The sequence below is a fragment of the Camelina sativa genome, chromosome 1 (genome assembly GCF_030686135.1).
Source record: "Camelina sativa cultivar CO46 ecotype springtype chromosome 1, ASM3068613v1".
Classification (NCBI taxonomy): Eukaryota; Viridiplantae; Streptophyta; class Magnoliopsida; order Brassicales; family Brassicaceae; genus Camelina; species Camelina sativa.
Window position 1 is genome coordinate 13,077,181 of NC_141880.1, and position 140,443 is coordinate 13,217,623.

The window sequence follows — 140,443 nt, forward strand, 5'->3', positions numbered from 1 at the left end:
TGTAATTGATAGTGTATTTAATTGAAAATGAATGGAGAAAAACAATAGTCAATTCTCAATTTATGTTACTTCAGTTACAATTTATTAGTAAATAGTGAATTTATATACATGATTAAATGTATTGAATTTTAAGTTTAATTAAAAATAAATAATATATTTTAAAACATTAAAGATCAAATTGACCAATAAAGAGAGATCAGAACTCTACTTTTATATATATGATAATAAAAAATTAAAAGAGATACAAAATATATATTTTTAATTTCACTTGATGATTTGTACCAAATCTTAAGCACATATATATGAATACAAGAGCACATCATTTGCAGTAGTATAGATGAGATCTAAACAACTGAGAGTATGCGGTTATATATATATATGTGACAAATGTATCAGGATAAAAATCAAATCGATATGAATATGTTTTCGAATTTTTCAGAATGTACTAAATATACTATATGTCATTTTACGTCAAGATGACATTGAAATAAAGAACCCTTTGTCCTAATTATTATTTTTCCCGTAAATGCTTTGTACTGTATATTTAATAAAATTCTTGAGAACATGAACCAACTAACTAACAGAACATCACCCAAAAAAAAAAAAAAGGAAAAAACAGAGAGTCACATATTGTGTTGGTATTTTAAGAAAATTAAAAAACATCTGTCATTTAAGAAAACCAATTGGATTTTGTTATAATAGGTTATTACCGAAACGAAAAATAGAAAGAAGAAACGGATATTGCAAACAATTTCTGTTTGTTAAGATGAAACATCCTTCAATGTCCTTACGCGTCATCCTCATTCTTACATGGATGTTTCTCTTCTTCTCCCAATCTTTCTTCCTTAATCTATTTTTTTCCCCCTCTAGATCTATCTCTATCCAAAATCTCCCGAAAATTCTCCCAAAACCTATCTAACTCTCAATCTGATCTCTATTGTTCGTTTGTTTCCTTACTCACATTCTTGGATCTGCTGAAGAAGCCACAAGGAGCTTCGTTCACAAGCCTTTGAGAGAAGTCCGGTACTTGGTTGATATGTAAAACCGAATTACGCGAGAAATTTGTTATCTTTTGTGTGTAAAATTTGAGAAACGATCATGTCGTTTAGATCACATTCGACGGGGAGTAGTCAATTCGCAGAGAAGATAACAGAGGATCCTGTAACGTATAAGACAGCACAAAGCACCGTGACGTGCATCTACCAAGCACATATATCTGGATTTTGGAGGAATGTGACGGTATTGTGGTCCAAGAATCTCATGAACCATTCGCTTATGGTCATGGTGACTAGCGTGGAAGGTGATATGAATTACTGTTGCAAGGTTGATCTCAAGCCTTGGCATTTTTGGAACAAGAAAGGCTATAAGTCGTTCGAGGTGGAAGGGAACCCGGTAGAGGTGTATTGGGATTTTAGATCTGCGAAATTCGTGAGTAGCCCCGAGCCGAGTTCGGATTTCTACGTGGCTTTAGTCTCGGAGGAAGAGGTGGTTTTGTTGGTGGGTGATTACAAGAAGAAGGCTTTCAAGAGAACAAATTCGAGGCCCGCTTTGGTAGAGGCTGCTTTGTTCTACAAGAAAGAAAACGTGTTTAGCAAGAAGTGTTTTACGACCAGGGCTAAGTTTTACGACAAGAAAAAAGAGCACGAGATCATTGTGGAAAGCTTGACCTCGGGTCCTAAAGAGCCAGAGATGTGGATAAGCATAGACGGGATTGTGTTGGTACAAGTAAAAAATCTGCAATGGAAATTTAGAGGGAATCAGACCGTGCTGGTCGATAAACAACCGGTTCAAGTGTTTTGGGATGTGTCTGATTGGTTATTCAGCACGCCAGGGACAGGCCACGGTATGTTTATATTTAAACCAGGGAACGGTGAAGATAGCGACATGGAAGGGAGTGTTCACGGTGGTGGTGAGAGCGATACAAGTACAGCTGGGAGCAGGTATTATTCGACCAAAAGTAGTAACCCTTGGCCGCCCGAGTTTTGCCTTTTTCTTCATGCTTGGAAACTGGAGTAGTATTATTGGAAACTGGAGTAGTATTATATTGGAAACAAGAAGCTTTTGCCTGTTCACTTATTGTTGTTTCATGTGGTTGTAAATTATATCTTTCCTCATATGTTTTTAATATACGATGACAAACAACAGTCATGAAAAATGTTATGCCGTACGTAGAAGAGATATTTGTAATGCTATAATTGCACCCTCACGATACACTTTTTCTAACACAAGGTTTTTCTTATATATGTCTTGTTTTAAAAGAGTTTCGAACTTTTTATTCATCTTGTCGAACCAAATATTATTTCTAGAATTTTTATAGCAAGATTAAGATATAAAAGCACTTCTTTTATTAGCTTTGAAAATCTCTCAAAACAAAGCCTCTCAGTCTTTCTCTCGCAAATTCATAGGTTTACCACACCTTGGCAACTCTCTATATATAAAACCTCGAAGACACTTTTCCAAAAAACAATTAGGAAACATAACTTATTTAGATATCTCCTATAACTCCAATATGTATATTTGAATATCTCTCATATATACTTTCCTTATCACCCTTAACCATTGCTCGCTTAACTTATTCCTCAAGCTTATCCAACATTCTCCCCCATAAGCTTGAAACTCTTCTTCATGACTTCTTGCACACCAACGTGAGCTCTCATTTCCTTGAACCGGTTATTCTCAAGTGCTTTTGTGAGAATATCGGCTTTCTGCACAACTCCATGAACATGTTCAACTGCAACCAAACCGTTCTCGATACATTCTCTTAGGAAATGATAACGCCAATGAATGTGCTTGCTTCGTCCGTGGAAAACAAGGTTCTTGGTAAGTGCGATAGCGGACTTGTTATCGACTCGAATTGTCACTGTTTCATTCTCGGTTCCACTGATCTCTGCAAACAAGTCTTGTAGCCAGATTGCCTGCTTAGCTGCTTCAGTAGCAACCATATATTCTGCTTTTCACAAGAAGAAAGAGCCACTACTTGTTGTTTCTGGGAGCACCATGTGATTGGACACTCATTGAAATAGAAGATATGACCTGCAGTACTCTTTCCATCATCTAAATCCACACTGAGGCTGCTATCACTAAAACCTATCAAACCGGTTTTGTTTCCTCGCTTGAAGTGGAGACCGTGAGAAGATGTTCCTCGAAGATACCTTAATACTTGTTTTAACACAGCTCCATGTGATTCTCTAGGTTCCTGTAGATACCTACTCAAGACACCAACATGATATGAAAAATCAGGCCGTGTATGGAGCAAGTATCTAAGACACATTCTTCGATAGTGTTTTTCATCAATGGGTTTTTCATGTCTTTCTTTTGAAAGTTCCAAACCAAACTCCATCGGAATAAGAACAGAATTGCAATCACTCATCCCTGTCTCAGCCAAAATCTTTTTAACATAGCTTTCTTGTTTTAGCATGATTCCATAATTATTCTGCAAAATTTCGATGCCAAGATCGTATGTAAGTTTTCCCAGATCACTCATTTCAAATTTTCTTGCCATTCTTTCCTTGAAGTCAAATATCAGCTCAAAGCTAGAACTCGTTACTAGCAAATCGTCCACGTAGACAGCTACGATGAGAAGATGGCCCTGTTCTTTCTTCCTCTAAACAGAAGGTTCCTTGGAACACTTTTCAAATTTCAATTCTAGGAGAATTTTATTCAGTTTAGTGTTCCATGCCCTAGGTGCCTGCTTTAATCCATAAAGAGCTTTATGTAGTTTGTAGACTTTCTCCTCCTTTCCTTGAGCAACAAAACCTTCAGGTTGAGTAACATATACATCCTCTCTCAATTCACCATGGAGAAATACGGTCTTAACATCCAGATGATGTATCTCCCAGCCACTTGAAGCTGCAAGAGCAATAATAAAGCGTATTGTCTCGATCCTAGCCACAGGTGCAAATACTTCATCAAAATCAATCCCATGTCTCTGTACATAGCCTTTTGCCACCAGCCTTGCTTTGTACTTATTTATGCTGTTATCGGAATTACGTTTCACCTTAAATATCCACTTTAAACCAATTGGTTTACATCCTAACGGAAGATCAACCAGACTCCATGTTTCGTTCTTGGTGATCGACACAATCTCCTTGTGACATGCATCTCAACAAACCTTCTGCTCTATCGCTTCTTCAAAACACGCAGGTTCTCCATCAATGATAAGTAATAACTGTTCTCCCTCAAGTTCTGCTAGCAACACATAATCATTCAAGTAACTCGACTTGTTAGTTTGTCTTCCTGATTTCCTCAAAACTGGTGCTGCTTGTATCGATTGATCTAGTCTTTCAACCAATACTGGTTCTAGTTCTTCATCAGAAGAATCTTCTTCTTCTAAAACATCCTCATTGTTCTCATTCTCTCCATTTTCCCCTGTTTCTGCAATCACTTCTTCTTCTCTGATTCCATTGTTCCCAAAAGCTCCAAAACTGAGCGTGAACATCCCTGAATTCGTAGAAGATTCTTCTGAATTTCTCCACATCCAGCTTTTATTTTCATCGAACACAACATCCCTGCTAACAATGATCCTTCGACTGACAGGATCGAGAAGCCTATAAGCTTTAGAACCAGGTTCTGTACCTAGATTAACAAGCATTCTCGATCTGTCGTCTAACTTCTTCAGATGTGGAGTCTCGGTTTTTGCAAAACAAATGCAACCAAACACACGAAGGTGTTCTACATTTGGTTTTTTTCTTTTTAAAAAACTTCATATGGTGTAAGATCTTCTAACACTCGTGTCCCCACTCTGTTGATAAGATAGGTTGAATGTCTCACCGCCTCTCCCCATAAGTAATTCGGCATGTTCATGTGTTTTAGGATACTCCGAGTCATTCGTAATAATGTTCTGTTCCGTCTTTCTACTACACCATTTTGTTGAGGTGTGTAGGGTGCAGTAAGATGTCTAGTGATTCCTTCCTTTTCACAAAACAGTTGGAATTCTTGAGATGTGAATTCAACTGTTCTACATTTGGTTTTTTCTTTTTAAAAAACTTCATATGGCGTAAGATCTTCAAACACTCGTGTCCCCACTCTGTTGATAAGATAGGTTGAATGTCTCACCGCCTCTCCCCATAAGTAATTCGGCATGTTCATGTGTTTTAGGATACTCTGAGTCATTCCTAATAATGTTCTGTTCCGTCTTTCTACTACACCATTTTGTTGAGGTGTGTAGGGTGCGGTAAGATGTCTAGTGATTCCTTCCTTTTCACAAAACAGTTGGAATTCTTGAGATGTGAATTCTCTTCCTCTATCAGTTCTAAGTGTCTTGATAGTGCTTCCAGTTTCATGTTTGACCGAAGCTTTAAAGCTTCTGAACTTTTCAAACGCCTCACTCTTTTCTTTGAGAAGAATAATCCACATATAACGGGAACAATCATCAATTAATACAAAAATGTACCTCCTTTGTGCAGCTATAGTCGGTGAAATCGGTCCGCAGAGATCTCCGTGAATGAGTTCTAATACTTGCTTTGCTCGATAAGAGGTCCTTACTGGAAATGTTTGTCGATTTTGTTTAACAAGCAGACAAGATGCACATGGTTCTCCACATTTAGAAACATTAGATATTCCAGTAACCATGTTCTTTATCACCATCTTCTTAATAGTTTCAAAGTTGACATGTCCTAATCGAGCATGCCACTTACTTGTTTCGTTTGACCCTGCAATCTGCAGACACTTTGTGTTTTCGACCTCCAAATCTACCTTGTACAGTCTATTTCTCGATCTTATAGCTCTCACTAGCAAGTTTCCTTCTCTATCATGCAGTGTTAAAAAATCTTCCCTCATTCGTACATCACAACCAGATTCAGTTGCTTGACCAAGACTGATGATATTGCTCCTAAGGTCTGGAATGTAGTAAACCTCTGCTAATATATTTTGATCTCCGTTCTTGGTTATAAAGTAAATAGAACATTTTCCCTTTATATCAACAAGCGAATCATCACCAAAGCGCACCTTTCATGTGACCCTTGTGTCGATTGTACGGAACCATGCTCTGTTTCCCGTCATGTGGTTACTAGCGCCATTATCAAGATACCACACTTTGTCTGAACTCGCATCAAGCTCTTTTGGCTTGACATTCTTTTCATTAAGATACACTACTTCATGCATCAAAAGAGATTCTACCTCGTGAGTGTCCTCCTCTTCCTTCTCTTGTACTTCTTGAAGTTTGATTAGCTTAAGTAATCTGTCTGGGCACTCAGAGGCATAATGTCCTAACTTATCACACCGAAAACATGTTATCTTGGACTTATCCCTTGTTTGATAACCATATTTTCTTGGTTGATAACCAGAGCGTCCACCATTAAACTTTCCTCCGCGACTCCTTCCGCGGCCACGACCAAAACCTCTTCCTCTGCCTCCGTCATTGGTTTCTTGTAGTTGTGGAGCAGGTGCGTTTGTATACATAAGCCTCCCTTGTCCTTCTTGTGAAACAGTGTTTGCAAACATGAGTTTACCCTGGCCTTCTTGTGAATCTTCTTCTTCTTGAATTCTTTCTTCATATGTTTTTAATCTCCCAACTATGTCCTTGAACGTTGTTGTGTTGAGATCAAGAAATTGTTCAAGAGCAGCAATTATGTGTATGTATTTTGCCCTAGGTAAACTCTTGAGGAACTTCTTAACAATTTTTGTTTCTTCAATCGTTTATCCCAAAGATGCCGATTTACTAGATATTTCAGAGAGTTTACCTACAAAATCATCAATTGTGTTGGTATCTTTCATCTTCAATCTATCAAATTCAGCCATCAAGGTCTGTAGTCGAGCTTCTTTCACTTTGTCAGCACCAACGTTTCAGGATTTAATGGCATCCCAGACGGCTTTGGACTTCTAATGATTACCAACTTGCAAAAGTAGTGCCTCTGGTATGGATTGAAACAGCAAAGCCTTGGCAAGATCATTCCTCTCGATATCTTCTAAACCCGGATCAATAGTCTCCCAGACTTTGTTAACTTGCAGTACCACCGTCATCTTCATAGCCCAAACAGTATAGTTTGAGCTGCCAAGCATCGGACATTGCAGAGACGAAGAACCTCCTTCCTTGGTCTTGTTAGTAGTTGTTGCAGTTGCCAATTCACTCATCTCTCTTTTACGATCAATATATTTTTAGCAAGGTGTTTGAATATCAAAACGAACCTGGGTTGCTCTGATACCAAATCTAGAATTTGTATAGCAAGATTAAGATATAAAAGCACTTCTTTTATTAGCTTTCAAAATCTCTCAAAACAAAGCTTCTCAATCTCTCTCTCACAAACTCATAGGTTTACCACACCTTGGCAACTCTATATATATAAACTTTTCCAAAAAACAATTAGGAAACATAACTTATTTAGATATCTCCTATAACTCCAATATGTATATTATTTGAATATCTCTCAAATATACCTTCCTTATCATCCTTAATCATTGCTCAATTAACTTATTCCTCAAGCTTATCCAACATTATTGTATTGTGGATTTTAATCCATGAACCGATGCTTAAAAATTGAAAAATATATAAACAAGTCACGCAGAATCTAACGAAACATTAATCCACAAGAATCTGAATCAGAGCTCTGATCATGTAATAAATTTGTGAGGGTGCGTATAAAATCCACAAGAAGCTAAATTGTAGTTTTTTTTTTTTTTTTTTTTTTTTTTTTTTTTTTTTTTTTTTTTTTTTTATAAACAGCTAAATTGTAGTTTTAATCTTGTAATTGATTAGATTAGGTGAATACCCGCGTTACGCCGCGGGAAAGATTTTTAACCTTATTTTGTTTGACGTAAGTATGATTAGTTAAAATTTTAACTGATTTTAAAATTTAGTATTTTGCATTTGCTCTTTTTAGTAATTTTACTTATACTCATATTTTTAGATTGAAAAATTCATTCATATATTTCTAATTCCAAGATCCACTTTTAGAGATTTCAACATCTAGATGACAAAAATCCAACCAGGTTCATTACTTATAAGAAATATAAGTCTCTGATATAATAACGATAAGTTGTCTAAATAATTTATCCATAAGTTAGTTTCTAACAAAAATTTATATATATAGCTATACCAGAAAATAACCATTAAAGCTGTAAAATAGCACTATATATATATATATATATCAAGTTAAATGGACTTAAAAAAAATGTCGACAAACTTATGTACAAAATTTTCAAATATAAACCTTGGCTAGGATGCAGAGAAGTTATAAATTTTATTTTTATTTTTTATGCTTTGTTAATCCAAACAAAACTTTTTAAGTACCACAATCAAACACAAATAAATCATAAACAGACTTTTTCACCTTCATATACAAATTTAAAATTACGAAATTGTATATACATGAATCATTTTGACTCAACGCTATTTTATAAATGACAAAAGAGAACAAAAATTTACATTCTTAATGAAGTACTCAACGTTAGAGGGAATAAGGTTTATGCTCTTCCGTTCTCCACCGCATCAGTACTAATATTCACACTTTCATCTTCCTTCTCTTATGCATCTAAAGACTTTGACTTAACACAAATCCCATTATTTTATTCCAAAACTATTCCTCTCAACTCCTAAAAGAATAAGTACTGTGTAAAACCAAGAAGGCATCAATTGTGAGTTGTCTTTAGAAACCAGAAATCCATCTAAATTACGGTGAGTTGTTTATTATGATTTCAATTTATAATATAGTGCAATTTACTTTGCTTTTTTTCTTGGAATGAATGTAAAATATATTAGGGGGAAAACTTTGTTTACATCTACCACATCCTTGTTTTTTACTCCAGTTTGACAAACTAATGAAAAAAAAAATAAGTACATAAGACCTAAGCAAGAAGAAAACAGAGTATAACTTCCTAAGAACTCACGTTACAAACCTTAAATACACAAAATAAATTCATATTTTATTATATAGAAAACAACCATCAAATACTAACATAGCGATTAAAACAGCATGGATTGAAACCATCAGATACAAATTATTAAGCAAAGAGAACCCATCCACACTTATTTTCTCTTAAAAAACCAGGATACACCCTCAATTAAAGCAATACGCTAGGAACTATTCCGTCGAAATCAACGTTCCACATAATATATTATCCCAAATTTCAAAGCCACAAACAATACAAAACAGAGGATCAATTATTCGTCGCCTTCTTTGTCTATATGGTTTTACTTTTTTTGGAGTTGTGAATATTGACATGTTGGCAAAATTAGAGATGAGCACATTTTAACTGATGTGTCAACTCCTCCTTCAACTAAAAAGCTGATGTGTCAACACATGAGATAAACTTCTTATTTTTTTATTTTATTGATTGTCAGAGTAGAACAAACTAGTGTTTTAGAAAGATAATCAAATTCGGTAGAATTGAAACATTAGAAATACTTTATTTAATAACTAAACAACTTAAAAAAAATTAGTTATGACAGATACAAATGCAAATATTATATATACTATTATGACTAATACTGTATTTATGTTATATTATATATATATATATATATATGTCTATTATAACCCTTTCGAATGTTAGAAGTTTCTATTTACTTGATTCCTAGGCAGAACCCCAATTGTGGGCATGACTGGTTCAAACGCAACATTTGCGGTTACGGTTGCGAGAGATTGCGGAAGCGGATGGTTGCGGTTTCTAGCGTTATTAAGCGTTTTGAATGACTGGTTTAGCGTTTTAAAATGGGTGCGTTTGTGAGAGTTTTACGACTGGTTGGCCAGCAGATGCATAGCGGTTATGAAACGACCCGATCTATTTTTTTGTTTTTAATTAAATATTCAACTAGTGATCCCATACTCACTAACAACCTAACCCCAATCAATTAAACAGCGGAAATAACCAACAACATCAACCACTACTAATCCAATAGATTAAATAACCAACAACAATAATCCAAGACTAATCCATCAATTCCAGAAGAATAACATAAACCAAGAACCATCAATTCTAGGCAACATTCTAAAGAATCAACTCTAGTAACCTAACATAAGCCAGACATCAACCAATCGAGACAATAGAACATCCTCCTCTTCATTGCCTTGATTCCATGATCACACTTTGCCTTTACCTGCACCCCATGTTTTAAAAAGCGCTAGGCGCTAGTCGGGCGGTGGAAGAGGGCCTAGCGATTAATTGATTAATCGAGGATTATACGGAGATTAATCGGGGACTAGTTTTAAGGTATTTTAAATATTTTATAATTAATATTAGATATTAAAACGTTTTGTGGTTATATACCTCTCTTGCGTGTAAATTAATATATTTTGGTGTAGCACAGTTGGTTAGTAACCTGTCTCTCACAGTGCATATCACGGGTTCGACCCCTGAAATTCCATCTTATGTATTTTTCGTCATTTTATTAATGAAGGGCAAAATACTCTTTTTCCATGTCATTTTCTCCAACCCGATTTTTTGTCCTGCAACCCTAGTTTATGGCCGACAAGTCTTTTAAGACATGTTTTTCATCGATTTCTTGTTCAATTCAACTGTTTTTAATAACCCAAATGTTAGATCCAACATATAATGTCATATTTTTAGCAAAAAAGTTGATTTTTTCTGTTTTTCCGATTTTAAAACCGATTTGGATAAAATCCCGGCAGAGCACCGCCGCCGAGCGATTAACCGGCGCCTTGGCGGCCTCGACGGCCGCGTTTTAAAACAGGGCCTGCACCACAAACAACAATTGAGATCCATGTGTATTGTCATAAACACTCAGTAAAACAATCCTCCCATCTCTTGGGCTATACACAAAAGAAACTGAGAATTCAGTGATTAACAATCAACAGACAAACAAACTAAGAGAAACAAGTATCAGACGCCTACTGAAAGGGTTGGTCTCGACCGACACCCCTCTTCGACCCAAAAACCCTAGCAATGTTGACCAACATCTCCACCTGGTGTCGTTCGACACTTGCCCAAGTCTTTGAACCATCAACTCTTTGGTGTCGACCGACACCGACACCGCAGACGCGTTCTGCTCGAATCCGAGAGTTTGTTCTCCTCCTTCCAATGCCTCCAATTCATCCAAGGCTCACCCAAAAGCCACATAAGGCCGTAGTAATCATGAAACAACCACGACAAGCAAGAAACAACCAAAAACAGACATAAACAAGCAATACAAAGGAATCTCAGCCTTAGATCAGCTATGGTCATGCACTCATCTCTTTAGCAGGAAGTTTCTGACCAAAAACTAACGAATCCAACACCCAAACAACCTTCTACCAAGCCTCTAGCCCTAGATCTTCACTCCCACATAAGGATCTCTCAAGGTAAAGGCACCAAATCTCCAAATTGATACTACGATTTTTGTGTCTCCTAGTAGGTTCAATTAACCTTATGCAGTTGTAATACTTAAGGTGTCAATCCATTTGGAAAACTTTACTAACAATTAAGATGCAATAAAGAAATCACAAGTCAAGCCAATTCAAATAGAGTGTTTGTCTAACAGTCCTAGAATGATGACAATACAAAAACGGAAATGAGTCACAGAACTAGAAACGAGAATGCATGACGAGAAACTAAAATGAATGAAAACGGAGACGAGTCTAAGCATGAACTAAAAATCAAGAAACGAAACAGTCTCAGGAATGTAATAAAAATCAGAAAGAAAGAAGTCCTAAGGATGGGAGTAATTGATGTCGGTGGAGTATCCTAGTCTATAGAGTGTTTAACATACCACAAGCAAACTATCCCTAAACAATGAACATCACAACTAAGCTAATCCAATCTCTTGACAGAAGCTACTCAAACTCAACTACTTCCAAACCTAGCTCTCGCTAGAGAAACACGATCAAGCATGGCATGAAAAACAAGTTCATTCACGTCAACAAACATCCTAGACAACTAATCTCTTAGGCTAGGAACGTAAGTCTCTGGCACTAGTTGGTCAGACATTTCATCGAACACCTTTTGGGTGCGGAAATGTCTAAAACCTAGTTCCAATTGATCAGAGAGAAACAAGTATTTCTAACTCTAGTCCAGAAGGGAATCATACAAATCAAAGCTTAAACACTCTACATCCTAAGATCCTCCACCTAATCTATCCCATCCTCAAGAACTACTACACTACTCAGATCCGAAATTCATCATCAAGGATGCAAACATAGAAAACATTGAAACAAGCATAGTAAGATAGAGAAATATAAGATGAACAACTTTGTAGAAGGAATCAAATGCAAAATCTGAATAAATCTCCACGATATCGGAATACAAGTCTCAGAACGTATTTTTGTGGCTAGGTTAAAAACCTTCTGGGAAGAAAAACAATACGAGATAAAAGATTCTCCTCAGCAAAGACTTAACAAAATGTATATATAGTAGTCCAACATGGAAAGCCCTAAAACTTAAAAAGACAAGGTAAAGCGTCGGTTTGGTAATCTCCTGAAGCGTGTGAAACCAAACGTCTTTCTTCCTGTCATGTGCGATCGAGTCCGTGCGCGTCGAATGGAATGCATGGCGGGGGAGCATGGCTCGATCAGACAAGCTGGAACGCGTGGCGGGGTAGCATGGCTTGATCAGACAAGCTGGAATGCGTGGCGGGGGAGCATGGCTCGATCAAACAAGCTGGAGTGCGTGGCGGGGGAGCATGGCTCGAGTGTGGTGTATACGCATTCACTAAAACGATGATAACTCTTGAACCACACCTCCGATTGGCTTGAAATAAACGGCGTTGGAAATATAATTCAATTCCCTACAACTTTGATGAAGACGTCGAAAGCTAAATCCCAATCGAGTGGAACGGCTCGAACGGATGGCTCGGTTGACGCTTCCCGGAGATGGCTCGGACGACAATGGCTTGGACGACAATGGCTCGGACGAGAATGGCTTCCAACGTCTCCTAAATACCTGAAACACTCCAAAATGCACAATGTATGCAAGGATGATGCAAGAACTACCTAAACATGCAAAGTGTATAGAAAGGACTAGAAAATGAAGCAAAACAATGTGTTATCCTAGCTAAATGCATGATAAATATATGCTAAGGAGAGACAAAATATAGACATATCACAAATCTCACAAGAACTCTCTGGAAACTACTTTTTCTCTTCTCAACTCTCTGGAACGACAAATGAGCGGCTCTCTAAACCCTCAACTCAACTTCTAGCTTAAATACCCCGGTTTTAGGGTTTCCCAAACCCAAACCATTCCAATTCGACGATTTAAAACAAACGGTCGAACCAAAAAATGGTGGTATCGACCGACACTCTCCTTGGTGTTGATCGACACCCACCCCAAAACCATCAAATTGATTCGCAGATGTTACAAGTTAAAACATAACTAGGTAACAACCTGTACTATGTGCGGTATAAATTTATGCTGTAAGATTATGTTTAGATCAAACTACTATGTATCAACTAAATATATAATCCACTCTTTCTTCAATCTATACAAAATTTTTATTTTGTTTAATTTTTTTTTGTGTAAGAATATGTTTCACCCGTGAAATATTATATCAATGGTATTAAATAAGTCAATTGCCTATTATAATGATTATTGTGATAATTTTATTTTGCAAATTTTAAATATGTGAATAATAATCATTTTTTTAATAGGTGAATAAATTTGGGTTTTGAAAATGTTTTAGATCTAATAATGTTATAATAATTAAATTTGTTATCAAAATAATTAAAATATTTTTTAAATTAAAATGTTTGATTTTTTAATTAATTGAAAAGGAATATTATTTCATCATTCAATAGCAATTATTTGTAAATATCCATAAAAATGAAAACAATAAATTCGAGCTCTCTAGCGATGAAACATCAGCATTTTCTTGAGAATGCTTATCTTTTAATATATAGGGGATAAATGTATAATATAATTATCTAAATGTTTAAAAACACTAAAAACTTTATTAAACTTGATTTATAATTAAAAATCATTAAAAAATACTAAAATAATTATTCAAAAAACAAGTAAATTTCATATTGAAATACTTATTACTTTATGCATTTAGCTTTTCACCAAAAAATTAATCAAGTAATGTGATAAATGACAAAACATATGCTTTAGATCGTAATCTTCTCTGTTAAATTTCACACACTCAATAGGTTCCTCAAATTAAATCATAAGGCCAAGGTAAATTAATTATGGAAGACCAATGTACTTGATGTTTGGAAGAAACATAATTTTAGTTTTCTTGACTCTCACATAACAATTTTTGTAATGCATTTATGTAAGGCTGCAATTGCATCAGTAGGAATGACTAAGCGAGAGTTGAGAAGAGCCACTAGTGATCTGTTTTAATACAGAAATAATCTTATTTGCTTAAACTTTTGATGAAATTTTATATTTATTTAGATTTTTTTTGAACTTATGTGCGATGTGCCATTAACTTTACATCAAGTTTTTCTGGTTTTTATTAATTAGAACCTTATTTTCTTGTAATTGTTTATTTTCTAATCTCTTCAATCGTATATGTACTTCATTTTCTCTCATACTTAATGGATACAATGTTTAGATAGAAGATATAAGAAAAAAATTTCAACCGTAATCGTCCGCAATCGCAAACGATTGCAGGAAACAGCTTTTGGAATTCAGTATTTTTGAGCGGTTAGAAGCGATTGGAAGCGTTTTCGGGTGGTAGCCAGAGAACCAATCTAACACATGTATCTCTTGTACAATTTTTATTACTCATACATAATACACAAAAACAGTATTATTCATAATAGTAAATAGTTTTTTTATTACTTAGTTACCAACGTAGTCATAGACTTGGACGTGGAAGAGGATGTAATTATGGTTTCGGTCGAGGCTGAGATCGATGTCGACATGTTTCTTTTAAGAACTCAAAATCTCACCAGAAGTGGGAAATAAAAGATGATAACAAACATGAAAAAACAAATAGAAATGTGACCATTTGTCTGTCACCGTTGTGGAGGAAAAGGTTAGTATTGTATGTGTCTTACAACAAGACACATCTTGTTGATGCCCACGTTGGTAACAATGTTCTTTGTCACGGAAGGATGTCATATTCGCTTCAAAGAATGGAGTAGAACCACGTAGTTGGGTGTGACTCCTTGTTTTGCATTAGAAACTTATTGTTCTGCTCTACTATAAGAAGAGATGATATAAGCCTTGAATACTTTTTGGATTCTTTTTTAACGGTATTGTGTCCATAGGAGATAATTATTCGTATAAAAATGTTCTCTAGCATTTTTGCATCACTAACATTTTCTTTATTCAACTTCAACTTGGAAGTGATTTTGAACATCGTTGAGTTATATTCAGCTACAGACTTAAAAAATCTTGTAGTCGCAAATGCAGCCAGTCATAACGAGTTTTGAATTTCTAAGTGTACTATGTTTAAGTTTGATATTAAATTTTTGAATTTATGTTGGTCTGACTGTATACGAAATTATGGATCTTTGTATCTTCTCATTTTTACATGTTTCTTTGTTTTTGGATCTGTGTTAAACAATTTTATCTAGTTATTTTGGTTTACAATGATGTTCAATCGGGTGAGGTGTCGTTGCGCTCAATTTATCATATCGATAGATTATTCCTTTTAATTTAAGTGAATAGTAAAAAATTTGTAGTTAAAAATAAATACTAGTTGCTCGGATCTACTAGCAATAGCATAAGTGGCATGACCACACCTCTACAAATTCTTTAAACATAAGATTTCAACTCATCTTTCTGAATATGGTAAAAAAAATTGCCACTTATTATGGTAGTGTTAAGAGTGTGAACTTATTATATTAATAAAATGATAGTTATAATAAAGATACACAAACAATAAAATCTAATAATTTACTACAATATACAAAAAAAAACTTTCATAATTAGATAAAAATGTGTCATCTTTTATGTGTATAAAAAATTATTAAAGAAATATTTGTTTTCCAAAATTTGGGCAAGTGAGCTGACCTCCCATCATTACATATGGGTCCGGTTCTGCTGTTGGGTTTCATCCACCTATTGCAATCGCTCATGCAAAGTCTGACTAACCACGTTTATATGAGACGATTAGAAAATTACAAGCAGTTGTAGAGAAGATGATTAAAAAAGCGGTTAAAGATAAGAGAGAGAAAAGACAGTACAGTTAAAAAAAGTGGTTGAGTATTTATTGGTTGAGCGATTGAGCATTGTATTGGTTGAATAATATAAATTATAATAATTAGTAAAAAAATAGTTTTGTCATAACAATAATAGATTATGATAGTAAATTATCATAAATTATAAGAAATTGAATTAAATAAATTCAATATCATACAACTTTATTTATAAAAATTAATGAATGTATTATATGAATTTTTTTTTGCTAGATAAAAAAGAACCAAATGCCAAAAACAAAAAAAAAACAAAATGCTAAAACAAAATTGCAACGTATATACATTAGTACATCGCCAAACCTTGGTTTCTCCAACTGATTGAACTTGAAGTTTGCAACCACTAAAACTAAGGTTTAACCACTTTATCCAGCCAATATTTCCAACCGTTTTGTTGATTGGTGACTATTAGAACGGTTCATTTGCAAACGATGTTAATAGGTGACACCAAGCAGAGCCTAATTAATAACTAAACTAGCGCTTGAATATTTAATTTCCTATTAGCCCTGGGCATATTAACCAGATCCGAAAAACTAAACCCAAAATAAACAGTTCGGTTTGGATTCGGATGATAAGTTATACCGATCAGGTTGAGTATTATCTGATACTCAAAGAAAACCCAAACTAACCCGAAAAATGTATGTAAGTGGATTCAAACCCAGTACCTTAGGCATTTGTTGGTACATCGTAAACTATTTTGTTATTTTAGTTATTCTGTCTTATGAAAATGTTAAATATTTATATATACACATTTGTTTAAAAATTTTTAGAAAGATAAAATATGTTTTTTCTTTTGTCTATTATGGTTTGTTTGAATACGGATGATATACCCGAACTTACCTAAACCCAAAAGAATCCGACCCGAATCAGACCAGATAGTATAAAAACTCGAATGCATTCTATAAGTGTAATCCTGAAAACCCGAATACCGAAAGTTATTGCCCTTAGAGCATGTGCATCGGCATTATTTTCAACCGTCCCCCGTTTTTTGTTTCTAAAAAAAAAAAAAAAAAAGCCAAAAACCCAAAAAACGACTCTTAAACGCGACGTTTTTCTACCGTGTACTTGGAGACGTGTAAGTTTGTGATTGGCGTTGGTGTTTGGGTAGGGTTAACAATCGACGAAATCCGGAGAGATTAATTTTTGAGTTCTCCCTTCTATCTCGACGGCGACAAAATTCCCTCGTGGATGTCTTCCTCTGTTCCACCGATTTCACCGATTTCACCGATTTCAAGCCTATCTCCAACTTATGTGTCTCTCGTAGCTTGTCCGGCGTCTTTGGGTAGGGTTAACACGAGACGAAATCTCGAGAGGGCTTTTCGAATTCTCCATTCCATCTCGACGGCGACGGCGACGAAATTCTCTCGTGGATTTCTTCCTCTTTTCCACCGATTTCACGCCTATCTCCAAATTCTGTGTCCTCCGTAGCTTGTCCGGCATCTTTGGGTAGGGTTAAGACCGGACGAAATCTCGAGAGGAAGTTTTCGAATCCTCCCTTCCATCTCGACGGCGACGAAGGACCACCAGTTGCAAGACGATCTCCAACTTAGAGAATGAGTATATAATAGAAGGGATTATAATATGGATTCGTAATTCGTCAATTGGCATATGGTAGTTCGTCTGACAGTGTTGACGAGTATGTACGAATTGGTGCTTCGACAGCTCGGAAATGTTTGCACGGATTTACCGCCGGCATCATCCAAGTGTTTGGAGATGAATATCTAAGACGTCCTACACCGGAGGATCTTGAAAGACTACTATATTAGAATGAACAGCGTGGATTTCCAGGGATGATTGGGAGCATTGACTGTATGCATTGGGGGTGGAAGAATTGTCCCACTGCTTGGAAAGGCATGTATTCACGGTCAACCAGAAAACCTACAATCGTGTTGGAAGCGGTAGCTTCGTATGACCTCTGGATATGGCATGCCTTTTTTGGAGCTCCAGGTACTATGAACGATCTTAATATTCTTGATCGATCTAATGTTTTTGATGACATAATAACCTGTCAAGCTCCGGAAGTCAACTACGTTGTCAACGGAAGGGAGTACAATTTGGCGTACTATCTCACTGATGGGATTTATCCAAATTGGGCCACTTTTATTCAATCTATCCGACTTCCACAAGGTATGAAAAAATCTCTCTTTTCTAAAAAACAAGAAGCTGTGCGGAAAGATGTTGAGCGTGCATTTGGAGTCTTGCAAGCTAGATTCGCCGTTATTAAAAATCTATCTCGTTTATGGGATAAATACAAAATGGCAAATGTTATAAGATCATGCATAATACTCCATAATATGATTGTCGAAGATGAACGCCATGCATACAGTTACCGAAACATTGTTTCTGAATTTCAACAAGGAGAACATGTGGATCAAACATATACCATTGGTGCCGCTGGTGTGGGTTCAAATATCAGCACTACGATTACTCGCCAAACAAGACTTCGGGATAAACAAGCCCATGACCAACTAAAACATGATTTGATTGAGCATATTTGGACTAAATTTGGACATCTTCAAGATAATGAAGATTAATTTTAAAATTTCTATGAGTTGAAGAAAATGTTTGTTTTTCTTTTTATGTTTTTTTGTTTTTAAGTTGAATAAAATTTCTAAATTTTGAAAATATTATTAATTTATTCGGAGGACCAAATACAAATAGACACCAATACTCATATTAAAAATAAGAAACTCTCATAATAATATTATTAAATTTGATGGACCAAAACCAAGTATACACCAATGCCCATGCTCTTAAATGTGTTACTAATCAAAGCCAGTATAAGAGAAGATCTAGTCTATTGACCGTTTTATTAAACGTAAGTTTTTTCATATTTTTTACCACAATTATTTAAATAAACTAAAATGATTTTCCCTTTCCCGCACAATATTATTTTCAGATAATAATTCAATTTTCAAAAACCCTAAAATTCGAAACGTTTCCCCCAAATCGTCTCTACCCAATGGCGTCGGAAAAGCCTGAAGACCCGATGAACAATACGGCCGGCGGAATCGGAACAGACGAGGAATCTATAGCACAGCGCCGGAAACGACTAAGGCGAGTGAGCTTCGCCGACCGTGAAATCACTTCCGTCCACATTTTCAAACGTGACGAAGATTACGAGACGCCGCCGAACACCTCCGCCGCGAAGGGTGAACAAGCTGAAACGTCAGAGTCTGAGGATAAAGTAATTAAGTTTTTCGGCGATTTATCTGACCGCGAAGACACTGAAGGAGATGGTGAAGATGAGCCAATCTTGAATGAATCCTTCTTGAGGCCAAAATATTCGCCATCTTCAGGAGGTAGCACTGTTGGCTCTGCTACTAGTGATGACGGTACGCCTTCAATTTCATTCTCCATTTACCTTTGATTGATAAAGTTCTGTGCTTTACACATTTCTGAATCGATTTGCTTTTTTTTTCTTAATCAGAGGATAGTTTCTTCGGCCCTGTGTCATCCCATTTTATCAATCCTGGAAGATTGTCTGACGCTACTATCTCTGAAGACCACCATGAAATGACAATGGACTCTACAGCATTTTCTATGCATTTCCGGAGTCTTGCGAGGTCAGAGTCTGGAGATGTGAGGACTCCTATGAGTAATCTTCCAGTAGAAGAAACTGATACAGGAAGTGCAATGGTGTTGTTGACAAAGCCTAAGAAGCTATTCCCAAAGTCCCCTCTACCTGTTGAGAAGGGGAGTGGTGGTAGAGACTCGAATGATATGAGTATCGTTGGTGAGAATTCTCGCAAATATGACTATGGGTATATAACTCCTACATTAGCAGCTCTATTGGCTGATGAAAGCATGGAATTGCTTCCTGAAGACAATACTGTGGAATCAAGATCCCCCATCCATGGTTTTTCCTTGTCCCCTCAGAATGGATGCATTCCCGTAGTTCAAGCTAATAAAGACTCACATGGTATAAATAGTGGTGATGCTTGTCAAATCCTGTCACCTTCTGGTTCTGGCTCTCGCCCTCAGGTAGTGCTGCAGGAATCAGGAAGCCAACATTACTCAAAGGATGTTTCCCTTTCCTCGTCAACTATTAGAAGGCAAAGTGCGTTTTCAGTTGGTTTATTACCCCAGTCCGTATCTTGTGTTACTCCTTCCCCTAAACGTGGTGGAAGCTTTATGAGCAGGGAAACTCGGGCACTAGTTGAGAGCTTGTCAACCATCCAGAAAAGCAAATCCAGACTTGGATTGATTCCACCTGGTTCTGCTCTTATTCAGAGAATTGAGAAATCAAAGCTTCAATTATCTGGAAACCGCATTGGCAGGGAAGTAGGTGTCCACATGGAAATTCATGCAGGTATACCCATTACCAATTTGGAGGATTTGTTATCCGAACATGATAATAGAACACCAGTTTCTGAGAAGAAAGGCATGCCAGATATATGCAGTAGTGGTGCATTGAGCCCTGTTGTCGACACTGGCGATGATAGTACAACACCAGTTTCAGGAAAGAAGGGCATGCCAGATCAATGCGGTAGTGGTGCATTGAGACCTGCTGTTGACACTAGGGGTGATAATAGAACACCCGTTTCAGACAAAATAGACATGCCAGATCAATGCAGTAGTGGTGCTTTTAGTCCTGATGTTGACACTAGCGATGATAGAACTCAAGTTTCTGAAAAGAAAGGTGTACCAGATCAAAACAGTTGTGGTGCATTGAGCCCTGCTGCTGACATTAGTAATGTGTTTGCACGAAGAAGTCCAGAAGGAAATACTAATTCTGAGACAGAAGGTTCACTCTTCAAACAACAGCAAAGAAATCAGACAGCCAGCACCCCTGAGAAGTTTGTGTCATCAAATGCAACGACGTCAGCATCAAAGAATTTTGTTATTCTTCAAGATCAAGAGCAGCACAGTAAAGCCACCGAAAAATCTGAGATTGGGGATGGAAATGTGACCAAGGAATGTGCTAGTACTAATTCTTTGAATACCTTATCCGACAAAGTTGAATCATTGCTTGCAGAATCTGGCGTATTACTTAGTGACACAGGCTTCTTGAATGGCTCTGCTAAACGAAAAGAGAGGGACAGTATGCTGCATAAAAATCAAAACAGAACCAACATCAGTGCTGCCGAGTTCCTTCTGAAGGATAATAATCATTTGAAAGTACATTGTGAAACAGAAGTTATCTCAGTTGAAGATGTTCCTTCTGTAGTTACAGAAACCCTTCCTAGTACCTCTGGCTCGTCATCTATGGACAGAAGCAAGAATGAGGCTTTACATGCTAAGGTATAATTCTAGACCCGTGTACATGTTTTGAAGAACTATCTCTCCACGGGGAAAATGGATTACACAATCCATTTCTGAACGTTAGTAGATCCTCTTGATCTCTGAAATGATTATAAATTTCCAAATTGGTTCTTTTACACCAACACCTGAACCAGATCATTCCTTTATAAGAAGTTAAATAAGTACCCACTAAGAGGTCATTCAGATTGAACATTTTGACTCAGATTCCATCAAATATCTTGAGAAATTATATCCTGGAGACTATCAAATTTCGAAGCTATCCCAAAGGATGAAAGGATATGATGATAAACTTTGATGTTTAGCCAGATTTCTGAACATAAGTAATTTGCAGGGATCATCCAGATTGAAAAGGAAAGCAGAAGATGTTGATTGTGCAGTTAGAAATTATAGCCCCAAAGTCGGGAGAAGTACACAGTATATTTCAAATTCAGTGATGAACCACCGTGATGGAAAGTTCAATGCTCATGATTGCCGCAGAGTTCGTAGACAAGTAGTGAACTGGGTAGAAGTAAGTACTGGTGATAACTTATTATGTTATTCGAAGTTAGTCCCACTTTGCTTCATACAAACATGTTACTATTTCACTACCTTGCAGATTCCAGGAAAAGTATCAGAAGAAATCAAACAAATGGTTGATCCATTGGCTAATAAGCTGAACCCAAGACTGGTATATTATTTCTCTCTATGGGAACCCAGGCTGGTTACTGAGACTGTTTCCTATTAGCTTTTATAGTTGCAGTACTAATGTTGCAAAAGTGCAGATATGTAAGGTGGAAGATATATTAACACACATGAAGAAGGTTCATTTGTGTGAGATGCTTTGTCTTCAAATTCAGTCTCAGGTTAGCCTATTAGAAAACTTTTGCGATCATTATTTCTATATAAATGTACACTGATGATCTTGTTCTAATTGTAGAAAGTATGTGACGACTTGAGTGGTGCTAAGACAAAGAGGTGCTCCCTGTACTGCCTTTATATATTTTTCGAATAAATTAGTGCCCAGTGTATAACATTCATTGTTAGTATTATTGCAGACATGCTGAGAGTAGATCATTACTCTGCAAGTTAGCGTACGAAAAAGCCAAACTTGAGTTGCTGCACCTCAAGAAAGAAATAATGACGGTAGTTACTTTACTTAATTTGTTCCTCCTTTTCAATTTTTCTTTGATTCTGCATGCTTGATCAAATTCTCTTATATGATATGCAGAAAAAGTTTCAAGCAGTGAGCGCCGGTGTACAAACATCCGAAACATTGAGGTTGAATTGTGCCAACTTTCTACGTCAACATGATTTCCGTTCTACTGGCTTGTTAGATCCTAACCAAGCTGAAGAGGTAACTAGACCAGTTTGAAAAACCCATTCCAGGAATATCTTGGTGTGTCTAGTCTTCCAAATTATTAGGTCGTGTTAACTCTATCAGAGGCTCAAATTGTTTTTTTTGGTAGGCATGGAACAATTTTCAGGGTGATGAATTTTTCACTCTAATTGTAGAAAAATTAATTTGTTTTCATCTCAGATATAATGTTCTGTCCACAGTGTCTCATGATATTATGTAGATAAGAGATGGATGCTATGTTTTATCTTATTAGTATTTACACTTATGCTGTTTTGTGTGTATTTTGACACTTGTTTTAATCTAAGTAATTAATAGACTCGTTATCTATCAACATTTTTCTAGGTTATGATTACTAGTAAACGGGCGGAGATAACACAGGAGATCAAAGAATTGGACTCAAAAATCAAGAAGTTGATTCAATGTTTTACGACGTTCGACACAATGACAGAAGAACCGGCATATGCAGACACTATTAAAATTGCTGAAGATACTTTAAAAAAGAGAATGAGTTGCAGATCCATACGTCAGGATATTCTGGTATATACCGTCTTATATCTATAGACATGGGGATCTAAAACGAAGTGTTTTCCTTAACTTAAATGACCCTTCTGCTGTCGGCAGGTCTGGAAAGTTGACAGTTTGGGTGAATGGAATGATTGTCAAAGCATTGTTCTAAACTATAGTGGCCTTTTCAACCAAAGGTTAGTCCTATTGGTTTTATCTTTCCTTAAAATTTTTGATTAATCTGTTTCCACACTTTGCTACATATACCTGAGTGCTATTGGATTTTATTGAACAACTTCTTGGATATGCAGGCTCACATTAAAGCCTGGTCATCCTTCATGTGTACTAGTTTCAAGCAGTTTGAGTGATACATTTGTTAAGGTAAGGGCATCCAAGCTGTTTTCCTTCCATTAATACATCATCTTCCTTTTGTTTCTAATCAAGACATTGTTCTTCAGCATTTCCCAGAGCTGAATGTTTCAGTTGCATTTAACTCGTTGTTTAACGCTGAAGACTCCCAAAAGTATATCGGTTGTTCCAATATATTGTTGGAGACTACACAGGTGTGTTTCTCTCTCAATTATCTCTTTTTGTTGCTATGGTTCTCTTAATACTATCATAGCATCTTAGGTATTTTTCTTTCTTATTGAGAATGTTGTTGCAAGTCACGCTCGCTTTCTCCTTAGTGTTATAAGTTCCTTTAGAAGAATCACTTCCTCTGGATTTATTTTGTGCAAGAGTAGACCTCTGAAATATGTCTCATTTTGCTCTGAGAATGCAGAAAACCAGTTTGGTCCTACACAATCTGCTAAATGTGGCTGAGGAATTTCATTTAGCTCAAATGAATATACCAAATTTGATCCAAGGAAACTTTGATTCTCCATCAGGTATTCTATTTCCGCCTCTCACTTCCATTTCGGTCATACTAGTTTAACAGTAGTGGCCAACAAATGCGCAATTTAGCAATCATTTAATGACTAGTTCTGTCTGAGATAGGAACTCTTGTATCTTGTTGATTGCAGCGGAGCAGCTTCATTTGCAAATTAGCTTTCTTGATTGCACAAACTTGAGAAAACTAATTGTGATTCTCGATGTGGCATGTTTGATCCAGTAAGTATATAAGCAGCTCACTAACCATCAAGTTTTTAAAGACTCTCCGATAATGAAAATTGTGTGTGGTCTCTTTGTTACAGTGGGAAGTATCCTGGTGATGTAGTTCCCTGTGAACTACTAGAAGTTACAAGCGCAAATAGAGACGGTGTTGCATGGAAACAACTGAAGAACGAAATAGAATCTGCAATGAGTGTTGTTGGATTGGGATATCCTCGGATATTGAGACTCTGTCGTTGCATTTCGAAAGTGTTGCAATCACAAAAGAGATGATGTCTCCTTTCATAACACTTCACATTTTGCTGGTTTTGTTTTTGTAAATATGGCACTAGAGGTATTACTTCTTGTACTACTAGTAGTCTAGTGCCTTTTGCTCTTTTTAATCTTTTAACCAAAAGATTAACTTTGTCACAGTCCCCAGTTTAGTTTTGGGTTTTGTATATGTAACGTCAAGTAGTCTTCCTCGTCTTGGGTCTCTTAGTGTAGAGATTACCTTTTATTAATATTTTGGTGTCGTACAAACTAAACTATGATTGTTTGTTTGCGTTACTTTATCAAAAGTATTGGCTATATATCGATCGACAAAACATTTGCTAAACTATACCATTCATCCCCAAAATCAAATTGGTAAATTGGGCGACACCTGTAACACAATGTAAACAGGTGAAAGTGGTGTAGGCCACTCTTATCTCATCTTTTTAAAATAACCTTACACTGAACCTACCTATTCTGGATTTTGGTTATGGGTTTACTTACTTTATTTGCTACCTTATTGTTATTGATAGTATGCAGACTAATGTAGTAATGTTCTTATCTTATCTTTCCCAATTTGCAAGACATGTCATCAAAAAGTTACTTTCTTTTGTCAAATATCATATCAATTACACAACACTTTCACATCTCACGAGTATACACAGAGCAAACTTCTCTGAATTTACGCTCTCGAACCGGAAAAAAATTTACGAATTTACGCAATAACCTTTACAAATTTAGAACGTAAACCGAGAAACCTCTAGAAATTTACGCTTTGAAATCTAGAAACATTTACAAATTTTCACCCTGAAACCGGAAAATTTCTAAAAATTTACGCTCTAAACTTGGAAATCTTTACAAATTTACGCAATGAAATCAGAAAACCTCTACTAATAGGTTACGCCCTGAAACCGAAAAATCTCTACAAATTTACGCCATAAAACCTGGGAAATCTAGATAAATTTACGCCATGAGACCAGGATCATCCTCCACCCCACAACTACATGCAGGTTCAGAATAACTCTCTTTCTTGCGCTTTTGTATCTTTTTTGGTTAGAGAAATGTAACTTGAAAAGAGTATATGACCCAATCTTACTTTTTGAATAGCTTAATTGCTCATACGACTTTGTAAACCTGAGGTCTTAATCCACACACACACTCACATAGATTCATGAAAACTATGTTCACACAAGAGCTCCATTACACATGGGTGTATATATATAACTCACAAGATATGTACATCAGATTACCCATCCCCGGTCTAAATCTGTTCGAGAATCAACCGCGACGCAGCCTAATTCATAGTAAAAAGTAGCTGTACACAAAACAAACACGCCCAAACAAAAAACACTATACAGTGCAAAGCAGTCACCAAACAGTAGAAGAAAGCTGGTGGTCTTCTGCCACAACAACAAGAGGAGTCCTACACAGTGGGCAAGTGATGTTCCAATAGTCTATCCATTTCTCCAAGCAAGTTTTGTGAAACAAGTGGCCACACTTTAGCTTGTTGATCTCTGAATCCCCTTCGAATTTCGTCAGGCAAACCGAACACTCGTTGTCCGCCTGTTTCTTGCACTTGCACAAGCTCTCAAACCTAAGCGTCGGAGTCCGGTTCCTGAACTCCTCAAGGAAACTCTCTGGCTGGCAGACCCGGAAATCGAAAGGCTCTGAAGTTGGATTCTCTGAAGACGTCGTCACTGAGGAAGGTGAGGATGAAGGTGGCGAGAGACGGATTCCTACTATGCCAAGGACTGATCGAACAATGCCTTTGACGATGGAGATAGATAATGCTGTGTTAACTAATATCACACATAGCATTCCTTCTGATGGACCAGGAAGACTTGATAGACCCATTCTTTCGATTCTTGGAACTGCTACAACGGGTTTGCTCTGGATTCTTGAAACAAGATGTAAATCTTGATCAAATCTTTGTCGGTACAAGGTATGTGATCTGTAAAAACACCATTATGGACACAGTCAGCACATCATAGAAGAAGGACTCAACCAAATAAACCGAAAATTTAAGACATTCCAAACAAAGCAAATAGATATTAATGTCAATCAGTGTCTAGTATAAGCAAGCAATACAGTTGGAGGTCTCATATAATGATCTTGATCCAGAAAGAGAAGTAACTCTAAAATCTTAAAAACAATTTAAAACAAAAGCACAAAGCTTTATCAAACTGATTTGACTCCAATCAATCGAGGTGCCTCAAAACCCAGAAAACACTAATCAGTCTCAAAAGGGTTCAAGAATCTTTATTCATTTAGTTCCACAAACGAGTCTAATCCGTACAACACACAATATTCTGACCCTAAATCAAGAAACATGGATCAAAACCTCTGAAAGATGCAAACTTTATGAAAGAAACAAGAACAATTTGAAATCTTTAACACTAAAACTTCAATCAAAAGTGTTTCTGGGCCAATCAAAGGTTAATCTTTTTTGGGAAAAATCGAAAATTTAGGGGAAAGAGATAAAACAACGAACCTCTAGAGTCAAGTAAGAGAAGCGATGATCACCAATTCAAGAGTAAAAGATGAAGTTTTTATTGTGAGGTTTCCTGGTGTGAAAGTAGTGATGGAATCTGAGAAAGTGTTGTGTGTGTTTTTGATAAAAGAGGAGGTTCCAATTGTTGTTTAATATATAGCAAAGCAAATATCAAAAGCTTCCAATATCTTTAACCAGAGAAGCTTTAACTATGGTTAGTCAATCTAGTTTAGGTCTATCTCAGCCATTTCAGTTTTCAGGTATTTGAGTTTAACCATGGTTACTTTATATCAACAATTGTACTTGCTTCCAAAATTTTTTATTCCATTTTGTTTAATCATACACTGCCAAAAACAATAAAATAATAATCCATGTTTTAATGGAAAAGATATTAGTAAGTAGTGTGTTTTCATTTGTTAAATGTAATGCTTGGCACTAACTTTTTTTCTTCTTTTTTGTCCACACTTGAATACTTTATTTAGACTGAATATATAATATGATTTAACATTTTTCAAAAATTAATACCATGCTTTTGTACCAACAAACAAAATTTAACATTGTATTTAGCATACTTTTATATCACAATCACTATTGTAAACAATATGATAAACAATATGGAATTTATCTATGTTTTCACGTTTTGGAATAGTGATTATGCTATATATTACTAGCATGTTAAAGATTTAATTTAAAAAAACGTATTTAATCTTCTAAATCTAGAGTGTCAACAGTTTATAGTTATTTTTTTGAAAATTCAGTTTAATAAAAATTTTCTCCAAATTATTTATTCAGTTATTCCATTATCTATATATTAAATATATTGTCAAGCCTGACAGAAAAAAAAACTAAAAAACAAAATATTGTCAAACCAATAATATTTATTCTTTAAAATTTAACCGTTATAAAAAACAAGAAGCCTTCAAATGTTTTTCTCTGGTAACATGAATATATAACATATTAATTAAAGTAGTTTTTGTATGCCATATGTATATTTTAATTTCAATTCTTATGTTATTTTCGAGAATATACAAAAAAAAAAAAAAAAAAAAAAATTGAAAGATTTTCTTGAGTAAATATTATTACAAAGGAGCCTAGATAAACCACTCGTCTATTACAATAACCGACATATAAAGAAGAGAAAAATCTAACCAAAATGGTAGAAGGAGAAAGAGAAGAGAGCACATTCCTTAGAGAGGACAAGTATATAAGAAGATGGAATCCAAGGAGGGAATTCGTACTTAGCCGTTACCCAACATTGAAGAAAAATAGAAAATATTTTCGGTTTGGTATACGAAAAAAAATCAGAATTTGGGCACGCTTTTGATGACATTGAAGATTGTGAGGAAAACATAATTTGAGGAGAGCGTTATACTATTATGAAACCGTCGATTTTGCTCCGTCCAAATTTAATAAACGCATGCATGCCATGTTTGAAGCGATGCAAGAAAGGTGTTTTTGCTGCTAGAAGCTAAAGGTAGTCATTGGTTAACAGAATTTCATGCTATAAATGGGATTATGGACAACAGTTTCAACATTGTTTCAAATTAAATTTCAGTTGATAAAGAACATTAGAAAAATAAATGTTTTGATTTGCAAAGAAGACATGTATATTACACTGCAAAGAAGACATCAAAACCTCCAAAAGTTCTCTATAAGAAAGTCGTGAGGCCTCAGCCGCCTAACTCATTTATGAGATCTTGATGTCGTGAGGTTCTTTGACGTCCAGTTTTGACTCGAGTCTCTTGTGTAATTTAGTAATGAGTTATGCATTCGAAACGTTTAGAATTCCATTTTAAAAATTTCATGAGTTAGGTGGTCACTGCTTTTTGCTAGTAGGTATCGTGGAGAGCTATTGATAGCTTCTTCTATAAATACGATGAGACAAATCACACAAGATACGAACCATAATTTAATATTATACACCCTTGATTTACAAAAAATGTCGTACAAAACCCCGACATAAGGGTTATGGAATTGATTCGAGGAAAAATAATGTTGTGAAATTAATTTTGTCGTTATCCCAAATATGAATAAAACATGTCACGACACATTCATTACATTGTATTGAGTAAAAAACCTCACGTTGGCCATGTGTCCTCTCTTGGGCCCTCACAGGACCTGCGGCCTTCATGTTCTACACTTTGTCTTCTTCGTCTTCTTTTGAATTATTTTGATGTGTACATATCAAATTGTAATATGGCATTTTATCCATATATAATGTATCGTAAGTATACTCCAACGCTCCACATGGTCCGACCTTATCGAAAGGACAAACTTTTAAAAAAAACCATTAAAGCTAACCGCTCCAAAAAAAACTTTTGAAGGAGAGCTAAATGAAAGTACGAAATTATGAAAGTGTTTGAAACTATAATGTAACTAGGTATAGGTAGGTGGCACTGAAATGTAGAGGTGAACAACCAATATATATTCAACACTAAGTTAAGTTGTAAATTAAATTTACTAAAGTGTGATGATAATACTAAAGATGATATTTTAAATAGTAGAATAGGTAAGCTCTTGATTCAAACTGCAATATTCAGGTCCGAAAAGTTGTAGTGGATTATTGGATATAAGTATATATATATATATATATATATATACATATAAAAACTGAAACACCAAAAGATAATTAATGTTTAGTAATGTTTTCATTCCATAGAAAACAATACGTTTTCCTACCAGCAAAAACGTAGGAATTTAGTAGGAAAAAGTTTTTTTTGACCATTTTCCTACGGAATAAATAAGAGGAAAGAGCCCGAAGGAAATGAATTTTAGTGAGAATTTGGAAAAAAATATCTTTCTAGTTTCCTACGAAAATATTTTAAAAGGAAACTTCGTAGGAAAAAAGAAAAAAAGGAGAAGGACAGTTTTGTCTAATTTCCTTCGTTATATGCGTAGGAAAACGTTTCCTTCGGCTTCCCTTCCACTGTTGTCCTATAATTTTTCTACGCATCTGTTTTTCCCTTCTACACATTTCATTCTATTTTCCTTCACATTTTCACTCCAATTTCCTTCTAAGATATCCTCCAAGATTCCTTCGAGAATTGCATTCCAGGTTCCTTCAAAAACTTCATTCTATTTAACTACGAAAAAATTCAGATCAAGTTCGTCAAACATTTCATTCTATTTTCCTCGTTTCCAATTAGTTTGCATTTTTATAAATTTAAACTAGACAAATGCAATGCCCAAAACATACTTCATTACTCAGAAAAACAATCCATATACAATAAACGTACTTTTACAAGATTATGAAGATCAAGGTTGTGTCTCGTCTTTGTCTTCCATGGTTGCTGGTGTCTCCGGGTACTCAGGTGGACGTAGATCAGGAAACCGGCCTAGGAGGAGCTTGTTGCATTCCATAAGAAACTTGATCTGAGCGTCCTTCTCTTGTTCACGAGCCTTCAATGTTTGAATCTCTTCTTGTAGTTTAGGAATCTGTCGTGGAGCTGAAGAAGAAGATGGGCATCCATCATCGAAAAGGTTACCAAAGCCATAACGTTTACCTCTAACTTTTGGAACAACTTGTCAATTAAAACCAATAATTGTAAAAAGCTCACTTGAATAAATTTTGTAAGACATCCACAACTTGTAAATCACTTGATAGATAATGAAACAGTTAATAATATAAGGAGAAAGAGTAACTTACTTTAGGCATAATAGAGTTAATCTCTTCTGTTGTAAGAGGGTCTGGCTGAGCCGAAGGATCACCATCAGGTTGGCGTTGGGATTGGATGAGCTCCACTTGACTAGAAGCCTTATCCAGAAACTGTTTGGTCTTCATATCACTAATGGTTCGGGTCTTCTTGTCTAAGTGTGTTTGTTCCATGAAATAAATCATATTAGGCTCCGTTCCTAATTCAATTTTCTTAGCAAAAAACAGAAACCATAGTTAGATTAGGAAACAAATAAAGGCATTAATCAGATTCTAAGTGTGAACTAAATTGAATCAGAAAAACCTGAACTGATGATTGAATGAAACTTGCAAAACGGTAACAGAAGTACTTGCGATCTCATCCCAACGGCGTTCATACGTTTTTGCACCGTTGTTGTGTTTAGCCACCCCTAATCCACCTCGTTTACTTCCCCGATTGATAGAGTTTTGGGCTGCCATCTCTTTTGTTTTTTCATCTGTCCACATCTTGATGTAACCATCAAATAGATTCTTCTTCGCCTTCATCCAATCAGGTAAGTCGTCAGCTCCTTTTTCTTGTAGTATACTCAATTCTTTTATATTAAGGATCTGACTAGTATAATTAAGATATGTAAGATTCTATTTTAAAACAATTAATTTTACCCTTTATAGTATTTGAAAAGAGCAATTAATTAGAAAAAAATTTATCACCCTTACGATTTAGAAACCCTTATGATTTTTTGAGAAATTTCGATTATATACTAAAAACGAGAAAACTCCTCTCAAAAAAGTCATATGTGCAAGGTTCTTTTTTGAAACAAATAAAGGGTTCCTTCATAATCTTTCATAGTCTATTTGAAAATATTATCAAAAATTTACAAAGATACAACAATTCTTTTTTTTGAAAAGTATGAACATTTGAATTCATACATATATTTTGTTGAAACATAATTATATAAAATAAAATAATTTTTTGGGATATTTTAACTTGGAAATTTTCAGAATAGTTTAACTTGATATTTTTAAAACATTATGATAATTTTTAAAGGAATCAAAATATTTAAATTTTAGGATATTTTAACTTGGAATATTTATGGAGCTCGAGTACTGAAAGTCCTTATGATGTTATTGTGGTAATAGTATACTTAGCAAATCACATGCCGTATAGGCTAAACCACTAAGTCGATGTTGGTTATATTGAGAAAGATGTGAATGAATGTTTGTAAGAAAGGGTTGTTTAGTATGTTACATTGCACCCATACTTAGAGTTTGTAGTCTTTGTATAAATATGCAGCCTGAAGGCATCCATTGTGTGTTAAGAGAAATATAAAAAATATCTTCTAAATCTTTTATGGTATCAGAGTCATGGTTGTGATTTCTCAAGTAATGTAAATTGGTGATGAAAGAGTGAACGGCAATAATAAAGGTGTTGAGTATCCGTGCTTTCTCCCTGGGGCCGCCAGAGATCAGATCAGAATCTTGAAAGTATATTTTCTGAGATCGAAGGAGAGGTTATCAAGAGGATTCTGATCCGTATCGTATCCTTCAAAGACGAGAAATCCATGAAGCAAACTATTGGAGTGATGAACGGGTAAGAGGTTGATAGGCCTTAACATAAGACTTAGTCATAAAGTGACACTAACGTGCCAATGTTATATAGGCCTCTCCACGACTTAGTCATACGATACGACGTAGGAACTGTCGTAACTAATTGATGTTTGTATACCTCTATATATTCTTTGTAAATCTCTTTGATTAAGTAATGAGAAACACTCTTCATAGGCGTTGTATCATTGTGAATAAAGCACATCGTAGAGGAAGCAATATATCTCCAATAATTCAGAGTTGCGAAAGTTGCTTTTAAGTTACAATGGTTCTCATCGGTACAAAGGAAAGAAAAGAATCAAATTATACAACAGAAAACAAACTTTGGAAATAAGAAACAGGAGCTCTAGGTTTGATTGGTTCGTAGAGTAATTTATAACACTTGCTATGGAGATTATATGTTACCAGTGAGTCCACCCAATCGGCACCTTGAAGAAGTAACCTTTTCTTCTCAAGAATAGCTATCGGTGACAGAGCCAAGGCGGGTTCCTTAAACCATTTAAAAGTTATGGTGAGATCTATCGAACACAGTTTCTTCCACATCTTGCTGCCTAAAGAATCAAACGACCATATAACTTGTGTGGGCCATTTTTTCTCAGATACGCACAAGCGGTTGTTGAGTACGCACATGGTGAGCTGAAGAGGGTCGCAACGATATGCAAAGGGAGCTTTACAAACGACGTGAAACGTTTCGGTGTGAAGATTAAAAGATAACACCTTAGGTTCTTCACATTCGGTGAACCAATAAAGCGATCCATCTAAATACACAGGTTTGTGATGAGCGTTTATCCGATAAGGAGAAGCATGGACAACGAACCTCCAAGCATTGGTGCTAAAATCGAAAACTTCACAAGTAGTGACATTGTCGAGACCAAATTCGGATGAATTATATAAACCAAACCGGCTTGAACGTGCCTTTAACCGTGTCTTTACCGAATCCAAGCTTAAGACTCGGCAACTCAAACTCTTTTCTTTTATACTTTTGGATGAGAAGCTGTTGGCAGTAGGAAAGATGAAAAGTCCGATGCCATCTAGTTAACGGATTCACCACGACACTCGGTTTGTAGATACAGTAGACGCATACTAGACCGTCACAACTACCGTAACAGAACTAGCTGCCCGAAACAGGGAACGTGGCTGTACAAATTTGAGTTGATGATCCCAACACAATTTTGCGAGAGTCTGGATTCCGACCATCATCACGGTAATAATTGAAACGAACCGTAAGGACATCGGGACCCTGTGATTGCTTACGGTTGATCTGTTGTCTTTCCATGAAAGGTCGGGACTCGATAGTTGATTTCCATAACTTTGATACAGATTTGAGTCTTAGGAGAGGTTTCACCGGAAGCTTCTCGAGGATGAGCGCTACAACGTCGTGTGGTAGAGAATCCAAAACAGAGCGATGCCTTTTCGATACCAATCTCGACCCAATTCTTTTCTTCGACATTGTCTTGCTTCTAATCAATACACTACCGAAAAATAGTAGATATAGAGAGAACTCGGAAAAAAAAAAGGAAAACTCGGCAAAAAGGAAAAAATTGGTAAACGAGAGATTAGCTCAATATCAATCATTCCTGAAGACTTTGGGAATGAGAATTGACAATTTGACATCAACAATTTTTATTAAACATTCAAATTATTTTCAAAAATATATATATAAGAAGTTCGATAAATAAATAAATAATAATAATATTTAATATTTTGTTTTAAATCGTAAATTTTTTTTTAATTATTAATCATGAAAACATCTATAATAAACATAATAACATAATTTATAAACCAAAGTACCAAACATATATATACTTCACTATTTGGAAACGAGCATATTCTTCATCAAGTTTTGAATAGAAAATTATAAATCCTAAACTATTGCATTTATTAGCTTAAACATGAATTAACGTGTTGACAAAAAAAAAATGAATAAACCAAACTCAGAAACAAAGAAAAGAACTAAAAATTACAAGAAATTTTCATAAGTTAACCAATTTGTTTATCAAATAAATTTCTCAAACCTATGAGTTTACGTAGGAATTCAATGTAGTTTACGTAGTTTAGAAAATTATGGAGAAAAAATATTTTGTGTGAGGGATTTAGAGGGGGTATTAAACTCATATTTTAGAAGATTTTAAAGTATTTTTAAAATTACTTGTTACTCAATTGATGATTTTTAAAACTCTTTTAAAATCCTATGTTATTCAACTTGAAATTTATATAAAATCAATTAGAATGATTCACAATCTCTTGTTATTCAATTCAAATTTGTAAAACTCACTTAAAATCTACTGTTATTCAAAATATTACAACTTTTAAAAAAATAGCTACTTTGAATGATTTTAAAAGATTTTGTTAGCTTTTTTAGTTGAAAAATATGACTCATACAATCACACCCTTGGAGATGGGATTTTGAAGGATTTCCAGAAAAAAGGTCAAACCGTGTAAAACTCACACCCTACGTACATGACACCACTGCCGGAAAAGAGCCTTGTCCTCAAGGTTCTCATGAAGTAAACAGGTTCATATCTTTCATTGCCTTCATACGTTGCATCAGTCACAAACTTGTTTCCTTGTCGTTTCAGCCATCGTAAAGAAGATAGAAGTAGCTTACCAAGGTTTCTCACGTTGACGTGATTAAATTTTTTAGTTACTGCAGTGACGGCCTCTTCTTTTGGCGGGTTGATGTCGAGAGTTTTTGTTGAACTGAAACCACCTTGCCCACTAACCTCCACACGTCGACCATCATTCACTCCCTCAATGAAGCCGTCTTCATCGTAAACGTCATAGATCAATCGGATCATCACTGTTGTAATATCGAAATCTGAAAGAAACTGACTTTGATCCAAATAAAGCATCCACTTAACATGACACTGAAGATCCAAATTTGATTAAGAAATCAAATTGGGGCTCTGATACCAAATGTTAGCTATAAAAGCTAATTTCAGTCACTCTTCAAAGCCAAAGAGAATTGCTCATAAGAACAACACAAGAACAAAAGTTTCTTAACAATATTTTCTTCATGTTCGATTCTACAATAGCCAAGATGCTTAAATACACATAGGAAATTTGGCCCTTGAATAGCCAATATTTTCTTCATGTTCGACACCATCTCCATAACTCTCTGTGTGTTTATTGAACTCTTAACTTAGAAAAATTTGGCTCTTGAATCAGTAGGGCTCTGATACCATGTTAGAAGCAAAAGCTTCTCTCTCACAAATAAACAAAACAAACGTACTTGTTGATGTGTTTTATAGAAGATAGAACAGAGTATTAGAGAAACTTGTGATTTTATTAATAAACTGGAAAAACTTGAGTTTTACAATGATGAGACTATGTTTTTAAATCAAACGTTGTAACTGCTACAAACGTTACAATGCTTATAAGCATAGTTTAATACAAATACAACCTCTAGCTTAATAATTAGGATAATTAAACTCAATTAAATCCAACACACTCTTGGGGTATCACCACCAATGCGCTCTCCTGCACCTGCAATCTTCACAGAGAAACTCAGAATAAATCTACTCTATTGTATCTCGGCATCTTGGCATCTTTGTACTTCCCTTTTTTCATTACCACTCCTACGCCAAGCTCTTGTAAAAAAAAAAACTGTTCCTTTTGGTAAATAATATTCATATATCATAAAAAAAAAAAAAGTAGACAAATGGTGTGTTTTGAAATATCCTAAAATCACTTACAAAATCTCACAGATTCTCATTTCATTTTCATTTTCTTTAAATTAAAATTTCTAACAAATCATCAAATCTCCTAAAATCTTACTCAAATCTCTCAAAATCCTAAAATATTAAAATCTAACCAAATCCTAGAAAAAACAAGTTGAATACCCCCCTCTTAATTAGATTTATAAGAAAATTGCCTATTTTTAATCTTCGACCAAAAGAAAATGAAAAAAATGAGTTTAAAATTTGTTATGTCTATTGGACTTTGAAACTTATAAAATTATTTTTTTTATTGGGATGCAAGTATGTCTGGTGCAACTTTACATTTGAATATGATGCATACTACAAAAATCATATGATATACATATATTTTTCAAAATCTATGTGATACAACTGTACCACCCTTGTATATGGTGGATCTGCCCCTGCTGCTGAATGTCTTGCACAATCGGAGCAACAAATGGCCTGACTTCTTCACCATTCAACTGAAATACAACTTCTTGGGAATCCGACTCAAAAATGACATAGGGATATTGAAGACATACCATATTTGCTACCGCCCCTCTTATAGCTTCAACTTCTATCTCTAACACAATTCTTGTCTTAGGTGATGTTCTAGCTCCCAGCCATAATGTCATCCCCCGATAATCTCTAAGAACCCATCCTACACCACCATTGTTCCCAACTCTTGGCCACGCTCCATCAGAGTTGCATTTGACCCATCCATGTGGTGGTTTGGTCCATCTTAGCCTTTGAAGTTTGAACCTATGGGATTAGAGATTATTGGACCTCTTTCTTTAACCATTTGAGGAGACAGGTAAGAGGAGTCTTCTTCACGCTGAGGGTGTTCTTTCTGAAAGTTAAAAAACCAAAATAAATTGGCACACACTTCAGTCTGACCATCCACCTTCATGGAGTACATTAAGATATAGAAATATAAGAATCAAAAATTAGGTAAACGTACTAGGACTCAGTCCCCCCGCGATGTCGCGGGGGAAGTATTTTATAAAAAGTAAATAAATTTAAAATTTAAAAATATACATTGTGAATGTAATAGAATAGCTTGAATACATAAATATTAAACATAAACTATTACTAAAAACACAACCATCAATATAAAAATTTATAAACAAAAAAATATTATGTAGAATAGGCATAACTTTTCAAAAAACATTGTTTAAAGTATTCTAAATATATAAGATATTTTATGAAGAATTATGATAAAGAGCTACAATTAAAAAAAATCATAATAACAAAGTGATCTTAACTAAGAATATTGAACTAATGGTCTTAATGAGTAAATGTAATATTTATTAAATAATTATAATTAAAAATGTATTTAATAATGAGTGAAACTATATCAAAGAAAATTTGAAATTAAAATACACAACTTTTAACATAATAAAATACAAACATGATAAAATAAAATTTAAATATTAAAATAGTTTTAAACGAAAAGTTATGATAAATAGACGCAATTGTAAATTTTATAGTAAGGTTTATTATATTTCTATATTGCTATCATCATGTTAGATTATATAATAACATTGAATATTAGATATTAGATATTAATATTCAAATTATTTAAACTGAACATAAAAGGAATTTTTGTTTCAACGAACTATGATTTGTTAGTTATTGATGACGAGACAATTATATAGAAAGTTTAAAAGACATGACTATTTAAATAGGAACATCTAGTAGAACAAAAAAATGTGATGAAAAATATGAACAGATACAACTGTTTAAGTTAAAAAAAACAAAAAAAACAGTTTTTCACAAAAAATACTAAAAAAAGTCGCAATTGTTGTTCGCATTTATTCAGATTATTATTTTTACTTTTTAATATTAAATATTAAAATATTGTTTTATTGAAAAGTTACGATAAATATACACAACTGTAAATTTTATATTATGTTGTATTAAATTTCTCTATTGCTATAATAATTTCGAAAATTTTAGTTAGATTATAGAATAACGTTGAATATTAGATATTAATATTCAACATAAAATGAAAATTTTATTTCAATGAACTTGTTGGTTACTGAAGAAGAGACAAATATAACTGTTTTAATAAACAAACACGACTTTTCGGAAAATATCCAAAATGTACTATATATTGAAAAAACACAACTATTAGTCGCATTTATTCAGATCGTTATTATATATAGATTATTCTTTAGACTGGGATAAGCTTAATCTAAAAAATTAGTTCTTTCTTTAAACACTTTCTTTAGTATTTTAGAGAAACAGTTTTTTTTTAATAATCATTTTGAATGCAAATATATATGAGAATTGTTAGATATATAGACGATCATACTGCACAAACACTTCGCTCCGACAATTACACTTTTTTCCTATGTTCAGCTCACATAGGAAAATTAGTTAATTTCATCTGCTAAGATTCACATCTGTATCCAAGTTGTGGAGATCAACTATTTTGTCTACAATTTCATTAATCTCCAGTTGTCGGTTTCTAACTAAAATTAATAGACACAATTAAAATTGGATTATATAACATATAATAAATGTGTGTTTTTTTAATATTTTTTAACACTGTTGTGTTTGGAAATATTTCCTTATGTTTTATTTTTTATTATTTTATTTTAGATTTTTTGTGCATTATATTTTTTTGTAGAAGACAATAAATATCATTAAATGTTACTTTATTATGGTTAGATAATTTTTTTTCATTTTAATAGTATGTGACACTTTTCCAATGAATGAAAACTCTCAAATTATTATTTTTTTTTTCTTTTCTTTATGACTTGCATGTATTATGAATATCTTAATAGTTAATAAAACAATCTTTTTCTGAGGAAAAAAAAAATATAAAACAATCATTCTTTCTTTTTTTGATTAATCAATTAAATATCAAAGATTTGCAAGGTTTCACATTATGTACACCCCACCCCCCAAACTCTTTATAAACCCCAAATAAGCACATACTCTTCTCAACCAAAGCTCTTCATCATCTTCCTTGTTGCTTAAGCTATGGCTTCTCTTATTAACCAAGTCCCTTCTGTATCGACAGTCTTCGCCCTCTACACATCTTTATCTGCAATCACTATGATTCTCCGTAACATCCTCAACGATCTTGTGCCAAAGAAACTCCGTGAATACATCACTGTGAAATTTATAGACTTGTTCTCCTCTTATTATCAGTCGAGTTTTACGTTTCTGATCGAGCAAAAATGGGAGTTTTGTGATAATCAGACTTTTCGTGCCGCCCAAGTTTACTTACAATCGCGCCTCGCCGGACTCTCCACGGGAGAATTCCTAGTGGGTTCGAGTGATCTCAAGAATCCGGCGGCTGAGCTAAGTCTCGGAGTCCCTGTCAACGTAAAGATGGCTGATGAGTTTGAAGGGATTCATCTTGAGTGGTCTCTACGCTGTCTTGAGACTAAGAGTTTTCCCTACGAGAAACAGTACTTTTAATCTCAATCTTTCTCTTCTCCTTGATCTTAATCTTAATATCATTTTTGTTCTTACAGTACTGGTTTCATGTTTCAGGTATTTTCATCTGACTTGTAAGAAGCAATATCGTGAGAAGATAATGAAGGATTACTTCCCATACTTTGCAAAATCAGCAGAAAAGATTATAAGACATCGCGAAGATCTTTACATCTACACTTACAACCGGCAACAGTCAACATGGCAAGCAGCCATTTTCGAGCACCACACGACCTTCGAGACCTTAGCTATTGAGCCGCAACTCAAGACCACCATGATCGACGATCTTGATGCTTTCGCTAAAGGAAAAGACTTCTTCAAGACCGTGGGACGCGCCTGGAAACGTGGATATCTTCTTTACGGTCCACCAGGTACAGGAAAATCCTCTATGGTGGCTGCAATAGCTAATCACATGAACTACAATATCTATGATCTCCAAATTCAAAGCATTAGTGACGATGCTGAGTTGCGGAAGGTTCTTACCGCCACCAAGAACAGGTCAATTCTTCTCATTGAAGACATTGATTGTGGTGCTGATTCTTCTTGTAAACGCCAGACCAAAAAGGAAGAAGATGTTGAGCTTGGAAAGAAAAAAAAGAAGCATGACCTTGGGGTAAGTTAGAAATATTCCTCTGTTTTATTTTATTTTATTACCTCTCTGTTTTTTGAACCCATGAATCTTCTTCCTTGTGGATAGATATCTTTGTCTGGCCTATTGAACTTTGTAGATGGGCTTTGGTCCAGCTGCGGCGAAGAAAGAATCATAATTTTTACAACCAACCACAAGGAGAAGCTCGACCCGGCATTGCTGAGGCCAGGAAGAATGGATCTTCACATTCTCATGGATTATTGCACCCCTTTTGTGTTGAAGAAGCTTGTGGCTATGTACCTCAAAATTAATGACCATTTCCTGTTTGATCCTATTGAGAAGGTTGTCCGTGAGGTGAGTGCAACTCCGGCTGAAGTCGCGCAGCAGCTCATGGCGAGTAAGAACGTAGATATTGCGCTCAAAGGTCTTCTCGAATTCCTCGAATACAAGATGTTGAAGAAAGAAGATACCAAAGTAGAGGAAGAGGGGGATATTGAAGATGTTGACACTACATAAGCTTAACATAGAAAGTATGTAATTTGTATGTCAATTCCTTTTGGCAATAATAACCATTTCTTCATACCAGAGGAGTATTAAGGAAAAGAGTATCATCATATCACCTATGATTACTCAAATCCCATATATTACTTTAATATACATTAATTATATTATTCTATGTAATCCCTTTAATTATATTATTTGATTATGGTTTGTGCTTATATATAAGTTGTATCATTCTATTTGATAATAGTACACAACAATATAATACAATTATATTCTCTCTATTCACATGGTATCAGAGCCACAATGATCTAACGATCGACTTTGTTCCTGTTTCTAAGCTATGTGTTTCTATTGTTTATTTTTGTTTTAAGCCAAGTGCTTCCACATTCAAGTTCATTATGAACCACTGAATCTAAGTCATCGAGTTTCTTTTTATTCAAGTCTACTATCTTAGACCTCTGAATCTAAGTCAAATATTTTTTTCTTTTATTTTAAGCCAAAAGTGCTTCTATCATCCAAGCTTATATATTATAAGTCTTTGAATCTATGTCGAATTTCTTTTTTTTTTAAAAGAAAAAAATTGGATCTCCTTCTCTAACCATCGTTGATTTCGGCCACCTCAACATCACACAACTCGTCATCGTGTCGAGTCGTTAGCAAATCTTGCTCAACAACAGCTCATATTCTCAATTCATAAACGGATCTCCAACACTTGGACTTGTCAATCTCAAGCCGTTATTTTCGCTTCGCTTCATCACCCCTTGAGATTGAGGGGGCGTATTAAGAAAAGAGTATCATCATATCACCTATGATTACTCAAATCCCATATATTATTTTAATATACATTAATTATATTATTCTATGTAATCCCTTTAATTATATCATTTGATTATGGTTTGTGCTTATATATAAGTTGCATCATTCTATTTGATAATAGTACACAACAATATAATACAATTATATTCTCTCTATTCACAAGGAGAACCCATCAATACCTAAGAGACTCATAATAATTAAAGATATATTTTTGTTTATATAACCCAATAGTTTGGCTGAAAACAGGAAACCCTGTCACTTTATTTCTTTCTCAAGAAACCTCGAATCCAACACCAATGCAAGTAATGTTTATTTTAAACCTATCATTTTGTAAACTTATTTGTTTGTCATTACAATATTTAAGACATGTATATAGGTTACTGTCATCATCAGTAACATCTTCAACGAGATTGTGCCTAGGAAAATCCGTGATTACATCACTGTAAAAGTGGTAGACTTGTTCTCTTCTTGCTTTCAGTCGAATTTCACGTTTGTGATCGATCATAAATGGGATTTTTGCCAAAATAATACTTTCCTCGCGGCCAAAGTTTATTTAACCACGCGTCTGGCGGGACTCTCCACCGGAGAAATCCTCGTGGGTTCGAGTGATCTCAAGAATCCAGACGCTGAGCCTAATCTCGGAGTCCCTCTCAACACAAAGATATTTGATGAGTTTGAAGGGATTCCATCTTGAGTGGATTCTACGCGTCATTGAGACTAAAAATTATCCCTACGAGAAAAAGTATATATACATTGCTTCTTCTCTCTTCTCCCTTGACTGAAGTCTTTAAATCTTTTTGTTGTTCTTACAGTATTGGTTTCATGTTTCAGGTACTTTCATCTGACTTGTAAGAAGGAGTTTCGTGAGAAGATAATGAAATATTACTTCCCACACTTTGCGAAAACAGCTGCGGAGATCATGAGACATCGCAAAAATCTCTACATCTACACTTACGATAAAAGAGATTCATCATGGGAATCAGCTATTTTCGAGCACCACACGACCTTCGAGACCTTAGCTATGGAGCCGCAACTCAAGACCACCATAATCGACGATCTTGATGCTTTCGCTAAAGGAAAAGACTTCTTCAAAAGTGTGGGACGCGCCTGGAAACGTGGATATCTTCTTTACGGTCCACCGGGTACAGGAAAATCCTCTATGGTGGCTGCAATAGCTAATCACATGAACTACAATATCTATGATCTCCAAATTCAAAGCGTTAGAAACGATGGTGAGTTGCGGAGGGTTCTTACCTCTACCAAGAATAGGTCAATTCTTCTCATTCAAGACATTGACTGTGGAGCTGATTCGTCTTGAGCTCGAAAAGAAAACAAAGAAGCGTGACCCTGGGGTAAGTTAAAAAAAAAAAGATTCCTCTGTTTTTAGTAACCTCTCTGTTTTTGAACCTTATTATGAATCTTCTTCCTTGTGGACAGATATCTTTGTCTGGTCTACTGAAATTTGTAGATGGACTTTGGTCGAGCTGTGGAGAAGAAAGAATCATAATTTTTACAACCAATCACAAGGAGAAGCTCGACCCGGCATTGCTGAGGCCAGGAAGAATGGATCTTCACATTCTCATGGATTACTGCACCCCTTTTGTGTTGAAGAAACTTGTGGCTATATACCATAAAATTGATGACCATGTCCTGTTTGATCCTCTTGAGAAGGTTGTCCTTGAGGTGAGTGCAACTCCGGCTGGAGTCGTGCAGCAGCTCATGGCGAGTAAGAACGCTGATATTGCGCTCAAAGGTCTCCTAAAATTCCTGGAAAACAAGAAAAATGAAGAAGGAAGAAATTACCAAAGTTGAGGAAGAGGGTGAGATTGAAGATGCTAAGACTAAAGAATATAAAAAATGCTCAGACATAACTAATGCTATTAATTATCTTATGACTTATAAGAAGTTACTTTAATTATATTTCAGTTCTACTTCATACCAGATGTGAAAAATTGTATCTGAAACTACATGTTGGTTGTGTATGAAGTATTAGGGGGAGACTCAGTCTTATAATATTAACTACTGTAGTTTATATGACCCAATAGTCTGGCTAAAAACCGGAACATGGAAAGAAAAGGCAACAACTGAAGATGATATATTCACAGCATAACCCTATGACCTAGCAAGTGATATTGTCGCAGTAACGTACCCATGACATGCGTATGCTTCTTGAACCAGCTAGCTTTCTTGATGTTGTTTCCGCATCTGAGATGTCACGTGTGCTATGGTTATGGCATCTAGGAAAATTGATAGTTACGTAAGTTATTCAATTACTGTTTTTATTGGAATCAAGATAACGTTCTCAATAAGTCCCACTAGTCCCAATAAGAAAATTGTGTATTTTCAAAACTAACCAGAAGTGCGAAGCAAAAGTGGGATGAGCTTTATCTGAAACTTATAATTCATTAGTCCATCACTAGCAATCAGGACTGCTAGCAATAATATAATAGACTTCAACGTACGTGCTTTATATCATCCTCTTTAAGAGATATCAAGCAGGAGTACGTCGACTAGGAAGAAAAAGTATAGGTTGCGTAAATTTCATTTGTGTCAAGAAAGTCATATATATATATATATATATATAAGGGCAAAAAGAGGAATTGCACTCAATAACCAAAAGAAGCTTTGTAATTGCCTGAACCACTCTTAACCATTAAAATTTAAAAGTTTATATTCTCTATAATTTATACAATAATTACATAATTAACCCTTACCACCACCACCACCACAACCACCATCACCCTACCACCACAATCACCACTCCTACAACCATCACACAACCATCTCCAGCAGCCATCATGTCAAACACAGCCGGCCACCGCCGACCACCTTCGACCACCGCCAGCCACCTCCGTCTTTCACCTCCGCCGGCCGACCACCTCCGGCCACCGCTGACCGACCACCACCGGCCGATCACCTCCCGCCACCACCACCGCCTGCCACCACCTCCGCCTGCCACCACCTCCGGCGGCCACTATCACCCAAACACTTAACACCAAAAAAGTAATTTTATCTACCCTTATCTTAATCTCCTAATTTTTTTTTCAAATTATATGCGATATTCTTAATTTGTTTTATGGTTTTGGTTAGTAGGCAAATTGGCATGGCAAAAACCCTCCATTTTTTTTTGCAACTCAACCCTACAACTAGAACAAGAAATACTTGGATTGGGGTGAACTCTTTTATTACCTTCCTCCTTTTTCAATCAATCAAAATCTTGTATATAAAATTATTTAAAGAATAAATCAAAATTAAATATAAAAGCAAAACAAATTAATGAAACAAATTCTGTATATTTTCAATTAAAGAAAGTTAAATCTTGGCTTGATTTAGATTATACAATTAAACAAGGTTATATATCGCTTTGAGTTTATAAATAAGAATTAGAGTTTAGATTTTACAATTAGAACAAAATTATATGTTGGTTTGGATTTACTATGAAGGTGATTAGGATTTAGATTTTACAATTAAAACAAAATTATATACCGGTTTGGATTTACAAATGAAATGGTTAGAGTTTAGATTTTACGATTAGAACGAAATTATATGTCGGTTTGGGTTTATAAATGAGGTGATTAGAGTTTAGATTAATGGATAGGTCCTGTATGGATTAATTGGGCCTCTCACTGCATTAATTGGGCCTCTCACTGCAGAAGAGAGTTAACCATATATATACATTCAATTTGCATGCATACAAAGTGGAATTAAATTTGTTGGTAAGAGCACGGTGAATAAATGTCAAGCATGAATTACAATTCTAGAGTACCCTGATTTTGAAGATCAAATCCTGTTTTTCACAACGGAACCCTATGGCTTTTATTCTTTCTCAAGAAACTTTTAGTGAACAACAATGCAAGCAATATAGAACCCTGAACATATGCTTCTTAAACCAGCTTTCTCGATGTTGTTTTCGAATCTAATATGTCCCATGCTATTGTCACAACATCATGCAAAAGTAGGTTTGAGTGTGGTTACTAAAGTTATTAAAAACCTTTTTTTTGTGATGGATATAGCGAACATTCTCATTATGTCCCATCAAGGGAAATGTGCATTTTAAAAACTAACTACAAGGGTAAAGTAAATGGATTGAGGTCAACTTTATATACAAGCTAACCATAGTTAATTGCAATTATTAACTTAGTACATTTTTGCGTTTATCAGCTTCTATAAAAGGTTGTAACCAAAGGAAAGTGCCATATTTTAGCGATTCTAGGGTTTGCAGAGTATCTTTCAAGTTAGGGTTTGTGTGACGGCTACCGCCGGTGTGCCCTTATGTCGGAGCCGGATTCAACGGGTCCTTCTCAAGGGGATGCCTTTTCTACACAAAACAAGCAGCAGTCTTATGCAGCAGTGGTGAATAAGCGTCCATCGCTTAAGAAACACGATTATGAAGTTAGTATGATTGATGGTGTTCCAACGATTGCAGTTCCTGACGTGGTGCTTCAAGATTCGGTTCCCCTCTGGGATGATTTCTTAGTGGGTAGGTTCCCTTCTGCGGCTCCACACGTCGCCAAGATTCATGTGATTGTCAATAAGATTTGGCCATTAGGAGATAAGTCTGTTCGAATTGATGTTTATGAAAACTCTACAACCTCGGTCCGGTTCCGTATTCATGATGAAACTACGAGACAACGAGTTCTACGTAGGGGAATGTGGAATATAGCGGGTGTGCCTATGATGCTGGCTAAATGGTCACCCCTTCCAGAAGATGCACAGCCAGTGATTTCCTCTATGCCCTTGTGGGTAACTTTGAAGAATGTTCCTCATTCTTTTTTTTCATGGGAAGGTCTTGGATTTTTAACTAGTCCAATAGGTAATCCTATTTGGTTGCATCCGGATACAGAGCTCTGTAGTAAATTCGATGAGGCCAAGGTTTTTGTGGAAGTCAATCTAACAAAAGCCTTGCCTACCACGTTTCGGTTTCAGCTGACAAAGGAGGAGGTTGTAACCGTGGAGTTCTTATATCCATGGCTCCCACCGAAGTGTTCTCGATGTCAGATGTGGGGGCATGGTGGCGATGGGTGTCTAACCACTGCTCCAATGTCTCCGAAGAAGGTTTCAGAAGCTGTTGTCGAAGAGGGTGAAATAGTCTCTCCTAAGAAAACACAAGCTGTAGAGATCCCCCCTCCCATGCTTCCAGCTCAACTGGCTGCAAAAGAGGGTGTGACACAATAAATCCCACCTCCGGATGATACTACTGCCGGTTGGTCAGTTGTTTCTTTTGGGAAGGGTTGTAAAAGTCCTGAAAAAGGCAGCAGTCCTTCTGCTGGTGGTCAAGATACTCTGTTCTTCTCGGTTCTCTGTTCTGGATAATTCTGAGGATGTGGGTGACTCTGAGACGGATATGGCTGTTCATAAGAAACCAGATACTGTCTCGGAAGTTGTAGTGGATGCAACAGTTCTGGGTAAGCCAGTCCCTGCAATGGACGCTCCCATTAGAGCTTCATTGCCTCGACAATCGAAACAAACGCACAAGACTACTTCGGAGTCTTCTTCTCAGCAAGCTAAGGGGTTCCCTCCTGGCGTATCGAGCAAGAAGAACTCCCAAAAATGTCATTAATGTCTGGTTTTTCCTGGAACATGCGTGGCTTCAATAAATCTAAGAAACATTCTATTGTTTGTGATTGGGTACACACTGAATCTTTGCAGTTTGGATGTTTGATTGAAACGCGTGTTCAGGAAAGTAAGGCTCCTCGGATCATCTCTTCTGTGTTCCATGGTTGGTCCTCGATTACAAATTATGAATTTAATCCTCTTGGGAGAATCTGGGTGGTGTGGAAGGAAGATGTGAGAGTCACACCAGTCTTTAAGAGTGGTCAGGTTATCACCTGCTCCGTCTTACTGCCTGGCCATACTATGGAGTTTTTTTGTCTCTTTTGTTTATGCGTATAATCTGGCTGATGCAAGGAAAGAGCTATGGGAGGATCTCAGGCATCACTCTGATTCTCCTCTCTTTGCTAATAAGGCTTGGTTGATTGTCGGTGATTTTAATGAAATCCTTGATGGCGAAGAGCACTCTAATTATGAATATTGCCCCACTGTAACTTGTGGTATGAGAGATTTTTAGAATGTTGTGCGTCATTGTGCTTTAACAGATATGCATACTCACGGTCCTCTGTTTACCTGGGGAAATAAGCGAGATGATGGTCAAGTTTGTAAGAAATTAGATCGTGTATTGGTTAGTGAGGCTTGAGATCACCACTTTGTCGATGCTTATGGTGTGTTCAAATCTGGAGGTTGTTCTGACCATCTTCGTTGTCGGTTTTCTGTGGGAACTCAGAATGGTAGACCAAGAGGACCTTTTAAGTTTTCAAATGCCATCATGTCCTGTCCAGAGTTTATGTCAGCAGTCCAAACGTTTTGGGACGGCTCGGAGAGTGTTTTCCACTCCACCTCTGCTATGTACCGTTTTGCCAAAAAACTTAAGGAGCTAAAACCAGTTTTGCGGTCATTAGGACGCCGAAAGATTAGTAAGCTATCCGAGCAGGTGGAGGAAGCTCACAAGACCCTCTGTGAGTGTCAGCTCTCCACGCTTTCAAATCCAACCGCTGAAACAGCGGAGGCTGAGGACCAGGCTTTCCAGCGTTGGGATCATGTCTCTGACTTGGAGGAGAGTTTTTTGAAGCAGCGATCTAAGTTACACTGGCTACTGGTGGGTGACAAAAACAATAAATTTTTCTACAATGCAGTTAAGTCTCGCCAAGCCCTCAATGCGATTCGTGAGATACTCTGTCCTGATGGTTCAGTGGCTAAAACTCAGTCAGAGATTAAAACAGAGGCCGTGCGTTTCTTTAAGGAGTTCCTCACATACTCGCCAACAGATTTTGTGGGTATGAGTGTTGCTCAGTTGGAGGAATTGATACCATTTCGTTGCTCCACTGCAGACAGTGAGGGTTTATTAAAGGTGGTTTCTGAGGAGGAGATTCGTCAAACTCTGTTTAAGATGCCAGGAGGTAAAGCACCTGGTCCGGATGGCTACACAACTGAATTCTTTAAGCAAGCCTGGTCAATATTGGGTAAGGATTTTGTCACTGCAGTTCAATCTTTTTTCCTTAAAGGCTTCCTTTCTAAAGGTGTAAATTCGACTATCCTGGCTCTGATTCAACGGAGATGAAGGACTACCGTCCCATTTCATGCTGTAATGTGCTTTACAAGGTGGTTTTGAAGATCGTTGCTAACCGTCTGAAGGCTCTTTTGCCCTCATTCATCGCTCCAAACCAGTCCGCTTTTATCAAAGATAGGCTTATGATGGAAAATCTGTTACTTGCTTCGGAATTGGTTAAAGACTACCATAAAGAATCCATTTCTCCTCGTTGTATGATGAAGATTGATATCTCCAAGGCATTTGACTCAGTGCAATAGTCGTTCTTAATCAATATTCTCAAGGCCATTAATGTTCCTGCTGATTTTATCCATTGGATTGCGCTCTGTACTAGCTCGGCATCTTTCTCTGTGCAAGTTAACGAGGAACTAGCTGGCTATTTTCAAAGCACAAGAGGTTTGCGGCAGGGTTGTTCTCTATCTCCGTATCTCTTTGTCATTTGAATGAATGTGCTATCTCTTATGCTTTACAAGGCTGCAACTGCTCGTCAAATTGGGTATCACCCTCGCTGCAAAACTATGGGTCTCACCCACCTCTGTTTTGCAGACGATATCCTGATTTTTTCAGATGGGAGCTCGCGTTCTGTTGAAGAAACTCTTGATGTTTTGACAACTTTGTCGTTGCTTCTGGTCTCCATATTAGCCATGAGAAATCAACCCTCTTCATGGCCGGGTCTTCTCAGCAACATCAGCACGATATTCTTCAGCATTTTCCGTTTACGGTAGGCTCTCTCCCTGTCCGGTACTTGGGACTCCCACTGCTCACTCGTTCTATGATGCATGCTGACTATTTGCCTCTCATTGAGCGCATTCGCCAACGTATCACCTCTTGGACGGATCGCTTCTTGTCCTTTGCGGGCAGGCTTCAGCTGCTCAAGTCAGTGCTTTCCAGTCTAACAAACTTTTGGCTCTCTGCATTTTGCTTGCCAAAGAAGTGTCTTCAGGAGATAGACAACCTTTTCTCGGCTTTCTTGTGGTCAGGTCCGGACCTCAATTCAAAAAAGGCAAAGATCTCTTGGCTTGATGTGTGTAAACCGAAGCATGAGGGTGGTCTGGGGCTTCGTCGGTTGCGAGACACCAACGTAGTATGCATTTTGAAAATAATTTGGCGCCTTCTATCTTCTGGAAACTCCCTTTGGGTCAGCTGGGTCAAGTGTAACTTGAAACGAACTGGTTCCCTCTGGTCAGTTAATGAGAAGAGTGCTGGAGGTTCTTGGATGTGGCGTAAGATTTTAAAATATCGTGATCTTGCTGCCAGCTTACATCAAAAAGAGGTGAACATAGGGCATGACACATCGTTTTGATTCGATGTTTGGACCCCTCTTGGCCAGCTATTTGCACATCTCGGGTTCCGGAGTAGCATTGGGGATCCTGCAGCGGAGTACTGTGGCAGAGGCTCTTACACACCGGAGACGTCGACACCGTGTTGACATACTAAACCAAATCGAAGATGCCCTTGACTCTATTCGTACTTCAGTGCAGTACCAAGGTTCTGATCGCTCCCTCTGGAAGCAGAAAAATGGCTCTTTTAAGAGTAAATTTATGTTGCATGATACTTGGTGTTTGACACGACAACCAAACCCTGCCTGTGACTGGTCTGCAGGAATTTGGTTTCATCACTCAACGCCTAAGTACTCCTTCATTGCTTGGCTTGCTTTCCACAATAGACTCTCTACTGGCGACAAACTAGTTAAATGGAATGCTTCCGCAAATGGAGCTTGTGTCCTCTGTCAGGGACATGGGGAAACAAGGGACCACCTCTTCTTCTCCTGCGCTTATTCCTCGACTGTGTGGTCTGCTCTGGCTCAAAGGCAATTAGGTGTCAGGTTCACACAGAATTAGGCAACTTTGGCCCCTCTGCTTCAGGACTCTTCAATACCTCGGCTTCACCTATTTGTTCTTCGATATGCTTTTCAGTCTGCTATTCATAGCTTCTGACGGGAACGTAACGCTCGACGGCATGGAGAATCTCCAACTACAGTTTCCAATCTTCTAAGCTTCATCTCCAAGAATGTCCGTAATCGACTACTTACACTGACAACCACTTCCGAATATGAGAATAGTCTTCAATATTGGTTTCACACATCCAAATTAATATTTTTAGTCTCAGTTCTATATTCAAAGAATTCTTCTAAGTTGTAAACTTTTTTGTACCAAAGTATTTTTTTGGTGAATATAATTTAACATTCAAAAAAAAAAATTATTAACTCAGTGCATTTCAATCATCATAAACGGAATTCCAAAATGGTTGACGTTTTGGTACCTTAACCACAAAACATATACAGTAAAAGATCCTTAAACTATTTAGTATTTTACTTAGAATATCCAAAGCAGTATAGTATCATAGTACAATATAGCTTCATTTATTAGTAGTCGGCTTTAATCATAGCGTAATACATATACGTGTACAAAGTTTAATTAGGTTTTTGCTTTTATAAGACCGTTTCAATTCTACTCGGCATTGTTTTTTTTTCTTTAATTCAATGATATTTAAACACACATAAAAACGAACGAGATATAGTCGTGGATGAAACATTTATCGGTTCTATGATTTTAATGGATTTGGAAAACCAAACAAAAATTATGTGTTATTCAATCATTGATTTTAAAATACTTATCAAAATTAGGTGTTATTGGTTATATGATTTACAAATATTTGTTAAAATCACATGTGATTCATTTAATGATTTGTTTTTGGATTTCAAAATCCACAATATATTTTAAATGGAGTTGAATGAATTTGAAAGTGTAAAATAGAAAGGTTCAAATCCAAGGATAAACCGTGTTATTTCAAAATCCATGTGTTTTGATTTCTAGAATTTACAATTCCATATAGATTTAGAAATCAGCTCTCCAATAACAGCCCCTTAGTATATTTTTTTTTCTTTTGAACAAAGCAACAGCCCCTTAGTATTGTTGGGTTATATATGAAAAAAAGTTAGTGAGTGAAATGACATTGTAGAACCTCTATAAATTAATGCTTCTTAAATTAATAATCTCTATAAATTAATAAATTTATTCGGTCCCAAGTTGGGACTAGTGTAATTTTGGATATAATTCGATAATATATAAGATAATAATTTTTTTGAAAATCTTTTGCAAATATATGGTCCCATCAATAATATAAATTAATAATTATATAAATTATATGTATATATATACATATTAATTTTAATTAGAGTTCATTTTAAATATTTTTACTGTATAAAAATCTTTGAGTACTATCTTCAAAACATAATAATTGTTATTTTCATTTCAATTGGTTTTATAAAAATATTAATTATAACGATTAAATTTTATTCTTAAACTTTTTTTACCAAATTAGGAAAGTGTCTTTATAAATTAATAATTATTAATTTATCGAGAAATTATAAGCTCTATAAATTAATAGAATTTTATGGTCCCAACATTATTAATTTATTGAGGTTTTACTGTACATATTTACTCAAGTTAAAGTCTCAGTCTCTATCTCTGTATGTATTACCAAATTTGACCCAATAGAAAGCGCCTTAAATGTGTAAGTTTTACCCAATCTAAGGTAACCCAACACCTTAAAACTTAAAAAGTATAATCATCATATCTCGTCCGGTTAAGGCGTTGAACTAGATTGGGTTAAACTTAAACATGTAGCAGGTGAGTCCAATCTAGGCCTGAATTAATGGGCCAAAGGTAGATCACAAATCAAACTATTTAACTGTTATTGGGCTTTAGAGAGTTTCACACGTATGATACAATATCTCTCGCACGTGCCACAGCAAGGCGCCAAAGCCAAAGAAAGGAAGACACACCACCATATCCTTCCGTTATCGTCATCTTCTCGAGCACCTCCCCGGCGGAATCTCAATTTCTAAGCCTTTGCTCAATAAAAAAGCCGAGCTCTTTCCACTTCTTTCGGCTTCGCCTCTCTCTTCTTCACCGTCGTAGAAACTGGCGCTTCTAACTCCGCTCGTTTCGTCCACCACCGGGTCCGTGTGTTGGTGAAACTCAATAGCAACTCAGTAGTACCATGGATGTTGCTGAACTCCCGTGGCGTCGTCTTCCTCAATTTTCAGTTTCTTCTCGCTCCTCGTGGCTTTTTACTTCTGGGTTTCCCGTTTCTTCGTAAGTTGTTTCGTTGGGGCATTTTATCATACACTTTGTCTGTGGTCTGTTCTAATTGAAATTGAAGCTTTGGGAATTTAATGAATAAATTGTGGAGTTGGGTTTCTTAGATATTGTTGTTAGAGCTTTAAGTGGGAGTTTACTTTTGGGAAAGATGTTGAATTGTACCTTTCTCTTCCTATTTCTACTCAGTCTCTTGAGTTCATATCTCACAGGGCTCCTCCCTGAACTCAGTTTTTGATGGATATATTGACACAACATGATTAGGGCGGAAGAATTTGTACATGAATGAACCTAAAAGAGAATCTTCATAAAAAATCTGTGAATAGGATATGCCATTTTGTACTGACTTGGATTCTCTGTCGTTGAACAGATATATGTTCTCTAATGTTGAGCCTGGGAAGACCTTTAGGCTCACCTTGTGCTTTGGGGTCTCTCGTTTACGTGCAAGGTCTGCTATTATAAGCGCACAACAAGGTAACTGGGAGAAGAAAAACATTTCTCATTGTTTAACTTTTTTCCTGTAGTGTTTTCAGTTGTGTTGTGCCTCAGATTTTGATGTTTGTATTTTCAACTACTAATATTTCGGGTTTTCTGTATTCTCAGAACAGCCAGCTAGTCTGGGCAAAGGATTATGCGAGGTTGTTTGGATTGTGGAAGCTGATCTGGCACCCAATGAACATCTCTACGTTACTGGAGATCCTTCCGCTTTAGGTAGCTGGGAGCCAGACTGTGCAATCTCAATGTTGCCTACTGAAAATGAAAATGAATGGGAAGCTAAAGTCAAGGTAATCCATTCACTTGTTTCACTTAAGCCTTAGCAAACATAAATATCAGTTTGCATAAATATTTGAATCAATCGTAGCATCAAAGGGAACCAAACTCTTTTCTTTGAAGCGAGTTCATATGTCTTGTTTGCTTATAACTTAATATGCTTGGCAGATTGCTTCTGGTGTAAATTTCAGGTATAATTATTTGTTAAAAGCTGGATACGGGTCTTCATCTGATGTCATCTGGAGACCAGGGCCACAATTTTCGTTATCTGTTCCTTCTTCTATCAGTCGAGAGAGAAAAATAATTATAAGGGATTCATGGATGAGTGCTTCCTCAAAAACACAACAATCATACGTATGGGGGTCTTGGATTGATGATGCTTACCTTTTTCCAAATTCTGTTACTTTAGCTCAAAGCGAAGGTAACATTTCCGTGGTTCCTCCTCTTTGTGTCTCTTTTCATCCTTTGCAAAAAATGTTTTAAAACTCAAATGCTTCCAGTGGTTTGGCAGATGAATGCAATTCCGCCGATAGTGCTATAGAAGTCCCGAGACCACTTCTGAATGAGAAGCAAGTAGGAGATGAATCTTTATTCTGTGATGAGCTTGCAGCGTTTTCGTCAGAGAACTTGAACTTTAGTGCGTTATTTTCTGACAGTTATCAGCCTATTGAGGAACCGTGGTTCCTTCAAGAATCTGTTACCTTGCCACATGCAAGGAGCATGCAGACTGATAGCCAACAAGATGTTGAAAGCTGTGATGAAATTGAAAACGACTTAGATACTGATGAACAACATCACCAGCTGACTGAGACTCTCTTACCTGATGATGGATTGTTTCAACAAGAATCCATTTCCACTACAATACTGATCAATTCTTCTATATGTACTGTGCAAAGGATTGCTGTCTTGGAAGGTGAAAAGCTGGTTGAGTTATTGTTGGAACCAGTTAAGACCAATGTGCAGTGTGATAGTGTTTACCTGGGCGTAATCACTAAGTTTGTGCCCCATATGGGTGGTGCATTTGTGAATATCGGAAGTGCTAGACATTCTTTCATGGACATTAAGTCAAACAGGGAACCATTCATATTCCCTCCATTCTGTGATGGATCAAAGAGGCAAGCAGCTGATAGTTCTCCCATCCTCTCTATCAATGACATTCCAGCTCCCCATGAAATCAAACATACTTCTTATGACTTTGAAGCCAGTAGTTTATTAGACATTGATTCAAATGACCCTGGGGAATCTTTTCATGATGACGATGAGCATGAAAATGATGAAGATCATGTCTCAGATGCTCTAGCTGGACTAGTTAATGGAACTGTAGGGAACCATGGTGCTGTGGAAGTTGGATCTGAGAATGGCTTTATTCCTCTGGAAAGAGAACACCCTGCAGATTCTCTCGTTCCTAATGGATCAGTTGCAAAAGCTTCTAAGGGGATGTCATCTAAGGATGATAAGTGGATTCAAGTTCGGAAAGGCACCAAGATAATTGTGCAAGTTGTTAAAGAGGGCCTCGGTACGAAAGGTCCAACTCTTACTGCTTACCCGAAATTGAGAAGTAGATTCTGGGTATGACATGTGTTTTTTCCTGTGACACTTTTTACTTTCGTTTCTTATGATTCTATTGTCTGAGATAAAGTTTTTCCGTATAGGTATTACTGACTCGCTGCAAACGAATTGGAGTCTCGAAAAAAATTTCGGGAGTTGAGAGAACCCGGTTAAAAGTTATAGCAAAAACTTTGCAGCCTCAGGGTTTTGGCCTGACTGTAAGAACTGTAGCTGCTGGCCATTCTTTAGAAGAACTGCAGAAAGACTTAGAAGGTCTGCTTTTAACCTGGAAGAACATAACAGATGAAGCAAAATCTGCAGCTCTTGCTGCAGATGAAGGTGTGGAAGGAGCCATTCCAGCGCTGCTACATAGAGCAATGGGTCAAACACTCTCAGTTGTGCAGGACTATTTCAATGACAAGGTAGTTAGGCCATTTTTCATATTTTTCTCCTCGATTTGCCCTTTAAGGTTCTATGGGTGGACATTCAAGTGACAGTAACTTCTTGTGTTTTCCAGGTTGAGAAGATGGTGGTTGACTCTCCCAGGACATACCATGAGGTACATTGCCCTCATTTTGTTCAATTTCATTTTCCACAATAAGAAATGGATAGTGTGTCGAAGGAGACTTTCCTTGTCTAAACAATGATCTTAGTACCTTCATACATTTATTGATTTACATCATATGTTATTTTCAAATGCTTAATTTAAAGCTCCAGTTAGATGTGTTACGTCTTCTCTATTTGTACCAATTCTTGCACTTGCAGATAATTAAACTGTACCATAGTCTAGAACGGATCCCCAATAGAGTAATACTGTATCCAAATTATTTCAATAACTGGTATTAGTTTACAGGTGACACACTACCTGCAGGATATGGCACCTGATCTTTGTAATCGAGTGGAACTGCATGATAAGGGTATCCCTCTTTTTGATTTATATGACATTGAGGAGGAAATCGAAGGTATTCTCAGTAAAAGGTAAGAAGTGGCTAACACCGCACTTCGGGAGTTATGACCCTCCTTCCCAGATATCTTCATGTAAATGTATATTTTGCCTCCTGCAGAGTTCCACTTTCCAATGGAGGTTCTTTAGTGATTGAACAAACTGAGGCGTTGGTCTCTATTGATGTGAACGGAGGACATGGAATGTTTGGTCAGGGTAATTCACAGGAGAAAGCTATTTTAGAAGTTAATCTTACTGCTGCCAGACAAGTATGTGATACATTTTGGCTGCTAGATTACATATTCATTCGCCAACCTTTTGCGGCACAAATTCTTCCTCTGAATATTGCCTTAGTAATTATTCTGCAGAGTGTGTCATGAGGTCAGATACGAGCATATATATGGGTGTATGAATTATCCAATGATTAGTAAATTGCCTTAGGAAAATTTTAACAGGGAGAAAGAGTAACTGTGTGAGGCCTGCTTGACTTGTGTAGTTCTCCTTGAAGTCTATTTAAGTTTTGCAATATGCTGATCTTGAAAATTATTTATTAATACTCCATGTGATCATGATTCAGATTGCAAGGGAGATTCGGCTGAGAGATATTGGCGGTATCATTGTGGTAGATTTCATTGACATGGCAGATGAATGTGAGTTAGAATGTCATTGTTTTTCATGCAGTCACATAAAATTTTAGATGTGCAAATCCCTTTCTTGAACGATGGATATCTTGAATATTCTTGTTTAATTTTTTGGGTTTCAGCAAATAAGAGACTCGTTTATGAAGAGGTTAAGAAAGCAGTGGAGAGAGATAGGTCACTGGTAAAAGTATCAGAGCTGTCTAGGCACGGACTTATGGAAATAACAAGAAAAAGGGTATTGTCCCAACTTGTGGATGTTTTACTCTTTCTGTAGAACTTCTAATCAAATAATTTGGCATAGCGCGTCCACTATATACTGTTACAGGTGGGTCGTTCCCCAGAAAGAACTGAGCCCTTGATTTATACTTATTGCAGTGAATCTACTTTTTTTCACAGGTTCGACCAAGTGTATCATTCATGATCAGTGAGCCGTGTTCTTGCTGTCACGCAACTGGTAGAGTGGAGGCACTGGAGACTTCCTATTCAAAGATTGAGCAAGAGATTTGTCGGCAGCTCGTGAGTGTTACAATATAGACTCTTTTCTGTTAATTCTCTTTCCAACCAAATGAAGAGCATCTAGAATAAGTGATTGTTGTTGTTGTTCTCCATTTTGAAAACGTGCATCCTTCAATGATGTTTTGGTTCATGTCATGACGATCTAAAATTTCAGGCAAAGATGGAGAAAAGAGGAGACCTAGAGAACCCCAAGTCATGGCCAAGGTTCATATTGCGGGTTGACAGTCATATGTCAAGCTTCTTGACTACGGGGAAGAGGACGCGGCTTGCCATCCTCAGTAGTTCCCTGAAAGTATGGATTCTCTTAAAGGTACCTTCAGCACTCTTCCTCCTTTGATGTGATTCGCGTTAGCCAGAAGTATGCATTGATGAGGCTGTCTGAATATTAGATTTTCTGACAAAACTGAGGAATAAATGTCTTTTGTAGGTTGCCAGACATTTCACAAGAGGAACCTTTGAGGTTAAACCGTTCATGGATGAGAAGACGGTGAATGAAAGACAGCATCAAGTTGCCATTTCACTGCTCAAGAAAGCTGACGCCATAGCAGACTCTGGCAAGAAGAAGCTCACCCTTTTTCCAATTAAGAAGGAGAAGACCAGTGGTAAACAAAGACGATGAAACATTTTTTCTTAATTTCGCATAACTTTTGTTAGTTGTCTCAAGTAATACCGTTCTTCACTGTACCAAAACAATTTTTTGTGTATCAATAATATCATCTCCTTTCAGTTTTTGCATTTCAAAGAAATAGAACCAGACTAGAAATGCCAAAAGGGCAAATATTAGTTAAAAGTCACGAGAGACGAAACAACAGTAATAGAAAATACAAAGCTATTCTACAAGACAAAACTGGAAACAAGTGGTACAAGATGATTCAAACAACAAACAAATGAAGAATCTGATAGAGATCAGGAAGTAGCAGCATTGCAAGTCCCAACTCCATCTTTGCAGTCGTTTGTAAGATCATTGAATGTTTCAATCTGCTTCTTGCCTCTCAAGAATACTTCTGTGTCAACAGATGCTCTCATGTAACCGTCAAATTCTACCGGGTTGCCTCCATTAAGCTTCGTAGTCTCTGAATACCACTCGCTGCTCTCGTCCCACAGATCTTTGTAGTCATAAAGAAAATGAGTGGCATACCTGTCTTTCAAAGGGTTGAAGGAGGATAACTCTTCTTCATTTGTTGCTATATAGAGATTCCTTCCTTCTTCTACTTTGTCCTGTAAGGTCGACAAGAGAGTGCTCGGGGAAGTATCTGCTTCAAGATTAGGCCAAAGCTCCTTGTTTCTTGCTTTCTCTCCTCTCTCAATGTGTACTGCATCGTAGTCCCAGTTTAACCTCGATGCAATCGCAGAGACAATTTCCATCAACCTTCTTGATTTCCATAACAGATGCCACGGTCTTTTAACAACAGACTCTGCATCTCCTTCACAAACTCTGTACCAGTAATAGTCAGGTTCTACTGACCCAAACTTCCTCATTATCAACGTATCTTTTACACCAGCAAGCTTCATCGGAGTGACCTTAAAATCCTCCACGAGATGAAGGTTCAAACTATTCTTCTTCTTATGCAATTTCCCCCACTCTGCCCAAAACTGAACTTCATCCAACACAGAAGCCGCTTCTTTCAAATGCTCGAAATCAAAGTAAAACCGGAAGTCCTTCCCTTCCTCGTTCTGGCCAGACGATGTGTAGATAGAAGACAGACACAACGTCAAATCCATCACCAAAGTCCGGTTCAAATACTGAGCTTCCCCAAGTGCACACAAGAAACTCCACAGGAAATGGTTCATACTCTTACACCTATCTCCTCCACCAACATAAACCAAGTATTTCCCACTTCTAAACGCGTTATCAGACTCAACCATAGGAAGTGAATCATTCACTACTTCACCAACAACAGGCAATGAGAAATCATCTTTCTTCCCACCCGTTTTCTCAAACCCAGCTTTCTGATTCTTCTTCCTCTTCCTCGCGTTCAAACCCGAATGATACTCCCCAATCCCAACCACACTCAAACTACAATTCTCAGATTTCCCAATCACAAACCTCCTATAATCCTTATAAAAAGCAGCACTCTTCCCATCTCTAGGCCTATACCTCCACGCCATATCACAAGAATTCACACCTTCCCCAACCGCAGGCTTACCAAACTTATAAAAGTGAATGTCTTTAAACTGCTCAATCGTAGCTTTCATCATAAGATGAAACACTTCTTGATCTTTACAATCAATAGGAGCATTCACATCACATTCCAACTGATTACCCTCTTCCTCATTCGTCTCATTGGTATTGGCAGTGGTGGCTTCAACATCAGTTATGTTGATAAAACCTGCAAACTCGGTTTGATTCGCCACCATGAAATCTTCACCGGTTCTAACAACAGAGTCATCGGATCTCAACGTAGCGTTTGACGTGGAAGTGAGAAAAGTTGTGATTTTGTCAGATGGGTGGAAGAGAGGATCCTCTGGTTCGTAAGTAGCGGCGATGATGGTGAAGATTAGTACTCCGAGGACGAAGAGTGAGAAGCCTATGTTCCCGATTAAGTTGAGCGCGTTTTGCCCTAAGTTCTCAGGACGGAACCCTCCGGTTCTTGAAATCGCAGGTCGGCCAAACATTTCTTCTTCTTCTTCCGATCCAGACCCAGAAGAGAGATTTAGAAGAGCTACAGATCCGAGAACGAAGAAAGAGAAGAAGACCAGTGAAGTCCAGTGAAGTGAAGATCACCGACAATGGCAGAATCGTAATTTTGATGTGGTTTTTAGTGTATTTATTTCCCAATGGAACCAATCAATGTTTTATTCTTGTTTTTTTAATGCTAACCAAAAGATCAAGACTTTGGCTGACACCATTTTCACAGTGCTTTGGATAAATCTAAATTCTAAAGTATGGAATCAATGAAGAATTGAAAGAATAACACAGCTGTACATTTGTAGTCTTTACTCAAAGATCTAACTAAACAGGAGAACAAGAGTTTATGAGAGAACAGAAACGTGAAAAAAAAAGTACTCAAGAGGGGAAGTTGTTTCATGTTTGGTTTTAGAGCCTAAGGTAGCCTCTTCTTTCTTGGACTATGGTTGGTCTCTTTTGGAACGATCTTCTGTTAAGAGACCAGCTTCTTTTCATATCTCTAACACTCCACCAAGAAGCTATCCGACTATATAACGCTGGGAAACCGAAGCAGGACAACACTAGAGCCAGCATTATAAGACAGATGTACATCACGTTTCTAAATCCGTCTCCTAGCTCTGGTTTGTCTTGTCCTGTCCAAGGAACTCCTCCAACGTTCATCCCAAAAACTGGTTACAACAACAGGTTAGATAGTGTGATATGAATGGAAAAGAGAGTGTTGGCTTTTTTTGGTGTTTTTTTTTTACCTCCGGTTATAATCGATAGAGGAAGGAATATGATGGAAAGGAAGGAGAGGTAATAGAGCTTTCGGTTGATTTGCTCGGCTTGCCAGCTATCCAAACCAGCTTGGATTGCAGTCACACGGTTCGCAATGAAGCCTACATTCTCTTTTAAACGTCTTAACCGCCCAATCAACTCTTCTAAAGAGTTGATGTCTTCTGCCAGAAACCAAGGCTTCGTGGAACATTTTTCCTTCACTCTTGGAAATACTTGTTCTCCATGTGCAATCACCTGAGATGCAGAGAAATGTTTAACTCAGGGTAGAAACACTAAATGAAGCCACAAAAAAATTCCTGCAACTACATGAAGTCACACAAAACAGTGCTCTGAAGAAAAGAAAGCTTAAGGCTTGGTGATATATAGTTAGTATAGCTCTACCTGCAAAAGACGCTGCAAGTTGAGATGCAATTTTGGGAACCTTCTATCATCCAACATCTGTTTCTTCATAGCGAATCCACCTATTGTCAAAAAAACGATTATTCATATGAAACCAACGAACAACTATACAAAAAAAAACCCTGAAATGTTTTTGCTATTGTGCATAGAGTTGAAAAGTAATAATCATGGTGCACAAAAAAATGGCAAATGCATGTTTTTCATTTGAGTCATATAAACTTTTGGTAACAGAAAAAGCTGTTGAAGAAGAGAGTGCTAGCTAACCTCTATCCATTTCGAGTTCCACCGCATCCAATTCAATCTCAAGTTTAGTAACAACATCTTGCAGCTGATCAACATGTGTGTCAATGATATGCACAACAAGATTCGAAACAGAAGTTGGAACAGGGTTATCAGCTTCCTCAGAATGGTTCATAGTCAGCAAGAATTCAAGAACATGCTCCTCAATCACAATCCCACTTCTTTCCTTCCTCTCACCACGGTAATACGAAGGAGAATCCACACTAGGAACTTCCGAGAGAAGCGACTGACCCATAGGCGAGAAACCTAACCTAGGAACTCGTCCTAAAGACACAGTAATCACAGAATTCTCAGTAATCCTAGCAGCAATCTTGAAGGTAAAGCTACTAGAAGCAGGACCAGGAGAGTTAACTCTAAAAACAAGTGCTCCATCAACATGCCCACAAAAGGGTCCATTACTAACAAGAGAAAGAATGTCTTGAAGCTTCAATGGTGGACACAAAGCATCAATAAGATGCTGAGCTGATTGAGAAAGTTTCTGATTCCCTTTAGGTAACTCAACATGGTACCAACAAAACTCTTTCCCTGTTCCTTCAGCAAGATCCCATTCTTTGTTATAGTATTTACCATCACCATCAAAAATGTAAGCTCTTTGTCTCACCATTCCTGAGAATTGATGATGAGACCTAAACCTATTATGAGCGTCTCTACGAGGAACGCCACTTGTTAAAGACTCAAGATCTGTCTCATCTACTTCATCACCAATTCGATCTTGCTGCTGCTGCTGCTGCATCATTGACAAATCTTGAATTTTGAAATCAACCCACAAAGAAAAATAGAAACTTTGATCATCAAACTCGTGAATTCACTTCCTGAAACGAATTGGGTAGATGCAAAATCCCATGATCAGCAAATTAAAACAACATTGTAAAATCCGGTGGAGACACTAATTGAGATCAAAAGGGATAAACTTACATGCAGGTTTGGGTGAGGTGAGATCTAATTGAAGCTAGATCACCGGAGCTAAATTAGACGAAGCTGTTGTGGAGGAGACTCAGACGCGTGAGAAGGATGAAACAGTTGAATCTGGGCGTTGACAAGAGAAACAAGTAGGAATCTGTCAGAGCCAATTTAATGGCACAGATTGGATCATACAATCTTTATGGCTTTTACTATTTTCTAATTCAATCACTGTATATAAGATTATACAAAACTCATGTTAAGAAATTTTATTTAAATGTTTAAAAGTTTTTGTGAATTGTGAAATAAATTAATGAAAATACTAGACTATTTTTTGTTTTAATAACTAATAATTAAATATTTAATTTTCTAAAATTTAGTGTGAAATTAGATAAAGTAATTATGCTGGTAAAATTAATTTTCTGAAAATGCTTTTGTTAAAAAACTAACTCAACAAACTTTAAATAATAATTAATCTTAACTAATTGATAATTGCGTCATAAACAACAAAAAAAAAGTAGATACTTATCTAGAAATGATTTTTTTTGACCGCAAGTATATATCATCTTTGTCCAACTACTTTCATTGTCATATTTTGAAGCCTAAAATGAGCCACAAGACTTTGATTAGGTGGGAGTGTGCAACCACTTCGGTTTCTAGACTAGACCGGGTAAGAGACTGAGAGAGGATGTGTTGGTTCAATACCATTTCACAATATCTAACTACATCTCTCATTTTCATTCTCCCAAAAGACATCTTGAGTTGTCTTCTTTAGAGAAATAAAAGACATTTTTTAACATATTGAATGTCTTCTTAAAAAAAAACTCAAGGAAAAAGTTGTGGTCTTTCTTTTATCACTCACCACTTCCACGAACAAGCATTTGGCAATATTGGTGATAATAAACTCAGTGAGAACACCTGTTTTTATTGGAAGTCCATGAATAACCATATGACTATTTAAGTTTAAAATAAACAATAAAAATATAATTTTCCAACTACTATATATTTTGAATTTTGAAATATCACAAAGAACTGATTTTACATATTGATGATAATTATTATACAACAATTGATGTCGCAAAATAGATTGTTATAATACCATTACTGCAAACAAACAATAAAAAACCACAATTTCGTTATAATATCTATATATAATAACAAACCTATTTTTAGAGATCGATTTTAATATAATCTAATAGATTTATTATCTCATTTAATTGTTTAAATTTGTTAATGATCCCAAAAGTTGTAAAAAAAATTTCTTCTAACAATTGAGTTTATTTGTTGTACCCCATCTTTCAATGTTTGCACTATTATTTTTTCATATATTTTTGTTTCACACCTTTTTATTTTTATATATAAATTTTTATGGACCTTGAAAACAAGTTTCAAGTTTTTGTTTTTAGAGTATTATTTCAAACTTTTAAGGTAAAAAAAAATTCAATTTTTTTTTCTTGACGTTGATTCATTTATCTTCATTAAAGTTGTAGTGTTTTATTTACCCTTTGTTTGGTATCGTTTTCCAACCGTATTAATCATTTTTTCAAGGTATTTTTGAGTTTATTTAAATGAGTTGTTTGAAGAAAAATGTGAGACCAAAATGCCTATGAATGTCAAAGCATTTTTTAAATATATATCTCCAAAATTTGGAGCTGAAAATTTAAGTTACTTTATACTAGCTAATTATGTTTGGTTGATCTAAAAGTCGGTTGGGTCAGGGCATCTTTATAGGGAGAACAGTTTAGGATGTTTTTAGAGTATAAATATTGTGAAAATAATGTAAGATCAGTAGTTAAGAACTTTTGTTAAGAAGTTAGTTATTGGGAGAACATCTTTAAGATCATAAGATTTAATAATATAATATTCTTACATATTATAATTATAAAACTTATAAAATAACATTTAAATTGCAAACTTATAAAACTTTTACTAAAATTCAAAATACAATACCAAATTTTTATGAAACAACAAAAACATTAAAGATAAAAAAAAAACATATTACTTAATTAAAGCACACAAACATTTTATTTAATTAATATATAGTTTAATGTCCAAATTTATTCCATATATTCTCAATCAGATCCTCTTCTAATTTGTGAAAAATTGTTTGCAAAAAATGGTATCCATTCACAGCTTGCCACGTCACCTTAGAACTGAGCCAAAATCAGTTATACATCAAGAACTAAAAAAAGTGTTCTAAGCCACTATTCATTATTTTTCTATTTTTTTTGGGCTAAGAACACCCCTCATGTTCTCCCTATAAAGATGGTCTCAGTGAAAATGATCAAAGTAGTAGAGAAAAAAAAAAAAAATTTATAATGAATTATAAATGTTGACTTTTATTTTAGAATTTCACATTTTCCGCACGGGTCACTTTTCCTAGTAAATAATAATAAAAATATTTAAACTATAGATTCGTAGTGATGTAAAAAAAAAATCTATAGATTGAGTAGTAGCAATAAGATCAGAAGAAATTTATTGTTCTTATTTATGAACATCCGAGATTGATTAATGATATCTCCAACAAGCTCATAAATCTTCAAATTTTGGGGTTTTTTGCATTCCAACAAATAATTAAAACCTCATCAAATTAAAGGTTTTTGAATAGTGAAACTTGAGATTTTGAAGCTACTTTTATTTTCATTTCGGCTCTTATATTTATGTCTTTCACAAATAATAATATAAAATTCAATTAAGAGAACTTAAGCACACTAAAATAAATTAAATAAAAAAACATATTTTGTAATGTGAAAAATAAAGGTCACAAAATAAAATATAATATTAAAAATAAAGTTTACAAAAAGTAAAAAAATACACTAAATAAAGATCACACAAAATAAAAAATACATTAAACAAACTTAACACAAATTAAAGCAAATTATACACAAATTACTTAAACACAAATATTACATATATTACAAATTGTACGAAAATACTAGTATTCCAGCAAATCAGATCATGAACCTCCAAAATCACGAAAATATTGTCTATAAATATTACAGAAATAATGTTTGATTAATTTATTGTTTCATATGTAACTTTGTAAAACTTATGTTTATGTGTTTTATTATTATATATGTAATTTATATTACCATGTAGCCTATATTATGTATAGATTATGTGTTGTATGATAAAATAAATTATATTAGGGCATATACTTAGTACTGTTGGCTCTAGAGAAGAATCTGCCATAATTTCCCCATTTCTTTCTATGTCTCAGTGGGAAGAGAATATTGCAAAGCTTACTAGCAGCGTTAGAGTATTGGTGGTTGATGATGGATGTGATGTCGAAGACCTCACATGTTTTGATTTTGTCATCACTAGTTATGAAACAATTAGGAGGAGCGTTGACCAAACCTTGTGTTGCCCACACTGCCACAAGCTGCTTCCGTCTGTCAAGCCACAACATTTTTGCAATACCCATAAAGAGATACAAGGAGAAAAACCAAAAACTATCGGGCCACTCCACTCAACTTTGTGGGAATGGATTTTTTTGGACGAGGGCCACCTCTTGGAAGGAGGAGACCAAGCCATTTTCACCTTGAAAGCAAAGTATCGATGGGTTTTTATTAGTAGACTCGACTTTGACCAGCTTTATCCTGTGCTAAGTTATCCTTTGATGTTTGTCGCTCTTACAACGTAATTATATTCACTTTTTGTGTTTGATTAACCTATTTTGTCCAACCATTAGATTGACGAGCTTCTACTCGCTATCTCCCTTTGGGATTGAATGAATGGTAACAATTATGTTTGCACTAAAAAAAGGGTGATCAACCAATCAAATTTGAGAAATTAGAAAAATATTAATTTGACATAATTACAGAAATAATAAAAACTTATAACCACGATAATATATGAATCCCAAATAATTCTTTTTTTTTTCCACATGAATCCCAAATAATTCAAAGATGAAAATATAAATTAAATAAAACAATCTAGAAATACTACAATAAATACTACAATACAGTATTAGACAAAGAAGACGCATACATTATTTTTTTTTATGGGTCAACATATTAATCTTGCCTATTCAAAACTAAAAAAGGAGAAATTAGGAGAAATTTTTTGTTTAAAAAAATAAGAAAAGTTGATCTTCCCATAAATTTATTTTTACCAATAGAACAAGTTGAAAGAATTGTTTTTGAATAATTATTTTTGTTAGATGAAAAATATAAGACTATCTATGTTTATATAAAAGTGACTATTTACAAAATTTATAATTAAATAGTTAAGTGTATATATTCTTTAATACCATTTCTATTGTTTTGTAGTATTAATAACTTAAAATTAAAAATAAGTAATTACTGTAATAATTTCGAATTTTATGAAATATATATATATATAGATATCCTTATAATTATTTATTTTTTTTTTAATTTTTGTATTTTTTGATAATTATTTTTTACATTATTAATATTTTTTTGATAATTATTATTAATATATATATATATATATATAACTTAAATTGAGAACTTGACATGTGTCTTGCTAACTTTCAAAATACAACTTTACTAGGTAACAACCCGCACATAGTGCAGTATAAAATAATTATTAAATGTTTTTACATAATTTTTATGCACAAAATCTATTATATTTATCGGTACTTGAAATCTAAAACTCAATTGTGTAGTATATATTAATATATATATATATATAATTTTTGTATAATAATTAAAATTTAACATGTGAGAATTATTGTAATATCAGTCTTGTATTATCATATCATATGAACAAAGAGTTTTTAAAATTTATCTTAAAGATTTTATGAAAATATAATTAAAGGATATAATTAAGTTAGAAAGAGAATATAAAATTTTAATTTTAGGTGTTAATTCAACCAAAATGATGAAACTGATGAAAAATAAAAGAAATAGTGTGCAGAGCCCTTTAAATGCGACACAACAGCATTTTGTGCGAGAATGTTTCTCTTTTAATATACAGTAAAACCTCTATAAATTAATAATGTTGGGACTAAGACATTTTATTAATTTATAGTGATATTAATTTATCTATAAATTAATAATTATTATTTTATAGTGTAAATTAATAATTATTATTTTATAGTGTAAATTAATAATTATTAATTTACAGATATATTTTTAATTGTTTATTTTTTTTAAAATTATGAATTGGAACAACTATAGTAAAATAAGATTAAACTTTCGGATGTTATAAATTTTATGGTTTAGGAATTGAACTTGTAATATTTAGAAAGCACTATTTACAATAAAATTACAAATATTATAGACAAATTGACTTATACACATGAGACACATAAATTCAAATCTATGAATAATAATATCAATTCTCCTATTTTAATAATCTGTCAAATTATCAAATTGTAAATGATGCATATCTAAAAATTAAAACTTTAAATTTAATTATTTGTATGACATGTTATAAAATATTTTAGAGATATCATTATAGGTTGAAAATACAACATTACAATTGTTCTATAGAATTGAGCTTTAGGAGAAACATACACTATTATATCAGTATATATATATATATATATATATATATAAATTTACATAATTATTAATTTATGATATTATTGGGACCATATTTTATAAGGAGATTTCGAAAAAATTATTATCTTATCGAATATTGTTAATTTTTACACTGGCCCGACTTGAGACCAATAAAATTTATTAATTTATAGTGTTTATTATTTTGTTGAGGTTTTACTGTATAAGATGTAACATTTACCATCATTATGTGTTGTAAGATAAAATAAATTATATTGTGTATTTTATAATTGGAAAAATGTCATAAAAGCTCCAACTTATCATTTTGGTTGAATTAAAGCTCTTACTCTCCATTGACTTAACAATTAAACCTCCAACTTGTGTTGACTCGGTCAGTTTGAGCATTATGTTAACTCACTAAACAGAGGAAATAAACGCGGTTAGTATCACTGTTAGCAATTAAACGACAGTCATTTAAAACAAAACGAAAACCCCCAAATCGTAAATCAATTCTCTCTTTCTCCGAACTCCAAAAATTGAAAACCCCAAATTCGATTCCTCTCTTCTTCTTCTTCGTCTGGCTACCCAATCACTCTATCACTCTTGATCTGGTACGTTTACATCTGCAAACTCCTCATTTTATAACCTCTCTTCACTTAAGAGATTTAATCATGGAACTAATTCATTCTGAATTAAGTTTGGTTGATCTGTTTGGAGAATGATCTTTCTGGGTTTTTATCGCCAAATTTTTCCCTACGCACCTATTTTCATTTCCCATTAGTCCTTGTTGCAAAAATGTCAAATCTTTCGTATCTCTCATGTTGAGGAAAAGCTGCACACAAAGTGTTCGTTACAATGCCGCAGCGAAAATTTATTTAACATTCGAGATTGGATTTATTATATTTTACAGTGTTATCTTGCTACCTAAGTTGGATTAGTTCTTGAAATTTTGTGGTTCTTTGTTTTGAACATGTCACTCAATTCATGTAGCATAGTTCATTAGCATCTCGTCTATACAATACAGCTGTCTGATATTCTTAAGTATAGCATAGTGGTCGCAATTAAGTTTGCACATGGAGATTAGTTTTAGTATTGTTAGCTTCCGTGAAGATATCTCAAGTGTTTTTTTGTTGAGGTCATTGTGAGAGAGAATTTGTGTTGTCCACTATGTATAGGATGGGTGTGTTCTTGTAAGAGGGCTTCTGGTTAAATAAAAAAGAGAGATTTATAGTTTCATCTTACTTTCTCTGATTAAACAAAAGATGCAAAAAAATGCCTATTGAACGTTTATTTCTGCTTGATGTTTTGTGTTGGAGTTTGGCTAATGGTTCCATTGTTTCATTTATTCCAATTTGGGTAAACTTGTGTTTTTTTTCTTTCTATTTTTTGACATAGAAAGAAGATTCCCTGCGCCTGTTTATTATGATGTCTCGGCAAAGTCAGTTATTTACATTGCTTAAGAGAAGGTTTCATTCACCGTCTAATGATGCCCCAACAGAAACCTTAAGAAAGAAGTTAGCCGATTTACAAAAAAGTAAGAAGCGAAGGAACCCAACAAAGAACCAGTTTCTAGTTGAAGTTCCAGAATCAAGATCTTATTTGGACACAGCAACGATGCCTATGTTCCTCGCCGTTGTCGGTATTGCATTGTTTGCAAAGGTGTTAATGATGGTAAGCTTTCCTATATCATCTCTTTATGAGTGTGTCTTCCTTTTTAATGACTTAGCATCTGTTAAGTAGATGTGGCTTTGTAATTGAGCCGTTACTCTGCTTTATAATTTCTTTGTGGAATTGAGCGATTAGATAAGGATATATCCTGAGGAAATTGCTGTTTCTTATTATTGGTTTGTTGTTAGATTGATGATTCAAAATCGCAAGAAATGATTGAACGCAAGATAAAGAATGCACCACCGGGGCAAGGCACAGTGCGGATGATTGAACGTGAGGAGTGGGATGACTTTAGAGAAGTAAGGCCAAGAACACCTTTTGAGTCCAAGCTTGCTCGCCCAAATGCACAAATAAGAACTGGAGAACCTGTGCGCAAGGTAAAAAAACCTCTATTCAATCATCGAACCTTACTGTATTTTGCTAGTTCATATCGTCGTTTGATGATCAGACTTCTTACTTGTTTCCTTTTTCATCAGGATGACTTGAAAAACTGGACAATAGACGTGCTAACAGATGGGCTTGCACGAACCCAAGAAAGTGTTCGTCGCGGTTCCAGTTAGGTTTTCATGAATTCTCCTCGATTCAATTGGGAGTTTCCTGGTTAATATATATATATTGAGAATCTGGTAGTCGAGAACATTATCGGCCGTTCTCCTAAGCGAACATAGGCATTAAGGACAGTAGAGAGAAGAACATACATAAGCAGTCTTGTAATAAAGAAATCTTGGAAATGGAGATATGAATGTATTCCCCTTTGTTTCGGAACTGCATCGTGTATTCACACAAATTTTCATCAAAATCATTAAACATCTTTACAGTGTCAAGATATTTCACACTCTAAATTGGGTTTGATTGGTAACTAAAATATATTGTAGGTAAATTTAGTGGTTTTAAAAGACTAAACGCAGAACAGAGTTTAAAACAGAGGAAACCAAATCAAAAGGGGAAGGAAATAAAAGACTAAACGCTTCATTCTTCTTTCAATGCAAGAGTGGAGCCAAACTGATCACACTTTTGGCAATGTCTTGTTGCTAAGAAAAAACTACTGTTAAAACAATCAAGGCATTTTTGTTAAGAGTCAGTTGTCCTTCAAATGGCTGCCCGGCTTCTCCAAGAACTTGGAGATTACCATACCGATAGCAAAGAAGAGTGCCGTCACTGATACGTTGATAGGACCCTCACGGCGTTTTTTCTCGACAAAACCCCAATTGATCGACGAGACTAGTAGCTGGCCAAAACCACAGAACATTAAGACCGTATCCGAGAAACTTGCGAAGATTCTGTTGTAGCCACGTGATGGATAGTAGAACCAAGGTATAGGCCACTTGCAACGGAAACAAAGTTTATGGACTCGGATTTTGTAAGTGAGGTCAATGATGGAGAGGACAACAGAAACAATTGCCATTGCTAAAGAGAGTCTTGCGAAGTAAGGCTTGCCAACAGAAGAACACTGGTCCGCAACCACTGAAGCAATCTCTACGAGCAAATTGATGATGACGAGGAAGGTCATTGCAATGGAACACCGGCTTCTATTTTTCACTATCGGCTTGTTAGGCTTCACAATCTTCATGACTTTGAGAAAGATCTTCCCCACAAACACACTCTCATCCCTGAACATATTACATCAATATTACATGGATGTGGTTTTTAAACAATTTGAATGAATGATAAAGAAGAAGAAGAAGAAGAAGTAGTGGAACCTTGCATACATCCGGCCAGGTAGCGCAGCAATTTTGGTTACAGCATCGACCCATCTAACCGCCTCTTCCTTGCCAATTTTAAATCTAGCGAAGACTTCATCGGCTACTACATGGCAAGGCTCTGTGTCAAGGAACACCGGTATGATAACTTGTCCGGCGGTTCTTTCCCCCTTTATGATCGTCTCAAGCTTTTTCAAATTCCAATACCGTCGACGTTTTATTAAAGTAGCACTGAAGACAATCACTAAAACCTTGGATTCTTCTATTGCTTGAACGTCAACATGCTCACTTTGTCTGGGACTGTTGGAGATATCTTCAAAGACTTTTATCTGCCGACTGAGTAGAGCCGCTAATAATAATGAAGAAAAGCGAGTTCCACTAGAATCTCGGCAAAAGATGTAAACGTCATCCCGGAAAACCATGACGACTTCTGTTCTGGATATGTTTCAATCATCCATCCATATATATATAACCCCACTAACAACAACCGCGTTGGACTATTAATTTATTTGTGCATCTCTTTTCTTGGGAGGTTCTGAATGAAAAATACCGTATAAACTTCCCGTTAGTCAACTAAACTATTATTAAAACTAGCTAGGACTCACACCCCCCCTCTCCCGATGTCGCGCGGAAGTATTTTAGAAAAAAGTAAATAAATTTAAAACTTAAAACTATACATTATGAAATCATTCAAATGTAATAGAATAGTTTGAACACATAAACATTAAACATAAACTATTACTAAAAACACAACCATCTAAATGAAAACTTATAAACAAAAAATATTATATAGAATAGACGTAATTTTGCAAAAAAAACATTGTTTAAAGTATTATAAATATATAATATATTTTTATGAAGAATTGTGGTAAAGAGCTATAATTAAAAAAATCATAATGACAAAGTGATCTTAACTGAGAATATTGAATTAATGGTTGTAATGAGTAAATGTAATTTTTATTAAATAATTATAATTAAAATGTATTTAATAATGAGTGAAACTATATAAAAAAAATTGAAATTAAAATACACAACTTTCAAAAACATGATGAAATAAATTTTAAATATAAAAATAGTTTTTAAACGAAAAGTTACGATAAATAGACGCAAATGTAAATTATATAGTAAGTTTTATTAAATTTCTATATTGCTATAATCATTTCTAAAATTTTAGTTAGATTATAGAATAACATTGAATATTAAATATTATTATTCAAATGATTAAAATTAAACATAAAACGGAAAATTTGTTTCAACAAACTATGATTTGTTAGTTATTGATGAAGAGACAATTATATAGAAAGTTCAAAATACATGACTATTTAAATAGACATACCTATTATAACGAAAAGTTATGATGAAAAAATATGAATAAAATCTAGTGAAAAGACACAACTCTACAATGAACAGATACAACTATTTGAGTGAAAAAAAACAAAAAAAAACAATTTTTCACAAAAAATACTACAAAAAATCGCAATTGTTGTTTGTATTTATTCAGATTGTTATTATTACTTTTAAATATTAAATATTAAAATATTGTTTTAACGAAAGTTATGATAAATAGACGCAATTTTAAATTCTATATTAAGTTGTATTAAATTTCTCTATTGCTATAATCATTTCTAAAATTTTAGTTATATTATGGAATAACGTTAAATATTAGATATTAATATTCAATTGTTTAGATTCAACATAAAATGAAAAATTTGTTTCAACGAACTTATTGGTTACTAATGAAGAGACAAATATAAAAAGAGTTCAGAAGACATGACTATTTAAATAGACACACATCAATGACGTCATACACCTATTAGAACGAAAGTTGTGATGAAAAAATATAAATAAAATATAGTGAAAACTGCTTTTAAATAGAAGACATCTTTATTACCATATTGAAAATGTCAAATTCAAAAACTCACTATATATCTAACCGTTGAAAAAAACTCTAGGTATTTTTATTAAATTTTTATATTTAAAATTAACTACAAATTGTAAATTAGATTCATCATTCCAAAAATCTTTTGTTAAATCAAGAATTGGAGAAATTTCTTTACTTTTAAAAGAATGAATGTTAAAGAATAATTTAGAAAGCTGTAAAAACTGTTGAGATTGAAAATTTATATTATTTTGTGTCATAGCAAAAAAATGAAAACAGTTCAAACAGACAAATATAGATATAGATTTCAAAAGATACGAATGTTCCAATAAACACAACCCTACAGTGAACTGTTGTAACATTTCATAAATAACCGTTTTAATGAACCATCACGACTTTTCGGAAAATATCCAAAAAGTACGATTGAAAAAACACAACTGTTGATTGCATTTATTCGGATTGTTATTATATATAAATTACTATGATTTTTTTTTAACTAAAATGTTGCTTCTTTAATTTTTTAGCAAAATTAAGATTGTTTAGCAACAGTTTAGCAACATTACTAAGATTGTTTTCCAATTAATTATAAGGAAGCATAGTAATTTTAATATGTTGCTTCTTTAATAGATGAAAAATTATCAATATAACATAATTTCACTTTTTGAAAAATTATCAATATAACATAATTTTAAAGTAATTAACCAAATTTTTAAAATTTAGCTCCTAGAGTTGACCGGAGAAGTAACCAGAAATTTATATATATATTACAAAAAAAAAGCATAAACAGTTTTCAAGTATGAGATACAAAAAGATTTGACTTGCAATGTTCTGAATCGTTTTCAAGTACGAGCGTGTAAAGACCAAAAGTCTTCGAGCTTGTTTTCCATTGTAATTAGTGCACATATTCTACTCAGTTTGAGTCTTCATATATAATGTAATATTGATATATTCTACTAGACTGTAAAATATGGTTAGCTCGATCGGTCTTGTTAACATAAATTTGTTTTGAACCTAACATAAAGTATTCAACCTCCATCAGGATAGAAATAGTTATATCTGCATCAGAGAGAGAAATGATGATTACAAAAAGAAGAGATGTTAATCTTCTCTCTATGCCATTGCCATATTAAAATTTCAAAAACTGATGAGAGATATTGTTGTGTGTTTACCTAGAAATAAGCAAAGGGGGCAAGTTAAATTCACTCTGCCGTTTTGTAATGATGAGGAGCCAACTCAGCCAACCATAAGGGATCAATTCTTGTGAGGTTCTTGATGTACTTCTTCATGGTTTGCATGAGCTCGTCGAATATAACATATTCAGGTTTCGCACGGAATAGAACAGAAGTTGGGTGGATGTGGACAATCTCACCACTTTCCAAAGCCCTGTCAAGTCATTAAATGACGATGGAAGTTAATTTTTTTTTTAATATTAATATAACCTGAATATTACAAAAACTATGACAAAAAGTCATGCAGTATTTTGTGAAACAAGTCACAAAGTTTTAAAAGCTACAAAAGCAGTATAGAAATAGGCCAATAATACAAGCAGACCCATAGATAGTAACCGAATCTTCCGCTCCGGTTGGCTTTGTTAAACATCGAAGAGACATCTAGCCACGTCCCCGGTGCCCGCGTCCACGGCACCCACGACCACGTGATCTACGTCCCCGTTGTCCTCTCCCTCGAGCAATAAAAGACTCTTGTGTCTCTTTAGCTTTAATGGAAGGTTGAACCGGTCTCTCTCGCAGTAATCTTTGTCCGGAAGGAGTCATATGGTCCATCATTTCAGATTTACTATCAGAATCCTCTGCATCAACTAAATCTCCATCTGAGGGAAGTGAATCCCCATCTTAGATAAAACTTGAACTTCCATATTTGTATGGCAATCTGCCACTTTGGTGCATAGATCTGAGACTTGTATTGGGACAGCCTCAATAGGTAGGTCTGAATCGTCTTGGACTTTGGAGCCTTCTTGAATGACAACATTCGTGGATTCATGTTGAAGATTGATTGGAGAGACTAGAGCTGGGGCGGTAGATAAACTAACATTGGCAGGAGCATTGACCTCATTAGAGACAACTTTGGTGGCTTTTTGATGTGGCAAATTTTGGTTCATGCAACGGGAAGCTTTATGTCCTAACTGTCCACAATCTCCACACTGAACAGGAACCCAAGCGTATTCAACATCAACCATAGATATGTTTCCCTTTTTATCCACAGCTGCAATCCTAGGAGGAAATGCTTTACTCAACTCCACTTCCACCAAGATCTTAGCCTCACCCATTAGAGAAGGGTCAAGTCTTGGTTTGTAAGTAGCCATAGGAGCACCTAAACCTGAAGCAATATGGCTAATTCCTGGAATTGAGTAGAGACTGTTCGGAATCTTTTTAAGGGTTACCCAAACCGGAATAGTCGAGATATCTTTGGGATATCAAAAGTATCTTTGAAAGTTAATTTTGCTAAAAGAGCAGAGCATAATAGGCGTATTTACATGTTAAAATATTAAATGAACCACTATATCCATAGGTAAACCTACCTGCATGTACCGTCCAATTGTCTCTGTGCTGCTTTAAGGAAAAATGATACAGCAAGACATCTACGAAACTCAAGCATGCATTTCCGCATGAAGACACATTAAAACCCGTCTACAAAGAAGGCATAACCAACCTATATATATATATGCTTGCTTCAAGGAACGGCTATTCACAAAGTTCTCCTTACACCATTTTTTCATAATTTTATCAATATTGTTTCCACTGCCGGCTACTTTTTTCTTTTCCAAGAACTCATCTGACTCCCGATAAACACTAAGATAAGTTAGGTGATCCCCTTCAACGCTAACGAAGTGGTTTCTTTCGGTTCTTGCCCACGAAACAAAGAATAAAAATGACTGCTTTAGTCAACTGTTAATATAAAGGAAAAAAATTATATATATATATATATATATATAGGGATCTTTACTCATGTTATACATTTTAGTTAATATTACCATAATCTACAAAAAAAAATTTTATTACTAGAATAGTTCGGGTATTTATAAAATACCCAGCGTGACCTTGTTTTATGTTACCGGAAAATACGTTATTACAAAAATGCCATTGCCACTTCAAACGCCATGCAGAAATCGCTGACGTGTATTAAATAACTCAGCCGTAACGCGTTATAGAGGTAATGACGGCTGAGTTATAGGTATGTTGCGGCTGATTTATGGAAAAAACATTTGAGTAAGATTGGACGGCTGACTTAGAGCATAACTCAGCCAAACGTTACAGCTGAGTTTTCACCGGATGGTTGAGTTGTCAAATTTTCGGCTGAGTTATCAATACGACAAGGCTGAGTTATTGTATTTCCGGCTGGCTGAGTTATGAAAAATGGCTGACTTATGAGATGTAGTTTCGGCTGAGTTATGGTTAAATTCTATAACTCAGCCGTGAAAGGCTGACTTATCGTACAACTCGGACATTTGACGGCTGACTTAGAAGCAAAAGATTAATTACTATAATGTTATTCAGTTACGGCTGACCTATGAAACGATACAACTGAGTTACAAATTTTCAGTTGACGCAGCGACTAAGTTTGGCAGCCATTTTTCTATTTTTTAATTACTGTAATGTTATTCATGTTTTGACTGAGTTATATTTTATTTCATGGCTGAGTTATATTAAGGCTGAGTTATTATTTCTTTAATGGCTGACTTACCACGTCGGACGCATCATCCATGTCATCATCTTTCTTCTCTGAAAATACAAAACGTCGTTCCTTCGATTCTTCAACTGGTTATTAAGTGAACTATTTACATTATATATCCTTGTTCTTCTACTTCTTCTTCACTTTCTACTTCATCTTGTTCTTATACTTCTTTTTCACTTTCATCTTCACCTAGTTCTTTCTACTTCTTCTTCACATTGTTCTTCATTTTCTTTCATGGATCCAGTTCCGATACTAGTTGTTTCCGGTAATTGGGTAAAGAAACAAAGATATGTATTTAACACCGACGACAGAGAGTGTATAGTTATGCAGATCGAAGGTGGCACAACACACGACAAGCTTGTGGAGCTTGTTCTTGAAGACTACAGATTGGACGCGTTTAGCTATGAGCTAAAGCTGAGCTACATGTTCTCGAACAAGGCACTGAAACTAATGGCGTATAATACTCCACCAGTTTATGTCTCCAATGATCGACAGTTGCAATGTTTTTTGGGGCTATGGAAAACCGATCAGCTACGTCTCTGTGTGGATTTTTCGGCTAAAAAGTCTACAGAATCTAGTGGAGCTAGAGGAAGTATGATACAACAAAGCATTTCTGACTGAAAAGTAAAATGTACATACGAAGTGGACGGTGGGGGATTTGAAGGCACTTGTTATGATTATAGTGATGACAAAGAAAATGAAGAAGAAGAAGAAGCTGTCGAAGAAGCAGCTGATGAAGAAGAAGACGATGAGTTTTCAACCCGATTTGATGTTTTCGACGACTCCGATGGTGCGTCATCTGATGATGATAACTTTAGTGTCTTGGGCGAGCATCCGAATAAAGACGAACCGGATTCACCAACTCTGCCTCCGAATAAAGACAAAGATTCACCAACTCTGCCTCCTAAGAAGAGTGCTCATAACAACGGTAATGTCAGATCGACTATAAACCTAGAGGCTTTTAGGTTGGAGTTGTCAACGCTAAAAATTGCTGTAGGACAACGATACAAGAGCAAAGCCGAGTTCAATAATCGCGTGAAACTTATTTCGGTTAGGGATGGATTTGATTTTAATTTACCAGTATCAAATCCAAGAATGGTGGTTGCGCGGTGTTGGGTTGAAGGATGCCTTTGGAGAGTTCGTGCATCTAGACAAGGGGATGAGCCGGATTGGCATGTTCGTTTATACGATTCGGAACATTCATGTTCAGTGACAGAACGTTCTAATCGATCCCGTCAAGCAACAACTGGTGTATTGGCAGGTCTTTACAGGGACTATCTTGGTGATCTTGGTCCGGAAGTTAAACCTAAAAGTGTCGACGTCATTTTCAACAAGCAATTTAGTATGAAGGTAATTAATCTGTCTCGGCTGACTTATTGACATAATGGCTGACATATCATTACCTTATGGCTGGATTATCAATGAATACCGGCTGACTTAATGATTTTATAAGGCTGATTGATATGAATGTCTTTACTGAGTTATTTACGTATTATGATTGGTTTTTTGATTCTCTACGGCTGAATTTTATGAATGTATTGATTGAGTTATTTATATGATATGGTTGATTTATTAATTTGTTGGTGTCAACAGATGGGTTATTGGAAGGCATATCAGTTGTTGCGGTTTGCAAGGGAGATCGATTAGGGAACTCCTGAGGATAGTTTTAGCGAATTGCCTTCTTACCTATACATGGTAAGAAGGGAAAATCCAGGTACAATCACGCGTCTCCAAATAGATGATGAAAACTTATTCAAATATGTTTTTATTTCTTTTGGTGCGAGTGTTGCTGGGTTTGCTTTCATGCGCAAAGTTATTGTTGTCGACGGTACGTTTCTCCATGGTAGTTACAAAGGGACGCTTCTAACAGCCCTAGCTCAGGATGGTAACTTTCAAATTTTCCCAATAGCTTTCGCTATTGTTGACACTGAAAATGATGAGTCTTGGCGTTGGTTTTTTACACAACTCAAAAATGTCATTCCTGACGAAAAGGATCTTGCGATAATCTCCGACAGACATAAGTCAATTGGGAAAGCGATTGGCGAAGTGTATCCGTTGGCTTCCCGTGGAATTTGCACTTACCATTTGTATAAGAACATTTTGGTGAAGTTCAAAGGAAAACATTTGTTCCCTCTGGTTAAAAAAGCGGCAAGGTGTTTTAGGCTGTCTGATTTTAATGAGGCTTTCAATAAGATTGAAGCACTTCATCCCGAACTACATGCATACCTCCAAATAGCTGGTGTCTGAATGTGGGCGCGAGTTCATTTCCTGGGGGAAAGGTACAATTTAATGACAACGAATATTGCCGAATCAATGAACAAAGCATTGTCAAATGCTAGAAGTCTTCCCATAGCTCGACTGCTAGAATCGATACGGAATATGATGACCAGATGGTTTTCTGAACGGAGAGAGGATGCGCAATCGCAGCTAACAATGCTCACTCGAGGTGTTGAGAAACTGTTACAGGTAAGTTTACATAAGTCAGTCGTCAATGTTGATAACTCAGCCATAATAGTTTCTGTATCTCAGCCGTAACTGTTTCATATATCAGCCATAACAATTTCCATATCTCAGCTGTAACTTTTGCATATTTTTTTTTTGTTCTACTCCCTACTAGGACCGTGTCACCGCAACAAGACTTATGCAGGTACAAACGATTGATTCTGTACGTGTGCAAGTGACATATGAAACATCTTTGCATGTTGTAAATTTGGAACTAAAAAAATGCACATGCCGTCGTTTCGACCATGAGAAAATACGATGCATCCATGCAACCGTAGCTGCAGAGCATAAGCATGTGTCTCATATATCCCTGTGCGATCCGAAATTTATGAGTGTCGATTTGGTTAACGGATGGGGTGGTTCAATCATGCCTCCAGATGAATCAGTCCCGGTTCCTGTTGATGTGGGTAATCTACCGTGATTGCCTCCGATTGTTGTGAACCCGCCAGGAAGGCCCAAGAAGCGTAGGATTAAATCATCTTTGGAAGTGGCCATTGGAAATAAACGCCCTAGGAAGCAACACACATGTTCGCGATGTAAGCAAGTTGGGCACAATGTGAAAACTTGTCGGATGTAGTTAGGGAGATTTGTTTTGTTTTGTGTAATAACTCAGCCGTCAAGCCGTATAAACCACTCGTTTGATTTCAGATTGTTCCTTTTGATAACTGAGTCGTCAAGTTATATATATTAGCTATCTACTTTCAGATTGTTTCGTGTGATAACTCATCCATTACTTACTATAACTCAGCCATCAACGAGACCTTTCGTTTTCTCGTAAAACTATAACTCAACCGTTAAGCAATATTTTGGCGGGAAACCATAAGTTAACCTAATAATAGACGCGACCTTTCTTTTGATAACTCAGCCATTATAGATTGTTCATTTTGATAACTCAGCCATTATTCACTATACTCAGTCGTCACATGAATTGACGTGACCTTTCGTTTTCCCGTAAAATTATAACTCAGCCGTTACTTTATTATAACTCAGCCTCAAAGTGAGAGTAGATACTAAAATGTGGAAGCATAAAAGGTGGATACATAGAACATATGACAAAAAAGGGACCTTTAATACGTGACAAAAGATACTAGCCGAAGAAAAAAAGGACCTTTAATACATGAAAAAGATACTCGCCTAAGAAATGGAAAATAATTATTTTAAAATAAACAGACTTTAGAGTCACGAGTTGAAGGTAAAACTGGAAATCACTGCTGGAAACCCTAAAGGATCTCAGAGACTTTGAGGGACAACCACAAAAGGTAACAGTTTTTGCACATGATTTCATAGTCTCCATAGCGGAGAGAATGGAAACCATAATCCAAACAACACATCACAGAACAAGCGGGTGAAAGGAGTAACGGGCTGTCAGGATAGCGATGGGAGGCTGCGTATGAGTTTTTCCGGGCCGTCTTATAACGAGATAGCTCAAACAGAAAATCATCACCGGTTGCCATGACACCCGAAGACAGCAGAGGATAATGGACGGCCATAACCTCCTTCCCTTGACAAATACTTAGTATCCCACATGCTAAGGTGGCATCAGCATCGGCCGGTACAATACGACTGAGAATATCAATCCCACGCTGGATATCTTTATCCTCAGCCACAACCCTTAGCCCTTCGTAGTAAATGGCAATGAGGTTGCCGGCGTCAAAGCATTTGACGAAGAAAGGCTTGTACCGCCCTTCAATTTGGAGGCCACCATCAGGGGCATTGGATGTGTTGATTTGTGATGGATCAGTACAAAGGCAATAGATAACAGCTGTCTTCAGAACTTCTTTACTGTATACTGCATTTTTTCCCCTACGACCAGCCCTTAAAATAGAACCAAGTGACCACCATCGATCTTCTGCAGCAAGGGAAACGATTTTTTTTATGAAAACATTGTTGGGGAGATCCGACATCTTGGGTGCTCGAGCGGACATAGTGTTGTAAACAGTAATTTTACTCTAGTTTGAAGTTGATAGGTAATAGACTAAAGAAACGGGAATATTATAACTCAGTCACTTGGTTCTATTTGTAGTTGAGAAGTAATAGACTAATAATTTTATTGTTAAGCAATATTTTGGCGGGAAACCATAAGTTAATTTGTAATAGACGCATCGACGAGACCTTGGCTGAGTTTATAACTCAGCCGTCACATGAATAAACGAGACCTTTCGTTTTCCTATAAATATTATAACTCAGCCTTCAAGTCATATAAATCAGTCATCTATTTCCATATTGTTTATTGTGATAACTCAGCCATCACTTACTATAACTCAGCCATCACATGAATCGACGAGACCTTTCGTTTTCCCGTAAAACTATAACTCAGCCGTTAAGCAATATTTTGGCGGGAAACCATAAGTTAACCTAATAATAGACGCGACCTTTCTTTTGATAACTATAACTCAGTCGTCACATAAATCGACGCGACCTTTCGTTTTCCCGTAAAACTATAACTCAACCTTCAAGCAATATTTTAGCGGGAAACCATAAGTTAACCTAATAATAGACGCGACGTTTCTCTTTATATTAATATAATTCATTGTATTAATTCGGTTTCTTCTTCTCCGCTCATTGCACCTATAAATATTGCATCTTCGTCTAACATCTCACCTTCAAATCTCATCTATCATTATATTGCATTTCCTTCGATCGTTACACATGTAAGTCTCCTCTCCAGGCCCTCTCAATCTATTGCTTATTTTCCGATCATTGCACATATCAGTTGGTGACATTTGTTTTTATTTTGATAGTCGAGCTATGGACGGAGAGGGTTCCAGCAGACGTGAAAAACGCAAGGCAGAGTGGGGAGACGAAGACAATCAGCCGTCCATCCGAATGGCTGGCTCAAGTTCTAATAAACGTCAAATAAATGCAGATTTTGAGTGGGAAGAGGAAGCACTATTGGCCGTGTCCAAAGCTTTTACTCAAACGAGAGTCACGGCCAGGGCGGAGACAAAAGATCTCTATGCAGCAATTCTGCATATGATGGATAATCATATGTAGAAGAAGGAAGAGAAGACCGCCCTCGAGTATCAAGTGGAACTAATCGACGCTCAAATATCCCAACTGAATCAAATATTGGGTGGAGAACTTGTCGATTTAGAGACAGAGCACAAGAGGTTAGAGGTTATGAGAGAGATTGCCAAGGCCGATGTTGAACAGTGCGTTGTTCCTCCTCCTCTTGATTGGGGTAAACTAAAAGTTCGTGGTTCCTCCTATTCTTAATTGGTTTTAAAAAGTGAATTCCATTGTACTGTCGTCTCGTCTTTTATGAACTCTGAACTTTTTTCTTTTAATTTCTTTTTGTAATGTTTAATATTAATATAATTTAACCAGTATTACGATATCTCAGCCATTACGGATTTATAAATCACTATAACTCAGCCATCACATGAATCGACGAGACCTTTCGTTTTCCCGTAAATTTTATAACTCAGCCGTCAAGTCATATATATCAGCCATTTACTTTCAGTTTGTTTCTTGTGATAACTCAGCCATAACTCACTATAACTCATCCGTCACATGACCTTTCGTTTTCACGTAAATATTATAACTCAGCCGTAAATTAATATATATCATCCAGTTACTTGCTGATTGTTTCTTGTGATAACTCAGCCATAATGCACTATAACTTAGCCGTCACATAACCTTTCTGTTTCCCGTAAATATGTCTGACTCTCTTTCATCTCACATCGACTTTGGTGAATAATTGCCATTAAATTCGAATTGATTACATCCAGTTCGATAATTCGCCAAAAAAAAATAATAATAATAATAAGTGAACTAGTTCCCATGGGAAAGCTAATCACGAGTCTTCTTATCTCGGCACAAACTGATTCCCATCACTAGCATTTTGGACGATCCTGTAGTCTCAGAATGGGAGCCGGACCTAATAGATCGGACTCCAACGGTTCTTCCACCACCAGCTTGCTCAGTTCAGATCGCAAGATCTGACAATCCTGCGTTAAGGCTTCAAGCCTTTCCATCGGCACTTCGAAGCCCTTGGACACTGATAACTCTCTAATTTACATGTTTTTAGCATCCTTTTTTGTCCATATTTTGCATTGTTCATGCCCTTAACTTAGTATTTTTAGGTCATTAACTGTAGGAAGTCACTTTTAGGCCATTTAGGGTGTTGCATTTTTGCATTTGCATATTTTGGATGAAAACAAGTGCTTAAGAGCCTCAAATGGGAAAAAACAAGGACAAACCCGAGCATGTACCCGAAGGAGCCATCGAGCTGGAAGAAAAAGTCTGAACCCCAACACGATCGAGGAGGATCCAAGAGCATGAAGAACAACCCGAGGATCTACCCGAGGACGAACTCGACCACATCCTCGTGTACCACATCGTGTAGACCCTCGGGCAGGACTGGGAAGCTAGGTGAAAGGGGTTTCCATATATAAACCCCTCCTCCTCTTCCTCGCAAAGGAGCACGCCGCAGACCCTCAAACCAGAGAGCGAGAGCTTTTGTGAGAGAACTGAGCGACTCAAACACCTTTCCCTTTTGTTTTGGATTTTATTTCATAACTTTTAATCATTTTCTTTAGATTTCTTTCTTGTAGGGCGCAACACTTGGCGAAGGAGTCCAACACATGGCGAAGGAATCTTTCTTGTCCCCCACTTCGCCCATGCATGCGACATTGCAGGTTCCGCATCCAATCCAACGACTTAATAAGTTGCGTAAAGGTATCTTTGTTTCTCACCTTTATTCTTGCATGAAATTCTATTGGGAAATCAAGAAAGAGAATGTTCGTGTGCCTTCGACAAACGCCCAGAATTTCTGGATCGCTGTATGGTCGGGTCAATGGTACTGTGGTATGGTCAACGATACCTGGTACGCTTTCCGGTACGTGGTACGGTCCATGGTACATGGTACGGTACACGGTCTTCCTTCTTCTAACTCGACCATTCTTTTTCCTTGGAATTTTTAAGACTGTCCATCGAAAGTAAACTCGTTTTCGTCGATCATTCGTCCTTTGGCTCGATGGTAGGCGCATCCGGTAATGGCCATTGGCCATTTACCGAACCATCAACATTTCCTCATACACTTCTTCAGTAATTCTTCTATCTTTCTCCCTTGCCTTCTTTCTAAGTTCTTTTCAGGCTCTTTGGTCATGGTTCTTATCAAAATTTTATCCTGTAGTGAGGGTCACTACAGTGACCTTCCGACAAGTGATTGTCAGAATTGTGCGAGTGAGGACAAAACACATGAAAAAATCATGTAGTTATTTGTAGGGACGGTAACAAGTCTTTAAAGCCTCCTGCACGTAGCAAACCGACCGTCAGATATGGATGGGCTCACGGACCTATTGAGAGAACGTAAGGACCATTAAAAAAAGTTGGCTAATGGATGAGAGTGGACATAGGGTCCAGGTGGCGGTCGGAGCGTTACAACGATCACACTAATCTCGTTAGAAGTGTCTAAGCCCCTACACCACTCGTCGACTATGACTCTGCTCCACTATTTGTTTCAGATCCTACTTTGCATACACTTGCAATTTATGATACATTATCTGATACAGAGTCTGATGCATTGATGCATACAACTCAGCCATCCTCTGTTTTGCATGCGACGTCTGTGGCTTTACTAGTGTCTGTTTCAGAGCCTCTTCAAACGCCTGCAGTTTTGTCTGACGAGGCTGATGACTCTGCCATGGAACATGAACAGCTTGGTTTTGGCTTTAGGCAATGTCGTCATGAACAGCTTGGTTTTGGCTTTAGGCAATGTCGTCCTCCCGCAAAACGAGCGTTTAGATCATTACTAACGGGGGCATTCCTCAACATCCCATAAGACATTTATATCCGCCACTGTACAAAACGGAAACACGACAATTATGAAATATGCAAAAACAACAAACATATCTAACGCTTCATGGAAGGAAATTGCGGTTAACAATTTCGAGGAAGAGCTAGATAGAGATAGAGAGATATCGTACTGGCGAAGAGAGAGGTGTGGTCGATGGAGAAGTCAGTCATATGATTCTCTAGTTTTCTAAAAAGATGAAAATTGGTCCTACCAAAAAAAAAAGTTTAAAATTGGCGTGCCAACCAGGCGCTCGTGAGGACTCGGAATTGTACAAACCAAATCGTCGTTATGGACAATTCAATTATATATTACATAATATGGAAGATCTGTTAATATGTACATATGTGTGTGTGTTTAATATACACACACAACTCACAAGACCAGTATTAATCGTTCTATATAAACACCCACACACACAAGACCAACATTAATCCTTCTCAATAAAATATTAGAATATCATTAAACCAAAAGGTAAATCAGAAAGATATTAAATTTAACAAGAAATGTTGAATTTTTTTATTAAAGAAGACAAGATATATTCCTCTGATATTCGATTTTATTAATTTTGAATTTTCTTTTTTCTAAATTTTGCTCTCTAGACACATCTCTTCTATTACTTTCGTTGATGATAATGTTCTTCCTCCTCTTTATTCCTCGTAAATGTAGGAAACTCAGTGTGATTGGTTTGGTACTACAATGTCTCAAATTATATCTAAAATTAGTTTAAGAAAATGAGATTATATATGTGTGTATGGAGGAAAGATATATCTTAAAATGGCGATTGACCATTTTCATATTTTAAAATCTTATTAACATGTTTGTTTATGAATCATATAGGAGAAATCAACAAGATAAGAAAACTCAAGCAATGTATGATGAAATGTTATAGCACAAAAGAGTGCAATGAAACATGCAACCATGAAGGATTCGAAGAGAGATTTGAAGAAGGATTCAAAGAAGGAAAATGTTTACAAAATTGGTTACGTAGCGTTGAATGTTGTTGTCTAGCAAGTTCTAAATTTCAAGATGGCTCTCGCCCCTGGCTGCCATGAGGAGCTTCAGGGATTGTTTTTCGGATGTTGGGTTGTTTGACCTCTCCTTACAAAGATTGATCAGGCCTTGGTTAATGGTTAATGGATTCATTCCTTCCTTGGTTAGTTACAGACTCATGTAGTTTTTCTGGTCCATCAGCCTCAACTCTTTCTGATTTGTGTCACAAATTAACAATTGAAAAAATCCTTAAAATCCTTGATCAAGGAGCGTTTCATTGACATTGAAAAGAGGGTGACAGAAGCGGATCAAGCTCTCACTCATCTCCAACGTTTGGCTCTCAATGACCCTTCTCCACTTAACTTGCCCCAGGAATCGATTGCGAGGCAGAATTGGCTATCTTTGAGACTTGCTGAAAATTGTTTTTTCAGACAACGGTGTGATACCTCGGTTTCAGAGACTTGCGGAGAGGTTTAAAAAAAAATTGATTTGGCCACCTATGTCACTAAAGTGCACTTATCTTTTCGGTCAAGAGTCCTGAGAGAACTCCAGAGTTAAGCGTGCTTGAGCTGGAGTAGTCTCAGGATGGCTGACCTTCTGGGAAGTGACTTTCGTAATTGTGGGAGTGAGGACAAAACACAGGAAAAAAATCATGTGGTGATTTGTAGGGACGGTAAAAAGTCTTTAAATCCTCCCGGACGTAGCAAACCGGTAGTCCGATATTGATGGGCTCACGGGCCTAATGGGAGGACGTGAGGCCCATTAAATAAGGTGGGCCCATGGACTGGGAGTGGACATGGAGCCCACTGAGAGGTGGCGGTCGGGGCGTTACAAGTGGTATCAGGGCTGAACCCAGACGAGTGTGGAGTCGAGTTGACTCAACACCGTTGGGGTGACGGTCTTGGTGCGCAACGAGGACATTGCGATTTGTTAGTGGGGGTGAATTGAGACACCCCGGTTTCAGAGACTTGTGGAGAGGTTTAAAAGAATTGATTTGCCACCTATGTCACCAAAGTGCACTTATCTTTTCGGTCAAGAGTTCAGGGAGAACTCAAGAGTTAAGCGTGCTTGAGCTGGAGTAATCTCATGATAGATGACCTTCCAGGAAGTGACTGTCAGAATTGTGCGAGTGAGGACAAAACACAGGAAAAGATCATGTGGTGATTTGTAGGGACAATAATAAGTCTTCAAAGCCTCCGCAACGTAGCAAACCGGCCAGCGGATATTGATGCACTCACAGGCCTAGTGGGAGGAGGTGAGGCCCATTAAGGAAGGTGGGACCATAGAGTAGGAGTGGACATGGGGCCCATTGAGAGGTGGCGGTCGGGGCGTTACAAACGGTCTTGGATAAAATGGATGGGGGTGGGGGATTCAAATACAAGGTATTTCCACACTATGATGAAGGTCATAAATATCTCAAATGCAATTAAATATGTTCTTAGGCTTGATGGTTCAAGGTCAGAATCTTTTGAGGATGTGCACATTCTAGCTGAGAGGTATTTCTCTTCCATTTTGTGTTCCCCTAGAGGATATTATTGTCCTTTCTTAAATATTTTCTTAGGAAGAATCATTCCCTCATCTATCTCCCATTCAAAAATCTTTGCTTTCCGCTGACGTTACCACTATTGAGATATGAGAAACTTTACTGCAATTTCAATGGTTCTCATCTCCAAGAGAAGAAGAGCAGAGGATTTGAAAGATTTCATGCCAATCTTTTGCATGAACACTATATATAAAGTCATTATTTGGATCATGTCTGACAGGCTAAAGCGGATTCTTCCATGCATAATTCTTCCCAATCATACAACTTTTTTCAAGGATAGGCTTTTGATAGAGAATGTCTTGCTGGCCTCAGAGGTTCTTCATGGCTATCATTTTAGCACTCTCTCAGAGGTTCTTCATGTCTATCATTCTACCGTGAAAAAACCCTAATCCTAGACAAAACCCTATAAATACTCTTCAAGACATAGGGTTTCAGGGTGTGCTCTTCATCAACAGCTTTTGGAGCCGCCCTATCCACGACCAGAGAAGCAGCCGCAACCTCTTGTCCCTCTCGAAGCCTTTGAAGATCCGCCATCTCTCTTCCGACTCTTTCTAGTTCTTTCATACTTTCATTTCTTTTGGGAGACAAGATAACTTTTGTGACAAATAGAGAAGTTTCCTTTAAACCCCTTTTGCTAATTGAATTGTTTTTGATGTTATTCTTATAATATCAGTGTCATTAATTTGTTCTATTTTATGGGGTTATTCAAGGGGAATTCATGATTCGCTTCATTTAGGTTGTTAGATCTTACTTTTGGTTTTATATTAGAGTTCTTTTGGGACATCTTTATCTTAATGCATGTGTTTGGATTGATCACCATAGAACCGGAGCGTTAAACGCGTTATCCTACTTGTCTGAACTAGTGTTATACCGAAACCTTGCGTTGTAACCTGCGTAATTTGAGTTTCGGAGTTTGGTGAATGTATTGAACTTGTTATACTAGCAGGTTGACATGCATCATTGCCTACGTGAGTTGAGTAACAGAGTATAAAGACTTTAGACTTTCATTCTATGAAAATAGCTTGCTAGTTCATTACTGTTTTGTAGTTGAGAACCTAGACCAAAATTAGTATTTACTTGTTAGAGCTTGACACCTAATATTGCTTAGAACGATGAAAACCCTGAGATGACTCCCAAACGCCCAACGCCTTAGTCTTATAGTTTTAAACTGCTTTTACTTACGCTTTCTTTATTTGCAATAGATAATAGGAAAACCATACCCCCAATCTCTTATTTAGTCTTAGTCATAGTTCTTTCTCTTTTAATTCAATTTTTGTTAGTTATTACTCTATGTGGGATCGATCCGAAAATACTACACTGATTTACTGTGCACTATCAGTCGTCGTGTGGTCTTTTCAGGTAAAAGATTTGGAGTGAAAATCATACACATCAGCTTACGCTCATGGTCTTCTTGGAATGAAACATGCACTTTGAAGCTTATGTGGATGCTCTACTTTATGACAGGATCTATTTGGGTGGCTTGGGTCCGGACCAAATACCTATCTTCTGCTTCTTTCTGGGCTTTAAATGAGAATTGCTCTTCAGTCACTTGGTTGTTCAGGAAACTGCTCAAGTTGAAACCCAAAGCTATTAACTACCACAAATTAAAGTTGGGTACAGGGGAGGTCAATTTTTCTGGTGGGATCCATGGACTCCCTATGTATCTCTTCTTCACTTTCTCGGGGCAGATGCTCCAAGACGTCTTGGGATCTCCTTTCTTCAAGTTCTAAGTTTTATCACCACCCTTCCCCACTCTACAGTTAGTGACTATCCACAATGTATCATTAACATCAAGGTATATAACTTATATCACTCTAAGGAAATGTGTAATTCTCTGCATTTGTCAAGACCACATGTTCCTTGGTTCTCTCTTGTTTGGCATAATTAATGCAGTTGTCCCTTTGGGGGAGTTTATAACTCTATATTTTACCATCTTTTAGCATGTATTTATCTCCTTTTTGCATTGTTTAGAGTAATTTTTAGCACATTTATGTCTTTTATTCTCAGTTTATGCATTAGGATAGAATTTGCATTGCATTTGCATATTTATGGGCATAAACAGGTGAATTAGGTACTTTGAAAGCACCAAGGAGAAGTTATGATCAAAAGGAGACATCTAGCAAGGGAATAAGGTGAAAAATAGGAGGAAAGAAATCACTCGACCATGTAGTCGAGCATACACTCGACCGTTTGCAAAAGAACACTCGGTCGGATTCAAGACAAGTCCCTAAAAGATCGACTAGACTAAAGATCTTCCGTTGGCATTCAGCTTCAGCGTTCTTCATAAAATTTGTACAAAGTCGAGTTATCTATCCAATTCCGGTGGTCGTAGGCCGATCGGAGTTGTGGTGCAAGAGTTATCACAATTTTACTGAACGGATATCATACCAGATCTACGACTGGAGATACTTGACAAACCACTTGAACATTCACTCGACCGAGCACATGGTCGAGCACTTACCACCGGCTCTCTATTTTGTCTCCTAGCTAACTAGGGCTTCCCTTCTTTCCTATTAATAGGCCTCTTACCCCTGGCCACAGAACAAGCTCGTTTTTTTAGTTCTGGCCACCAAAACTTGTAATCTTTATAACTTTTGATCATTTACGTATTTTTATTTGATTTCTTCTACAAATATGCTTATTTCATCATTATATTTTTGATTATGTCTGTTTCATCATTTTCTGGGTTTGTGTTCTTAAATCTCATTGATTAGATTCTGAGTAGAGGTAGATTCTTAAGGATGGGTTATGTTGGTAGAGAACTTAGTTTGTTTAGGATGTTTAACCTTGTTTGATTATATATCTCTTCTGGGTTAGATGTGCTCTAAGCTGTTCTTATATGAGAGGGTAAGAATAGATCTTAAGCTTCCTTGCATCACACCAATGTTTAGGTAGTTAGATAAAACTAATACTGGAGATTATCATGCTTATCCCAAGAGATTGGTTGTATAAGGTGGTTTTTGACAAATAATGGTCTGGTTCGTAATGCATGTTCAGTATGGTTTCACCAATGAGAGTTGGGTTAGGATGTTACTGTAACTTGATCACTTTGTCATGAGAGTGGATTAGTGAGTTATTAAGATCATTGTCTAGAGATAGCTCATGTTGATTGAGGTTTGTTAAGCAACCTAGATAGATCAAGTTTAATATCAACCAATAATTCTCATCATTATGATCTATTTGCTACTTCTTTGCTTATGTTTCTTGCATTTAATAACTTGTCTTTTTCTGCTTAATTGTTTCAGCTTTTAGTTTTAAATTTAATCTTCTGTTCTGCGTCACTCGACCATGCACTCGACCTTGGTTCATACCATGCTCCATCGAGTGCTAGGTCGAGCACCAGTTTACTTTCTTGTTTATGCATTGTTCTGTTATAGTTTGCTCTTGTTTACTTCTGCTTATTAGTTATTTACTTTATTGCATTTCATTTCTGCTTCATTAGGTTGATAGATACCACCCCCATATCTGAATTGGCTTAACTTGTTCTATCTTGATTGCATCTTTTGTGACTAGTATAATCCCATTTGGATTGACACCTTAAGTACTACAATACATAAGGTTAATTGAACCTGCTAGGATAGACAAAAAAATCCTAGTATCAATTTGGCATCGTTGCCAATTGGGATATATTTTGCTACATTTGAGATTTCAAGATGTGCTAGATTAAGTTATGTTACTCTCTACTTTGTTCTATGGGAAGAGAGGGGACCTCATCACCTCTTTATGACCTCTCATAGCATTAAAGTATGTCAAGTAAAGCTTAGAGACTTTAAACAAGCTCACTAGGGAAGAAGTCCCGAAGGTATCCTTGTATATATTGGTTTAAGTTTTTGTTATTTTGATTTTGTTTTAGTGTTTTGGTGGTCAGGGAAGCAAGAGAGTTTAATCAGAGGAAGAAAGGAAGGATTGGGACCTCACTCGACCAGGCATTCGACCGAGCGCCTGTCCGGGTAAGAGATCGATTCCCCACCTTCTCCAGCAGCCTTGAGGTACCACTTTCACCTAACCATTGTCTATACCATTGCATTTAATGTTTTATTTTGTTTTGACTCTTAAATCCTCTTCCAAATTTCTCTTACACAAGGGACTGTGTAAATTAAGTTTGGGGGAGGGTTTGAGATGACATTTGATGTTGTTTTCTGTTTCTTATTTCAAATTTTTAGCATAATCATATTAGTACTTACATTTCATCTATGGCATAGAAAAACCATAAAAATTTTCAAAAAAATCTTTACAAAAATGTATTCTAAGATTGTGTTTAGCATATTGCATATAGGACTATACATATGCATTGGGGAACAATGATTAAATCTACCATGTTAGAAGTTGATTCTTAGGATTGAACCTACATCCCTCATTTATAGTTCATCGTTGCTAGTTCAGTCTTTGGAAAAAATGAAGAATCTATGTTTAAAGCATATTGTGTCATTTGAAAGCATCTCCTTCTTGTGTGAAACTTGTTTGATCATTTTTTGCATCTCTATAATATTGGACTTTAATCTTATCATTAAATATCTTGCTTATGGATTATGAATGCTAGCTCATGGAACATTGAATTGGGTTAACACTCTCTTTTTACCACTCTATTCATTTAACCCAATCTCTTGCCATACCTTGAAACCCAGCCTTTTCTTTCAAGCCTTGTATTGATTTTTTTTAGTGAGGCCTATTTGTTGATAATGCTATAGGTTGTGGAATCTTGAGAGTATTGAGAACGACAAAGAACTGGCTCTTGCTTTAGATAGGTTTGGAATCATTAGAACTAGCTAATAGGACTGGTTTGAAAATAAATAGGTGGTTAGAATGTTTATTGGGGTTCAGGTTTGGTAGCAAGAGATAATAAAAAGGGAAATAAAGGTTTACTTAGTCAAAAGAAAATAAAAGAAAGGTCTGTAAGGTTAAGTTTGGTTATAAGCTCTAAGTCTCAAAGAAAAGGGATAGAAAATCTTGTTATAGTCTCCTAGAATCAAAAAGAAAAGAGTAAAGAAAAGTCAAATAAGATTGGAAGTATAGCAAAGAAAGAATAAGAAAGAAAATGAGCTAGTGTTTAATATAAAGAATAGCCTTAGAGATATACAAAAAGATCAAAGTTTGAGTTTTTGGGTTGAAAAGAAAGAAAAGAAGGATGAGAAAAGGGTGTAAAAGCTTTTAGGTGGGTAGAACATTAAGAGCTAAGCTTTGTATGCCTAAATTGTTCTCAGTCTTAGATTGGTTTCACAACTGTATATTACTCCTTCTTGTTTGAGAGTTAACCACCTCAAAAACACCATTATCAGCCTACCTTCAAAAGCCTTAACCTTAAACCAACTGAGCTTGATTCATGTTCCATTTGCGAGGTTATACCAAATACTTTAATGAATGTGAAAGAGATGTTCAATGGGATTGCAAGTCTATACTAATAGATAGGAGCTGAACTAGAATGGTGCATTGTGATAAGCTTAGAAAAATATTTGTAAACACTTTGACTGATTCTTTGCACCATTGAATTGCATTTAAGGATTGTGGTCTGAATCCTTTGTTATTACTCTTTGGTTATGAGTTCCCATCTTCAAACTTCTCTTCCTTCTTATGTCTTGATTGTTTGCTTGAGGGCAAGCAAAGACTAAGTTTGGGGGAGTTGATAACTATATATTTTACCATCTTTTAGCATGCATTTATCTCATGGTTTGCATTGTTTAGAGTAATTTTTAGCACATTTATGTCTTTTATTCTCAGTTTATGCATTATGATAGAATTTGCATTGCATTTGCATATTTGTTGTGTGCATAAATAGGTGAATTAGGTACTTTGGAAGCACCAAGGAGAAGTTGTGATCAGAAGGAAACATCTAGCAAGGGAATAAGGCTCAAAAGAGGAGGAAAGCAATCACTCGACCATGTAGTCGAGCATATACTCGACCGTTTGCCAAAGAACACTCGGTCGGATTCAAGACAAGTCCCTCAAAGATCGACTAGACTAAAGATCTTCCGTTGGCATTCAGCTTCAGCGTTCTTCATGAAAGTTGTACACAGTCGAGTTATGTATCCAATGCCGGTGGTTGCAGGCCGATCGGAGTTGTGGTGAAAGAATTATCATGATTTTACTGAACGGATATCATACCAGATCTACGACCGGAGCTACTTGACAAACCACTCGACCGAGCACATGGTCGATCACTTACCACTGTAACATCCGTGTTTCGGGAATAAATTTGGGATGTGTTGAATAAACCAAAGGATTGGATTTTAATTGATTTTTGGTTTAATTAAATCCTGGTTTAATCAAATTAAACCAAAAACCTTTAATCTCCCTCAAAGTCACGCCTCCTCTCTTCTTTTGTGCTTTTTTCGACATTTTCATCAGAGGGAGGGAGAGATTTTCAGAGATAACTCTTGGTTATTTGGTTTAAAGGAGAAGGAGAAGAGAATCAACATTTTCCTTAGAGTAAAAAGAGAAATAGAACTGTCAGGATTTGGGAGAAGGAGGCTCCGACGGGACAAATCGTTTCGAAAGGTATTGATATTTGGTAGGGTTGTAGCTAAGAGATTTTCGTACACTCTCCTTTTTACAGAAGTGAATTTGGGCTAATATTTTAGGAGATATTGGCAGTTTAGTGGGACGTTTTGTCTCAGTCGCGGATTGAGACCAGCGGGTGTTTCGGGATCGATTACGGTTTCACCTGAGATCTGATTGTTCTGAAATTTTGTGGGAAGCTTCTGCACGTGTAGATCTTGCTTATCACCGGAGGGATTAGAAAGTTAACAGTTCGTTTTGATTTCGTGGTTTCACTTGTGAAGTTGTTCTTTTATGTTTTTTTTCTAGCAGTTTGTTTTCATTGTTTGTTTGTTGTTGTGATTGGTTGTAGGAGCAAGTTTGATTGTTCTTGGATATTGGAGAGCCTCTCATATGGTTGTTTTTATTTTCGTGAATCACTTCTTAAGGTGAGTGCATGACCATGACTAATTTAAGCATTTGATTCCTTGTTCTTGCTTCTTTGTTGTTTTGTGTGTTCTTCTTGTTGTGATTGGTTGCTACAGGTTCCTATGGATGTATATGACTTGGGTTTTGAGTATTTGGCGATTTGGAGGAGGTTGGGAAAGAGATTCTCGGTTTCGAGCGGATCGTGGTTGCAGAGGGAGTGTCGATCGACACCAAATGGTATCGGTCGACATCAGCAAAACTGCATCGATCGACACTGAGGGGTAGTTTCGGTCGACACCAAGTCCAGTGTCGGTCGACACCTCTCTTCCAGCGAGATTAGGCCTGGGCATATTACCCTGAACCCAAAACCCGAACCCGAACCCGACCCGAAGTAGGGGGTTTGGGTCGGGTTTTGTGTAAAACCCAATTGGGTTCATTACCTCTGAGGTTCAGATACCCGATCGGGTTCGGGTAATATCCGAACCGGAATGTCCACCCGAACTAATCTGAATTAAATGTAAAAATATGCATCTAGAGGGATTTGAACCCATTACCTTGAGCATTTAAGAGTGTATCTTTAACTATTTTGCCATGTTAGTTACTTTGTTATAATGTGAAACGTTAAATATTTATATATATATATACAAGTGTTCTAAAATTTATAAAAAAATAAAAATTAGTTTTTTTTTTTTTTTTTGTTCATGGGTTGTTTGAGTTTGGGTAAACCCGAATTACCCAAACCCGACCCGATAGTATAAAAAACCCAAACGGGTTTTATATGTCTAAACCTAAAAACCCGAAAACCCGAACACGGTCGAGTTCGAGAACCCGAATGCCCAGGGCTAAGCGAGATGATGTTTGTTTTCCTGGTTTCTATGTTTTGTTTGTTGATTGTTTGGAACATTGGTATCACTGTTGCTTGTGTGTATAGCCCAGTAGATGGGAGGATTGCCTCATTGATTGTTTATCAAATACTCATGCATCTCAATTTGTGTTTGTGTTGCAGGTAAAGGCAAAGTGTGATCATGGAATCAAGGCAATGTAGAGGAGGATGTTTTAGGGACTCGATTGGATGTTATCTGGCATTGTTAGGTTGCTAGAGTTGGGTCTTTAGAACTTGTTAGGTTGGTGGTTTCTTGTTTCCTGTTGTTTGATATCGGAATTGTTGTACTTGATTATTGGTTATTTAATTATTGGCTAATGATTGGTTTATTGTTATGGTTTATGTTATCCGCGGTTGTGTGTTGTGGTTAGGTGGCTAGTGTGTATGGGAGCACTAGTTGTAGAGTATTTATTATTATTATTATTATTATTATTATTATTATTATTATTTATTATCTATAAAAAACGGGTCGGGTCGTTTCAACCACCAGCTCTCTATTTTGTCTCCTAGCTAACTAGGGCTTCCATTCTTTTCTATAAATAGGCCTCTTACCCCTGACCACAGAACAAGCTCGTTTTTTTAGGTCTAACCACCAAATTTTGTAATAATTATAACGTTTGATCCTGTAAGTATTTTTATTTGATTTTTTCTACAAAGTTGCTTATTTTATCATTATCTTTTTGATTATTTCTGTTTCATCGTTTTCTGGGTTTGTGTTTTTAAATCTCATTTATTAGATTCTGAGTAGAGGTAGATTCTTAAGGAGTGGTTAGGTTGGAAGAGAATTTAGTTTGTTTAGGATGTTTAAGCTTGTTTGATAATATATCTCTTTTGGCTTAGATGTGCTCTAAGCTGTTCTTATATCTGAGAGGGTAAGAATAGATATTAAGCTTCCTTGCATCACACCAATGTTTAGGTTATTAGATAAAACTAATACTGGAGATTATCATGCTTATCCCAAGAGATTGGTTGTATAAGGTGGTTTTTGACAAATAATGGTCTGGTTCGTAATGCATGTTCAGTATGGTTTCACCAATGAGAGTTGGGTTAGGATGTTACTGTAACTTGATCACTTTGTCATGAGAGTGGATTAGTGAGTTATTAAGATCATTGTCTAGAGATAGCTCATGTTGATTGAGGTTTGTTAAGCAACCTAGATAGATCAAGTTTAATACCAACCAATAATTCCTGTCCTTAGAATCTATTTGCTACTTGTTTGCTTCTGTTTCTTGCATTTAATTACTTGTCTTTTTCTGCTTAATTGTTTCTGCTTTTAGTTTTAAATTTAATCTTCTATTCTGCATCACTCTACCATGCATTCGACTTTGGTTCATACCATGCTCGATCGAGTGCTAGGTCGAGCACCAGTTTACTTTCTTGTTTATGCGTTGTTCTGTTCTAGTTTGCTCTTGTCTACTTATGCTTATGAGTTAATTCTGCTAATCTTGTTAATTTAATTTTATTAGTTATTTACTTTATTGCATTTTATTTCTGCTTCATTAGGTTGATAGATACCACCCCCATATCTGAATTGGCTTAACTTGTTCTATCTTAATTGCATTTTTTGTGATTAGCATAATCCCATTTGGATTGACATCTTGAGTACGACAATGCATAAGGTTAATTGAACCTGCTAGGATAGACACAAAAATCCTAGTATCACTCGCACTACTCCTTCGTGGCCCGACAGAAGAAAAGACTATCATCGACAAACAACAGATGAGATATTGCTACATAGGCTGTCGAAAATTTAATACCCGTAATGAGTTTGGACCACTCCGCCATGCGAAGTTCTTTGAAATATACTAGGTATGGAACCACACATAAGTGTGGGATTGATTTTAAAGACTAAGTTTACTATAAAATCTGTAATATATTATGTACGTATGAGTTATATTTATAAATATATTTATTTGTTATAACATTTATAGTTTAAATTTATATTAGTTTGGTTTTATTCATTTTGTGATGTTTGAAATATATAATAAAGATTTCAGCAATAATTTGAGGATTCACCAAACGACATACCTGAATCAAACATGAACGGGATTAATAAATGATCAAAATTGTATTAAAGTCGTGAATTATTTAACAGATAAAAACATAAAAGATTATAAATTCAGGAACCACATTACTGAAATTGGTAAGTGAGTCAAACATATCCCGATAGGCGATTGCTAAGCCCCCTAACGAGTATAATATTTATTTATTTGTAAAATCCGTCCCTCAAACTCCAAAAGTTAAATATCTGCATTTGGCCTGTTTATTACTATTACAAATTATTATAATATTTTAATACTATATATATATTAGATAATATGTATCTGAAATATTAGATAATGATATATATCATTTGATATTTTGTTTATTTTAAAAACCTTGCAAATAACCTGAAAATCTGTGAGATCCACCGACAGACTACATAAATTTAAATATCCATATTATTAAATACATCTCGTTATCCAAAATTCTTGTCTTATATTTTATCTGAAATAACAGTAAATAATATTTTTAAATTTTTGAATTACCGTTCCCGTATTGTACCTTTATTAAAAGTAAATCGCTGTATGGAAAATTTTGAAAATATTACTAACCCATCCAATCTTGTTTTCTCAACTTCTGAAGTTATTATAATTCATATGGATCCCAAGCTTTTAATTTACTATGACAAATTTTTTTATATCTAATGGATTATATAGGTTGGTATTTCTTTGGCTTCTAGGAATTTCTAAATGTTACTTATGTATCACAAAGTTTCTTATTTTTTAATGCAATTATTGGTTTCGTCTTATCACAAACTGTCATTCTATTGTGTTTTCGTTTTAGTTTTAAACTGAGACATCAAAAAAAAAAGATATTTCCAATTTTCTGTTCTGTTCACATTTTGGCAAAATTTTATCTTCAACTATTGTTTTTCAACCTTTGATGTTAAGTATGCATGTTTCCTCTATATATAAAATCGAAACATAATCAATGCGTGAAACTGAATTAAAAAAAAAAAAAAAATCATGTTATTCGTAAACTTCTCACTAATAAAGTAAAAATACTTCACGATTTAAATAATCATAAAATGACAGTTTTGTGAAAATCACTCGTTTAAGACAATATCTATTATATTGTAGTTGTAAAAAAACTTTACACTTGTAACTTATCCTTACCACCACTAAAATTTCCACGGGAATTAGCATCTATTATATGCTTTTTTTTTTGTGCAACGCATCTATTATATGCTTTAAATGGTGTATTAATTAATATGAAATTAGAAGACAATTCCCGTAGGCATAAATGAATAAAAAAAATTATTTATAACACCATACTAATAAACATAAATGAATTAAAAAAATATTTATAACACCATACATGATAAACATACATTGCATTTGGAGATAAAATCTCGCACTTTGACCGGCTGAACTATAATATATGGAAATAGAAAGAAAAAAAATCAGAATACAATGTATTTGAAAAGAAAACTGACATAAATCTATATATAATAATAATCCAAATAAATACGACTAACATTTGTATTTACAAAGAAAATACATATTGGATATTTTCTGAAAAATTATGATGATTCATTAAAACAGTTATTTATGAAAAGTTATAACAGTTCACTATAGAGTTGTATTTATTGGAACATTTGTATCTTTTGAAATCTATATATATTTGTCTGTTTTAATTGTTTTCATTTTTTTGTCAAGACACAAAATAATATATTTTCAATCTCAACAGCTTTTACAACTTTTTAAATTATTATTCTCTCGCATTCATTCGTTTAAAAGTAAAAAATTCCCTCCAATTCTTGATTTAACAAAAGATTTTTGATATGATAAATCTAATTTACAACTTTTAGTTAATTTTAAATATAAAATTTTAATAAAAATACCTAGAGTTGTTTTTCAACAGTTAGATGGATTATATAGTGAGTTTTTGAATTTGACATTTTCAATATGGTAATAAAGATGTTTCTATTTGAAAGCAGTTTATATGGATTATTATGTATAATCAAGTGCAGACAGTTGCGATTTTTCGTAGTACATTTTCGTAATTTTTTTGTTTTTATTTGTTTTTTAAAAAATCAAACGGTTGTATCTTTTCATTATAGAGTTGTGTCTTTTCACTATATTTGATTTATATTTTTTCATCAAAACTTTCGTTCTAACATGTGTATGACGTCATTGACGTGTGTTTATTTAAATAGTCATATCTTCTAAACTCTCTTTATACTTGTTTCTTCATCAATAACCAACAAGTTCGTTGAAACAAAATTTTTATTTTATGTTGAATCTAAATAATTGAATATTAATATGTCATATTCAACGTTATTCTATAATCTAACTAAAATTTTAGAAATAATTATAGCAATAGAGAAATTTAATATAACTTAATATACAATTTACAGTTGGGTTTATTTCTCGTAACTTTTCGTTTTATGTAAAATTGTTTTTTTTTTGTTTTATGTTTAATTTTAATCATTTGAATAATAATATTTAATATTCAATGTTATTCTATAATCTAACTAAAATTTTAGAAATGATTATAGCAATATAGAAATTTAATAAAACTTACTATATAATTTACATTTGCGTCTATTTATCGTAACTTTTCGTTTAAAAACTATTTTTATATTTAAAATTTATTTCATCATGTTTTTGAAAGTTGTGTATTTTAATTTCAATTTTTTTTATATAGTTTCACTCATTATTAAATACATTTTAATTATAATTATTTAATAAAAATTACATTTACTCATTACAACCATTAATTCAATATTCTCAGTTAAGATCACTTTGTCATTATGATTTTTTTGATTATAGCTCTTTACCACAATTCTTCATAAAAATATCTTATATATTTATAATACTTTAAACAATGTTTTTTTTGCAAAATTACGTCTATTCTATATAATATTTCTTGTTTATAAGTTTTCATTTAGATGGTTGTGTTTTTAGTAATAGTTTATGTTTAATGTTTATGTGTTCAGACTATTCTATTACATTTGAATGATTTCATTGGTCTTTACACGCTCGTACTTGAAAACGATTCAGAACATTGCAAGTCAAATCTTTTTGTATCTCATACTTGAAAACTGTTTATGCTTTTTTTTTGTAATATATATATAAATTTCTGGTTACTTCTCCGGTCAACTCTAGGAGCTAAATTTTAAAAATTTGGTTAATTACTTTAAAATTATGTTATATTGATAATTTTTCAAAAAGTGAAATTATGTTATATTGATAATTTTTCATCTATTAAAGAAGCAACATATTAAAATTACTATGCTTCCTTATAATTAATTGGAAAACAATCTTAGTAATGTTGCTAAACTGTTGCTAAACAATCTTAATGTTGCTAAAAAATTAAAGAAGCAACATTTTAGTTAAAAAAAATCATAGTAATTTATATATAATAACAATCCGAATAAATGCGATCAACAGTTGTGTTTTTTCAATCGTACTTTTTGGATATTTTCCGAAAAGTCGTGATGGTTCATTAAAACGGTTATTTATGAAATGTTACAACAGTTCACTGTAGGGTTGTGTTTATTGGAACATTCGTATCTTTTGAAATCTATATCTATATTTGTCTGTTTGAACTGTTTTCATTTTTTTGCTATGACACAAAATAATATAAATTTTCAATCTCAACAGTTTTTACAGCTTTCTAAATTATTCTTTAACATTCATTCTTTTAAAAGTAAAGAAATTTCTCCAATTCTTGATTTAACAAAAGATTTTTGGAATGATGAATCTAATTTACAATTTGTAGTTAATTTTAAATATAAAAATTTAATAAAAATACCTAGAGTTTTTTTCAACGGTTAGATATATAGTGAGTTTTTGAATTTGACATTTTCAATATGGTAATAAAGATGTCTTCTATTTAAAAGCAGTTTTCACTATATTTTATTTATATTTTTTCATCACAACTTTCGTTCTAATAGGTGTATGACGTCATTGATGTGTGTCTATTTAAATAGTCATGTCTTCTGAACTCTTTTTATATTTGTCTCTTCATTAGTAACCAATAAGTTCGTTGAAACAAATTTTTCATTTTATGTTGAATCTAAATAATTGAATATTAATATCTAATATTTAACGTTATTCCATAATATAACTAAAATTTTAGAAATGATTATAGCAATAGAGAAATTTAATACAACTTAATATAGAATTTAAAGTTGCGTCTATTTATCATAACTTTCGTTAAAACAATATTTTAATATTTAATATTTAAAAGTAATAATAACAATCTGAATAAATACAAACAACAATTGCGATTTTTTGTAGTATTTTTTGTGAAAAATTGTTTTTTTTTTGTTTTTTTTCACTCAAATAGTTGTATCTGTTCATTGTAGAGTTGTGTCTTTTCACTAGATTTTATTCATATTTTTTCATCATAACTTTTCGTTATAATAGGTATGTCTATTTAAATAGTCATGTATTTTGAACTTTCTATATAATTGTCTCTTCATCAATAACTAACAAATCATAGTTTGTTGAAACAAATTTTCCGTTTTATGTTTAATTTTAATCATTTGAATAATAATATTTAATATTCAATGTTATTCTATAATCTAACTAAAATTTTAGAAATGATTATAGCAATATAGAAATTTAATAAAACTTACTATATAATTTACATTTGCGTCTATTTATCGTAACTTTTCGTTTAAAAACTATTTTTATATTTAAAATTTATTTCATCATGTTTTTGAAAGTTGTGTATTTTAATTTCAATTTTTTTTATATAGTTTCACTCATTATTAAATACATTTTAATTATAATTATTTAATAAAAATTACATTTACTCATTACAACCATTAATTCAATATTCTCAGTTAAGATCACTTTGTCATTATGATTTTTTTGATTATAGCTCTTTACCACAATTCTTCATAAAAATATATTATATATTTATAATACTTTAAACAATGTTTTTTTTGCAAAATTACGTCTATTCTATATAATATTTTTTGTTTATAAGTTTTCATTTAGATGGTTGTGTTTTTAGTAATAGTTTATGTTTAATGTTTATGTGTTCAAACTATTCTATTACATTTGAATGATTTCATAATGTATAGTTTTAAGTTTTAAATTTATTTACTTTTTTCTAAAATACTTCCGCGCGACATCGGGAGAGGGGGGGTGTGAGTCCTAGCTAGTTTTAATAATAGTTTAGTTGACTAACGGGAAGTTTATACGGTATTTTTCATTCAGAACCTCCCAAGAAAAGAGATGCACAAATAAATTAATAGTCCAACGCGGTTGTTGTTAGTGGGGTTATATATATATGGATGGATGATTGAAACATATCCAGAACAGAAGTCGTCATGGTTTTCCGGGATGACGTTTACATCTTTTGCCGAGATTCTAGTGGAACTCGCTTTTCTTCATTATTATTAGCGGCTCTACTCAGTCGGCAGATAAAAGTCTTTGAAGATATCTCCAACAGTCCCAGACAAAGTGAGCATGTTGACGTTCAAGCAATAGAAGAATCCAAGGTTTTAGTGATTGTCTTCAGTGCTACTTTAATAAAACGTCGACGGTATTGGAATTTGAAAAAGCTTGAGACGATCATAAAGGGGGAAAGAACCGCCGGACAAGTTATCATACCGGTGTTCCTTGACACAGAGCCTTGCCATGTAGTAGCCGATGAAGTCTTCGCTAGATTTAAAATTGGCAAGGAAGAGGCGGTTAGATGGGTCGATGCTGTAACCAAAATTGCTGCGCTACCTGGCCGGATGTATGCAAGGTTCCACTACTTCTTCTTCTTCTTCTTCTTTATCATTCATTCAAATTGTTTAAAAACCACATCCATGTAATATTGATGTAATATGTTCAGGGATGAGAGTGTGTTTGTGGGGAAGATCTTTCTCAAAGTCATGAAGATTGTGAAGCCTAACAAGCCGATAGTGAAAAATAGAAGCCGGTGTTCCATTGCAATGACCTTCCTCGTCATCATCAATTTGCTCGTAGAGATTGCTTCAGTGGTTGCGGACCAGTGTTCTTCTGTTGGCAAACTTTACTATTAGAATTTAATAAAACTTACTATAGAATTTACAGTTGGGTCTATTTATTGTAACTTTTGTTAAAAAAAAATTTAAAATTTAAAATTTATTTTATCATGTTTTTGAAAGTTGTGTATTTTAATTTCAATTTTTGTTTGATATAATATCCCTCATTATTAAATACATATTTAATTATAATTAATTAATAAAAATTACATTTACTCATTACAACCATTAATTTAATATTCTCAGTTAAGATCAATTTGTCATTATAATTTTTTAAATTGTACCTCTTTACCATAATTCTCCATAAAATATTTTATCTATTTATAATACTTTAAACAATATTTTTTGCAAAGTTACGTCTATTCTACATAATATTCTTTGTTTATAAGTTTTCATTTTGATGGTTGTGTTTTTAGTAACAGTTTATGTTTAATGTTTATGTATTCAAACTATTCTATTACTTTCAAATGATTTCATAATGTATAGTTTTAAATTTTAAATTTATTCACTTTTTCTAAAATACTTCCCCGCGACATCGCGGTGGGTCTGAGTCCTAGTTAAGTAAATAACATTTATAAAATCTATATATTTCTTTGTGAATGAATCAATAAGCCGACTTGTGATCAAGTGTTTTCCTGAAACCAAAAACAATAAGAATAGGCATCAATGTTAGTAGAATTTGGTAATATACATAAGAAAAAAATTATGTAATTTACTTTAAAATTTTCTTGATTGGTTGTGAGGTTATTGGCGTCGACGTATGCAATAGGCTTACAACTATTATACCATTACTAGGATAGTACCCGTGCTACGCCTCGGGATTGTTTATATTATATTTTTATTTTTCTTATTTCGGGATAATTTTATATGTGTTTGTAATTAAAAAAAAGTCATTATTAATATAGTTTTTAACAATGTTCATTGTTAATATTTTTGGTTTTAGGTTTCAATTATGAATGTTTGTGGAGAAGTACAACTTATTTGCGTGGAGGATGTCCATCTTTATTTATCCAAGTTTTGCTTCTTAGTGAACCTCACGACATAAAAGGGTTTATTCAAGATCGATTGCATGTAAACACGATGCAAGAAACTCACGAGTACACTTTCCCCTTTCAAAAGGTCTGCATACTCTTCATCATCTTCTTCTCACTTAACATATTTGCCACAATGGTTTATCCAACCTAATGACCTGCGCCAACACTTCAGCTCCATTCAAATTACAGCAATCACAAAAACTAACCGAAAAAGCTTCAAACAATAAATTACAACACCAAAATCCACATAAAATGTGCAAGAGTCATCAAAAGAAGAGCTTCAATAACCAACAACAAGAGTGGTACTTCTTTGATCTTCATACGCAGAAAATACAAAACCCTGATTTACCAGTCCTCTTGTCTTGAATAAGATTGACATCCACTACAAGAAATATGCGTATTTTTAGCACACAAAAAACGCTATTATATCGTTTAGATAGCGATTTTGTAAACGCTGTCTTTGCCGGTGCTATCTTAGAGGGAGCGTAATAGCGTTTTTTTCCTATGCTATTATTTGTCACTTTATAATTGCGTCTTGTTATCACAATATTAAAATTATTAGTAGCATTTTTTATTTGTTATATTATAATTAATAGTTACGAAATATTTGTACTATGGTTTTGTCAACGGTAGCTATATATTGTTGCTATAATATATTTTGCATTTTATATTTTATATATTTATATATATATATATATGTATATATATTAAACTTTGTCAAACAATATAAATTTAAATATAAATAGAAAGTCCATAAAAACATATCAAGTCTTACAAATATTAATCCAAACCAAATCTTATACAAAAACATCAACTACGCTACTCTACTCTAATCTATATCTAAATGCTCCTCTTCTTGCTTAATAGGTCACCAGCTGATCTCTACTTCTTCTTCCCGCACAATCCCACAACCACTTTGCTTTCCAACAGTACACAACCATTCTGGTTCTTTCTCCCTGTGAAACTCCACATGGTGTTTCACTGCTGAAGACTTTTTCTTGCTGCAAATTAAGAAAGTATGACCCGAAATTTGGGGAGATATCTACTAGATCAAGCTGCAAATTTACACCAACTCAGTTGATAGGAATCAAAAAGAGAACGAAAACCAAAAACTGCAGATAAGTTCTCAAACCGAAGAGCTAACTTTGTTGGCAAATCTAGAAGTCTTTGGTAAAGACTCAAGCTTGGTGCTATTCCTTGCTCTACTCACTTATCGAACTCTAGTGATCAAATAGCTAAATTCATGTTGAATCGTCCTTAACTGAAATAAACAACAGTTCTTGACAAATAAAGATTCAACCCTTTATAGTACCAAAACATTAAAAGCCAAGTGAATATACCTTGTAAGCACCAGCATAAAACTCATTTCCGAGCATGTCCTGCAAGTGTTCATTCGTATGGAATTTCACATGGAGAAAGAAACAAGACTAACAACCATTTCAGATTTAAAAATTTCAAGATTCCATCTCAAACAAGCATTCTCATGTTAAGATTTTACCTTCTCCCAGCAAGGTTTGAGTTTGATGGTAGTACGTATACGTCAGTTGTAATTTGAAAGAGAGTAACAAATAATATATCCCATCAGAAATCTCACCTGTATTTTTGAAAAAGCATACTTGCTGCTTCTTTAGGTAGCAAGCTAGTTTAACGCAAACAGTTGTAGCAAAGTCTTGAAGTCCTCCAGTTTTAGTAGACCCATTCTTACTCAAGACCTGTCTTCTTATGGTCCTCACTCCTACATGTTCCCAACAAAGAGACTTAACAAGTCAAAGATTAGAAGATACATAAACTGAGCATGTCCTAAAGCTCATCACGTAATCAGCTTCAACCTGCAACTACACAACACAAATTAGGATAAGGCCTTGACTGGTGATACGGATCTCATTCTCGTTAATCGGAGACTCAAGCTTCGGTTTATTGACTCTCTTGTATCTATCCATTTTACTTCAAAGTCAAAAGATACATCTTTTGGTAAGCTAGAGAATGGCAAAATGTTGAATAACTTACACAGGCCTTCAAAATCCAAAACTCGCAATCAAAGAGGAAAATTAACCAAAAACCAATTACGAATCTCAAGTGCAATCACGATGCAAAATAAGAGAGATATCCTACAACAACAATGAGAAAACAGAGTTGAAACCCTTAAAATTACAGGAAAAGACGAGATTGAGAGGCAGAGAGATATGAGGAATTACCGGTCAACACAAACCCTAACTAATATGGAGATGACGGAGAAGAAGGATTTGGAAACGAAGACAAGAAGATATGTGTAGATCTAGGGTTTTCAGGAGTTGCATAACCGGCGGCGAGTTGCTGATTGTGCAGATCTTCATTGATCTCCTGACTGTTTAGATTATCTAAAGAAGCCATATCGACATGTTGAAAGACGGTATCGCCGTAGAGGTCTCGATTTGGTTTTGCAAATTTCCATGGTCATGAAGAGTGTAGAAAACAGAACAAAACTTGAGAAAGATTAGCTTGGACAAGACGATGAGGAGAACTGTAGAAGAGGAGCTTCACAGTTTGGGCTGGCCATCGGCATCGGCGAAGACAAGAGGAAGACCTGGGTTTAGGGGATTATTAGGTTTGAAGGTTCTTTTTTCAACTCCTAATATTTTTTTTGTTAAAAGACTCTAAACTTTCTAGGTGTATAGAGGGAAAAGAGTAAGTTTTGGTCAATTTTTACTAATTATTTGGCATAAATAATAATTTTTAGTTCCCGCTTACATATTTTTAGGATTAGCGTTTTAAAAACGCTATTATAGAGATTCATTTTTAAAAATTTATCAAAGATAACACTTACCAAAGTTGCGCTATTTTTTTCTACTATCAATATCTATATTTCTTGTAGTTGTAGTGATCAACAACTTCATAATATCTACAATTTATACAAACAAAAAGGCATAAGAAAAACCCATTTATAGATATTGAAACTTCAGAAATACAAACTACACTTACTGTATGAGAAGACAACGTGGAAATCACTCTCGGAGGGATCGTATGGTAAGCCTTCGCCGTAGCCATAGGCAAAATTTCTGAAGTTAGAGTATGCCACGAAGCTTCTTCAGAAATCTCTAAATATGATTCCTTAATATTTATGCTTTGTATTAGCTTCAACCTGCATGCTCGATCAAGTTCTTCAAGGTGGGTTTAGGTTCGAGTTTAGAGTCTCTAAGCCAGTAATATCTAATCATCGTTCATTCCTTCAACTGGATTCACTATATATTTCCAAAACCATCCATAGTTTTTAACGCTTGAAATCGGGGATCCATTTTGGCCAAAATCTCGTTAACTCCGACATGTCAGATATCACGATACAACTCGAGATGAGCTGGAAGAAGTTGAAAGCTTTTGATTTCTAACTTTTGTCGATATTTGTGTACAACTAACAAAGGAAGAGTGGCTAGGTTTTCTCAAAAGAAAGAAAGTGACATAGAATAGAAAACGATTATTACTGGTTAAAAATGCTGATGTGTATTATTTGTTATAATTCTATTGGCTACTGATTTTAAATGATGTATCAACACCAGCTTGAATTTTAAAGCTGATGTGTCATGTTCTGGTGAAAAATATATAAGTTTTATTGTATATATTTTGTGATAGAAGAAATCACGAAGTAATATATAATTAGAAAGGAAACACCAAATATATGTCACATATAAATATATAGAGTAGAAACAAAAAAAAATGATAGTTTTGTGTTAAATAAAAATTAAGGGAAACAAACTTACGTTATCTTGTATCAACTTCTGGTATGAAGTCTTGATGGATGCTAGACCTCATCTCTCGTACCATACTCGTTTATGGCCAACTTCAACTCATCCATCCTGATAAACATGCGTAAGCGAAATACATAAGTCGAATATAACAGCATCACGATTCATCATGATTGAAAATTAAAAATTAATACGATTTAAAAATAATTTAAGAAAAAAATTGCAGTAAAAATGATGAGAAATAAGATTTAAACTTTAAACCCAAAGAGAAAGAACTCCATTATCTTCAAAATTCTCGAGTGATTTTCATGTGCTTGTAAAGATCAACGACATGTTCGGAGTCAAAATCTACCAACAACTAGCCTTGGGCATTCGGGTTCTCGAACCCGATCGGTTTCGGGTTTTTGGGTTTAAACATATAAAATTCGTTCGGGTTTTTTATATTGTCGGGTTCAAGTATTACCCATTCGGGTTCGGATAATTCATGTATATCCAAACTCAAACAAACCATAAACAAAAAAAAAAAAAACAAACTAAATTTTATTTTTTTATAAATTTTAGAACACTTGTATATATAGAAATATTTAACATTTCACATTGTGACAAAGAAACTAACATGGCAAAATGGTTAAAGATACACTCTTAAATGCTCAAGGTAATGGGTTCAAATCCTTCTAGATGTATATTTTAACATTTAATTCAGATTAATTCGGATGGGCATTCAAGTTCGGATATTATCCGAACCCGATTGGGTATCCGAATCTCAGAGGTACTGAACCCGATCGGGTTTTACACATTACCTGAACCCGTCGAATAGCCTTTATATTAAATTTTTGAAAACTATCCATATCGAAAATCAATTTTATTGTTAAAAAAAAATCTAATGTTGTTGAAAAGAATTTGCCGGATTCGGTGCAGTATTCCTAGGCAATAATACTTATATATTCAATTTGGTTAAGATTGCGAAATTAATATTTTCATAGATTTTAGAATTATGTGGCTATCAATTTTATAAAAAGAGTCAGAGATTTTAGGATGTTAGTGATGATATAGATAATTTTAGGAAACAATCAATTTGTTTGTTAAAATACTGCATTAATTGTTTTGATTTTGTAGTTGCTTAGTTTGTGGAATCTGAATTTGAAATTTAAATTATTTTTTAGTAGTTATGGGAAGTCCATATAATGAGGTCTTATTTTTAATTTACCATATGTTGTTTAATATCTTTACTTTTTGTTTTAATTATGGGTATGTTTGGCTACACGAATATATGACTCGCGAGATACACTAAATTAAACAGGATCCGAACATGATTATACCAGGTCGCCTAGGATCCGCGCATCTAGCCCATCTAAAACTACAAATTTGCCCTATCGCTGGTTTGTGTTTGTTTTCAAAGCTTTTTTTGCGTAGAGGCATTATATGGTATATCTGTTTTATTTTTATTTTTTATTTTATTATCTCTTGCTCCCTAATTAATAGTATAGATGATAAAAAAAATTTAGGAAACATTTCATTAGTTTGTTATGAGATTTAACCTATATGATATATACTAAGATATTAATTGCCTACAGTTCTGATTTAGTAGTTTAAGAAGTACTACTAAATATATGGGATCTTGAATTTATAACAATCAAATTATTACGATGTAATTAAATTTTTAATTTTAATTTTTGGTTAGTTTGTGAATTTGAAATCATATTTATTGAAGATTTTTCCAAAATAAAATCAAATTAAAATTAATCTTGTAATTGTCGAGTATTTATGTCAAGTGCTAATTATTAGGATGATTGATGTTATTATGATTTGTCCAAATTAGTTAGAGGGGGTATTCAACTTATATTTTAAAATACTTTAAAATCTTTTAAAATATAAGTTGAATACCCCCTCTTAATATCCACCAAGATTCGGGATTACAACATAATTAAGGAATATATTATTGAATTCTTAAAATTATTTGAATCTATTCTAAAATTAGTTGATTACATTTAAGATTGATTTTGTTAACACTAAATATGATACCGTCACATCATTATTCCATTTGCAATCTCCAAACATCACAAGTCTTTCGTCTTCTACGCAAATAAAATTCTATGCCCAGCAGGCAAAATATTTCAAATAAAGAAAGTTATTTAGAAAATAATTTGATTATTTGCCCAAAAAAAAGAAAATAATTTGATTAGTGTTTTTTAGCTACAAAGATATTAGTAAAAAAATCAATTCTAGTCAAAATCATTTATTACTAAATCGTTTGATTAGATTCAATTCTAGTCAAAATCATAATAAACTAACTATCTACAAGTAACACTACATTTGCATCTATATAAATACACACAGAAGACCAATATAAATCATTCTCAATAAAATACTAGAATATCATAAAACCAAAAGGTAAATCATAAAAATATAAATTTGATAAGAAATATTGTTTTTTTCTATTGAAGAAGACAAGTTAGATTCCTCTAATATTGGATTTTATTGATTTCAATTTTTTTTTCGACATTTTGCTGTCTAGAAACATATCTAATGGCCATCAACAAGTTTTCATCTCTTCTATTGATTTCATTGATGATGATGTTTGTTCTTCTCTTTACTCCCATATATTCAGGTAACATGCACAGTTATTCGTTTGGTACTACAACGTCTCAAATTATTTTAAAACTAGTTTAAGAAAAGTAGATAATTATTGAATCAACTTTACGCAATATATATGTGTGTGTGTGTGTGTGTCTGGAAATGCGAAATCGACTGTTTTTATAAATCTTATTAACATGTTTGTTTATGAATCAAATAGGTGAAATCAACGACTTAAGGCAATTGAAAAATTGTGGAAGGAAATGTATTAGCACAGAAAACTGCAATGAAAGATGCATACATGCAGGATATGAAGAAGGAAAGTGTCTAGATAATGAGGTAGGTGGCGTTGAATGTTGTTGTCTAGCAAAACTTAAATTTCAAGTTGGTTCTTCTATTCCTAATTAATATGGACCTTACTAAATAATATTTGATGTCATACATTTCTTAAAATAATAATTAAAAATATTTTCAAATTTGACGTTCGACAATATCTTATGAGTCTTACAGTAATTAAATGGCTTGAATCGAAACTTTTGTTACCACATCTTCTCACCAATTTGGACCAGTTTAACCGATGTATTTTGGAGCTTTGAATTGATGCAGTGTTAAAACTAACATTATTTAGAATTGTCTTGGGCCGTACTGGTTTTCGGATCGATTCCATTCGGTTTTGATGTATTATATTTCGGTTCAGTTTACTTCCTGTTGTTAAGTTATTATGGATATAGAAGAAATATATTTCGGATATTTTCGGATACCAGTAATTTTTTGGTTTGGTTCGATTTACGATTCTGGTTCTCTTGGTTCTCAAGATGAAGATCCGTATAACAACCAAAACAATTTCGGTTCGGTCCTACTTGAGAAATGAGAAATTGAGAATGTGACATCCAAAATCAAATAGAAAAAAAAAACATAATAGGCCTTACAGAGGCCCAATATCTCATGACTCCTTCTTTTTCGCCTCATCCCCATAAGGTTCATCAGAAAAGATAAAAACAAAAGTTGAAACGGGGAACCAGAGGAAGGAGACGACCACCACCACCACAACGCATCTCAACTCAGCTCTTCTTTAATCCATGGCAGTACGATCTCTCTCCATACCTCTCTTTTTTTTCCCATTTTCTTAATCTGTGATGAATCCTGAGATTTCTTGTTTCTGGCCTCACATCTTTTGATCTTAATGTTCTTGTTTTTTTTTCTTTGTGAAATTGTAAAAAGTTTGATACTTCTTTTTATTCTGATTGTTCGAATGGACTTGTTTTGTGATTTACCTTTATTCTTGTGGATTTATCCATCTTGTGTGTTATTGACTCTTCGATTCAATAATTCTGGTTTTTTTTTTTTTTTTTTTTTCTTGTTTGAAATGGAGCTTCCTTGTCTTGATCTTACAAAAGTTTATGGATTTGTAGTTACTGATTTTAAAAACAAATGTTTTGTTTTCTCTTCTGCAGTTTCTCTATTCTTTTAGTTTCAAGATTTTGATGTTGAGAAAGTATTCGTTTTTTTTGTTATCTGTTATATTGCCTCTGGTCTCATGATTTTCTATTCTAGATTAGTGAATAGAGAAAGAGAAAGTCTTAGTAAGATCTTTGCAACCAAATCTTGATTCTTGAACAGTGGGTAGGGCTAATGAGATGAATTTGTTGTCTGTGCATATCATCTTCTGGATTCAATGCTTTACTGAAACTTGTACCTGGATTTGTGTGTTTACGAGTTCTTTGTGTTGGTTCTTCTATATTGTTTACATTTTAAGTAGAAAACTTTAATCATATGAGACAACCTTTACTGTTTGGGCTTGGAAATAATCAATCTAAGTTGTAATGAAGACTTGTTTTACATGGATGTTTTAGTTTTGTTGGCTTTTAGAACTGATCGTCTTGGATTGTGTGTAGGACAAGGGCCGCCCGTTGCCGAAGTTTGGCGAATGGGATGTAAATGACCCTTCATCAGCTGAGGGATTCACTGTTATCTTCAACAAAGCTAGAAACGAGAAAAAGGGAGGTGGAAAAACTGACTCACCAGGGAGAGATGAACCTGGATATAATAAAAATGGGGAGGTTCTTGAGAAACCCACCGTAAGCCATCGCACCTCTTTCTTCTTTTTCTTCTCTTAGTCATCTTATTTTTGTATGGATGTATTATTAATTGATGCTGTTGTTTATTGCATAATTTGCAGAAAAAATGGTTTTGCTGTATAAAATCAACTGGCGCAGAATAAGTGGAGATGTGTTTGCCTTGGGAGGTCGTTTATCTTATATCTAAAAAATCATACTGCATCAAGAAGACTGGAGCTTGTCTGAGAAGCCATGACAGTCACTTTTGGATTCTGGTCGGAAATGTTTCGAGTGGTGTGTATTTAGTGACTCCGGTTGTTGTGCAAGGATGAATGTATTTAGATAACAACATTGTCGTTTCTGTGTATTGGTTGTATTCTTCACTTATTGAGTTATGACAACATAATATTTGCTATTTCTCTGTTGGTTTTGGGGTTCCATGGAATGGGAAGCTAGCTTAGATCAATTTTGATTCAACTTATTCGATGGTAATTGAAAATGCCTGACACATTAGAATCATCAAGCCTTTATTCTAGTCTATCCTCTATCCTCTCAATCCTCACAGAACATACAAACAAATGTACTAGGAAACATATTTGGAGACGAGCAATATGGTGATACAGTTTCTAAGTATGAGAAATGTTCCTGCCAAAAAGTCCAGCTATTCCTTTCTCAGGATCGCTCTGCTTCACAATGGACTCGCCAACCAAAACCTGAAAAATTAGCATAAGCTCATAATTCAGCATTTTAGCGAATTGTTCATATGATTAATGCTTGTAGAGGTTTCCAAGAAGCCAAATGTTTTAATATATAACTGTGAAAGCTTACCGCTCTAACTCCGGCGGCTTGTACATAAGCAATGTCATGAGGTGTAAACAAACCGGATTCGCCAACCACCTTAACATACAGAAGAGGAGTCATGATTATTTTACAGCAATTGACAGACACCAATTCAAGAATGGACAGTGGAAGTACTTACAATCATGTCTTTCTCCCGAATTTGTCTACCATGTTCTCCTTCAAGAAGATTCTTAGTGTTACTGATGTCTACTTTAAATGTTTCTGAAACACCAAAACTTTCATTTTCTGAGTGAACTCGTTCTAAGACAAAGGATATTAGAACTAGCAATATGTACAAAAGCATTACCAAGACTTCGGTTATTGATGCCAACGAGCTCGATCCCTTCTATTCCAAGAACACGACCCATTTCTCTCTCATCATGTACCTGATATAAGGACAAGCTTATTAAGAGCAGAACAAAAATAATACTAACTTTTAACGCATATAAATATGTCACCCAATCAACAATTATCAAAGCAGGGAAAGATACCTCAACAAGGGCAGCCAAACCGAGCTTCTTGCAAATCTTAAGCAAGTAGGTTATTTCTAGGTCAGTCAATACGGCAGCAATAAGCAACACTGCATCAGCACCTTTAGTCCGAGCATAATAGATCTGCCATGGATCTACAACAAACTCTTTGCATAATAGTGGACACTGCAGTAATTGAAAATCATGGTTTACACAGTGTTTTGATTATCAAGCATTAAAGACACCAGACTTTGCTAAAAAAGTACCTTCACACCAGCGTTCCTTATTGCTTCCAAGTTTTCAAAGCCTCCCTGTTGAACAACATCAAGATAAGAACTACAAATGTTAAAAACTTGTTGCAAATATGAATACGATATCTGCAACTGAATACACAAGTAAACCTGAAAATACTTCTGGTCTGTCAAAACGCTGAGACATGCTGCTCCACCTTTTTCATAAGCTTGAGCAATCTCAACCTGTAAGACCATAAGCATTAGCAACACAACCGGAGGAATCATGAAGATCTAGTGGGTCTAAATCATATTGGGAACCGTTCATAAAAAGAATGTTGATCTACTTTCCAAGGCCAAACAATAAATGACAAAGACTACAAATCTCAATGCTCCAATCCTTTTACTCGCTTAATCAGGATTCAATAACTCAATTCGAGAACAAGATCTAATGTCATTACAGTAATAAACAGAAACCAGCATCACATACCGGGTCAAAATTCTCTTTTAAGATCCCTCTACTTGGAGAAGCCTTCTTAACTTCAGCGATCAAGCCAGGCAACCCAGTTCTTTCCTGAGCCATCCTAAGCGCCCCAACAAAATCCCTAGTTGGAGGAGCATTCTCTACAGCTTTCTTCAACGCATCAAGTGGGTTTAGCTCCTTCAACTGAAAAGTTCAGAAACAACAATCACATTAAGAACCATCTAATCTCATCTATGAAAAAAAAAAAAGTCTTGTAAAGACAAAGTCTATACCCGCGAAACTTCGACGTCTTTGTACCATGTAATCTCCTCCAAGATATTACGAGGCGAATCAGCATCATCGTTGTTATGCAATCTCAACTCAAAAGGTCCAGAGTATCCCAAAGGAGCCTTGCTTGGTGGTTTTCTCCTTATCCTAATACCTTGGCTAACTGCTAATTCATCCTGATACATCTCTACTTCCCATTCCTTGATTCTAAGAGCATTTCCTTTGTCCTCTACTGAAGAAGAAGACACCGCTAAGCTTTCCTTCAAATCCGACTACCAAAACAACAAAAAGGCAAACACTTTCAGCAACAGATTGATAGAATTAGATAAACCCAATTTTTGTTTCAGCTAAGGGTTTTCAATCTAGACCGTAAACAACATAAAATCACACAGAATCAAACGAAAGACTCAAACTTTATTTAAGGGTGTTCATAGAATCGAAGACAGAAGAAATCAAGAAAGCCGCACCTGTTGAGCCCGGATCGAAAACTGCGACGACGGAGCCGTAAATCTGATCCTTTTGTCCATGGCGAAACCTGAAAGTGAACGTCTGATTGAGACAGAAACGTTACTACACCGATACAGAGAAGGTGAATCCACTCTAACCGGAAGTCTCTGTACCGGCACTAGTCCTTCCATTGTCGAGAATGAAAAAAAAGTTTCGAACTTTGAAGGAGAGAAACCAAAAAAAAAACAGACACCAGAAAGAGAATTCAAATGGTTTATGTAAGATATGGTCAAACTTAAAAAGTTTTTATAGAAAAAATAAAGAATTTTGATTATGAATGTTATTGGTAGTTGGTGTGATTAACACGTGGGGTTAATAAGAACACCAGCGTAAGACGGCCGAGTTTTTTTCTTGCTATGGTTGGTGAAAACAAAGTTAAGCAGAGACTGGTCTAGTCGTGTGGCTTGGTCTTTGTTTTACTATTGACTTTTCTATTATACTATTTAGGTTGGGGAGTCCTCTCTTCCCGTTATAAAAAATCTGGCTGGTGAAGGTGTGTATTTGAGCTGATTCAGCTGTTGATAGGATCCTTAGGTTATTTCATGGTCGAGAAAAGAAGATAATTTGGGTGAGGAAGAGCTCAATGAAACGAATAGGCTTGTCTTTGAGTTTGAGCTAACCATTTAGATTATGAAAAAAATATATATATATATACCAGGCAAGTAGGAAGAGAATGCTCATGTGGTGAAGGGATTAAAAACGCATTGGGTTGAAACTAATCTTTGGGGGAAGAAAATTCCACAGGTATGGTCCTCCCAAATTTACAGTGTGTCATATCCATGTGTCCAAAGGGATAAAACTGATTGTGTTTGGGGAGAATCGATCATTGGCCTAGATCAACAGGGCGACTCTTCTACCAAGGCTAGAACCACTAGCCCACCACCTCGTAGTCTTTTTTTTTTTGTCTATGTAAAACGATTGATTCTTCACTATGACATATATCATGACCACTTGCATCTAAAAATCAGTGATCATGATAAAGTGGAATAAGTTATTTTATAATAGTCTATAGGTAGATAGGATTAAATTCTACAAAAAAGAGCATCCAGAAGACCATGATTGTATCTTGACAAAAGAGAAACTGAAACCAAAAAGGGACAATGGATAGAAGATTGGAGAGCTCACCACCACTTGTTGAACTTCTTGTTGATCTCTTTTGCTTGTTTCTTTTAGACTTCTTCCATTTCAGTTTGCTTGAGCAAGAGCTCCTTGATCTCTATCTTCAAAGCCTCTTCCATCTCAGCTACTAGCTCTTTGATCTCTTTATTCAAGACTTCTTCCATCTCAACTGCTAGCTCCTTGATCTCTTTCTTCAAGGCTTCTTCCATTTCATCTTAGTTAAGCAAGAAATCTTTTTTGCTCAAGAAATATTCCTTGAGCTCTTTGATGGATTTATCAACTTTATATGAGTAGAAATTTTGTACGAAATCAATCGTTTTAATTCTTCTAGGGAGATCATTGGTAAGTTGCTTAGATGAGAGTGGAACACTTGAATATTGTCAAGTTTTCATCTATAAGCAGATTCCATAATGTTAGAAAATTGCAATATCATCAACAAATTTGTTGTTTTTGCGAAGATGTTGTTGTTGAAGCATATATAATATGTTGGATCTAATTTTAATTAAAATAGATAATATCCCGCGCATATATGCGAATTGTTGTATTAGTTATGTTAATTCATTTTAGTTTATGTAATAATCATAAAACTATGAGAATTTCTGAGATTTTTTTTAAATAAAGTTTTTTAAAATGGTATTTCTGAAAAGAGGTATTGAAAAAGATGTGTTTTTGAAGTTCTCTCTAAAAATACATATATAACAAACAAATTTCCTAAATGTCAATAATACACTTTAAGTATTCAAACCATACAATATCAAAATATACCACTTATTTTAAAAATATTGTTAATGATAAAAGCAAAAATTTACTACGATATTCAAAATTTAATAATTAAATTTCACAATTATTTTTTAAGTATCCATAAAAGATATTTCCTATAAAATCATATGAAATGCAATAAAAATTCCAAAGATTAATTTAATTTTTTATCTCTTTTTATATTCACCTTAATCAAAACTATATTGCTAGGTTATAAATTCTAATGATTTCCTCTTTGTAGTAAAATTTTAGAAATGGAATATCAAATTGTTTTTAATATAAAAAATCATTAAATTACAAAATTTTGAATTAAATAAACATTATAATGATCTTTATATAATTATATTTTGGATCACAAGAACTAAATATAATGATCATGAGTATACAAAAAAATGTATTACAATTTTTTTGGAGGTAAGAGAGAGTTAAAAAATTTGATTTAATAATTCTATTATAATAGTTTATTTTGTTAAAACATTGCATGTTTTAAAAATAAAATAAATACACATGAATGAAGATGATTTCTTTAGCTTGATTCTCTCATTGAGCTTTGATCAAAATTAGTGTTATTAAATCTGCATGGATAATTGATCTTTTACAGCCACCAAAATTTTATTCTATATACGTAACTGGAAATTGAAAATAATAAGAAGACAAAGAAGCAAGGAAGAAATATATACAAACAAAGAAATAAAATTAAGCATAATATAAGAAAAATCTAACAAAATATATAATCACACTCTTACCATGAATTTTGAACCCATGCAAGAACATAAACAAAACAAAGAATATACTTAGAATTTGAGATATGGTGGATGATGATGTGAGAATGGTTATTTATAGGATTTCAAGGGATGGAAGTAACATTTCTAAAATATTTTATTATACATATGTAATTGAAAATTAAAAATAATAAGAAGACAAAGAAGGAAGGAAGAAATACATAAAAACAAAGAAATAAAATTAAACAAAATATAAGATAAATCTAACAAAGTATATAATCACACACTTGATGTTGGTATATTTTACCATGTTTCACCACTGCTTATTTACACCTTTTTCATAATTTACTAACTTGTTTTGTCATTTTTGAGTAGTTTAAAGTTTGTTTGTGCATTAGAGTAGGACTTGCATTGCATTTGCATTGTTTCTTTTTTTTACAGATTATTTCACTAGAAAAAAAACTCTACATTGATAGCATATTGTTATAACACGGTTTGCTCAACTGCTATTGAAGGTAAGTTACAATTTTGGTTATTATATAATAGCGTTTTAGTAACGCTATTATATGATTTCAATAAGCAGGAAACTAAAATCTCTAATTCCGCCAAATACTTAGCCAAAAATTAGACTTTTTGCCTTCATTCCTCTCTATGTTCCCTCTTTCTCGATAAACCCTATGAGATAAAAAAAAACAATATCTCGGGCATAATTCTCTCAAACCCTAAAATTGGTTTTCCAGTCAGCTCTGTCATCTCTGTTGTCTCCATTGTAGAACTATCGGTAATAAGCCGCGACATCACCATAATTATTGGTGGCCCTAATTCCACCAATATTTGTCGGCGTTGAGCTCAAATCGAAGGCAAATGTCTATCTTACTCTGTTAAATTCTTTTTTTAATCTGATTTTTTTTCTTTAATCTGATTTTATCACCAGTTAAAATCTAATTTGGATCTCTTCACCAGAATCCGGGTGCGATCGTCTCAATTATACCCATATTTTGTATTCATTGATTGAATAATATATGTCTGTGTTTAAAAATTTAAATTATATCATATGCAGAAAAAGTCTTAAATTTTATCAACTAAATGTAGTGTATAATAATTTAAATAACTTATATATAAATTCAATTAAAATGAAAATTATTCATATATTTATATATGTTTGAATTAGGTAGAAAACTTTTTTTATCTTTTAAAATTTACCTATAATTGATTTGGAAATTTTGGTAATTAATATTAAAAATAATAGTATTTATTGATATTGTTTCCAAAATGATGATTTGTTTACGAAAAGTGGTGCAAAAATAGTAGTATAAATATTAGGGGACAAATCATCTTGAAAATCTAAATGGATTTCGAATCCCAAATAATTATTTCACTCCTACGTAATTTACGTCTGGCATATCATCAACTAGTTTGTCCTTTTTTCGAAAATTTGTTTGACTTGTGCCTGTGCAGTATTCGTCTCACCTTCGGATTTCATTGTCAAACTCAAACGTCACTAGTTTTTATCTTTTCTCCGAAGAAATATCCAGATTATTAAAATTATAAACCTTGCATCACACTAATTAGGAGTAGAACCCCATAACTTTAGGAATAATTATCAGAACCCCTATCTATAACTTATCACAAATTTAACCTTTTAATTTATTATCAATTTTCCCTATGTTATATGTCCATTATATATCCATTATATATTAATTGAGAAACATTTTCATTTCATGCTTAGGGGTGTTAAAATGAATATGAACCTATGAGTTTATCCTGTTTATCTATTATTTTAATAGGTATGGGTTAAACTTTTATACTCATATTAGATTTTAACCCGTGGTACACTGCGTGCATATAATTTTTATTATTATTTATATATTTATATTGTATTCGTTTGTTAAATATTAGTTGTTTTGCGAATAGAGGAATAACTAAATTTTCGGACCGTTTGTGCGGTTAAATCTTTATATTAATTATTTAACCCGCAATATAATTCATGACCATTTGTTTGTTATATTTAGTTTTTTTGTTTAGTGTTTGGGATTATATTTTGATTTTTAACTATTATAACAAAAAATAAGAGATTTAAATACATAGTAAGTCATTTATACGCTATGATTAATTCACATTTTTTAATGATTTAATTATTTTACACAACTTTAGTTTAATAACCTTAATATTTTATGTCAAATGTTCTAATATTAATAGCGTTGAAAAATAATAAAATGAGGATTTAACCCGTGTTAGCACAAGTTTAATGATATTTTATTAATTTCGACATGTCATCTTTATAACTCATCTACTATATAATCATATTATATAGTTTTTATTTTTTTTAATATTACATATTCGTAATATTTTAAAATTTTATTAAGTTTATATGTATTAATTATAATATTTAAATAAATGTGTATCGAAGTTTTTTTACGTTAATAATCAAAGCTCACAGGTTTTGGAAAACAAAATAGGAATCAAATTGTTGTTTTTTTGTTTGCAAATGATTCAGAAATAGAATATATTCAATACAAAATAGAATATGTGGTTATATCATAATTTATGTTTCCATATTGATTATGCTGTATTTTTTTTAGTTGGAATGATATGTAAAATATTTAGGAAACAAAATCTGAAGTAATACTATTTTTGAAAAATATTTAGGGATTAACTTTGTAATTTTTTTTTTATATAAATACAAAATAAAAGGGTAGAATCCAAAATGTACTTCAAAAATGTATATATAGATAAATAAATGAGTATTTATGGGTTCGTCCAATGGGTTTGTTGGTTTAACGGGGTAAACCTAATTAGGGTTATAGGTTACCCATAGGTTAATCGAAAAAAAACAAAAAATAATATATATATAATATAATGACTTTTTATTTTGATTTTATGGATTTTTGGCTTTAGGATTTAAGGATGTTTTTCTATTTTAATATCTGATATTATTTTCTTAAGCTTGAAAACTTTGGTTGGTTTTATAATTCTACTTTATATAATATGTTATGGATTTAATATAAATTATTTTATTTTATTTTATTTTATTTTATTTTTATATGGGTAACCCATATAACCCAATTAGCCATTGAGTTTTATATTATTGGGTTTGTGTATAAGTTCAACCCATTATAATAACTAGGTCGGGTTGAGCCCTCCCACGAAAGTCTCGAACCCACATGGGTATGGGTCGATCGGGTTACCTAGTAGTTCATATTATAAGAGTGAGCTATACGACTAATGGTGTTTTTAATAATCCATTTTTGATTACTCTATATGTAGTAAGAAAAAGGTGATTAATTCGAAGGGATTAATATAAATTCAGATTTCTATTTTCATGAAATCTACATGACATCCAAAAAATCATCTTGATCTAATTCAAACCATAAACACTTTATTAGAGAAGAAGAAACACTAACCTTGATCCATTGCTTTCCCTATGCTTGATGATGGATCCAAGTCTTCAGTAATTGATTTTCTCTTCCCTTACTTTTTATTGTCTTCACTTGATCTTTGATGAAGAAGATCAATAATCTCTTTTTTTCTGGTGTGTGTTTGGTTTGGTAGTGTTTCTCACGTTACGAGAATACAACCGTTACCGTAATGATTCAACAGCCACACATATATATACATGTATATACAGTCGCATTTGAAGATATGTACTGGTTCGTCATAGCATCCCTTAATTGTACTGGTTTAATAGCACCCCTTAATTGTACTGGTTCGTAATAGCACCTCTTAAATGTACTGGTTCGTAATAGCACCCTTTAATAATGCATAGACATAACATATACATGTATATATATTATTTATATAATATAATTAAGAGAAGGGAAGAGGATTATCAATATACCCAAATTCTAATACATTAATCGAAACCGATTCATCACAGTGTCTTCTTTAATATTAGAATCCATAATGTTAAATATAAACTTGAACTTTATTATTAAACCGTAAGACACATAGGCCACATAGAATATAAAATATTCTTACATTCTCCCACTTGGCTTTTGTGTCAACTTAATGGTTTAATACCTTTAATGCGCACTTTAATATCAAGTTCTCTTAACCTTTAATGACTTAAATAAAATCAAACTAATCGAATCATGGCGGTTACACACCATTGAACGACATGATCTCTTCCATGTATCACAAATCAATTCCAATTTTATATTATTCTTTTAAATTGATAAAAACCTTAATTCTCAAAACAGTTATGTTATCTGTAAACCATAAATGTGTACACATACTTTAATGATAACATGTCTAATAAAAACAGAAACATAACTTTAAGTGAATTCATAGTGTCTCATACATAATAAGCATCCTATAACCAAAACAGCAAGGTCTTATCTATAACACTCATACGCTCTACATGGCCAATGAACACATTGGGTGGTAATCCCTTAGTTAGCGGATCTGCAACCATCATATCCGTCCTAATATGCTCAAAAGACACTCTACGTTTCCGCACTTCTTCTTTGACAGACAAGTACTTTATCTCCATGTGTTTAGCACCTTTTGAGTACTTGTCATTCTTTGAAAAGAAAACAGCTGCGGAATTATCACAGTAAATTCTCAGCGGCTTATCTATGTTATCGACAATTCGAAGCCCTGAGATAAAGTTCTGCAGCCACATGAATGAATTGTGGCCTCAAAGCATGCCAAAAATTTGGCCTCCATAGTGGAAGAAGCAATGAAAGACTACTTTTCACTTTTCCACAATATTGCTCCTCCAGCTAACAAGAACAAATATCCAAACGTCGATTTCCTACTATCAACGCATCCGGTATAGTCTGAATCTGAATATCCAATGACCTCGAGGTCATCAGATCTCCTGTATGTAATCATGAACTCTTTGGTGCCTTGCAAGTACCTTAGAACCTTCTTTGCAGCCTTCCAATGGTCCATTTCGGGATTACTCTGATATCGACCCAACATACCAATAGCAAAACTGATATCTGGTCGAGTACATGTCTGAACATAGTTCAAACTCCCAACCACTGATGCATAAGGAATTATTTCCATTTCTTTACGTTCTAATTCATTTCTTGGACATTGCATTTTACTGAACTTGTCCCCTTTCTGAATTGGAATTTTAGCAGCAGAGCATTCATTCATTCTATATCTCTCTAAGACCTTATTGATATATCCTTTCTGAGACAAACTTAGCAATCCTTGTAATCTATCTCGAATTATTTCTATTCCGATCACATAAGATGCCTCACCCATATCTTTCATTTCAAAGTTCTTAGATAGATATTTCTTTATATCATGTAGCATACCCATATCATTCGTAGCAAGCAAAATATCATCAAAATATAAGACTAAAATTACAAACTTGCTCCCACTGATCTTTATATAGATGCATCGGTCAACGATAACCTCTACAAACCCATATGACGTAATGGTATCATTAAACTTCAAATACCATTGTCTAGAAGCTTATTTAAGTCCATATATTTACTTTTTCAGCTTACACACCAGATGTTCATTTCCTGTGGCAACAAACCCTTCAGGCTGATCCATATATACTTCTTCCTCAAGCTCTCCATTAAGAAATGCGGTTTTCACATCCATTTGGTGAAGCTCCAGATCATAAATGAGCCACCAAAGCCAAAACAATTCTAAGAGAATCCTTCTTTGAAACTGGAGAGAAGGTCTCTTTATAGTCAATGCCATCTTTTTGGGTGAAACCTTTGGCAACAAGGCGAGCCTTGTATCTTTCAATGTTACCTTTCGAGTCGCGTTTAGTCTTAAAGACCCATTTAGAACCAACGATTTTGAAACCAATTGGCAACTCTACTAAGTCCCAAACATTATTATCACCCATAGATTTTATTTCTTCTTTCGCAGCAATAGACCATTTTTCAGAATTGTCACTTTCCATGGCTTTTCGGAATGTGTTCGGGTCTTCGTCAATGCTTAAGTCACATTCACTTTCAACAGCATAAACCATATAGTCATTTGAAATGGCAGATCTACGGTTCCTTCCAGATCGCCTTAATGGTTCTTGTGGTACACCATTTTCTTCATGAATAGCGACAGGTTCATTAATTGTCTCTTCATCCATTGGGATTGGTACATCATCATGTTGTTCTATCGCCTCATTTGACTGTACTGAAACAATAGGAACAACAACCTTAGGTGTGACAACAGGTGAAGGAACTTCAACCTGAACTTCTTGAATGTCCACCTTTCTTGGTTCACCACTCCCACTAGTTTGACCATTTTCAATGAACTTAACATTTCTCGTTTCAACTATTCTCGTACTATGCTTAGGAAAGTAAAATACATACCCCTTTGATTTTTCCGGATAGCCAATAAAGAAGCCACTGACAGTCCTCGAATCAAGTTTCTTTTCATGTGGATTATATGGCTTTACTTCTGCTGGACATCCCCAAACACGTAAATGTCTTAAGCTTGGTTTCCTTCCCGTCCACAGTTCAAAAGGAGTCTTAGGAACTGCCTTACTAGGAACCCAGTTTAAGACATATGTTGCAGTCTTTAATGCATATGTCCACAATGATAGGGGTAAAGAACTATTACTTATCATGCTCCTAACCATTTCCATTAAATTATGATTCCGCCTCTCAGCTACACCATTCTGCTGAGGAGTACCAGGCATTGTATACTGTGCACAAATGCCTCTACTCTCAAGTAGCTTTGTAAATGGACCAGGGCATTGTCCATTTTCTGTGAATTTTCCATAAAACTCACCACCTCTATCAGATCTCACTACTTTTACTTTTCTATCTAATTGTCTTTCCACCTCATTAATGAATATCTCTAGGATATTCACAGACTGAGACTTTTCATGCAGAAGATAAGTATAACCATAACGTGAGTAATCATCAATAAAGGTGATAAATTATTTTTCACCGCTCCAAGATGGAGCATCAAACTGACCACATATATCGGTGTGAATTAACTCAAGAACTTGAGTACTTCTTGTGGCTGGTTTCCTTATAATGTGTTTAGTCAGCTTTCCTTTCATGCAGTCTACACACACATCTAGATCACTAAAATCCAAGTGAGGAAGAATTTCATTTTTTACCAACCTCATAATTCTTTCCTTGGAAATGTTACCTAGTCTTTGATGCCACAAGAAAGCTGAACTTTCATTAGATGCACTACGCTTAATGCCTTGACTTTCAATATTAAACAACGATTCAGAAAACTTTATATCAAGATTGAAACGATAAAGTGAATCAAACAAAGTACCACTTCCATTAAGGTAACCATTTCAGTACAATGAGAAAACACTGTGTCCAATCTTAAAAACAAAACCTAAATTGTCCAACCTACTAACGGAAACAAGATTTCTAGCACACTCAGGTACATAGAGACACCCTTCAAGATCTACATGACATCCAGTGTCCAAGATCAACTTATAAGTCCCAATGCCTTCAATTCGTGCCTTCATTTTGTTTCCCATGAACAAAAATTGTTCAGGTCCTCTTATGGGTTGAATCAAACTGAATCCCTGTTTAATATGAGACACATGAGTAGTAGCACCAGTATCTAACCACCAAGTATTTTTAGGCACTTTGACAAGGTTCAATTCAGAGCAAACATAAATATGTTGCGTACCTTTCTTTTCGAACCATGCCTTTCTTTTCGGACAGTCTTTCTTGAAGTGCCCCATTTTCTTGCAAAAGAAACACTTCTTTTCCTTCTGGATTTGACTTTCAGGGCCTTTCATGAAAGCTTTATCCTTTATCTTGTCCTTCCTACTTGGTTTTCCTTTATTGCTGCTAGCATTTCCATAGCCCACAAGATTGACAACATGATCCTTCATTTTCTTAATTCTCCCTTCCTCTTGAACCAACATAGCCTTTAACTCCTTAAAGTCCCATTATTTTTAATGGTGTTGTAATTCACCTGGAACTGGCTAAACTCAAAAGGTAGAGAGTTCATAATGAATTGGACCAAGAAATTCTCATGAACTTCCATTCCCAAGGTTGACAACCTTGCTGCCAAGTTAGACATGTGGGTCACATGATCATGAATTGGCTGAGACAAGTCAAACTTTTTCGTAGTAAGCTCATTCATGAGACTTCCTACAATCGACTTGTCAGCCAAATCAGATTGTGAACACTCCTTAATTTTCTCTATGAATTCCCTTGCTTTCTCTATCTTAGGCATAGATGGCTTAACACTTTCTGCCATCGTCATTCTCATGAGGTTCAAACTCAGCCTGTTAGATCGCTCCCAAATCTATAACGAGACTTTTCAGTTTCAGAGCTATCTGCTGTAATGGTTGGAGGTTCCTCATCCGTTAGTATTGCAGAGTCCAAGGCCATTATACCCAATGCAAACCGGATCTGATAAGACCATTCACCGTAATTCAGCCCATTGACAGAGTTAGCAGATGCATACAAGTTTGAAGAAGCTGCAAACATGTAAACATGCTTACCTATTAGTGTGTTGACACTTTTATACAAACTTTTAAGGCCTAACTTAAATTTAATGCATGAATTTAAATAACCTTTGGACAATATTTAAAAACAAGTCCTTTAAATGATGCTAAATTTATAATTTTATAATTAATCAAATCACATATTAATCAAATAAACATGTTATCTTTGGGTATACATATTATTGAATATATTAAAAAGATTAATTCTTTTCATATCATTAACTATATTCGGTGATCCACCTTTAGGTGATCTTCAAGAATATAGATACAGAGCAAAAAAAAGAAAGAAAAAGCGGATTGAAGAAACATATTCTTACACAAAAAAAGTTAAACAAAATAAAAAATCTTCCATAAATTGAAGAAGGAGCGGATTTTTTACTTAGTTTATACATAGTAGTTTGATCTAAACATAATCTTACAGATTATATATTTGGTTTACACAAACAAATTTTAGATCCTGAATAATAACTCTACTCATAATACTAATTTTATCTGCATAGATTTGTCCCGCACTATATATGGGTTGTTACCTAGTAGTTCATATTATTGGAGTGAGCTATACGACTAATGGTGTTTTTAATAATCCATTTTTGATTACTCTATATGTAGTAAGAAAAAGGTGATTAATTTGAAGGGGTTAATACAACCAAAAAAGCTTTAAGGTAATGATTTGTAATAACTAGAAACTTAAGGGATTCGTTAAAGGTTTTTATGTCTATCTCAATAGTCAAAAGACTCAAAACTATAAGAATTTCGCAGATTCCACCAAACAAGCCTTATAATTGATTTTGAGATCCTCTCTGGCTCTCTCTATCCTACTATAATGAATTCTTGTGCTAATTTCTTTCGTTCTTGTGCTACTGCAATATTGATCTTAACGCTTTTGTATACAATGGTTATCATGTTTTGTAGAAAATTCAGATACAATACCGAAAACAAAATAGTACCAGAAAACCCAAAAAGTCTTATATCAGCTTCTTCTTTGCCTCGTAATTGGAAACACGATGTCTTCCCGAACTTCCACGGGACAGATGTCCGAAAAAAATTTCTTGCTCACATCCTAAAAGAGTTCAGAGGAAAAGGGATCGACCCATTTGTTGATAACGAAATTGAGAGGAGTAAGTCAATCGGTCCTAAACTCATAGAAGCTATCAGAGGATCGAAGATCGCCATAGTCTTACTCTCCAAGAACTATGCTTCTTCGTCATGGTGCATGAACGAGTTGGTGGAGATCATGAAGTGCAGGGAAGAGTTAGGTCAAATAGTGATGACCATTTTCTATGAAGTAGATCCAACTCATGTAAAGAAGCAAACCGGAGATTTTGGAAAGGTCTTTACAAAAACTTGTAAAGGTAAGACAAAGGAGGAGATTAAGAGATGGAGAAACGCATTGGAAGGTGTAGCCACAATAGCTGGAGAGCATTCTTGCAACTGGTTTGTCCTCTCTAATTTTCCTAATTATATTTTATTCAGAGTTTTAAAAAAATATTTCAGACAAGCAATTCCATTATCTTTGGATATTTGTGTGAATTTTCTTGACCAAACTAATTAAGGGATGTTATATATATACGCCTTCAATGCTAGGGATAATGAAGCGGCCATGACCGAAAAAATAGCTACTGATGTTTCGAACATGTTGAATAACTTCACACCAACAAGAGATTTTGACGGTTTGGTTGGAATGGAAGCTCATTTCAAAAATTTGGGATCTTTACTACGCCTAGATTTGGATGAAGTAAGAATGGTTGGGATTTGGGGTCCGTCTGGTATCGGTAAAACCACCATCGCCAGATTTCTATTTGACCAAGTCTCCAGCAGTTTCAGGCTTAGCACAATTATGGTGAATATCAGAGGAAGTTATCCAAGACCGTGTCTCGATGAGTATAATGCACAATTGCAACTACAGAACCAAATGTTGTTTCAACTGATCAAACAGAAAGATACTATTTGTCATTTAGGAGTTGCACAAGAAAGATTGAAAAACAAGAAAGTGTTACTTGTTCTTGATGATGTGGATCGGTTAGGACAATTGGTAGCCCTGGCGAAAGAAACTCAATGGTTTGGTCTCGGCAGTCGGATTGTCATCACAACAGAAGATATAAGAGTTTTAAAAGCACATGGAATCAAACATATATATCAAGTAAAGTTTCCATCAACTAGTGAAGCTTTTGAAATCTTTTGTATGTCTGCATTTGGAAAAAAGCACCCGTATAACGGTTTCTATGAGCTTGCTTGGGAAGTTACAGAACTTGCTGGTAAACTCCCTTTGGGATTGAAGGTTCTAGGCTCCACTTTGCGGGGAATGTCCAAGCAGGAATGGGAAAATACACTACCAAGGTTAAGGACTTGTCTTGACGGAGAAATTGAGACCGTTTTAAAATTTAGCTATGACGCTTTATGTGATGAAGAAAAAGATTTGTTTCTTTATATTGCCTGCTTTTTCAACTATGAGAACACTCGGAAAGTGGAAAAACATCTTGCAAAAAGGTTCTTGGATGTTAGGCAAGGGCTTCACATTTTAGCTGAAAAATCTCTTATCGATATAGGCATGGGAGTGATAGAGATGCATAACCTACTAGTGCAACTAGGTAGGGAAATTACTTGTAAGGAATCTACTAATAACCCAAAAAAACTTTATTTTCTTGTTGATCAAAGCGAGATTGGTGAAGCACTCAGTGATGATACAATAGTAAGTTTTTAATATTTGTCTTTCATTGATTGTGTTTTCTTCAAATTGATTTGCATATCTTACTCATGTTTTTTTTTTTTTTTGAAGCTTACTCATGTTTCTAATTTTGACCCTTTTACAGGATAGTAGACGTGTTATGGGGATAGATGTTGACCTATCTACGATTGAGGATGAAGTAAATATTAGTGAGAAAGCTCTTGAGAGAATGTCTAATCTCCAATTTTTGAGATTCAGAGGCAGTGAATATGGTGTCCATACCGACATATTGTTTTCGTTACAAAAAATTAGATATCTACAGTGGATCCATTTTCCGATGACGTGCTTGCCTTCTACTTTAAATCCAGAGTTCCTCATTGAACTTAACATGCCAGACAGCAAGCTTAATAAGCTATGGGAAGGAACTAAGGTAAGAAATTTTTTAATTTCGAATGGATTTATCTTACCCCTTTATAATCATTACAAATCGATGGCATCTCCTCTATCGAAAATTTCATATTATTTCTCTGTTAAGAATTTTTTTTTTTTTATTTATCGTATCTTGTTTAAAGTCATACTAGTTCACATTTCAATATGATTGTAACTTGTGTGTATTGTTTCATGGTGTTCAACAACTAATTGTATCAACATATTCTTATTTTGTTTGCCCAGCCAATAAAAAATCTCAAGTGGATGGATTTGAGTCGTTCGGAAAACTTGAAGGAGCTTCCTAACCTTTCAACTGCCACTAATCTAGAAGACTTGATTCTCAATAACTGTTCAAGTCTTCTAGAGCTTCCTTCTCTTGAAAAACTCAGCAATCTCAAGTCTTTGCTTCTTAGTGGATGCTCAAGTCTGTTGGAGCTCCCTCCTTTTCATGAAAATGTCACTGATCTCCAGATTTTAGAATTGTCTGGTTGCTCAAGTCTAATTGAGCTTACTTCCTCTATCGGGAGTGCCATAAATCTCCAAAAGCTGTTTCTAAAAGGTTGCTCAAGTCTAGTGGATCTTCCTTGTTCCATCGGGAATTTCACTAACCTTGAGAAACTAGATCTTAGCGGTTGTTCAAGTCTAGTGGAACTCCCCTCATCTATCGGGAATTTGAGTTATCTTGAAGAATTGGATCTTAGGAATTGTTCAAGTCTGGTGAAGCTCACTTCTTCTATTGGGAATGCAACCAATCTCCAGAAACTAAATCTCTCTAATTGCTCAAATCTTATGGAGATCCCATCTACTGGGAATGCGACTAATTTGCAGCAGTTGGATATCGATAATTGCTCTACTCTTGTGAAGCTCCCTTCTTTTATTAAGAACGCAGCTAATCTTTGGTTATTTTCTCTCAGAAATTGTTCAAGTGTTGTGGAGCTCCCCTCTATCAAGAATGCCTCTAATCTCCACAAATTGGAACTCATCAATTGCTCAAGTCTAGTGCAGCTCCCTCTTAATATAGGAGATATCACTAATCTCCGAGAGTTCAATCTATATAACTGTTCAAGTCTGGTGGAGCTCCCTTTTTCTATTGGAAACCTTCATCTATTGCGTATTTTGAATGTGGTTGGATGCTCAAAGCTAGAGGTTATTCCATGCAACATCAACTTGGAATCTCTTGATAGACTTGATCTCACTAACTGCTCGCGGTTGAAAAGTTTTCCTGAGATATCCACAAACATTAAAGATCTCTATCTTGTTGGAACTGTAATAGAAGAAGTGCCTTCATCAATCATGTCCTGGTCTCGTCTAAACTATTTGAGTATGTCTTACTTCGAAAACCTCAAGGGATTGCCACATGCTCTTGACGTCATCACCGAGCTACATATGACCAAGGATATACAAGAACTTTCTTCATGGGTTAAGGGACTCTCTCGTCTAACTCGGTTTGTAATAAATGATTGCAAATTGCTGGTATCACTCCCACAGCTATCAGACTCCCTATCACACCTAGATGCAGAAAATTGTGACTCCTTGGAGATACTAGATTGTTCTTTTAACAATCATGAGATTCGCTTCAACTTCACTAACTGCTTCAAGCTAACTGACGAAGCAAGAAGACTCATCATGCACACATCAACTCGTCAACATGCGATCTTACCCGGCCGAGATGTGCCTGCTGCCTTCTTCAATTACCGATCTACCAGAGTTTACCTAACAGTGACGTTAAATCAGAGGCCTCTTGGTACATCGTCCTTGAGGTTTAAGGCATGTATCGTGCTGAACAAGGGTGATGTTAAAACTTGTGCTGATAAGACTTCGATGTCAGTATATATTTACATCAATGGTCTCAGTGTTCCATGTGGACCAAGTCGCCATATTCTACATCCACTTTTGTCAAAGCATTTGTACATATTCGAAGTTGAAGCAGAAGAGGTAACTTGCAGCTGCACCGAGCTTGTCTTTGAGTTCTTAACAAACAGTGGCAAATGGGGGATAGAAGAATGTGGTGTGCTCCAAATCTAGGTCATGTGCAGAATCTGAAAATTCATGGAGTTTCCAAAGGCAGTGTCATGAGAATCTGAAAGCTGTGTGTATCTGCGTATAGTTCTTGTCTCTTGAAGTTGAGGTTTCTAACATATCTTGAGTGTCTTGGTCAACAATCAATCCACCCATATCTGGACGAAAACATTTGGGGGAGACTTTTTGTTCTATGATATTTAATGGTTTGTTAGCATGTTTTTGGAGAAGATTCAACCGTGTGTATACTCGTAGGGGTGTCAATTGGGCTGGCCGAACCCGGTCCGGTCCGAAATCCGCAAAACCCGCTTATATTTGAGTCTGGCCCGATCTGGCCCGAAATATGACAGGGTTACAGGGCTTTTTGAGCTTTTTTGGACTTATCTTACGGATAAAAAAATCAAACTTCTAAGTTTATAACATGTTATAAAAATCAATGTTTAAAAGTGCAATATAAAAGAAATAAATCAAACTTAGGGGTGGGCATTTAAACCGAACCGAATCAAACCAAACCGAACCAACCGAACTCAAACCGACCTAAACTAAACCTGAATGGTTCGGTTTGGTTCGGTTTATCTACATTTGGTTTGGGTTGATCTACATCTACACTCTAACTATTCGGTTATGTAACTTTAAATCCCAACCGAACCAATAACCCAATGTGTTTCTTAAATTAATTAATTATATTATTAAAATTATAAATTTGTCATCTTACCTATTACCACTTGCATGTAATTGGTTTCTATTTTGTTTGGTTTAAAATTTTCTAATAAAATTAACTAAATATAACTATAGATTCAATTATATTTAATATTAGGTATTAATTTTATTTTCTAGCTTTCCTGATTAATTTGATTAATTAACTATTATAAAATCATAATCAATTTTATTTTGTTACATTATTTGATTTTTAAACCGAATTAAAATCAAACCAAACCAAACTCAACCAAACATAAACCGACCTGAACACACACCAAACCAAAACTAACTTTGGTTGAGTTTGGTTAGAGTTTTACCAAAACCAAATAAACCGAACCGAACCGAACCTAAACCAAACCCGAACTTAAACCGAAATGCCCATCCCTACTTCTAAGTTTATAACATGTTTTTAAAATCAATGTTTAAAGGTACAATATAAAAGAAATCAATTAAAAATCAAATAGCTCATCTATATTCACTAACACCAACTCAATCTAATATAAAAAAATTAAAACCAAATAATTTTTTATACTTTAACTAAATAAAAAATAATATAATTCATAGAAAATATCACAGATAAATATTTTAAAAGTATTAAGTAAGGTTATTAAGTAAACATGAGAACTAAGATTAGAGTTTTAAACTTTATTATAATAAATCATTAATCAAATATTGCAATCAAGCAAAAATGTTAGCCAAAAAGTACAATTATATTTATTTAAGGGTTTTTGGGCCGGTCTGAACCCGATCAGGCTAAGCCCTAAAAACCCTATAGCCCGAAAGGTTCGATTTTTTCTGAACATATATATTTATGTCCGAGCCCGATGTTTTTCAGGGTCGAGCCGGACTAGCTCGCGGGCTTTGACCCTAATTGACATGCCTATATACTCTATACTTTAGTGATAATTATCTGATCGTCTATTAAACATACTAAATGGAGAAGAACATTACAATAATAAAAAAAATTGTATTATTTCACAAAATAAAATTTAACTAGGAATAATTTTGGAGTACTTTTAGATCAATATAGGTGACTTTTTAGATTGTTTGCTAGAACAATTCATAATTATTTTAACACATTTAAATTTTTAATTTTATAATTTCAAGTTTTCAATAATGTTCATACTAATCATACATTATTAATAAGCCACCATATCTTTTATGTTATTTTACCATGTTAATTTTGGAAATCCAGTTTTAGTAATCTTCTTTCCAAACTTTTTGTGAATTATTTACATTAAACAGTTCAAAGAAAAAAAAACATGTTAACTCAGTTTACGAACCAAAATACTATTATTTATATTTCAAATTAATTTTCTATTTTTATTTACTTATACACTTAGTTGATTAGACCGAAATTAATTTTTATATATGTTAACTTATATTTTTAGTTATTCCAATATAATTCTAAAAAATTGTTAGAAATACCATACCATTACACACTCGGTTTATAAATTATTAGATATTCTATTAAGTTCTGTCAAAAATCACATGGATTTATATAGTCACTCAAATTTAGCTATTTAAATATTGATTTATTTAATTTTGAATTATATTTGTTTTTTTAGAAATACCTTAAACTAGCACTAAAACAAGTTTTATGGACAATTGTAGCATACATTTCATAAATTTCTAAAAATAGCACTATTTAATATATTAAAATATATTAAATTAATTTTTAGAATATTTTTTTAGGTATGGGTTCTCAATTTCACATTTAGAATATAGTTTTGAGAGGTAAGATTTAGTATTTTGAATTTAAAATTTAATTTTGAAAAATTAATCTTAAAATATAGTATAGTGCTATTTTTAGAATTTTAGGAATTTTAGACTAAATTTGGAAAAAAAACTTATTTCCGTGTTACTTTTGAAAATTTCTCTATGTTTTTTCCAACTAATTTTAAATTATATTAAAATACAATTTTAATAAATCCGTCTAATTTAAAAAAAAAACATTTTGGAGGAAGAGAAGAAAAAAATGTTAGAAAGCATTAGCCTCATCTCCTGCAACTTCTCTCGTCTTCCTCCTCTTCTTAAACCCTCCACACGATCTCAAACCTTAACACAAACCCCAAACCTCCTTCTTCTACATTCAAAAGCTTCTTCACCATTTCCAAAATCTTACAGAATTTCCCTTTTCTCAAAATACGAGAGGAAAGACACATTCTTCCATGTCTGCTGCAAAAGCTCGTTAAACAACCCAGAACCAGACAAAACTCAAATCCAAGATGAAGGAAGAGATTGGTCAAGCTCAATTTTGCTTTTTGCGCTTTGGGGTGCGCTTCTGTACTATTGCTTCAATCTCGCTCCTGATCAGACACCTGTACGCATCTAAAGCCTAAGCCTTTTTAGTGTGATAGATTGGTGGAAAACTTAAGATTGACCTCTTAGATTTGATCAATTGTGATTTTTTTTGCAGACGCAAGACTTGTACTTTTTGAAAAAGCTCTTGAATTTGAAGAGTGATGATGGTTTTAGAATGAATCAGATCCTTGTTGGGTTATGGTACATCATGGGTTTGTGGCCTTTGGTATATGGCATGCTCTTGCTTCCCACTGGTCGAAGGTATCTTTACTTATATGGCTTCTTCCTTTATCCTCTTTAGAGAGTTAAGTAAGTAGAACACTCTAAGCTGAAATGAAATAGAGAAAAACTAGTAGTTTAATGTTCTCTGATACCATATTAGAGATTGTTCAGTGAAACTTTCTCATCAACTCTTATATTAGTGTTATATTCAATCTGTTGATAGATGCGTTTGTTCGACAGTAAAACCCCGGCTTGGCCATTTGTTGTGCTTTCGTTTTTCGGTGGTGTATACGCTTTGTTACCTTATTTTGCCCTGTGGAATCCTCCTGCTCCTCCTGTTTCAGACACTGAACTGAGAAAATGGCCTTTGAATATTCTGGAATCAAAAATAACTGCTGGGGTAAAAAGATCTCCCTCTTTTTGTAATCTTGATTCATGTCTCTCGCCTTTTGGTTTTCATTACTGAGAGTTGACACAGATATGCATCAGGTAACTCTTATTGCAGGACTAGGTATAATTCTTTATTCAGTAGTTGGTAATGCTGGTGACTGGACAGAGTTCTATCAGTACTTTCGAGAGAGCAAATTCGTAAGTTCGATATGCTCATTCTTTTCCGGAAATGCAAATCATCTCTTTGCTTATATTTGACATAACAGGACTTAACCTTTTAAAATGCAGATTCATGTTACGAGTCTCGATTTCTGTTTACTGTCTGCATTTGCTCCGTTTTGGGTTTACAATGACATGACCAGCAGAAAATGGTGAGTTCTATATAAAGCTATTTATTGTGTTTACTCAAGACCCTTTTCTTTTCTATGAACATACACTGCTTCTTTTTCAGGTTTGATAAAGGCAGCTGGCTTTTACCGGTATCAGTGGTGCCATTCTTGGGACCTTCTTTGTATCTTCTCCTACGACCATCAGTATCAGAGACGACTGCTTCCAAAGATTCTGCATCATCTGACGCAAATCAATAGCAACATCAGCGCTGTGCTTTCACTCGAACTCGATGACAAGAAAATTGTCACGGAGTTTCCAAAAGCCGAGGAAGGTTTCTCAGAGACCATCAAATTTCTGATTCATGAGGGCCGATGATAGTAAGATTGATGAAGATGGTAAATCACCAGTGCTACAAATGTATATTAGAAGAGGGAAATGTAATTCTGGATCATCAGAACAAACTACTTCAGCTCCTTAACAATAGATTCAGTACTACAGTGATTTACTTTCTTCTATTGCTTCATTACCGATGCAAATGTAATCAGATCAATATTTTGATTAAAAAGAGAAAACATGTTTATTGTAGGTATAACGAGAAGTGGAAATTCAAACTGAAATATATGGAGTTTGTCACAAGTCAAAGAAAATTGTTTAGGCATACAACTTGCTGAGTTCATCTTTGAATTTGGCCTTAATTTGCTCCCTCTTTATCTTGAGAGCAGCTGTGACTAATCCTGACTCCGGTGTCCACGGCTCCGACAGCAACTTGATCTTTGCTGGAAGTTCAAACTTTTCGAGTTTTGCCGCTTTTCCGGCCTGAATTGATAGCAGTTTGGAGTACATAAATTTTAACCAGATGTAAGTATGGAAAACCTGAGACAGCTATTGAAATACAAACCTTGGTAAGAGACTGTTGAACCTCCTTGACTGCATCACCGTTCTCGCATAGCTCAGCGAAGTCACTGTGTTTAACTCCGGCTTCCTCTGCCCATTTCCCTAATGCTCCGTGTGATGCAACGACAAGAGCTACACAGTAGCTGTTCATTGGGTCAGCATGTACCATGATGTTATCAACGTAGTTGCTTGAACCCAAAGCTGCCTCCACCTGTGAATCATACAATTCAGACAATAAAAAGGCATGAGGCGATAATAATATCATACCATCCTCATTTCTCCATGTAGAATTTAAGTTTTGTTTGGCAAACCTTTCCGAGAGATACGTATTCCCCGTGTTGAAGTTTAACAATATCTTTCTTTCTGTCAATAACTTCAAGACATCCATCAGGGTGGAATCTTCCAATATCTCCGGTGTAAAACCACCTCGTGCCCTTCTCATCAACCTGCATTTGTCATGTTGACCCTCAGAAATCCATTTAGCAAGTGGGTAAACTAAGCTCCCAGGATATGCAACACAGTGCTTTACCTTGTAAACCTCATCGGTTTTTTCTTGATTGTTGAAGTAACCTGCTGTTACACTGTTACCACCTACCACAATTTCCCCTCGAGGCATTGGTTTGTCTGAAATTCTGTAGCCACCTTCTTCCCAAGAAACAAGCTGCAAGAAGAAATTTGTTACTCATGATTACAAAAATTTACAAATTGTCAACATGTTGTGTTTGATTAAAGATTGTCTGCAAACCTTAATATAGCCGCATGGAAGTGGAGGTCCTACACGGCCAACAGAAGGGTCGTCCCACTCAGAAAACGTAGCTCCAGCACACGTCTCAGTCAATCCATATCCTTGACCGATGGGAGCCCTAACAGAAAACAATGCACAGTCACAATCAGAAAAAAGTCTAAGCCCAAGCATTATGAAGTTGCTATGAAGAATACAGACAAGTACAACCATACCAACGTCACTAATGATGTGAACACAAATTCAAACGATTTCAATGGCATTTTCCTAAGTTAACATGGGACAAGACTCGTATGCAAATGTCAAAAGTGAGACCACAGAGGATTCTCTTACCCCATACAGATATTGATGAAGCGTTGCGAATCAGGAGATAGAGGAGCCCCTCCACAGAGCATAAACCGGATGTGTCCTCCAAGCACAGCACGTACTTTCTTAAAGATTAGAGTATCCCACAACATTTTCTCCAGACCCCAGGCACCAAACCAGCTTCCATCCACAGCTGCTAACCGGCGCTTGTATGCAAAGTCAAAAAGGGTCTTCGCCATCCCTCCCTTTTCCTCAACCTAGATTATTACGTACACAAATATAACTGATATAGTAAGTAACTCCAAACATACACACAACATTATTGTCGCTAAGATGGTACCTTTTTCAGAACTCCATCACGGACACGATCAAGAATAGCAGGAACTGCAGTCATGATAGTTGGATTTAGAGCTGAAACATCTCCTTTAATTCCTTTCTTAATTTTATTAGAAGTGTCAGTTAAAGTCATTGCTGAGCCATAACCGATGGCACAACCTGAGGTAAAGACCACAATCTGAAAAAGAAAAAAAACCATGATTTGGTAAGAAAGAGTAAGACAGTAAAGTAATAGTGAAAAGAGAGAGAGAGAGATTGCACAGTAACATACCTCAGCTTCCAGCTCAAACACATGAGCCAAAGGTAAGTATGCAATATATGTGTCATTCTTATCCAGCTTTGGAATAACCTTCATAACTCCTGCAGCAGTTGCGACAAGATTTCCATGGGTGATCATAACTCCCTGAGTGAATACGCAAAATGAAAGCTTAGGATAAACTGCAGAGATAGATTTGCTGGAAGAAAACATAGTATGGTTTCTCATCTCATAGTATGGTATTCACGAATTCAAGCAAACAAAACAAAATGGCACTTGAACACATAACAAAGAGAGAGGACATAGTCTAACACACACCTTTGGTAGGCCGGTACTACCACTGGTAAACATTATAACAGCAACTCCATTCTTCGAAGGTAAGATCGGTTGAACAGGAGTCTTTTGCCCCAGATACTCAACTTCAGAGATGGACGAAACAGTTATGTCATCCATATTATTGAAGTCACTAGGATCAACATCAACTCCACCTTCTTCAATGTAAATAATGTTCTTTACAGTCTTCAAGCTTGAATGTATCGCACACAACTTTTTAAGTTGTTTTGAGTCGCATATTAGAGTCGACACTCGTGTCTGTCAACAATACAAAACTCTATATTCAGAGATCAAGCAACCATGTTTAGTAATAAAAAAAAAACATAAGACATCAAAAACTTCCCCTACCAACCTCATTAAGTGAGTAAATCAAAGCCTCTTCTCCTAAAGAAGCATAGATTGTAACAACGGTTATGCTCTGCCTGAAACATCCCTGAAATTTTAACAAACCTTATCAAACAAATTCAAGCAACAAACCAAACTGCAACCATTAGCTAAAATGAACGAACCTGAAACGCGATAAACCACTCAGCACGAGTATCCGAAAAGATAGCAACACGAGTATCAACATTATGTCCAACATTAACCAACCCGGACGCAAAGTTACAAACACGATCAAAGACCTCTGCATAAGTTTGCCACTTGTACTCTCCCATATGAAGCTTCTCAAACTTCCTGCCGTCACTAGCCGTAACAAACTCTTTACCAATAAACTCTCTAGTCCCAAGCAACCGATCTCTCGAATACTTTTTACAAGACTGCTCAAACAAAGCAGAGATAGTTGTAGCTCCTTCCCAAGGAACAGTAACCAAATCAGGAGAACTAGCATGACGCATCGTGTAACCTTCCTCGCCACCTACTTTAATCGGAACACCTCTCTTTTTCCCCTTTTTGCTTCCGTTCAACACAACGGAGAGTAACACAGGTACAAGTAAAGCAACGACTCCACCTCCTATGATCCCATAGACTCCAAATCCACTCAGAGAACCCATTGGATACACCCCAGAATCTTCCATAAGAGCGGAAAGCTACAACAACGGAAAGGAACAATTTTTAAACGGATCCGATGATCGATCGAGCAAAACAGAATCCAAAGCTAAGGAATCGAAAAGTTGTGGGAATTGTGGGTTACCTACGAATGGGATCAAGGGATCAGTGAAAGGAAGTTTCTTGATGAGTTCTTCGAATCGTATTCCAAAAAAAGAAAGTGAAAATTAAAACCTTTTTCGCTGTTTGAAAACTTCTGTCTGAACAATCCGAAGCTTGTGGACTCTGTCTTTAATCGAGCAGCCGTGGTTTAGAGAGGAATGATTCGTCGGTACGGTGATGGACACGTGGCAGTTGGGTAATGGAGGGACACGTGGATGTTTTCTGTTTGGTTTTTTGTTGCCACGTTTGCCTAAAATTCCGGGGAAGCTGCTTCGTTGAAGTTCTAATAAAGATTCTCCCAGTTCAATAATATGGAAACTCTGATTTTTCAAATCCAGTGGCTACTAAAATCTATACTAAATAAAATGATAAGGTTGTAAGGCTCTACACGTACGAATTAAAACATCCAATCAACATATGAACTTTTATGTCAGCGTTAAAATTTTGGTAAAACTAAAATTTATTTAATTAAAATCTTTCATTAATATATGTAATCATAAAAAAAAAACCACAAATAGTTTTGTAAACGTTCCCAATTTTAGAACACCTAATTTTCTATGATTATATGTTAATATGGTTCTTAGGTTATATAAGTAAATTATAAATAGACATCTAATTACTTAATATTTTGTAAATTACTAGATTTTAACCCGCAGTATACCGCGAGATAATTTTTAAAAAAATAATAACATTTTAATTTTTATTTGTTTTTTATATTTAGTTGGTTTTGTTTAGTTAAATAATAATTTTGTTTAGTTTTTCAATTACTAGAACAATAGTAGGGGAAATAAATACATAAATATGTAATTTATAAGCTATTGTCGGATTAAGTCACAATTTTAAAATTGATTGAATTGTTTTACAAAATTTTAGTTAAATTACCATGATTTAATATGTCTAATATTCTAATATTAGTGGTATTGACCAAATAATTAAATGAAGATTTAACCTGTGTTTCAAAACCGAATTAATAATATTTTATATTTATATTAATGTTAATTCAAACCGTTATGTTAATAACATGTCCCGCCATATAACAACAAACCGTCATATTAGTGGTTTAACCCGTGTTACAAAACTGTCATATTAGTGGTTTTGGTTGTGGGTGTTGTGTTTCGTTTGTGAAGTTGATATTTATACATAGAAAATGCTTGATGAGCAAGGAGTTTACGATCCGTAGCAATAAAAGAGAGATTTTAATGTTTTACTATTTGAGTTGATAACATTATCGCAGAATAATATTTAGTTTCTTAACGCGATATATA

General features: G+C 34.9%; 15 protein-coding genes, 3 long non-coding RNA genes and 5 pseudogenes across 28 annotated transcripts in view; 14 read left to right on the forward strand and 9 right to left on the reverse strand.

Annotated features, from left to right (window-relative positions):
• Nucleotides 1-698: 698 nt before the first annotated feature.
• Nucleotides 699-2,258, forward strand: LOC104790300 (uncharacterized). Its single transcript, XM_010516025.2, has one exon. The coding sequence runs from the start codon at nt 1,099-1,101 to the stop codon at nt 2,014-2,016; it is 918 nt and encodes a 305-aa protein (XP_010514327.1). The 5' UTR covers nt 699-1,098; the 3' UTR covers nt 2,017-2,258.
• Nucleotides 2,259-18,905: 16,647 nt separating this feature from the next.
• On the forward strand, nt 18,906-24,803 carry LOC104707951 (uncharacterized). Its single transcript, XM_087458148.1, has 15 exons — nt 18,906-19,351; nt 19,447-21,260; nt 21,613-21,789; nt 21,877-21,948; nt 22,043-22,123; nt 22,198-22,235; nt 22,316-22,403; nt 22,489-22,614; nt 22,960-23,154; nt 23,239-23,318; nt 23,433-23,502; nt 23,580-23,684; nt 23,903-24,008; nt 24,144-24,231; nt 24,315-24,803. Exons 1-15 carry the CDS (start codon nt 18,979-18,981, stop codon nt 24,502-24,504), a joined length of 3,603 nt encoding a protein of 1,200 aa, XP_087314274.1. The 5' UTR covers nt 18,906-18,978; the 3' UTR covers nt 24,505-24,803.
• Nucleotides 24,804-25,625: 822 nt separating this feature from the next.
• Nucleotides 25,626-27,115, reverse strand: LOC104790319 (putative E3 ubiquitin-protein ligase XERICO pseudogene; annotated as a pseudogene). Its single transcript, XR_015561849.1, has 2 exons — nt 26,975-27,115; nt 25,626-26,434 (listed from the first exon to the last, which is right to left on the reverse strand). The product of XR_015561849.1 is annotated as a putative E3 ubiquitin-protein ligase XERICO pseudogene (transcript).
• Nucleotides 27,116-32,513: 5,398 nt separating this feature from the next.
• LOC109126650 (F-box protein At1g11270 pseudogene) lies at nt 32,514-33,660 on the reverse strand (annotated as a pseudogene).
• Nucleotides 33,661-38,748: 5,088 nt separating this feature from the next.
• On the forward strand, nt 38,749-40,648 carry LOC104790328 (AAA-ATPase At1g43910-like). The gene is made up of 3 exons (XM_010516059.3): nt 38,749-39,315; nt 39,401-39,953; nt 40,038-40,648. Exons 1-3 carry the CDS (start codon nt 38,882-38,884, stop codon nt 40,443-40,445), a joined length of 1,395 nt encoding a protein of 464 aa, XP_010514361.2. The 5' UTR covers nt 38,749-38,881; the 3' UTR covers nt 40,446-40,648.
• An 897-nt stretch (nt 40,649-41,545) lies between these two features.
• Nucleotides 41,546-43,164, forward strand: LOC104707959 (AAA-ATPase At1g43910-like; annotated as a pseudogene).
• A 2,810-nt stretch (nt 43,165-45,974) lies between these two features.
• On the forward strand, nt 45,975-50,492 carry LOC147949861 (uncharacterized; annotated as a pseudogene).
• Nucleotides 50,493-52,106: 1,614 nt separating this feature from the next.
• On the forward strand, nt 52,107-57,599 carry LOC104790336 (ribonuclease E/G-like protein, chloroplastic). Of its 3 annotated transcripts, none has more exons than XM_010516069.3 (14): nt 52,107-52,451; nt 52,825-52,928; nt 53,058-53,239; nt 53,394-53,646; nt 53,737-54,794; nt 54,878-55,195; nt 55,291-55,332; nt 55,627-55,751; nt 55,838-55,985; nt 56,294-56,366; nt 56,480-56,592; nt 56,754-56,873; nt 57,028-57,183; nt 57,301-57,599. In XM_010516069.3, the coding sequence occupies exons 1-14, from the start codon at nt 52,357-52,359 to the stop codon at nt 57,490-57,492; spliced, it is 2,979 nt and encodes a 992-aa protein (XP_010514371.1). In that variant the 5' UTR covers nt 52,107-52,356; the 3' UTR covers nt 57,493-57,599. The 3 variants fall into 3 exon arrangements, with proteins under 3 accessions (XP_010514371.1, XP_010514378.1, XP_087314287.1); XM_010516076.3 differs by having other exon boundaries at nt 53,417-53,646; XM_087458161.1 differs by lacking the exons at nt 52,107-52,451; nt 52,825-52,928; nt 53,058-53,239 and having other exon boundaries at nt 53,613-53,646; nt 53,726-54,794.
• On the reverse strand, nt 57,503-59,628 carry LOC104790351 (uncharacterized). Its single transcript, XM_010516087.3, has one exon. It carries the CDS (start codon nt 59,487-59,489, stop codon nt 57,780-57,782), a length of 1,710 nt encoding a protein of 569 aa, XP_010514389.2. The 5' UTR covers nt 59,490-59,628; the 3' UTR covers nt 57,503-57,779.
• Nucleotides 59,629-59,758: 130 nt separating this feature from the next.
• Nucleotides 59,759-62,611, reverse strand: LOC147949862 (uncharacterized). The gene is made up of 5 exons (XM_087458166.1): nt 61,894-62,611; nt 60,943-61,790; nt 60,661-60,740; nt 60,249-60,513; nt 59,759-60,170 (listed from the first exon to the last, which is right to left on the reverse strand). The coding sequence occupies exons 2-5, from the start codon at nt 61,712-61,714 to the stop codon at nt 59,911-59,913; spliced, it is 1,377 nt and encodes a 458-aa protein (XP_087314292.1). The 5' UTR covers nt 61,715-61,790; nt 61,894-62,611; the 3' UTR covers nt 59,759-59,910.
• Nucleotides 62,469-65,548, forward strand: LOC147949863 (uncharacterized). Its single transcript, XR_015561858.1, has 2 exons — nt 62,469-62,548; nt 65,099-65,548. It is a non-coding gene; the product is annotated as an uncharacterized LOC147949863 (long non-coding RNA).
• Nucleotides 65,549-67,682: 2,134 nt separating this feature from the next.
• Nucleotides 67,683-69,838, forward strand: LOC104790381 (uncharacterized). Of its 2 annotated transcripts, none has more exons than XM_010516127.3 (4): nt 67,683-67,957; nt 68,742-69,017; nt 69,203-69,391; nt 69,491-69,838. In XM_010516127.3, exons 2-4 carry the CDS (start codon nt 68,769-68,771, stop codon nt 69,572-69,574), a joined length of 522 nt encoding a protein of 173 aa, XP_010514429.2. In that variant the 5' UTR covers nt 67,683-67,957; nt 68,742-68,768; the 3' UTR covers nt 69,575-69,838. The 2 variants fall into 2 exon arrangements, with proteins under 2 accessions (XP_010514429.2, XP_087314304.1); XM_087458178.1 differs by having other exon boundaries at nt 67,783-67,957; nt 68,845-69,017.
• LOC104790394 (uncharacterized) lies at nt 69,768-71,241 on the reverse strand. The gene is made up of 2 exons (XM_010516147.3): nt 70,715-71,241; nt 69,768-70,624 (listed from the first exon to the last, which is right to left on the reverse strand). The coding sequence occupies exons 1-2, from the start codon at nt 71,134-71,136 to the stop codon at nt 70,093-70,095; spliced, it is 954 nt and encodes a 317-aa protein (XP_010514449.1). The 5' UTR covers nt 71,137-71,241; the 3' UTR covers nt 69,768-70,092.
• Nucleotides 71,242-74,037: 2,796 nt separating this feature from the next.
• Nucleotides 74,038-75,218, reverse strand: LOC109126739 (uncharacterized; annotated as a pseudogene).
• A 1,515-nt stretch (nt 75,219-76,733) lies between these two features.
• LOC147949864 (uncharacterized) lies at nt 76,734-77,930 on the forward strand. Its single transcript, XM_087510975.1, has 3 exons — nt 76,734-76,738; nt 76,967-77,633; nt 77,877-77,930. Exons 1-3 carry the CDS (start codon nt 76,734-76,736, stop codon nt 77,928-77,930), a joined length of 726 nt encoding a protein of 241 aa, XP_087367101.1.
• A 24,216-nt stretch (nt 77,931-102,146) lies between these two features.
• Nucleotides 102,147-103,137, forward strand: LOC104790403 (toll/interleukin-1 receptor-like protein). The gene is made up of 2 exons (XM_010516156.3): nt 102,147-102,656; nt 102,747-103,137. Exons 1-2 carry the CDS (start codon nt 102,235-102,237, stop codon nt 102,934-102,936), a joined length of 612 nt encoding a protein of 203 aa, XP_010514458.1. The 5' UTR covers nt 102,147-102,234; the 3' UTR covers nt 102,937-103,137.
• A 1,528-nt stretch (nt 103,138-104,665) lies between these two features.
• Nucleotides 104,666-106,562, reverse strand: LOC104790413 (uncharacterized). 2 transcript variants are annotated; one of them, XR_015561867.1, is made up of 7 exons: nt 106,148-106,562; nt 105,960-106,060; nt 105,782-105,884; nt 105,547-105,687; nt 105,293-105,331; nt 105,097-105,213; nt 104,666-105,007 (listed from the first exon to the last, which is right to left on the reverse strand). It is a non-coding gene; the product is annotated as an uncharacterized LOC104790413 (long non-coding RNA). The 2 variants fall into 2 exon arrangements; XR_015561868.1 differs by lacking the exon at nt 105,782-105,884.
• A 3,443-nt stretch (nt 106,563-110,005) lies between these two features.
• LOC104790421 (uncharacterized) lies at nt 110,006-110,718 on the forward strand. Of its 2 annotated transcripts, XR_768687.2 has the most exons (3): nt 110,006-110,059; nt 110,184-110,276; nt 110,463-110,718. It is a non-coding gene; the product is annotated as an uncharacterized LOC104790421 (long non-coding RNA). The 2 variants fall into 2 exon arrangements; XR_015595957.1 differs by lacking the exon at nt 110,006-110,059 and having other exon boundaries at nt 110,138-110,276.
• A 412-nt stretch (nt 110,719-111,130) lies between these two features.
• Nucleotides 111,131-112,714, forward strand: LOC104790428 (protein NOI4-like). Its single transcript, XM_010516185.2, has 3 exons — nt 111,131-111,327; nt 112,138-112,320; nt 112,422-112,714. The coding sequence occupies exons 1-3, from the start codon at nt 111,322-111,324 to the stop codon at nt 112,461-112,463; spliced, it is 231 nt and encodes a 76-aa protein (XP_010514487.2). The 5' UTR covers nt 111,131-111,321; the 3' UTR covers nt 112,464-112,714.
• Nucleotides 112,715-112,752: 38 nt separating this feature from the next.
• Nucleotides 112,753-115,718, reverse strand: LOC104790438 (indole-3-glycerol phosphate synthase, chloroplastic). Its single transcript, XM_010516195.3, has 10 exons — nt 115,058-115,718; nt 114,596-114,862; nt 114,330-114,506; nt 114,011-114,085; nt 113,876-113,920; nt 113,631-113,795; nt 113,447-113,525; nt 113,279-113,361; nt 113,128-113,196; nt 112,753-113,012 (listed from the first exon to the last, which is right to left on the reverse strand). Exons 1-10 carry the CDS (start codon nt 115,226-115,228, stop codon nt 112,926-112,928), a joined length of 1,218 nt encoding a protein of 405 aa, XP_010514497.2. The 5' UTR covers nt 115,229-115,718; the 3' UTR covers nt 112,753-112,925.
• Nucleotides 115,719-126,889: 11,171 nt separating this feature from the next.
• LOC104790448 (putative disease resistance protein RPP1) lies at nt 126,890-131,434 on the forward strand. 2 transcript variants are annotated; one of them, XM_087458214.1, is made up of 5 exons: nt 126,890-127,538; nt 127,689-128,793; nt 128,915-129,199; nt 129,442-129,976; nt 130,113-131,434. In XM_087458214.1, coding segments are annotated over exons 1-5 (2,538 nt in total). In that variant the 5' UTR covers nt 126,890-126,927; the 3' UTR covers nt 130,115-131,434. The 2 variants fall into 2 exon arrangements, with proteins under 2 accessions (XP_087314340.1, XP_010514507.3); XM_010516205.3 differs by having other exon boundaries at nt 129,442-131,434.
• A 2,410-nt stretch (nt 131,435-133,844) lies between these two features.
• LOC104790465 (uncharacterized) lies at nt 133,845-135,751 on the forward strand. Of its 2 annotated transcripts, none has more exons than XM_010516227.3 (6): nt 133,845-134,239; nt 134,336-134,481; nt 134,683-134,842; nt 134,932-135,030; nt 135,121-135,203; nt 135,284-135,751. In XM_010516227.3, the coding sequence occupies exons 1-6, from the start codon at nt 133,895-133,897 to the stop codon at nt 135,417-135,419; spliced, it is 969 nt and encodes a 322-aa protein (XP_010514529.1). In that variant the 5' UTR covers nt 133,845-133,894; the 3' UTR covers nt 135,420-135,751. The 2 variants fall into 2 exon arrangements, with proteins under 2 accessions (XP_010514529.1, XP_087314353.1); XM_087458227.1 differs by having other exon boundaries at nt 133,876-134,239; nt 134,666-134,842.
• The window catches only part of LOC104790454 (long chain acyl-CoA synthetase 8), a 6,334-nt gene continuing 1,583 nt past the window's right edge, over nt 135,693-140,443 (reverse strand). Inside the window, exons 4-15 of one of the 3 annotated variants that reach the window (XM_010516217.2) lie at nt 139,162-139,428; nt 138,539-139,057; nt 138,382-138,462; nt 138,015-138,287; nt 137,712-137,843; nt 137,445-137,618; nt 137,132-137,361; nt 136,802-136,919; nt 136,586-136,717; nt 136,368-136,502; nt 136,061-136,267; nt 135,693-135,978 (exon numbers count right to left, since the gene is read on the reverse strand). In XM_010516217.2, coding sequence (XP_010514519.2) covers nt 135,814-135,978; nt 136,061-136,267; nt 136,368-136,502; nt 136,586-136,717; nt 136,802-136,919; nt 137,132-137,361; nt 137,445-137,618; nt 137,712-137,843; nt 138,015-138,287; nt 138,382-138,462; nt 138,539-139,045 — 2,154 coding nt within the window. In that variant the 5' untranslated portion in view covers nt 139,046-139,057; nt 139,162-139,428 and the 3' untranslated portion in view covers nt 135,693-135,813. Of the gene's footprint in view, nt 135,979-136,060; nt 136,268-136,367; nt 136,503-136,585; nt 136,718-136,801; nt 136,920-137,131; nt 137,362-137,444; nt 137,619-137,711; nt 137,844-138,014; nt 138,288-138,381; nt 138,463-138,538; nt 139,530-140,443 lie in introns of those variants that run through there. The other 2 variants (XM_087458217.1, XM_087458219.1) reach the window with 2 other exon arrangements.

Bases quoted from the DNA above. Each gene is read 5' to 3' on its own strand.
- LOC104790300 (XM_010516025.2), top strand. From the start codon at position 1,099: ATGTCGTTTAGATCACATTCGACGGGGAGTAGTCAATTCGCAGAGAAG.
- LOC104707951 (XM_087458148.1), top strand. From the start codon at position 18,979: ATGGCGTCGGAAAAGCCTGAAGACCCGATGAACAATACGGCCGGCGGA. The intron at 21,790-21,876 runs GTAAGTACTGGT...ACTACCTTGCAG, and splicing joins AAGTAGTGAACTGGGTAGAA to ATTCCAGGAAAAGTATCAGA. The intron at 23,319-23,432 runs GTTAGTCCTATT...TTGGATATGCAG, and splicing joins AGTGGCCTTTTCAACCAAAG to GCTCACATTAAAGCCTGGTC.
- LOC104790328 (XM_010516059.3), top strand. From the start codon at position 38,882: ATGGCTTCTCTTATTAACCAAGTCCCTTCTGTATCGACAGTCTTCGCC. The intron at 39,316-39,400 runs GTACTTTTAATC...TTCATGTTTCAG, and splicing joins AGTTTTCCCTACGAGAAACA to GTATTTTCATCTGACTTGTA. The intron at 39,954-40,037 runs GTAAGTTAGAAA...CCTTGTGGATAG, and splicing joins AAAAGAAGCATGACCTTGGG to ATATCTTTGTCTGGCCTATT.
- LOC104790336 (XM_010516069.3), top strand. From the start codon at position 52,357: ATGGATGTTGCTGAACTCCCGTGGCGTCGTCTTCCTCAATTTTCAGTT. The intron at 56,367-56,479 runs GTGAGTTAGAAT...TTTGGGTTTCAG, and splicing joins CATTGACATGGCAGATGAAT to CAAATAAGAGACTCGTTTAT. The intron at 57,184-57,300 runs GTACCTTCAGCA...TGTCTTTTGTAG, and splicing joins AAGTATGGATTCTCTTAAAG to GTTGCCAGACATTTCACAAG.
- LOC104790351 (XM_010516087.3), bottom strand. From the start codon at position 59,489: ATGTTTGGCCGACCTGCGATTTCAAGAACCGGAGGGTTCCGTCCTGAG.
- LOC147949862 (XM_087458166.1), bottom strand. From the start codon at position 61,714: ATGATGCAGCAGCAGCAGCAGCAAGATCGAATTGGTGATGAAGTAGAT. The intron at 60,741-60,942 runs GTTAGCTAGCAC...TTTTGACAATAG, and splicing joins GGAACTCGAAATGGATAGAG to GTGGATTCGCTATGAAGAAA. The intron at 60,514-60,660 runs GTAGAGCTATAC...TCTGCATCTCAG, and splicing joins ACTTGCAGCGTCTTTTGCAG to GTGATTGCACATGGAGAACA.
- LOC104790381 (XM_010516127.3), top strand. From the start codon at position 68,769: ATGATGTCTCGGCAAAGTCAGTTATTTACATTGCTTAAGAGAAGGTTT. The intron at 69,018-69,202 runs GTAAGCTTTCCT...GTTTGTTGTTAG, and splicing joins TTGCAAAGGTGTTAATGATG to ATTGATGATTCAAAATCGCA. The intron at 69,392-69,490 runs GTAAAAAAACCT...CTTTTTCATCAG, and splicing joins CTGGAGAACCTGTGCGCAAG to GATGACTTGAAAAACTGGAC.
- LOC104790394 (XM_010516147.3), bottom strand. From the start codon at position 71,136: ATGGTTTTCCGGGATGACGTTTACATCTTTTGCCGAGATTCTAGTGGA. The intron at 70,625-70,714 runs GTTCCACTACTT...TAATATGTTCAG, and splicing joins CCTGGCCGGATGTATGCAAG to GGATGAGAGTGTGTTTGTGG.
- LOC147949864 (XM_087510975.1), top strand. The intron at 77,634-77,876 runs GTAATTAATCTG...TGGTGTCAACAG, and splicing joins ACAAGCAATTTAGTATGAAG to ATGGGTTATTGGAAGGCATA.
- LOC104790403 (XM_010516156.3), top strand. From the start codon at position 102,235: ATGGTTTTCCGGGATGACGTTTACATCTTTTGCCGAGATTCTAGTGGA. The intron at 102,657-102,746 runs GTTCCACTACTT...TAATATGTTCAG, and splicing joins CCTGGCCGGATGTATGCAAG to GGATGAGAGTGTGTTTGTGG.
- LOC104790428 (XM_010516185.2), top strand. The intron at 112,321-112,421 runs GTAAGCCATCGC...CATAATTTGCAG, and splicing joins AGGTTCTTGAGAAACCCACC to AAAAAATGGTTTTGCTGTAT.
- LOC104790438 (XM_010516195.3), bottom strand. From the start codon at position 115,228: ATGGAAGGACTAGTGCCGGTACAGAGACTTCCGGTTAGAGTGGATTCA. The intron at 113,796-113,875 runs GTACTTTTTTAG...CAATTACTGCAG, and splicing joins TAAGGAACGCTGGTGTGAAG to TGTCCACTATTATGCAAAGA. The intron at 113,526-113,630 runs GTATCTTTCCCT...TCCTTATATCAG, and splicing joins GTTTGGCTGCCCTTGTTGAG to GTACATGATGAGAGAGAAAT.
- LOC104790448 (XM_010516205.3), top strand. From the start codon at position 126,928: ATGAATTCTTGTGCTAATTTCTTTCGTTCTTGTGCTACTGCAATATTG. The intron at 128,794-128,914 runs GTAAGTTTTTAA...ACCCTTTTACAG, and splicing joins CACTCAGTGATGATACAATA to GATAGTAGACGTGTTATGGG. The intron at 129,200-129,441 runs GTAAGAAATTTT...TTGTTTGCCCAG, and splicing joins AGCTATGGGAAGGAACTAAG to CCAATAAAAAATCTCAAGTG.
- LOC104790465 (XM_010516227.3), top strand. From the start codon at position 133,895: ATGTTAGAAAGCATTAGCCTCATCTCCTGCAACTTCTCTCGTCTTCCT. The intron at 134,843-134,931 runs GTAAAAAGATCT...GATATGCATCAG, and splicing joins AATCAAAAATAACTGCTGGG to GTAACTCTTATTGCAGGACT. The intron at 135,204-135,283 runs GTGAGTTCTATA...CTTCTTTTTCAG, and splicing joins GACATGACCAGCAGAAAATG to GTTTGATAAAGGCAGCTGGC.